At 40.7% G+C, this 144,179-nt stretch overlaps 1 protein-coding gene across 1 annotated transcript; it reads left to right on the top strand.

The window, feature by feature from the left end:
• Window positions 1-55,927: 55,927 nt before the first annotated feature.
• On the top strand, window positions 55,928-138,128 carry ADRA1A (adrenoceptor alpha 1A). Its single transcript, XM_024767738.1, has 2 exons — window positions 55,928-56,889; window positions 136,643-138,128. The coding sequence occupies exons 1-2, from the start codon at window positions 56,007-56,009 to the stop codon at window positions 137,158-137,160; spliced, it is 1,401 nt and encodes a 466-aa protein (XP_024623506.1). The 5' UTR covers window positions 55,928-56,006; the 3' UTR covers window positions 137,161-138,128.
• Window positions 138,129-144,179: the final 6,051 nt, after the last annotated feature.

The raw sequence follows: 144,179 nt of genomic DNA, 5'->3' as shown, positions 1-144,179 counted from the left end.
AAACACAGTCACATTCTGAGGTACTGGACGGTTAGGACTGCAGCATGGGAATTTGGGGAGGACACAATCAACCCATAATGCTCAACCTTGTTTCCCCAAATTCATATCCTTCTCCTATGCAAAACAGATTCACCTATTCAGACTGTACTGGTATCTATTCAAAGTAAAAACTCTTACCTAACTATCATCCCAATCGGATATGAGTGAGACTTGAGTTATGATTTATCCTGAGTCAAAATTCCTTTCCTGCTGTGAATTTGTGAAACCAGAAGACAAGTTATCTGCTTCCAAAATACAATGGACACAGGCATGGGATAGATATTCTCATTCCAGAAGGAAGAAATAAGAACTAAGGAAGGAGTCATGAGTCTAAGCAAGTCTGAAAATTTCAGGGATTTTCAGGCTCAAGATAATCTATTTTGGCTCAGTGCTCTGTCCTCCAGGCCCACCCTGGTGGCATCCCTGCCTTTTAGGCCCACCAGGACAGTGGCCCAGATTGAACAAACCATGTGGTTTGGGGAGATGAGCAGTAGAACTGAAGAGACACTAGATATGGCTTTATTCAACAACAAGCTCTGTGACTTTGAACATGACATTCAAAGTCTCAGCATCATGGTTTCCTCGTCTGTAAAATGAGATGGCTACCAACTCTAGGCTCTTTTTTATCTCTAAAATTACTTACTTTGATAGAAAACATTAGCCTTCTTTTTTGACAATCTCTGTTCCCAAAAGAGGATAGATGGATAATGCTCAATGATTTTGAATATAAAAGTGCAATAATATTTAGGGCACACTTATATGTCTACAGAGATCACTAACACGATTTTTACAGAATAGTAAAAGAAGAATGGCCATTTTTCAATATTCCTAATCAAGTAGTAAATCAATAAAGCTTGAAACTCAATTTGAAAACATGCCTAATACAGTAAAATGCAGACTTTTAGGTTTTGATCCAAGAATATGAAGTTCAGGTACCTAGTTACAGACATGGCAAATACGGTAGCTCAAATCGCCACTGTGGAGAAATACTCTGAATAACCACATCCCTTCCTGCAAATCTGGGGAAAATTATATTTCCAGTGACACTTGGTCCATCCTTCAGCAGCGAATTGCCTACTCATTCAGTAGTTCTCCAGTTAAAATCCTTAGTATTTTGTCTTTAAGTTCCAGGCAGAAAGTGTTTCAGCAGGGAAATTAGAAAAAAAACAATGCAGAGGAGTTAAAATGAGAGCTGATTCATGCAATTAGAAAAATGTGACTCAGCAGGAAATAAAACTAAATGATAAGAATGCTGAGGTTAGCAAGTCTCACAGGCTCAGTGCATCAGAGCCCTGTCATCTCATTAGGTAGCAATTTGTGCCAATGAATTAATTCACATCGTCATTACTCACTAATATTAAAAGAACCTCAAGGAAGTCCCTTCAGCAGCTTCAGCCGTCCACATTTCTGAAAGTTTAGATCCATCTTCATTCCAAGTATTCCATCAAGTGGAATCTAAGCCCTAAGCTAAGATCGGTCACTCATAAAACTGAGCATCGGGTTGGGGGTCATTTGTATTTGGACGATCGCGCATATTGTAGGAGGTCTACAGGTAACTGGGATTATTGAATATTAGAGACAAGAAAAAATGTTGTCATTGTCCAACCCAGTATTGTCACTTAATGGACGGACCTCAGGTTCAGGAAAGTCACCCAAGTCATCCAGAAGACACAGCAAGTCGTCCTCCACTACGTTCAACACTCTCCCAACTAAACGGATTTTGAGCGTACCACAGAATGCAAAGGATTTTGTCTTTTGTGGGTCGGGGGGAGGTGGTGGGTTTTTTTCATTATGGAAAGGATATATCTGACAGTTCTTCATCTCTATAGAGGCCAGAAGAAGAGAAGTGAAGGTTTTAGCCAAAGTGTGTTTAATTTAAGAAAAAAATATATATATTCAACAAAGTTCATGCGTGTACTGTATATATATATATATATGCATATACACATATGTGTGTGTATATACTCAACACTGCTCGTGTATATGTGTGTGCATTGGTGAATATTTGAACATGCTTTATAAAAATGTTCAGTCAGTTTTCAGGCCTGGAAAAAACACCTTTAATTTTGCTAAAATGATTATTCAATATAAAAGGCAAGTAGGGAGGGGGGGAAAGTTGCCTTTGGAATAAACACACTATGGCTTGAGTTTGCTTGTGTCCCTGTTTTCACGTTGTACTCTAGGACAGTATCAGAGTTGTTTTAGGGATTAAATGGCTGACATTGAAAGTGCTCACATACATGCCTGGCAACCTGGAGGTAATTAACTGTTTCCCACAAGACACATAGTCTTTTGTGAATGGATGTTTTCATCCATGGTGTAGCAGGTATCATTACTTCATTCTTTTTATTGCTGAAAACTATCCCATCGTATGGATATACCACATTTATTTATCCATCAGTTGATAAACATTTGGATTGTTTCCATATTCTATTATAAATAACATTGATACGAATATTCATGTACAAGTTTTTTTGTAGAAAATATTTTCATTTCTCTTGGGGATATTTCTCTTTTGCTGCCATATTTCTATTGATGCTTCGTGTTTCATATTCACATTGCGTGCGTGTCTGTATATGTAAGAGACTAAATACACTAACCTGTGTCCTACAGCTGCTGCCTCCTTGATTCTTTGACGTGAGCTCCCAGATGAAGCCACCTTAATAGTTTTGCTTTCATCTATACACCCATCCCCTCCAGTTTCTCACTTTCAAAGAAGCACCTAAAGCTTACTTATGATGTGAATAACTTCTACTCTCTAGAAGGAAGCTAACATTAATAGAGCGCCAACACTTCATCCAACTCTAAAAATCAAGACGATACTATTGTTAATTTCATAAACTTTTAGGAAAACTAATTTGTTTATGATCTCACAGCTCTTAACTGACAGAAACAATTTTTGAGTATAAAAGTGTGGCTCCCAACACACTTGTTCTTCCTACAAATTCTCATGTTAGTGCTAAAATGTAGAATTCTTTTTGGGGGAACAATATGTGCCTTACAAATAACCCCCAAAACACAAGAGTCAATCAAACACAACCTAACCAATTCAGCAGAACTTTTCCAGCAACACTTTGTTCATACATGCTAAGAGGAAAACAGAGGGAAAAAAAATTAGATTTCTTCAAAAATGCATTCAGCCCAAATCTAATTCATCCCTGTCCATTTTTAGAACTTGGTGCTGCTTGGAGGGAAAGAGAGGGTATTGGTCCATGAATATGGAATGCTCAGTTAGAGGAAAGTTAATCAGAACATTGATTGTTTACACCTATATTTTAGCAACCATAATTTTTTAAAGCACATTAAAATCACTGAGAAATGTGATCTTTTAGACATTACCAACTTAGAAATTAACAACATCAAAGAATCAGAATTTTTAATATTTTATACACCCTTAGAAATTATCTTAGCTAATGATTTTCAAACCCATGGAACCCTTAGGATTCTATGGAAGAAGTCCTCCAGGACCTTGGGAGGGACCAGGGGGGCAAGGAGTGTCAGAGGAAAGTAAGTGGGCCACCGAAGATTTTTGCGGGGGGAGGGAAAGAAGAGAAAAATGTTGCTTAGCTTAAAGAAGTCTTTTCTCGTTAGTACTCACTAGTAACAAAATTCTAATCATACTTGAGATGACAAGGTACCCGGCTCAGAAGACTACATTTCCCACGCTCCGTCACAGAGATGAAGTTCTAGCCAATGAGATGTCAGCAGAACTATTGCATGAGACTTCTGGGAAGACTCCTTGAAAGGTATGGCCACCCTTTGGTTCTCCCTTGCTTCCTCTGCTCTGGCTTGGAATGTGCAGGTGATGCCTAGAGTTCCAAGCCTCACCTTGAGCTCTAGGGGACACTGGAGACAGAAACCATGCATTGAGGATGACACAACTCAAAGTGAAGAACTTCAGTTGAGGATGTTAGTATGGAGCCATCATACTATAGCAGGTCCCAGACTGCCTATTTCCAGACCTATTTTAAGAGTGAAGCATAAAAATTCTGTCTTGCTCAAGCCAGTATTCATTTCTGTCAGTTACAACCAAATACAATTCCTAGTGATAAACCACATTTAACATATTAAAAATCAGAGGTCCTAAGAATTGCCTTTGAGGAGTCAGTTCTAAAGAAGTTAAACATTTACCCACTGTTCTTTTCGGAATACCAGTTTGAATAACTTCCCAACCACCTGGGTGTTCTTTTTTTTGTTTTTTGGGTTTTTTTTGCGGTACGCGGGCCTTTCACTGTTGTGGCCTCTCCCATTGCGGAGCACAGGCTCCGGACACGCAGGCTCGGTGGCCATGGCTCACGGGCCCAGCCGCTCCACGGCATGTGGGATCCTCCCGGACCGGGGCACGAACCCACGTCCCCCGCATCGGTAGGCGGACTCTCAACCACTGCGCCACCAGGGAAGCCCTGGGTGTTCTTAATAAAGAAGGTGTGACCATCTATAAACACGTGCTCATATTTCAAAACAAATTTTACAGCAAGGAAAGGAATTTTTATAAGCAGTTCTGTGAAATTAAGCCATATAAGCTTATTTTCAGAAACAAGTTAAATTAGTTGACCATGAAAATAAACACATAAGTTGAAATAATTTAAAGATGATAGTAAAAAATACTATTACATTAAGTCAAAGTATGTTTACTTTTGGACAAAGCCTCACAAAAACTTTAGAAGAAGAAATGTATATAAACTGCCCATGAAAATTAGCTATAAAGTTAAAAAAACAGTAGGAAAATACATAGTATTGTGAGTTAAGAGAGGAAGTATCCAAACTGTATTACTGTGAATATGTCTTTTTTCAAGGATGTTGAAAGAGATTTTGAATTTGGTTTTGAAGTAAGGATTATGAAAAAGAGAGAGTCTAGTAAGTACACCTGCTCACCTGTCAAGGTGAAAGCTTGACTCCACAACACGTAATGTCTATTAATCCCCTTTTATTTGTAAAATATATAAAAATTTTATGTAAAATATAGAAGAAATAAAATTAAATCCTTTCTACTCTACATTTCACCAAAAAAATGGCCAATAAAGCTCCATCCCTTTGTTTTGGTTTGATTTTGCTCTGAGAGATTGTTTGAAGGAATATTTACATCTCTAGATCAAAATTTCTTTACCTTGGCACTGTTGACATTTGGACAAGATGATTCCTTGTGGTGGGCTGTTCTGTGCATCATGGGATGTTTAGCAGCATCCCTGGCCTCTACCCACTGGATGCCAGTAGCACCACTCCCCACACAGTCATTTTGTCTGGAGACAGAAATGTCTCCAGACATTGCCAGAAGTTCCAAGTGGAGCACAGCCACTCTCCATTGAGGACCACTGCTTAGGCTGTGTTTTACTTTAATCAAAGGTTAGAGAGCTTGCCTGATGCTAAGCATGTTGGAAGCCGGAAAAGAATGAAATAAGATTCCAAGCCCTTCTTCTGCCAATTTTGTAAAACCCATTCTCTTAGAGGAGTTAGCAGAGATGACTTGGAGAGGCTCACCAGCCATGCGCTCTTCCCAGGCAAGGGACCTTTCCTTTCTGCTCAGACCCTGACAATTTAGTGTTTCTTATGGCCAAGTCGTCCTGTAACCGAGTCCAAGCTCGCTCTGCTGGCCACACGACAGACCGGGGGCTGAGGCAAGGAACAGCGACTTTATTGGGAACGCCAGCAGACTGAGAAGATGGCAGACTAGTGTCTCAGAAAAACATCTTATCAGGGTCTGAATGTCAGTTTCTTTTATAGAACAGAGAGGAGGAGGAGGTGAGGAAGTGGAGTAAAAAGGCCATGTACCTTGCAAAATATCTCCTGCTTGGCCCGCTGAGAGGAAGGGAATGTGTTAATTTCATCTGCTCTGCAGCCATTCACAGGTGGGCAGGGTCAGATTGTCTCCCTGTGAGCTGAACAAAGGCACTTTAGTTTAACCTTCAGGCAGGGGAGCAGGGTTCCCTCAGGCTGGCCATTATGTATGATTATAATAACAAAAGCAACTAAAAGCAAAGGTTAAAGTAAAAGAAACAGATCCAGCATCAGTCAGAATTGGCTCTTCCTTATTACAGTCCTGGGCACGGTTATTGCAAAGAAACCCTCTCCCTGCTGGTAACTGGTGTCTACCTACTACCTCTTGTTTCCTTCCCTTTGGCCTTGAGGGCACTTTCTGGCAGGGAAGGAAATAAGGTCTAAATACTGTAGAGGAGGAAAAAACTTTCCTGTACCCTTCTAGGCATTTCTGGCTGGTCTAAGAATGATATTGACATGAGACAGATGAACAGAAAAAAAATCAAATTTAATTACATGCATACATGAAGGGGATATATGTATATATATATATCCTATTTAAAATAAGTTAATAACATTTTAAGCCTCCCCTTAATCCCACATCTCTCTCTGCTACCATTTATCTGCTTCTCCTGTTCACAGACCAATTTCCTAGTCACGTTCTACACTCACTATCTGTTTCCTTCCTCCCCATTCACTCACCTCTCCACCAGCTCCAATATGGCCTTTGTCCCTGTTTTTCTATAAGAAAAGCATTTGCTAAAGTCCCGAGTGACTTGTAGGCTTCGAAATGCACTGGACATTTTTCAGCTCTCATCTTATTTAACCTTTAAGCAACGTTTGACACTGCTTTTCTCTCCTTTTTGAAACACCCACTTTCCTTGCTTCCATGACAACTTACTCTCCTGGGCTTTCCTACTGGTTCGACCTTCTCATGGCCTTTGTAGGCTCATCCCCTCCTTGGCCATTCCATTCTCGCAATGCTCAAGGCTCGGCCCTAGGCATCCTTCTTTTCTCTCTCTGTCCCCCTCCCTGCATGTTCTCACCCTTGCTCATGGCTTCATTTGGCCGTGCTCATATATATACACCAATGATTCTCAATGTCCATCTTTTGACCAGTTCTACCTTTTATACATTGGATCCTTATGTACAACTATCTACTTGAAATCTCCACATGGACTTCTCAAGGATAGCTCAGACTTAACAAGTCCAAGATCAAATTCTTGATCCATCCTGTCCAAACCTGTTTATCTTCCAGGATTCCTGTATTAATGGCACCAGCCCTCCACTTCATCTCATACCATACTTCACCTTATTCTCTGGCTTTGGATCATATTCGCTCTTCATATGGACCATGATCTTGTCCCCAAAAGGCATGTTGTTCTCTCTGTCTTGAGCGCTCCCCTTGCTGTTCTCTTCTAAACTTGGACTCATCTTTCAGATCTCCACTCAGCATCGCTCTGCAGGAAGTTTTTCCTGATATCTCAATATATGTGGGACTCATCTGATACCTGCTCTCGTAGAATGATGCTCCCTTTGCTTCATGTAATTACATGTCCATCAGTCAGTGTCTGATTTCTTTGGATTGTAAACTTCGTGAAGGCAGGGGCCCCATCTGTTTTTAATCTCCATTTTACTCCAGGGCCAATATGTTTGGAATGAATACATGAATGAATCAAAAAAAAGAGAAAATTGCTTTCTCACACTGAGTTGTTTGCCTTTCCTCATTATTTATAGTGTTTTCACATACTGACTTTCTTATTTTTATGAAATCTAATGGGTCCATCTTTCTTACTTTGAGACCGTTTTTCAAACGGCCTTTGCCATCCCAAGATTACATAAATATTCACCAAAATTTTCTTCCAGTACTTTTATGATTTCATTTGCAAGGTTTAATTCTTAAATCCGTCTGGAATTTATTTTCAAAAGCAATGAAATAGTGCCCGCTATTTTATTTAGAGCCAATTTTTCCTAAATTGAAAATTTCAGCTATACGCGGTAGTGTGATGTCATTAAAGATAATAGGATTTGGAATCAGAAGTCCTGGATTTAAGTTCAGCTCCCTCGCTCATTGTGCAAATTTTAGCAAGTCATTTGATCTCTTTGAGAAATCAGAAAGCTTTTGAGAGGAGGACTCAAGGGAAGAGACATTTCAGAAATCCTCATGAGGTACATGGCCATTGAAGGGGAAAGGGAAGGGAAGGACAGACTAATGGTTAAGAGCATGTTTGAGTCAGACTGTCTGGGTGTCAATCACTATGCTCCTTACTTTACCATCTGTCAAACAGGACAACAACTGAAACCTTCTTTATATGGTTTATTGTGAGGGCCACACAAATTAATGAATGTAAAGTACTTAGACCAGAGTCTGGATCTTGGGAGCGGTAAGTAATAAGCAATGGTCCTTATACAAAAGGGATGCCATTATTTCAGTGAGGATAACAGAGAAGATGTCTTTTTCATACTCTCTTGAAGGAACTAGGAAGGTACGCTGTCAGGGTGTACTCCATGATGAGCTAATAGTAACGGTAAAGAAATGAAGTGGAAACATCAGCTTACCGGCAATACAACCAAAAGCAACTCTCTCCCAGGTCTAATTTCATGTTCTTCTTGCAAATCTGTTGCCTGTGGTATATTTTTATTTTTTTAATTAATTTTTATTGGAATATAGTTGATTTACAATGTTGTGTTAGTTTTGGTTATACAGCAAAGTGAATCAGTTATACATGTACATGTCTTATCAGTTATCTATTTTATATTCAGTCGTGTGTATATGTCAAACCTAATCTCCCAATTTATCCCTCTCCCACCCCTTTCCCCCTTGGTAACTATAAGTTTGTTTTCTACATCTTTGACTCTATTTCTGTTTTGTAAATAGGTTAATTTGTCCCATTTTTTTTTAGATTCCACATATAAGCTGTGGTATATTTTTAACACAAGCAGAATAACCTTTCATGTTCTCCAGTTTAAGGGAGTAAGTTTATTAAATTCAGTAAATTATTAAGTCGAAGGTTATAAAAACCAAGTCCTTTGACATGGACAGATTTTAATAATATCACTGGATATGAATATTTTTCAAAAAGAACTGATAAATGTGTCACATAGTGTAAGTGAGCGAGTGAGTGGGGGAGAAGTGTTACCTCATATGCCCAATCATAATGAATTTTTCATTTACCATTTTGGTCCCCAAAACGCAGGAGTAACCAGAGAGGTGGCATGTTTTAACTACACAGTATCACAGAATAATAAACACGAAACCACGATTTCCACCTCTCCTTTCCTTTCTGAATATTTCCTTAGGTTGCAGACCCTAATATGGCCTAACCTCACATCGAAACAGTCATGGCCAGGCCAAGACATGTGGTGTCCAGAAAGCGATTTCAATGATGAATGGAATTATGTGTCTCTTTCATTGAGCTCAAAATAAGGGATTTATTACTTGTACAGAGTTTAACACTGTAGCTCATTTAGCATAGCTTATCATTTTACAGTTTGTCACATAACTATATAACATCAGTCACTCAACTAAGGATAAAATAAATCTGTTTTATTGGTTTTTGTTTTGGAGTTTTTTGTTTTATTTGTTTTTGCTTTCATGCTGGAAAAAAAAAAAGTGTTTTTATTTTCTGATGTGTTCACTTTCACATTAGAAATATTTTCAACCGGCAATTTCCCACAGAGAATTCAGGTGCTCATTTGACATCAATGATTATAAGTACAGTAGTTTAGTCATTTTATAAAAATTATAAAATATAATTTTATATTGTATTATATATATTATGTATACACTCTAGTAAAATTTATAAACAGAATTCCTGTTAGCGGTTTTTCTATAATGTATTGAATCAGAGAAACAGCAGTTATTGGAAACTTCAAAATAAAATAATTTTTTCCCACATGTATCTACCCCCTCCTCCATCCCTGGTTCAGTGAGTAGGGTTGGAGGTGGAGCAGGGAGCAGGTGTGAGTCATGGTTAAAAAAAGCAACCCGGGCTCCCTTTCTCTGGTTAATTCATGTTCAGTGATTAACCATCCACGCCCACCCAACTCCTGGGGTGTGTAGACCCAGCTCTCACTGCTGGGACTGCCCAGCCAGGTCTCTTGATCCTCTGCTTCTGGCCTCTGGGTGCATAATTCAAGTCAGTTCTTCAGTGGGGGCCAGTTAAATCCAGAGGCAGGAGTCAAATCCCCATTTGCTCTCAGGTTCAAGCGAGAATCTCCAGTCCAGGGCTGGCAACAGCAAAATTGGTGCTTTGAAGCCTCCCCCGATCCCACCCCCTTTGGCCATCTTGTGTTTCTTCTCTACATATTGGAAGCCAGAGAGAAAACGTCCTGATTAACCGGGGCTCGTGCTCTCATGGCAAAATATGATCAGAGTTTGCTCGATCCAGGGCACCGGGCAGAACCTCCTGATTAATTTTACCAGTTCTAAAATTATATCTGGCTGGTTCTATTAGTTTCCTAGGGCTGCCATAAGAAATTAGCACAAACTTGGTGGCTTAAAACAGCCAACATTTGTTCTCTCACAGTTCTGGAGATCAGAAGTTCAAAATCAAGGTGTCCACAGGGCCATGCTCACTCCGAAGTCTCTAGGGAAGAATCCTTTCTTGTCTCTTCCAACTCTTAGTAGCTCCAGGCTTCCTTGGTTTATGTCCCCATGATTCCAACCTCTGCCTCTGTTTCCACATGGCCTTCTCCTCTGTGTGTTCTTCCTTCCTATTGTTCTGACAATAGGAAGACTTGAGTCTTTTGTCATTGGATTTAGGGCCCACCTTTACCCAGGATGATCTCATCTTGAGATCCTTAATTACATCTGCAGAAACCCTTTTTCCAAATAAGGTCACACTAACAGGTTCCATGTGGACATATCTTTTGATGGGCCACCATTCAACCCTCTATGCCAGGTATGTAAGAAGAGGATGTCAGAACCTGAGTTAGCTGGTCCTGTATTTCTGATGTATTTTAATGATTTCAAGCCCCTTAGAGAACACACTGCCTTTTTTTTTTTTTTAGTTTAAAAATTTTTTTTCGCTGTGTCACACGGCTTGTGGGATCTTAGTTCCCTGACCAGGGATTGAACCCGGGCCCTCAGCAGTGAAAGCACAGAGTCCTAACCACTGGCCCCCCAGAGAATTCCCCCACTGCCTTTTGAAGCTTCCCAGCTGGCCCTATCTCAAATCTGGCTCTTGGCTAGGGAGGGGAGGGCAGAAGTTGTGCACTGATTTAAGAAACAGACATTTGAAAGAAGTCTTACAATGGCATTCTGTACATTCCTCCACCAGAACGCCACTGGTGAGTGTTCAGTAAACCTAGTTTTGTGAAACTACATCTACCACTATAACTAATATAACTCCCTTCATTATCCTCCCCAGTCAATATCACCATCCTGCTTAAACCCAACATCTACCTTCCCACTCTTATTCCCAATTATTGACCAAAGTACTCACCTGCCTCGTATTAAATTCATGACCACCACCAACAAATGGACATTAAACACTGATCAGCAATCCTACCTTGTTTTCCTAATAAGTATACTTCCCATCTCCCAGAACAGCTATTTCATACCTTCTCCTCTATCATCAAGAGTTTATCCCCCAACACTCTTAGCCAATAATCGTGCTTCTCAATGTATTGGTAAAATTGAAACAGTATTTCCATTCTCAAATCTGTAATCAGCTGGCATGTATATCCATAATCTCTGTCTATCTTTGTCTTTCCTCTTGTTATAATTTTTTCCTATCACACACTACTTCTTTTGGATAGCTTTTCATAACCCCTTCTGAAGGACCTCACTCCTGCAATGAGCTCTTCTTTCTATCAGCAGCTCTCACTCCATGGATCATTCCTACTTCCATGTATCAATCCTGCTAGTATCCAAGCATGTTCTAGCAGCTCCAATACATTATGAATAAGCTCTTCCTTGGCCTGAAAGCCCTCATCTATTTGGCGTCTTTTTCTCCACTCCCTTTTTCAGCAATTTTTTTTCATTTTACAACTCATTTTCCTTGGATTTCATTTCCCATTACTCTATGGATTCTATCCATGTTCATGTCTCAAACACGTTCGTGTTGTCAATTTCATTGATTATCTCTGTATCCTTAGCTTCCTTAAATTTATTTGAACAACTTCCCTGCTCTTTGCAGATTTCTGCACATTTTATTTTCTTTATTGTATCAGTGACTTCATTTTTTTTGGTTTGCTTTGTTTTGTTTTGCTATATCCAATTTATGCAGAAATAAAATCCTATGGTCAATCTACCTACTTCAGTTTTCCACTTGGGGGACTGATTTTTTTAAAATCTTGGAGCACTGCTGAATTATGCATATATCTGTTTCAGCAATAGAATTAAAACATCCCTCTGTAGTATAAATTCTATGCATCAAACAACATGGTCATTGGGTTCTAAAATCTACCAGAATAATGAATAATTATCTTTAAAAGTTGGCAGGACTTTTGTTTCCTGCAGAGGTGATGGAAGCATGACTTTTTGTGCAAATTAGACTGTTAACTTATTTCTTTGCAGGAGAGGGTCTAAATATATTCTAATAGTGTACATTTGTATAGCCCTTTGTAGCTTTCAAGGAAATTTCATATCCGTTATTTTATTTCATCCTTACAACCACCCTGTAAGATACTGGTATTTATCTAATTTTCACAAACAGGAAAAATGAGCCTCCCTGAGTGTATATGACTCAAGGTATTAGTATTTTTGAAAACCCTCCAGGTAATTTTAGTGTGCAGCTAAGTTTGAGAACCAGTAGATTACCTGTCCTTTTTGGAGGCGTGCTGTCTCTCCAATTCAACTCCTTCTACTCTTACCTCCAAAGGGATTTTTACTGCAGTTTAAAGGAGAAGATGACCCTCTTGGGACCAAGTCTCTTGCAACACAGATATCAGCCATTTATAAGGGAAAAAAAGGAATTAAAAAAACACTATAAGCCCCTTTAGATATATAATTTTCTCCCACGCTAATGGATGTTTCTGCATCTGTATTGATTGGAAGATAAAGGAAGTCAAAACGTATACAGTGTGATTTGTGGGAAAGTATCAAAACATTCCGACCTGTCTCATAGGTTTTCACACATCATATGGATATTCATATTCAAATGTACATTTAAATATCTTATGAATATCGCCATCTTCTGATTCTTTCTAAAGGAATTACAAATGTGGCTCTGATAATATGGCTTACCTGTTTCTTTTTAACAGCTGGGGATGACATTAGAATGATTTGAGAAAGAGCCTAAGTATCTTAACACATCCCAACATATGTAAGGTCTGAGAACTGTTGGTTGTAAAATAATTTTTACATTTCTCCACTAAGTTCTGAGGGTGAACTGGAAAATGGGAGTTATTCTGCTGTGATGATGAAATGGCTCTGCTCCTAAGCATGCATTGGGGAGAGGCAATATTGGTAAAATGTAAACCAGCAGCACACTGCAGTTTTTCAGTTATTAAGAGAGCATTTTTCTTGCAAAGTTGGGCTACGAATGAAGAACAAATAAAAAATAAATATTCCCAGAGCGCAAGTATATTCCAAGACTGATAGCAATATTATTGAAAGAAGAGTATAAAAATTGAATTTAAAATGATGATCCTTATATCTTGGAATGATATCAAGTCTTAGGAATATAAGGTTGCATTGTTACATTATATTCTGAAATCTTTGCTTCAGTTTTGCTTTATGTAAAAATGGGGAAAATAGTTTTTAAATTCACACAGAGCCCGGAGAGTTTCCTTCTTAGTTTTCTCAGCGCATAAAGAGCAGAATGAAATCATTTTTTGTTGTTGTTGTTACTGAATTAGTTTCCATTACTGCATTTTAAGTGAAATACACTTAATTATGATTGCTTAGGTGACTCATTATAAGGGAGCTGTTGAAGACTCGTGCTCTGTCCATTTATTTATCTCTGAGTCTTTTACTGAAATGGCAGACAACACTTTCTTGAATGCCATTTTCATCAGATGTATGCCCAGCTCAAGAACATGGATTCCTGTTACTATTAAAGGAAACCTAAATACTTTCGTCTAATTTCTAAGGTGCCGTCTCTATCCATCTTGTTTCTTCCGGTTTCCCAGCATGCACTTTGTCCCAGTCAGACTGTTTTCTGTAACCCCTCTCACTTCTTCATGCTAATGCCCAGACCTGTGGCTGTGTTCCTGCTGCATTCTCAGCTGGATTGCCTTCTCTCTCCTCTCCATTCAGGAAAACAGTCTTTCTCCAAGGCATCGCTCAATTCGCATCACTTCTGTGAAACCCCTTCCAGCTGCTTTGGGCCACACTGATCTTGCCATCTTTCTAAGCCTCCATGATACACCAGCAGCAGATTCTCCTGTTCCACCTGCATTAAGAAATTTCTAGCACAGGGCCCTTGCTCTCAGGTACCAAGAGGAATGCATACTGATGTCCAAAGTTGAGATGCCAAATCCTAGAGTACACACCACTGACATTGTACTTCCTGTGTAAGGGCAGGGTCCATGGGAACCAAAGGGCAATGTAGCTCTTGTCCAGACAATGCTACATTTACTGTCTCAAGATGGAAGGGTTCCCGTAAGCAGATTTTTTGAATGTTTGTGTTGTGCTGCCAAGATCAGTTGAGTTTTTGGTGCCCCTGCTTACCCATCAGAAAATATGTTAGGTTTACTGCTCCTTGGGGAATAATCCATTTTCAAAATTCTGCAACTGATTGTCTTTGTATTTGCATGTGGGATCTTCCCGGACCGGGGCACGAACCCGTGTCCCCTGCATCGGCAGGCAGACTCTCAACCACTGCGCCACCAGGGAAGTCCCAAAAGATGGACTTTTGCTCATTGATTTAGCACCATGTTGGCATCATTAAATTTAATTAAACAAACAAGTTGGTTATAATCCCCTTTCTTCTTATCATGTACTTCCCTGAGTGACATTGACCATGTATAAATGGCATGTCACCATTTCAGCTGAGGTGTGAATTATGCCCTACTATAGACTATTAGCAAGTAATCCAGACTATTCCTACCTCAATCCATACCCCTTATGTGATTCACCAGTGTGTGAGGAACCAATGCTGCTTTGCCCTGTTTTCTCCCCAAGTCTGAGGTGCCACTGAGCAGACTGAGCCTGTTGCACCTGCTGGTATAGCAACCCGCCAAGGCTACCATGATTTTTTCAGGGAGGGAGGACTACAGCTTCTACTTCCTGTGAAATTCAATCAAGAATAGCCCATGCCCAAACTGACCTGGTTTCTCAAAGTTACCGCTCGCAGATACCTCCAGTGTACCTCGTCTTACTCTCTGTCCTCCAGGGATGGGTTAGAATAGGTTAGGACGGAGCTTCTCAATTCTAGCTGAACATTAGAATCACTTTGGGAGGTTTTTTTTTTTGGGGGGGGAGGGCGTAGTAGCAGCTTTATTGAGATATGATTCGTATAGTATATAATTCACACATTTAAAGATGTGTGAATTCAATGGCTTTAGTATATTCACAAAGTAGAGTAACAGTTAATTTAGAACATGTTCTTAATCTCAGAAAGAAGCTCCATACTTTTTAGCTATCTCTCCTCTAACTCCCACCCCCATACTCTCAGCCCTAAGCAACCACTAGTCTACTTTGTCTCTACAGATTCACCTATCCTGGATATTTCATAAAATTGAGATCATATGATATGTAGTCTTCTGTGACTGGCTTCTTTCACTTAGCATAACGTTTTCAAACTTCATCCATGTTACAGCATATATTAGTACTTCATATAGTACTAATGAGTAAATTTTTATGGCCAAGTAATATTCCATTGTATAGTTATGTCACATTTTGTTTATTCATCCATCAGTTGATGGACATTTGGGTTGCTTCTACTTTTTAGCCATTATGATCTTTTGTCCATCCTGAATAATGTTGCTATGAACATTCATGTACAAGTTTTTATGTGGACATAATTTTCAATTTTCTTGCATATATATCTAAGAGTACAACTGCTGTATTCAAATGATAACTCTATTTTAACATTTGAGAGACTTCCAGACTGTTTTCCAAAATGACTGCACATTTTTATATTCCTACCAGCAGTATGACTTCTAATTTTCTCCATATTCTCACCAACACTTGTTATTATTTGACTTTTTAATTCTGGCTGTGTTTGTAGATGTGAAGTTTCTCATTTTGACTTTTATTTGCAACCTTTTGGCTAATGATGATGAGCTACTTCTCCTGTGCTTATGGGTAATTTGTTTATCTTATTTGGATAAATGTCTATTTGGGTTCTTTGCCCATTTTCAATTGAGTTGTCTTTTTATTACTGAATTATAAAAATTATAAAATTTCATAAATCATTTAAAAAATCTTTGTATATTCTAGATATGAGTCCCTTATCAGATATATGATTTGCAAATATTTTCTCTCATTTTGTGGGTTGGAAAGTTTTTTAATAATGTTAATGGCTGGATGTACTTTTAGAGATGCAGATTTACTTAATCTGCTGGCTACCTCCACTCATATTTTTTTTAGTGTGCCAGGCATAGAAGTACTGCATTAAGATATCTACCACCTTAGAGTCCTAGAACTGTCCTCTTTTGCCTTTAGAGCAAGGACCAATTTACTGGTAACAACTATTTCCAGACCCAGAGTAATTTTATTTGGAAGTTTTATTGCCCTTTGCTGCCCCAGAGCTTTGAGTGGGGTCACCCAGGTTTTCCTAAGCAGACTGATCTAACTTTGAACTTGAGAAGAAGAGATTGAGAGTCTCATTCCCTTTTCTCCCTTTGAGTTCCTCGTGCAAAATCTTTGATGATACCCTCACCATCACCCAGACTTCTGCATCTCAAGTAGTTTTGGGAGGAACAAAATTTACCAAGTCAGAGAGAGCAAGGTAAAAGTAAAGGGTCTTCTAACACCTTTCAGAGAGTAAAACACCCTTCCTTTGTATTTATAAACCTACAAAGACAAACCTATTGACATTTGTTACACTAAACAATATGCCCCAGATGACCTGCTATTGTTACTTCTAGATTTAGGTGCAGGTGCACAATTTTGAATGGCAGTTTCCCTTGCTTAAAACATCAATAGAGGGGCTTCCCTGGTGGCGCAGGGGTTGAGAGTCCGCCTGCCGATGCAGGGGACACGGGTTCGTGCCCCGGTCCGGGAAGATCCCACATGCCACGGAGCGGCTGGGCCCGTGAGCCATGGCCGCTGAGCCTGCGCGTCCGGAGCCTGTGCTGCGCAACGGGAGAGGCCACAACAGTGAGAGGCCCGCGTACCGCAAAAAAAAACAAAAAACAAAAAACCATCAATAGATAGGTGATAAGTAGAGGATACATAGGTGATAGATAGATAGATAGATAGACAGGTAGATAATAGCTAAAATCCTATACCCTCTACACAGGCTTATGATTTCCACCACTGCATCCACTGTTTGTTAAGAGGGTGCTAACTGATATTTAGAAGGTCAATTCCTCATCGTTTTCTTTATAGAATAGTTCAGCATCCTTCTTCCTCCTCTTGAATTTAAATGTAGTCATTTTGAAAACCCCAAATGCCCCCATTTAGTTTCAAATTATGCTTTTAAAACACTGATTCCCAAATCCCCAAATATATGTTTTCAGCCGGGACAATCTGTGCCCTAAAGCCCTCACCCAAATTTCTAACTGCCTGTGCTATGAATCAGTCCATGTGTAAATCCCACGGGCACCTGAAATTCCATGTTTCCTGGGAAAACTCATTTTCCCTCCTTCCAACCTGCTCCCCATCTGCATTTCTTGTCTAAGACATCTTCCACTGTACATTTCATCACCTTAGGCTTCTGACCTCTCCTCCTGCTCTCCTCCAAGTTAATTACCTCCTAAAAATCTCTTGATTTCATCCCTTCGAATACCTGGTTATATAATAAATAATAAATAAGTCACAGGGATGTAGCATACAACATAAAGAATGTGGTTGATATATTGTTATAAATTTGCATGGGAACAGATGGTTACTAGATTTATCCTCATGATCATTTCCTAATTATGCAAATGTCAAATCACTATGCAGTACACCCAAAAGTAACATAATACTCTGAGTCAACTCTATTTTAATTTAAAAAGGGAAGAGGAAGGAAGGAAGGGAGGGAGGGAGGGAGGGAGGGAGGAGGGAAGGAAAGAAATAGATTGGACACAGCAGCCTAAAATCTTCTCTTGTCTCATCATGTAGAAACATAGAAATGAAAAAGTTGTTTCTTTAATTCATGAGCAAGAAGACAGTTTTTTGCTCACTTTTAATGAAGTGATTAATATTTACATTTTAATATGCATATTAATACACATTTCATTACCACACCAAAACAAGTTAGTCACTCCTAATTTGTCAACAAATTATACTTGCAACGAATTATGCTTTTTACATAGTTAATATAAAGTCAAATAGTACAGATCATTGATAATGAGAAAAGGCAGATTTTGTCTATAATAGGACTATTATTAAAATTAAAATTATATTTTAATTGGATTTTTTTAAATCTAGAAGAGGCAAGATCAATTGAGTTACATGCTGCTGATAAGTAGCACTCATCCAGTTTTTCCCCAAACCCACAGAAAATCAGAGTTTTCTTTAGGCAATGCTAGCAAATACTGAACTCATATAGTCCTGTTACTCATTCAGCAAATATTTTGAGTACCTATCATGTTCCAGACCCTTAGATACAATGTTAGCAAGTGGTCTCTGCTCTCATGAAGTTTAGAGTATAAAAAAAAAACAAAAAAAACCCAAAAAACTAAAGGGGGCTTCCCTGGTGGCGCAGTGGTTGAGAGTCCGCCTGCCGATGCAGGGGACACGGGTTCGTGCCCCGGTCCAGGAAGATCCCACATGCCGTGGAGTAGCTGGGCCCAGCCGTGAGCCATGGGCGCTGAGCCTGCGCATCCGGAGCCTGTGCTCTGCAACGGGTGAGGCCACAACAGTGAGAGGCCCGCGTACCGCAAAAAAAAAAAAACGAAGGGAAAAAGCAATCTATTAAATAATTACAAATTGTTATGAGTACTATGAAAGTGTCACTTTAGTCTACCTGAGAAGGGGACATTTGAGCTGAGACTTGCAGGGTAAAAAGTGAGGACCTGCCGGGGAAACATTTTGCACCAATAGCCCCGAAGGAAGATAACTTGAAGGATTCATGGAATTGAAAGGCCAGCGTGACTGGAGCTTAGGAAGGCATGCGGGAGAGAAGTAGCCAAAATGAGGTTAGGATGGTAAGAAAGGGATATGGTGAGAAGTTTCATTTTTTTAAATAATAAAATGGAAAAAAATTTTTTTTAAGTGTTTCAGCCAACTGACTAACATAGTTCGATTTACATTTAAGAAATATAAATCCGGAGAGTTCTGTTTTCGGTGGAGAGGAATGAACTCCTGACAAACCTATCTCCCACATATAATAGTGTAAACTCTGTGAAACAAGAAAAAGCAACTACTTGAGGTTTGTGGAAACTCAACAGAAGGGGGAGATTCAGGGCCCTGTGTAACCTGGTCCCCACACTTTTCTGATATTTTTTCTTTTCCTCTCTCCCCCTTGCTCCTTCTTTTCCAGGCACTTACTGTGCTGCCCACCTGGAGCCCTCTTCCCTCACACATGCTTAGCTGGCTCACATTCTCCGCACACCTGCACAAAGCCCTCTTCTGACACTCTAATAGAAAATAACAACCTTCTGGTGCTCCACGCTGCCGGGACAGCCTACCTCCTTGCCCTGCCTTATTCTGCCTCATAACACCTGTCACCATCTGACACACCATATATTTGCTTGTTTGTTTATTGTCCCTTTTATCCGAGCACACCCAGTAGAATGTAAGCTTCATCAGAGGAGGGACAACTCCAGGACCTAAAATTGGTGCCTGGAACAAAGCAGTAAACAAAACAAAACAAAACAAAAAACAGTATAGAGTAATTGAATGGATGGATGAATCTGAGATATTCTGAAGGACTGGAGGGATCTCATTTGACAGTCTGATAACGCAAAGTCCTTCTGCACATAGTGATGTCCGTGGACAAAGGAACAATGGCTGGTGCACTGACCCGACTGGACAGGCTGGACATGTCTGATGTTAGTGTGACCCATAAAACCTTGGAGGGTCAAGTCCACAGAAGCCTTGTGATTTTTCTAATGCAGTTCCCTCAGATGAGATAATTAAGAGTTGAATTGTGAAATGACTTGCTGAATTCACATAGCAACAGGGGAGATAACGGGCTTTTAAAAAAATTTTTTTTAAATTTTTAAATAAAGCTATTTTTAATAAATAAAAATAGCTTTATTTTTTTCTTTTAAATCTTTATTTAATCCTTTTTTTAACTTTTTATTTTATATTGGAGTAACGACTTAATTGGGAAAAGAATCTGAAAAAGAATAGATACATGTATATGTATAACTGAATCACTTTGTTGTACAACTGAAACTAAGACAATGTGCTTTCTGATCCCTGGTCCAAATCTCTCCACATATACCCATATCCCCCAGCCTACCTGCTATGGACTAAATTGTGTCTCCCCAAATTCATATGTTGAAACCCTAATCCCCAATGTGGCTTTAATTGGAGATAGGACCCATAAAGAAGTAATTCAGGTTAAATGAGGTCTTGTGCTGCTCTGACAGAATTAGTGCCCTTATAAGAAGAAACAAAAACAAACAAACAAACAAACAAAAAATTAAAAAAAAAAAAAGAAGAAGAAACAGCAGAGAGCTTACTCTCTTGCTCTCTTCCCCGTACACACTGGGGAAAGGCCTTGTGTGGACACCGTGAGAAGGTGGCCATCTGTAAGCCAGGAGGAGAGCCCGCACCAAGAACCAAACCCTGCCAGCACCTTGATCATAAACTTCCCGGCCTCCAGCCTTCAGGACTGTGAGAAAATAGATTTCTGTCATTCAAGCTGCCCAGTCTAGAGTATTTTGTTATAGTGATGAGCTGACTAAGACACTGGCCTCCCTCCTCAGTTACCGTCTCTTGTACAACAGGAGTCAAGCTGCTAATCTACATCACCAGGTGGTTGTGTCAGTCACTTAGAGAGGAATAAAGAATAAACTGGGAAGTGGGTTATAATTAATACCTTTAGTCGGCTCACATTCTCAGACATAGCCTTCACAGGTGATTCACTCGACTTCAACTTGACGTTTATAACAGCCATCAGAACCATATCTGTGTGAACATTTCAGAAGAGATGGCAACCATCTTCTCCTGTTGTCTTGTTCTCTGAGCACAAGCTGAATATGAAGGTGGAGGCAGGAACAGTCAGGGAAAGACAAGCTGCTGTTTTCCAATTCAGTCTCTCAGCTTCCCCGGGTAATTCACCCAGTGTGAAAGCAATGAAGCATGGATTTCACTTATAATGATATAGACTCAGGCATATTAACCCAATTATTTTATTAAATTACTTACAGAAAATTTCTCTTATCTGGTGTTTGAATTACCTTCTTATTCCTAAAACCGAAAAAGAAAACTGGAGACTCAAGGCTTATTTTAGAAGAATCCCTGCCAGCAAAATTATTGATATTTAAATCCTGAGTTGGAGCTAAGAAAGTGGGGGAGACTGCGTTACAATTCAATCCAATTCACCCACAGTTTATAAAATGTAAATGATATGAAAAGCTCTGGTTATGGTGTTGAAAATGCAAGAAAACCTACGGCTTGCTCTGCGGTCTAGTTAGAGATACATTCAGGACTCAACAGAAAGCATTCAGAAGCAATGTGGAGACCAGGCAAGATGATATGTGTACAAACATCAAATTGCTTTTCCCCAATTCCTACTGAAATGATGATAAAGATTATGGAAGGGGGCTTCCCTGGTGGCGCAGTGGTTGAGAGTCCGCCTGCCAATGCAGGGGACACGGGTTCGTGCCCCGGTCCGGGAAGATCCCACATGCCGCGGAGTGGCTGGGCCCATGAGCCATGGCCGCTGAGCCTGCGTGTCCGGAGCCTGTGCTCTGCAACGGGAGAGGCCACAACAGTGAGAGGCCCGCGTACCGCAAAAAAAAAAAAAGATTATGGAAGGACCTCCAGTGCTGCAGTTCAAGGGAAGATTGTATATATATGTATATATGTAGATGATAGATAGATAGATGCCAGAAACATTGAAGAAATCATTTAGATATAGTGAGATAGGATTGGATTAAAAGAAAGAATCATCTACTACCATGCTGTCTGCCCAGAAAGTAAGGGAAGAGAATCTAGCAAAACTGCATTAAAATCCTATGATGCAAAGCAGTGAGGATTAGTACTGACAGGCTGTGGGGTAATGTGGAGGGAGATGGTGATGTATTACTTCCAATATTCAATATCCATTGTAATACTGAAGAGCTGGATGAAACGTTTCCATTCTTCCAGCATATTTGGACATTCTCGTGAGCTGTAGCCATGTAGAAGGTACACATCATGGCAAGCATCAGGGGGACTGATCCTCTAGGGATTCAACACAGAGAAGGTCCCTGCTGAGATGCCTTCCCAGCCTGGGTCAGGCTGTACAGTGACTGACATTGAAGAGGGGATAGAGGTATGCCAGAAGGGAGCTGCTATGAAGTAAACCAGAGAAAAGCTGAGCACTCCTGTCTCCCTTCCACTAGACTGAAAGATTGAGGAAGGGGTAGAGTCATCCAATCTTAGACAAAGCACACACATAAAATCATGTAATCCTAACTATACAAGCCAATCTTGAGCAAACATGGACCTTCCTCCTAAACGGACAATAAACAGAAAGCTATTTAAGCCATCAAATATTTCATAACAAAAGGAACAAATGTCATCTTCTGAAATCCACAGTTATTATCAGAAACAGGGGCATTTAAAAGAAACTGTGTAATCTTTGTTCTCAGTTTCTTATATTTCACGTTTGTCCTGTGTGTCCAACTTTAGCACTTAATGCCCTCCACCACCATCAGAGGTGATTCCTCTTGCATGTTTGCCCTCTCTCAGTAATCCATGTGTTCATCTTTCACTGATTTCCCAGGAGCCATTCCATAGTGGCTCAGCTCATAGTAGTAGTAGTAACTCTTTTTGTTCACGTCAAAACAACAGAAACCTTTAACCGAAACATTTCCTCAAAATAGATCATCACGAATATGCACCTACTGGTGTGCTTATCCGATTTCAAAGGAGTAGGTGCCATAAGACTCCCTTTCAACAACGATTGCAAATAGAATTGATTCCCACCTTAACAGCTGATTATTTTCATTATGAAAAGCAATTAAATATTATTGTTGGAGATGAACAATGAAGCATATGAGACTTCAAACTAATCTGAGTTAGTTGAAGATCAACTCTGCCCCTTTCAGCTGGCATAATGTCTAAAACCCAGTGACAGAATAGATCACTGAAATAGCAAACCAAGTCAGATACTTAAAATCACTGGAATCACCAAACAATTGGATCACCTTCAAGGTCATCTTTAAGCCAATACTCCCTAGGCAATCTGCAATCAGTGGCTGACAAACATTAATAATTGTACATCCATTCCCTGTGCAGAGTCAGTTGAGGGCTATGTCAAGATGGACCACATTTCTGATGGGCATGTAATACATCTGAAGAACATAAAAGACCAGAACTGGCAACGGGCTAGCCCAGTAAGAAGAGAGAATGGGTGGAGTTGGCTGGGGGTGAGTAGGCAGTAAGGGTGAGACTAGTAACAAATGATGGATGTGTAAGCCTGCATGCTGTAGGATTCTCCCTACACGGAAAAGGCAAAACTATGGAGACAGGAAAAAGATCAGTAGTTGCCAGGCGTTGTGGGGGGAGGGAAGTATGAATACATGAAACACAGGGAATTCTTAGGGCAGTGAAACTATTCCGTATTATACTGTAACAGAATAGATACACGTCGTTATACACTTCTCAAAGCCCATAGGATGCACAACACCAGGAGTGAACCTTAATGTAAACTACACCCAAGTTGGTCCTTAGTTGTGACAAATAGACTAATGCAGAATGTTAATAATAGGGGAGACAGGGTAGTGGATGAGGAGGGGGTGTATGGGGACTCTCTCCATTTTTCTGTAAACATAAAACTGCTCTAAAAATGTTAAATCTCTTATTTTTAAAAAACTGGATGAGTACAAGAAAGACACCATAGGAATAATGGGAGAAAATGAAATAAGACTCTAACAGGTTAGCATCCAAGATGAGCTCAGACACAGGGGGCAGGTTTCAGGAATGTTGAGTAGTTAATAAAGAATGAAGAGGTGGAAGTTGAAGACCCCGATCTGCACAGAAGGGCAGATAGAGCCTTCCTTCAGAGCACAGAGGGCTCCTCTCCAAAGCAGCTCCCTTCTACTTAAATTTCTTCATTATACAGAAGCTGAATTAGTTAATCAACCATGAGATCTAGTTAGATGCTTGTATAATTCGCTTAAATGTGTTTGAAAACACATGTCTAGTTTTACTGTGAATGTAAACCTTGTGTAACCATAGTTTCTTAAAAAACATGGAACATTATTCCTCATCTGATAGGGTCACAGATGCTTACCAACTGAGTAATAGCAATCCAAGTTTTTATTTCACTGGTCAAGGAGCTAAAGATGAAGATACAGGTGAAGTTTTTAAAGCTCTAAAGTCTTAGCCTGTGGTGAATTTGAAAAAAAAAAAAAGGAGAAATCTGTTGCATTTCTATACACTAGTAACAAACTATCAGAACAGAAATGAAGAAAACAATCTCATTTACAACTGAATCAAAAAGAATAAAATATGTAGGAATGAATTTAACCAAAGAGATGAAAGACTGTACTCTAAAAACTGTAAGACATTGATAAAAGAAATTGAAGGTGACACAAATAAATGGAAATATATACCATGCTCATAGGTTGGAAGAATTAATATTGTTAAAATAACCATAATCCCCAAGGCAATCTACAGATTCAATGCAATTCCTATCAAAACACCAATGGCATTTTCCACAAAACCACAACAAGTAATTCTAAAATTTGCATGGAACCACAAACGACCCCAAATAGCCAAAACAATCTTGAGAAAGAAGAACAAAGCTGGAAGTATCATGCTCCCGACTTCAAACTATAATACAAATCTGCAGTCATCAAAACAGTATGTTACTGGCACAAAACCAGATGCACAGGTCAATGGGACACAATAGAGAACACAGAAATGAACCCACACTTATTATTCTTGGCAAAAGGGGCAAAAATATATCGGGAAAAGACAACTTCGTCAATAATAAATAGTGTTGGGAAAATTGGACAGCTACATGTAAAAGAATAAAACTGGATTACTTTCTCACATCATATACCAAAATAAACTCAAAATGGAACAAAATATGTTACCATTTTAACAGCAAAGATTTTAGATGATCAGATTATTGATGGTCCTTTTTTGCTTCTATACTTGTTATTAATTTTATATAATGTGCCTGCGTTACTTTTTAAATGAAGATAAATGACCATGACTAACATTAATTACTGTTTATGCTTAGCTATTTTCATCAAGTTTTTTAAGGCATAATTGAATTTTAAAATTGTTCTTCCCTCTGTTTCTGTTAACCACAACTCTGGGAGGTCAGCTGTTTGGATGATGAAATCATAACCAGGGTACAACTAGTGGGAAAAAGAAAGGATATACAAATTGTAGGCAGAAAAACAAAGAAAAAGGTAAGCAGACATGTATAGCTAGCATTAAAGATTTAAATGTTCATTTTGAATTAACAAAAAAAATAAAGAAGAAGAAAGAAAAACTCTTCTATTTATTCTACGTATGACAAAATTAATATCTCCAGAGAACTGAGCAGCAGGCAGGATTAGCAATGGGTCCACTGGGTCTTATCAGGAACTTTGAGAAATGGGAAGACAATTTCTGGTGTTTCATTTCTTTCAAATACAGATGTATTAACCTAAGTGAAAATTTCTCCAATAAATGGATATATAAGCAAAAAAGAAAAGATTTAAATGTTCAATTGATAGCAAATATCAGAATATGGGAGTAACAGTCTGTATTGCAAGTAGCATTGTTATAAGATGCTACTAATGGGACTCTTGTCTAATGAACAACCTAACCTCAGTCCAAATTGTTTCATCAAAGTTTAAAGTCTTCCCAAAATCTCGTCTTCATCATGTTCAATAAAATCAAAAACATTATAGCCCTTGGTTAAAATATCCTTAAGAAGCATATTAAAAATTATGGCTTTTGTAATGGAAAAAAGTAGCTGGCTGTTTTTAAAATTCCCCTAGGATTAAAGAAACTCTAAGCTTGTATCTAATAAAGTAGAAACTAATTTAAATGATATTGCAGATTTAATGTCCTCCATTAAATTTCTCCCCATTCAGCAAGGAAAACATTTTCTTTCTGTCTCCTTTTGCAGTTATCAGCCACTGACCTTGTACCCCAGTCTGACTCCCTGAAGCATTGTGACCCCAGGGCCTGGGGACAGGAGCTGGTTACTTTGAGTCACAGCTGTCTGAGCCAAAGATGTCAGTTTTGTTCTGTTTTGTTTCTTACTGAGAACCGGGTTATCGGAGAGGGGACTTTGAGTTAAATGGTGCTTACAACCCAACCCAAGGAAGCATAATATTGCACCTCTACTATTGGAGAGGATGCAGGCTAATAGCTTATTTGTCTTTAAACATTTTGTTTTCTTCAACAAGTTCATGTCACACAAAAAAGGTGGAGGAGGTTGCTTGGTATTAAAAGAGAATTTTAAAGCATAACAACCCAATGAAATATGTGGACCCTGACTGGGTCAAACAAACCAAAGGTAGAAAGTATTTTGGGCACATCTGGGGAAATCTGACTAAAGGCTGAGCATTAAGCAATGTCAAAGAATTGTTATTAATTTCATTAGTTGTGATGATGGTATTGTGACTATGTAAGCAAATGTCTTTATTGTTTAGGGGTGAATGTCAAGGTATCCAAATTTTAAAAAATTAAGCAAAAATAGATAAAGCAAAAATGTTAACAATTATCGAATGTAAGTGAGGAATTTTTAGAGGATTATTATAGCATTTTTTTCTACTTCTCATTATGCTTAAGTTTTTTTACTACAAGAAGTTTAAGCTTTGCAGCAGTAGCAATAATATAAGGCTTGAGAATACATCGATAATATTAGAGAATTTTAGAACCATGAAAGATATTAGAGAACATTTATTCCAACACCCTCACTTAGAGATATGGAAATTGTTGCCTCAAATGGTTAGCAAGTTACCCAAGGCTACATAATTGGTTGGTGACAGAAGCCAAAGAAGAAACTTTTGGTTTCTCACTCCCAAGTACCATTTTACAAGTACATCCTGATTCCTAGGTTCTGTCCTGCCCACACATGACATGTAACTAAGCCAACATGGCTGCCACTCCAGAGCCACCAACTCCACTTCTTCTGGGGAATCTGCTGTGGCCTCAGGCACAATCACCACAGTTGTCCCTGCTGCTGCTATAGAATCACAGGAGTTTCAGTAAATAACACCATCCCTATGCCCCATCCCAGCTGAGATGCTGCCCCCACCAACAATTCAGCAATGAGACATTAGCACAGCCCCTTCTTCCTAACGGCACTCAAATTCTTCTACTTCTCATTGCTTAGATTCTACCAGAGTGAAGTGAAGTTTCATTGCCATTTTTAACAAAACGGATTTCCTCCAAAAATGCTTTACTCCCAAGAGATACATTGATTGAGCTATACTGGCATTTCTCTAACGTAGTAATTCTGTTTTTTCTTTTAATTTATAAATCTCTGAGGTATGTTAACAATGAATAGAAGAAATGACATGAATTAGATGTGTGTTCTTTATTTTAGCAGGAAGGCCCTGCAAGCATTTAGGCAGGTTATAAAATTACAAAATGCCTAAACTTATAAAACAAAATTGGTTGCACAGTTCATATTTATAGAGTTGAAAGTTGTAAATTCAATTCTCATTTCTCATTCTAGATTCACAGTATGAATATCCATCTCTCCTTCCTTCCTTCCTTTTTTTTTTTTTTTTTTTTTTTTTTTTTGCCGTATGCGGGCCTCTCACTGTTGTGGCCCCTCCCACTGCAGAGCGCTCTGGACGCACAGGCTCAGGGGCCACGGCCCACGGGCCCAGCCGCTCCGCGGGATGTGGGATCCTCCTGGACCAGGGCACGAACCCGTGTCCCCTGCATCGGCAGGCAGACTCCCAACCACTGCGCCACCAGGGAAGCACCCCCTTCCTTCCTTTTTTAATGCATTCATTTTTATAATGAAACTTACCGAAGGTGAAATTGTTGAAAAATGCAAAATACTGCGCTCAGAGAGAAAGAGAAATACTAAAACATTACTTTTATTATGACTTTTCTTTACCACAAAACTTTCATCAGCCTATGTAGTCTTTTGGTAAGGAAGTTTGGTTTCCTTATTTCAATTAGGGATTAGTTTCAGCAATGGGATTTTTCCTACTTTCTAGTTCATTTAGTGCCTGTCCACAGGCCTGTGACACCCAACAGGCAGCAATATAGGAAAGAGTAAATCACTCCTAGGCTCAGCATCCATTGACAATGCTCAGTAGTCCTACTTTAGATGGCTCTCTGAGACGGTGGTTCTGAACCTCATCTTCCTGCGCTTTCCTGCTTTAACTGGCCTCTTAGGACTTCCTTCCTCAAATGTCAGAACTTGCACAAGCGTCCAAACTTCCTCCCATCTCTCCTGAAGTTTTCCTGGTCCTAAACCCTCCTGAACAACTCTGTCCTATTGCTTCTTGTACTAGAACATAACAGTAATATCTCGTGATTGAAAACAAACCCCCAAAATTCTAGAACTGAAAAGTATAATAATCAAAAGTAAGAATTTAATTATTTTGGAATTTAGGCACTGTTTTGCTATTATTTTAGTAGTTACTCTAGAAATTTACTAATTTAACTAAATACGTTTTACAACAAGTTACACACAATTGAAAAAAGAGAATTAGTAAATAACATATAGGTCAAAAATTATATCAAGAGAAAAGCACAGAGTGATAAAATGATGAAATTTAAAAAAGAGCAGATAAGTGATGTGGGAAATTCAGTAACAAATTCTAATATATAGTTGATTAAAGTCCCAGAAGGAGAAAAAGAAAAATTGAAAGAATAATGACTAAGAATTTTTCCAAACCAATGATAGAGATCGATCTACAGATTTAAGAAGCCCAATAAGGGGCTTCCCTGGTGGTACAGTGGTTAAGAATCCACCTTCCAATGCAAGGGACACAGGTTCGAGCCCTGGTCCAGGAAGATCTCACATGCCACGGAGCAACTAAGCCCGTGCACCACAACTACTGAGCCCCCCTGCCACAACTACTGAAGCTTGCCCGCCTAGAGCCCGTGCTCCGCAACAAGAGAAGCCACTGCAATGAGAAGCCCGCGCACCACAACAAAGAGTAGCCCCTGCTCGCCGTAACTAGAGAAAGCCTGCGCACAGCAACAAAGACCCAATGCAGCCAAAAATAAAGAAAGAAAATAAATAACTTTAAAAAAAGGAAGGCAAATAAGTTCCAAGTGGAATAAATAAAAATGAAACTGAAACTTAGATGCATCATAGTAAAATTGCAGAAAACTACAGAGAAAATCTTAAAAGCAGTCAGAGTTAAAACAACAGACTACCTTCAAAAGAATGACAGGATATAGTCTACCTCACAGGAATCAGAACACAGTAGAACAAAAAAACCTTCAAAATACTGAAAGAAAATAGCTGCCAACCTAGAATTCAAATTCAATACCTCCAAGGACCAAGTTGAACTAAAGATATTTTCAGGTAAACAAAAATGAGGTAATTTGCCCCCAAAAGATTATAGTAAATGATATCCTAAAGGTCTAAAGGCAGAAAAAAAGTAATCCCACACGGAAGGCTCAAGATGCAGAAAAACAAGGAAGAGCAACAAAACTGATAAATATAAAGGTAAACCAAAATGAGCACCGATGTTATCACAACAGTGATAACGTCTTGTTTCGATATTATATCTATGATTGAATTAAATGGGAACAATAACATAAAAGTCAAGAGAGGATTAAAAGAAAGCCAAGTGTTCTTAGGTCCTTTATTGTTTCAGAGAAGGGTAAAATGATCGATTAAAATTAGACTTCGATAGTTCAAGTGTACATACTTGAATTTCCAGGGTAAGTACTAAAATAAGAGTTAAAAATTGCATAAATTCCAAACTAAGAGAAGAAATAAATGGAATAATATAGTAAATCCAAAAGAAGCCAAAAATCAAGAAAAAGAAACATACAACCAGTAGGGCAAATGGAAAGTACACACTAAGATCTTTTGAAGGATTACCAACCTGAGTGCGTCGTTTAAACTCTGGGATATCAGTATAAGTTTTTTTTGTTTTTTTTTTTTTGTGGTACGCGGGCCTCTCACTGTTGTGGCCTCTCCCGTTGCGGAGCACAGGCTCCGGACGCGCAGGCTCAGCGGCCATGACTCACGGGCCCAACCGCTCCGCAGCATGTGGGATCTTCCTGGACCGGGGCACGAACCCGTGTCCCCTGCATCGGCAGGCAGACTCTCAACCACTGCGCCACCAAGGAAGCCCTCAGTATAAGTTTTTATGACTCATTTTTGGTTGTCGTCACCTGCGATTATGGAAGAGAAAGAACAAAATCCACCCAGGTTTCTCAACACTTGAACTTAAGGAGTTCTAATGTGTTAAACCAACGTGACCTCAACCAAGTCCCAGTTACAGGGAAGGACAGTGGGGTCCCTGAAATACAATTTCATTGAGAAAAGTGGAGTGTGAGCTGAAGAGGAGGAGGATTCAGGATAAGAACTGAAGGTTCCATATGAAAGGATTGGTTTCTTCAGTGGGGCTGACCCTGGGAGCTCCTCCAAACCAAACACACTGTCATAGTGCTTCTAACCTTGGAAAAATAGCTGGGCATCAACTAGACAAAAGCCCGAATAGGAACATCCTGGTATGAAGCTGGCACTCATCTGCCCTCAGAGGACTTTAACAACCTACGTATTAATTACTTATTGCTGGTTAACAAATTACTCCCCAAATTAATGTCTGAAAACAACAAACATTTATTACCTCTTGGTATCTCTGATGGAATTAGGAGGTAGGGCGTTTGAGAGGTAATTAGATTTAGAAGAGGTCATGAGGGCAGAGCCCCCTTGATGGGATTAGTGTCCTTTTAAGAAGAGGCAGAGGAACCAGAGCTCTCCATCTCTCCACTACATGATGACATAGGAACTAGGAGGCTGTGTGCAAACCAAGAAGAGGGGTCTCCCCAGATACTGAATCTGCTGGCACCTCGATCTTGGACTTCCCAGCCTCCAGAACTGTGAGAAATAAATGTCTGTTTAAGCCACATGGTCCAGGGTATTTTGTTATAGAAGCCCAAGCACACCAAGATGCATAGATTAACTCATTTAATCCTCACAATGAGTCAGTGAAAATGTGTTATTACTACACATTGCACCATGGAGGAAAAAGAGGTACAGAGAGGCTAAACAACTTGTCCAAGATCATAAAGCTAGTAAATGGCAGAGTTGGCATTCAAACCCAGGAAGTCTGGTCACAGAGCCCATCATTTCAGCCATTCATTCCACTGAGTGGACGTCGGTATGAGCACACTGAGTGGACACAAGTGTCCTCCCTTAAGACTGTGTAAGTCCTGCGGGTTTTGGAAAATTTGTAGTGGGGAATGTAGACAGATTTATCTGATTTCTTTCCAGTATGGCAGGTGGGGCTTTGAGCAAGTGTTAACCAGAAAAATAAAGAAATATGACTACATCTGTTCCTGTAAAGGCAAAGAGTTATGAAGTGACTTGCTCTAGCTTGCAAGCTGACTCTGGGGTGTTTACCTTCTTTGGACTGAGCTGCAAATCCCTCTGCTATTGGGTAACTGTGGTATGTTTCAGGGAGCAGAGAGGTTGAAAATCCCAGGAAAGGCATCTATGGTTCTGACTGAACTCCACAAAGATTAGCTCAAAGAAAGTCCTCAGAAGACAGCCCACTTTCCTCAATGGATTTTGATTCATCCCTTTCCCATATTCATCCTGAAAGTATGTAATAGACAAGCCTCGCCTTACATTGACAGCCTGCCATAAAAATGAGTTGGGATAGGGCTTCCCTGGTGGCGCAGTGGTTGAGAGTTCGCCTGCCGATGCAGGGGACGCGGGTTCGTGCCCCGATCCGGGAAGATCCCACATGCCGCGGAGCGGCTGGGCCCGTGAGCCATGGCCGCTGAGCCTGCGCGTCCGGAGCCTGTGCTCTGCAACGGGATAGGCCGCAACAGTGAGAGGCCCGCGTACCGCAAAACAAAACACACAAACAAACAAACAAAAAATGAGTTGGGATAAATTGACTTGAGTTGGACATAATAAAAAAGCAAAGGGGATTTTTCACTTGTACCTCTGAATTTTTTCCTCTTCAATAACCCTACACCTGAAATCACGGTTCATCTGTCAACAGCCATCACTGTGTCTCCCCACAAGTACAAGCTGTTTGCAGCACAGCATGGGGATAAGCTTTCTCACAAACTGGGATTGGAACCTATTTGCGTTTCTTCCTACAAATATGAAAATTCCAAAATGTCTTTGATTAGTTTTGCTTTTACCTTTGAAATAGAGTCCACTTACTTTTCCAGCTCACTTAGTTCCATGTGGTCTTCCTTGCAGTGGAGGAGATTCTTAGTGGGTACATGCTGCACCCAGGGTTTGCACCCAGTAAATATTTGTTGGGTGATACAGTGAAGGAAACCTTCCTCTAAATGCTTCACATAAACCTAAGTTTTCATTGGCCTAAAAGGAGAATGACTATTTCCATTTGAACTTGGCCTGGCATCAATACTTTTGGCTTCTCTGGTTTTGATACCACTTCTCCCTCTGCCAATTTCTCACAGTTCATCTGGAAGCCTGGAACTCAAAATGCCTTGATAGCCAAAGAAACTCCAGAGCGTGAGAGAGTAATTCTGTGAGCACCAGTCAACAACATCTAGGGACTTGAGGCCAGTTTAGATTGAAGCAAATGCTCCTTTTGGAATCTCTGAGTACAGAGGGGAAAAAAATTGCCATGGGTAGGTTTCGTTTTGGTGATTCTTTTGCTCCAGTGTAAAGTAGAAGCTGTGACATCTGAAAGGGAGTAAGCAAAACTGGGAAGTGAAAAAGCAGAGCCAGTCTGCAATGGCACCAGATGAAGCTTATATTTGCATGTGATTCAAAACACTGAGAACAGAGCCTGCCCAAGTAGCTGTCATGTAGCATATGTATCCATGGGTCAATGCCTCAGCCATTCCCTCTGTCAAACTCTCTCACTTTCCCAAACTCGCTTTGATTGCTAGATGTGAATTACCACTGGTTTCCTTATAACTTTCTCGGTTGACACAGCAAGCAGATTTTGTTGCTGCCAGCGCCTATCTGAGTTGCCATTCGGCAGTGGTGGGATTCCTGGTTCCATACTTAACTGGAGGCTTAAGTGGTTTTTGGTGTTGGCGCTACTTGCCATTTTATTTGTAGAACTTTCTTAGGTGGAAGGACAAAAAGCCTTCCTGGTATACAGTATGTTCCTAGTAAATGTTTGCGGAATTTCCTGGACCTCCACTTCCTAGTCATTGATGTAAGGCTATCTCTAAAATTCATTTTAGCAGTAAAAAGCTATGGGTATTGTCAAGATCCAGGCATATTGGAACATATGTATATGTATAGCTGATTCACTTTGTTATAAAGCAGAAACTAACACACCATTGTAAAGCAATTATACCCCAATAAAGATGTTAAAAAAAAATTAAAAAAAAAAGCATTTATCTGTTTCATTGAATTTCTCTTTAATACTTATTATAATGTGTTAATGCAGTTATTTACACGTCTACCTCTTTCTCCTGTCCATGAAGTCCCGAGGGCAGGTATAGCTGTTATTCATCTTCATACTCCTAGCTTTGGGCACAGTGCCCTTCCATAGTAGGTATTCAATAAAAGTCTGTGGAAAAGCCATCTTTAGAAACTACATTTCTCAATTATGAGTCCCATGTTAAATATTTTAAATGATATATAAAAGGGGGAGGGGGCTTCCCTGGTGGCGCAGTGGTGAGGGTCTGCCTGCCGGTGCAGGGGACACGGGTTCGAGCCCTGGTCTGGGAGGATCCCACATGCCGCGGAGCAGCTGGGCCTGTGAGCCACAATTACTGAGCCTGCGCGTCTGGAGCCTGTGCTCCGCAACAAGAGAGGCCGCGATAGTGAAGGGCCCGTGCACCGCGATGAAGAGTGGCCCCCGCTTGCCACAGCTGGAGAAAGCCCTCACACAGAAACGAAGACCCAGCACAGCCATAAATAGATAAATAAATAAATTTTAAAAAATAAATAAAAATTTTAAAAGGGGGAGGGATAAATTGGGAGATTGGGATTGATATATACACACTACTATACATATAAGATAGATAACTAATAAGGATGTACTGTATAGCACAGGGAACCCTACTCAATACTCTGTAATGACCTATATGGGAAAAGTATCTAAAAAAGACTGGATATATGCGTATGTATAACTGATTCACTTTGCTGTACAGCAGACACTAAAACAACATTGTAAATCAACTATACTCCAATAAAAATTTTTAAATAAAAAAAAATTCAAATAGAAGGAGACCTTTTCAACCTCTTTATCAACCCCCTAGTATAAGAATGGGAAAACTACCCTGTTTTTGTGCTCATTATTGGAAAATACTCCTTAGGCTACCACCTTCATGTAGGGTTCTAAGCCAGACGTTCCAGAATATCATTGGATAGTTTGAAATATAGAGTGACTCGAAAATTGCTCCTATCCTCACGAAAGGTGGACAGCCAGCCTGCCCTTGAGGCAAAAGCCTAGGGAAAAGCCAGGCCCTTTTCTACTGGGGACCAGCTCCTTATCTTTAGAAGTCACACAGGTCGGTTCCTAGAGACTTTCTGCGAAGTACAGGCCAGAGGTGCCCTGCAAACCCCTAAGACTATCCTCCTCCCAAAGTTTTCAGGCTAGAGGAGCATTTGCCATAGAAGCAGGTGGCCCCAGGCAGGCCTAATACCAACCATGCCATAAAGCAGGGATCAGCAAAATTTCTCTGCAAAGGATCAAATTTTAAGTATTTTAGGCTTTGCAGCTCACATACATATCAGTTGCATATTCTTCTCTGTATGCTTGTTTTCACAAACCTTAAAAATATGAAAACATTCTTAGCTGGAGGACATCTACAAAAAATTTTAAGGAGCCAGACGTGGCTCATGGGTCATAGTTCACCAACCCTGCAAAACACCAAATGGATGTGCTCGATGTTAGCACTATTCTTTCACTTTGTTGATACCTCCAAACCAACAATAAGTTCATTCTCTTTTGGACCTTTTCTTATTTAAATGTGTTAAGGATTTAGGTTCTGAAAACCTAGGTTTCTATCTCTAAGACGCTGTGTGATTGGGCCAGCTCATATGACTTCTTAAGCTTCAGTAACCTCATCTTAAAAATATGAGTAATAAATGAGTATCATATAGGGCCGTCCAAACACCCCAGTGACAAACCATACGTCAAAGTTCTTTGTAAACTATAAACTTTATTTAAATTTTAGCTATTATTACTCTTAATGTTATTGAACTCTTAGGAAGTAGAATCACTCTGATGACATTATGGTTTAGTTTGTATATATATAGTTCCAATGATAGAGTGTGGGAAAAATCCCAAAGAAATATTTGGTTTGAATCATAAATTATTCAAAAGCTTCAAACTTTTCTTAGAAGCTATTATTTGGTTTATGTGGGAAATTACTTGCATGGAAAAGAAATTGTGGTTTTTTAACCTTTCACACTCAAAGTAGAAAAACCACAAAAGAAAAAAATATATTTTTCCGAAAACTATTTGTAGAGATTTGTTTTCAAATGCCAACGCTTCTGTCCTCCTGAAGTTAAAATGAGTGAAGACTCATTTCTTTAGAAAAAGAGAAATTCAAAATTTTGCTGCAAATTAATATCATACGTTTGGTAAGGAGGAAAAGCACATTCAAGTAAATGCTGTTGGCTGATTGTGACCACAATGCTACCTTGTCTAATACATTCAGGAACTGAAGAGCTTTTAAATGTCACCAAACTTGGCAACAACCAGAACAAAAAATGAAATTATATTCCACCCATGAGCCTCTTAAGGTATTTCTCCCTCCTCAAAAGTTAACAAATTGTGGTAAATGGTGATAGTAAATAGTGTGTTCATTTCCAAAATGTGTACAATAAATTATCTCTAATGCCTCAGTCTTTCCTTTTGAGCCTTAGCATTTGACATCAGATCACGCTTTTTTAAAAAAGCCTGGAATTTTTGATATTTTATTCTCCCAGCTCTTTATTTTTCCCTGGCTCCTCTTCCTTACTGCACCCTGAAAACGTGAGTATTTGCCAACATTTTTTGATTGACCCAATTGTCTCCTCAGCTGCATCCTCCAGAAAACAAAATCACTCATAAATAGTTGTCTAATGCACCTATTCTCGTTAGATTTTTTTTTTTTTTTTTTTGCGGTACGGGGGCCTCTCACTGTTGTGGCCTCTCCCGTTGTGGAGCACAGGCTCCGGACGCGCAGGCTCAGCGGCCATGGCTCACGGGCCCAGCCGCTCCGCGGCATGTGGGATCTTCCCGGACCGGGGCACGAACCCGCGTCCCCTGCATCGGCAGGTGGACTCTCAACCACTGCGCCACCAGGGAAGCCCCCCGTTAGATTTTAAGCTCCGTGAGAACAGGAACTTTGTTTTCCTTCCTGCTAAATCCCTATGTAAGAAACATGGAAGGTGGCTCACAGTAACAACACCCAGTGTTTTAATCACCACTGTTACCCAGCATTCTCTGTAGAACTGTATTCTGCCCCATAGCTCACTAGCAACCTCAAACTCATCATATTCAAGCCACACATCACACTTATCAGCCACCTCCTAAATCTTCTCCTCCTGACTTCCTTCATAAATGTCACCAGCTATTTTCTCAGTCACTTAGAGGTATTTCCTTTTATCAAACAGCAATTTAATTTCTAAGTTATTGTCAATTCTGTCTTTTGAAGGGGGGGAGCTTCTAATATGGGTAGGGAGACCAAATAGTGCCACATATACACTAGGACAATGTTGAGAGTAGGAAGGAGTGCTAACTAGTTGGACCGTCAGGACGACAGCATAAACATGGGCTGTCCTGAGAAAATGAAGCATGTGATCACCTTAGCTATGGACGAAGAACTATACTAGAAATCATACGTAATACAAAGGTGTATACAATACAAATAGTTCCCGCCTCACAGACTATAAGCCTTATTACAGGAGATAAACACAAGTAACTCTGAAATTAAGTACAAAGTGATAACTACCAAAATTCTGGAAGTTTAAGAGCAAGATTAATTTTGGCTGGGTTTATTAGGGGAAGGGTCATAGAAGATGTAACATTTGAGTTTTGAAATACAGAGCTGATTTGCACATGTAGATATGGCAGCAAATAAGGCTGAATGAACACTGAGAACAAAACTTTGAGATTGACAAGTAATTCAACACAGCTGATGAGAAAAGGGCAAGAGTGAGAATTAGGGCAGGGAAAACATATTGTAGATTTCTAGTCAGACTGGCACTGTGAGTTTCAGCTTTATTTGCCCTTCCTCTTCCCCACTGGTATAAATAGCAACAATATACAAAACATTAAACATTTTAAAAGGCTAAAAATAAAAAGCCATACTCTAAGAGAAATACCTTTATGGATCTAAAAAACAGATATGGTCAAAGTAGTAAGTAAGCTTTAAACAGGTTTGTTGAACCCAGATTTTAGAGACAGAGAAAGGCAAAGCTTTTATTACTCTAAAGAATGAGGAACAAAATGCACCAGAGCCAAGTTTACCACCTGAGTTTTTTTGTTTTGTTTTGTTGTTTGTGTGTGTGTGTTTGTTTTTTACGTTTTTCCCCCAGAAATTAGCAAGGGATTCCAAAGTCTATATGGAAGTGTGAAGGGGCCAAATGTAGTTAACACAATAATGAAAGACAAGATCATAGAACTTTCACTATCAAAGTTACTAGAAAGATGCAGGAATTAACCAGTTTGATATGGTGCAATGATAAACAAATAGACCAGTAAAACAGAACAAGACCAGATGCTAGCCTTACATACTCAATTTATTTAAGACCAAAATGACACTACAGAGTAGTAGAGAAAGGATGATCTTTTCAATAAATGATTCTGGGACACTGAAAAATAAAAAAATAATTTGGGTCACATGAAAAATAATTCACCTTGATCCATACCTCACACCAAACACAAAACCTATTCCAGGTGGATTAAAGACCCGAATTTGAAAGGCAGGTAATATAGCTTCAAAAGATAAGATGAGATAATATTTCCACAGCTTTGGGGTATAAAATGTATGAAACATAAAGGAAAAGACAGATACATATGTTAACATTAAAAAAGAAACCTCTGTCCATCAAATGACACCATTAAGAAGGTAAAAAGACAAGCCATACCTCAGGAGAAGCGATCTGTAATACATATAACTGCTGAAACACAGGTATTCAGAATATATAAAGAACTCCCACAAATCAATAAGAAAAATACAACCCATTAGAAAAATGGATAAGAGATTTCCAAAATTAGGATATTCCAAATAATTAAAAAGCATTTTTAAAGGTGTTCAACCTCATTATGCACTAATTAAATGCAAATTAAAGTTGCTGTGAGAGACAATACACATCCACTAGAACGACTAAAATGATAAAGATATTTGAGGAGGTGAAGGAACTAGAATTCTCATATTCTGACCTATGAGAATAAATTAGTATGAGCTACTTTTGAAAACCATTTGACATTTATCCACTAAAGCTTAATATACATGTATGCTAAGATTCAGCAATTTCACTCCTAGGTATATACTCAACAAAATGTGTACATAGGTGTGCCAAGAGACTTATGCAAAAATGTTGCAGCAACTTTTTCGTTAAAGTAATCCTTACATCCATAAACAGTAGAGCTGATAACTAATTTGTAGCATATTCATACAAGGGATTATTTTAGAGATGTGCTAGATATGGTAGCCACTAGCCACATGTGGCTATTTAAATTTAATTATTTAAAATTAAATAAAATTTTAAAATTCAACTACCCAGTCACACTAACCACATTTCAAGTGTTCAGTAGCCGTATGTGGCTAGTGGCTTCCGAATTGGACAGCACAGAATATAAAAAAATTTCTATCTTTACAGAGGTTTATTGGAAAGCAAAATGTATATAATATATCCATATATTATATATATATGCTTGGGACTCCAATCATATAAATATAAAAAAAATAGGGAAAGTAACCTCTGGTCTTAGAAGTTAGTATAGATGTTAACTTTGGGAAGGACAGAGATAATAATAATTGGGAGTGAGCATGAAAGATCCTACTGGGATTCTAGTAAGAAAGTATTTCTTAATCAGGATGTTTACTTTGTGAATATCTAGCTAGCTGTGCACTAACAATTCTACTGGGTTTTTTTCACATGTTATCCCTCAATAAAAATTTTATTTTAAAAATAAAACCTCATAAGAAAAGAAAATTAGATAACTCAATAGAAATTTCAGAAAGAGACCTGAACAAACACTGCACAAGAAAGATAGTCAACCAATAAACATATGAAAATTGTCTCAAATTCATTAGTAATCAGGAAGACGCAAACTAAAGCCACAATAAGCTATTTCTACATACACACCAAGATGGTTAAAATTAAGAAGACTGACAACAGAGACTCTTGTACCTATGTTAGGAGTGTAACTGGTACAACTACTATGGAAAAGTATGTGTCAATATCTACTTAAGTAGAACATCTAGAACTTACACTTTGCCCTATGATCTACTGATTCTATTTCTAGGAAATATACCCAATGGAAATTCTGGCCCATGTGCACCAAGAATCTTTACACAAAGTTCATAGCAACATTATCCATAGTAGCTAAACAGTGGACAAAGAAAGGATAAATAAATATTGGCTTATTTATATACTGACATACTATAAAACAGCATCAATAAATGATCTATGTGATTTATACGAAAAGCATGATTGAATCCCACAAACGTAATTTTGAACTAAAGAAGCTAGATATGATTGAATATGTACTGTATGATCTACATAAAATTCAAAAATAGACATAAGTATAAAGTTAGACATCAAGATAGTGGTTACCTTTAGGGAAGAAGATAACTGCCTATGAAAGAGGCTTCTAGGGAATTGGCACTGTTTTTGTTTAAAACCCGGGTCAGTGTGATAATCCATCAAGTTGCACATTTACAATTGGTGCATTTTTCTGCATATGTGTTTTATTTCAGTTTTAAAAGTTTAAACAAAGAATAATAGATAAGAATTGTCCAGAAATGATTACATGAATCTTCACTTTGAAAAGACAAAATAGTACCCAACAGAATAGAAACAAATTCACATTTTTATGAAACTGCAGAATATAAAAGGTAAAAATAAAAACTACTAGAGAGATAAAAGATTACATACAAATGCCAATTAGACTGATAGCAAAATTATCAGCAGCAAAAATGAATAACAGCATAAAAAGAATTAATCTTCTAAATACTAAAGAGAAAATAAATGTTGACTTAGAATTTTATCACCAATGAAACTATCTTTCAAGAGTAAATATGAAATAAAAATATATAGTTTTATATACACAGATATACACACATGAAGAAAGTTTTATGTCACTACAAAACTTCTGTGAAAGAACTATTAGAGATTATATTTTAACAAGAATTTAAAAATCTATAGAAGAGGGACTTCCCTGGTGGCACAGTGGTTAAGAATCTGTCTGCCAATGCAGGGGACAGGGGTTCAAGCCCAGGTCTGGGAAGGTCTTACATGCCGCGGAGCAACTAAGCCTGTGAGCCACAACTACTGAGCCCACGTGCCACAACTACTGAAGCCTGCGTGCCTAGAGCCCATGCTCTGCAACAAGAGAAGCCACTGCAATGAGAAGCCCGCTCACCGCAACGAAGACCACAATGCAGCCAAAAATAAATAAATAAAATAAAATAAATGTTTTTAAATCTATAGAAGAGATTTTTGTCTCCTTTGATCATTGATATTTTTCAACTGCCTAAAATAATGCATGGTACAGAGGAAATTCTCAATAAATATTTACTGAATGAGGAAGAAAAGTGAACAGGAAAAAAAATAGATAGCGACAAACAAAGTGAGGAAAAATTAGGAAATATGCTGGTAAGTTCAATTATAATATTGTTAATTTTTATTTGTAAAATGTGGAATTAAATTCTAATTGGCAAGAACGCAGAATTGGGAAGTGTAGTTCAATGGGTAATTAAAGCACGGAAAATGGTTAGTTTTAGGGGAGGAAGAGAAACACAGCATAACTCTAGCTTTTGCTTGAAAAACATATTTAATTACAAATAACAAAAATTTGATAGTAACTACTAACAGAATAGGAAAAAATACCAAAAAATTCCAAAAAAATTTAATGAAGGAAAGAATAAAGAATAACTTTATTAATGCAGTAGAAAGAGGGAAAACTGGGGAGGAAATAGAAGTGATGATAATCAGAGAGCAAAATGATATGATGGAAATAAATCCAATTTTGAAAACAGATAAAATAATCCAAACAATCTATAATCATAATGCATGTGAACAGAGGAAACTTACCTCTTAAAATACAGAACTGTCAAATTATATTTAGAAAAAAAGTAAAGAATTACAGCATCTGCACAGAAGTACCTGTACAGAATAGTCCAATAACAAAATGACTCAAAAAGCTGAAAATAAAGGTCTTGAAAAACATAAACCAGAAATAAGCTGCCTAAAACAAACCCTGTGTTATAATATTAATATCAGACCAAATAAAATTTCAGGTAAAGATCCTTAATAGGAAAAACAAAGGGACATTACATTATGATGTGGCAGGGAATTTTTCTTCCTCTACTCCTCAATACTATGAATATTATGGAATGAATAATCATGAATTGGATGAACCTGGCTACAATATCAACATACACAGTGTAACAACTGTCAGAATTATGAGACAATGTTATATCCATAATCATAGTGGAAGACATTAAGTCACTTACATCAGAAACTTTTAGACCAAGTAAACCTAAAATTAGTAAGGGTAAGTAGAATTTTCATAACAAAATTAATGTGTTTGGGATTCCTGTGCCCAAGAAATAGAGAATATGCATGCTTTTCAAGCACATATGAAACCTTTCAAAACTGATCATATGCTAAGTTACAAAGTTAGTCTGAGGAATTTCAAAGATTCAGTATCATATATATTTATTTTCCTAGGTATCATGTAATCAAATTATGTATCAACGTTAAAACAGTAGCTTAAAATTTTTTTTTTTTTAAACATCTTTATTGGGGTATAATTGCTTTACAATTGTGTGTTAGTTTCTGCTTTATAACAAAGTGAATCAGCTATACATATACATATGTTCCCATATGTCTTCCCTCTTGCGTCTCCCTCCCTCCCACTCTCCCCATCCCACCCCTCCAGGTTGTCACAAAGCCCCGAGCTAATATCCCTGTGCCTTGCGGCTGCTTCCCCCTAGCTATCCACCCTACTACGTTTGTTAGTGTGTATATGTCCATGACTCTCTCTCGCCCCGTCAAAACTCACCCTTCCCCCTCCCCATATCCCCAAGTCCGCTCTCCAGTAGGTCTGCGCCTCTATTCCTGTCTTATCCCTAGGTTCTTCATGACATTTTTTTCCCTTAAATTCCATATATATGTGTTAGCATACGGTATTTGTCTTTTTCTTTCTGACTTACTTCACTCTGTATGACAGACTCTAGGTCTATCCATCTCATTACAAATAACTCAATTTCATTTCTTTTTAAGGCTGAGTAATATTCCATTGTATATATGTGCCACATCTTCTTTATCCATTCGTCCGATGATGGGCGCTTAGGTTCTTTCCATCTCCGGGCTATTGTAAATAGAGCTGCAATGAACATTTTGGTACATGACTCTTTTTGAATTTTGGTTTTCTCAGGGTATATGCCCAGTAGTGGGATTGCTGGGTCATATGGTAATTCTATTTGTAGTTTTTTAAGGAACCTACATACTGTTCTCCATAGTGGCTGAACCAATTCACATTCCCACCAGCAGTGCAAGAGTGTCCCCTTTTCTCCACACCCTCTCCAGCATTTATTGTTTCTAGTAGCTTAAAATTTTGATACAAAGAAAAATCACACTCCTAATTAATTCACAGGATAAGAAAAAAAAATGTATTGGAATGTGTGAAATGTTTCAAACTAGATGACTATGAAATCACTATATAACAAGTCAAACCTTGTGGCACTGTTAAGTGGAATTGAGAGGTAAATTTCTTACCTTAATGGTGTTTGGTTTGAAAAGAAACTAACAAAATGTCCAATTTGTGTATGTCCAATGTGACAGAAAAAATAACATCAGAATAAAACCAAATGAAGTAGAAAAAGAAAAAGGAAAGGAAAGAGCAGAAATTATTGGAACAGTAAGCACAGTAACATGTGTTATGATCCCAAAGCAATTAAATTTGAAATCAACAATATAAAGATAAGTTTCTTTAAAGAGACAAAACCAATACTAATGGAAACTAAAAGCGTGATGTTTAAAAACTGAGTTAAAACTATGAAACTTTTAGAAAAAAAAAACATAGGAAAGCATCTCTAGGCTAGGCAGAGCTCTCAGACTTGATGTCAAAATCACAAGCTATGAAAGGGAAAATTGACATAGCGGATTTTATCATTAAGAAGAACTTTTGCTTTTGTTAAAAAGTAAAGCTAAAGACTGAGGAAATTCAGAATGCATCAAAGATTTAAGACCTGAAACCATAAAACTCCTAGAAGAAAACATAAGGAAGAAGCTCCTGGACACTGGTCTTGGCAATGATATTTTTGATATGACACCAAAAGCACAAACCACAAAAATAAAAAAGTGGGATTATACCAAATTTTTTTTCGGGGGGGGATTATACCAAATTTAAATGATTCTGTACTGCAAAAGAAACAGTCAACAAAATTAAAAGGCATCCTATGAAATGGGAGAAAAAATTGCAAATCATGTATTGAATAAAGGGTTAATAATCCAAATTTATAAAGAATTCATACAACTCAATAACAAAAAAAAATCTGATTGTAAAATCGGCAGAAGAACTAAACAGGCATTTTTTTCCCAAAGAAAGCATCCAAATGGACAATAGGTGCATGAAAAGATGCTTAACATCACTAATTATCAGGGAAATGTAAATTAAAACCACAGTGATATATCACTAACACACCTACCAGGATGGCTAAAATAAAAGAGAGTGACAATACTAGTAAGGAGGCAGAAAAACTGGATCACTCATACATTGCTGTCGGTAATGTAAAATGGTACTGCCACCCTGGAAAAATAGCTTGGTGGTTTTTTATAAAACTAAACATATACTTACCATACAATCCAGCAATTGCACTCTTTGACATTTATCTCGGAAACGTGCAAACTCGTGTTCACATAAAAACCTGTACACAAATGTTGATAGCACCTTTATTTGTAATAGCCCAGAACTGAAAACAATGCATATGTCCTTCAAAAGGTGAATAGTTAAACTAATGGTGGTACATCTATACCTTGAAATACTGTTCAGCAATAAAGAGGAATGAACTATTGTTACGTGCAACCACTTAGATGAATATTTAGGGTATTATGCTGAGACATAATAATCAACCCAAAAAGGTCACAAACTGCATGACAATATTTTGAAATGACATATTTTAGAGATTAGTTATTGTCAGGGGAATGGGACAGGTGAGGTGGGAAAGGGAATCTGAGCAGCTATAAAAGGGCAACATGAGGGATCTTTGTGGGGTGAGGCTATTCTGTATCTTGACTCTGTCAGGGTCAACGTCCTGATTGTAATATTGTGCTATGACTTTGTAAGACTTTATCAACGTGGAAACTGGGTGAAGACTGCATGAGATCTCTCTGTATTATTTCTTACAATGGCATGTGATCTACAACTATCTAAAAGTAAAAAGTTTAACTGAAAAAACTAATTAAAGAAAATTCCTGATATTAAAGTATATCTAGAACTTAATAAAAAAGTAAGGACATCAAACCTCTAGAATATAGCTAAAGTGACATTTAGAAATAAATTTATATTCTTAAATACATGTCAAAATATAAAGATTAAAATTAGTTATTCAATACCAAAAAACTAAGATGTTAATCACAGTGTAAAACCAAAGGTGGTAGAAAGAAGGAAGGAAAGAATGAAGATAATGGCAGAAATTAATAGACTACAAATAAGCAAAACAACAAAAGAGATGAACAACAAAATCAAAACCGGTGTTTCAGAAAAAAAAAACCAAACTAAAAAACACTAAAAATAGAACTACCATACAACCCAGCAATCCCACTACTGGGCAAATACCCTGAGAAAACCATAATTCAAAAAAAGCCATGTACCACAATGTTCATTGCAGCACTATTTACAATAGCCAGGACATGGAAGCAACCTAAGTGTCCATCGACAGATGAATGGATAAAGAAGTTGTGGCACATATATACAATGGAATATTACTCAGTCATAAAAAGAAATGAAATTGTAGTGTATTTGTAGTGAGGTGGATGGACTTAGAGTCTGTCATACACAGTGAAGTAAGTCAGAAAGAGAAAAACAAATACCGTACGCTAACACATATATATGGAATCTAAAAAAAAAAACAAATGGTTCTGAAGAACCTAGGGAAAGGACAGGAATAAAGACGCAGACATAGAGAGTGGACTTGAGGACACGGGGAGGGGGAAAGATAAGCTGGGATGAAGTGAGAAAGTGGCATGGACACATATGCACTACCAAATGTAAAATCGATAGCTAGTGGGAAGCAGCCACATAGCACAGGGAGATCAGCTCAGTGCTTTGTGACCACCTAGAGGGGTGGGAGGGAGATGAAAGAGGGAGGAGATGTGAGGATATATGTATATGTATAAATGATTCACTTTGTTATAAAGCACAAACTAACACCATTGTAAAGCAATTATACTCCAATAAAGATGTAAAAAAAAAAGCTCTCCTGAAAGACTGATTATGAAATAGGACAGAAAGAGTATTTAAACAATATTAGGAATAAAAAGACATAAATAGACATAAAATAGAATAAATATTTTAAAAGTTGTATGACAATATCATGAAAATGCATATTTTCATTAAAAGTTAAATTAAAATATAACTTAAAAAAGTTAAAACCAGAGTAAACTATAAACTAGTAAAGAAATAGAAATAGACAAAACTTTCCCCTCTAAAAAGATATTAAGTCAAGTGTTTTGTACCTGAATTAGCACAACCTTCAAATAACAGAAGTTCTAATTTATTTATACTGTCTCAGAGAACAGAAAAAGAGGGAGAACCAGGTATCATATTCTGGGCGAGTACAATTATAATTTCAAAGCAGAACAAAGAAAACATAAGAAAAGGAAATCATAGTCCAATCTTACTGGTAAATATCACTAGAAAAAATTATAAATAAATTAAAGAAAATGAAACGAAAAGTATATAAAAGAAAATACTATATTAAGATCAAGTAGCGTTTATATCAAGAGCAGAAATAAAATATTCAATATAAAAAAAATCAATCCATATAATTCACCATACTAATAAATTATAAGTGAAAAATCATATGATCACCTTAAGAGCGAGAAGAATTTTTAAAAGCCTCTTAACAAATTAGAAATATATGGGAACCAATTTAACAAATTATTAGCAAAAGATATATACACATCATACTAAACATTGCAGTCTAGAAGCATTCCCATTAAAGTAAGGATTAAGGCAAGAATGTCTATAATTATCCCTAAAATTCAACATTATACTGGGGCTATAATTAAATATAAAAGGACTAAGAATAGGTATAAACATTTGAAAGAAAGGCATAAAATTGTTACTAAATATAGATAATTGTCTTTGTAGGAAATCCAAGATGATCCAGAAATTTTAAAAATCAATAATAATGTTTTGAAAAGGAAAAGAAATAGAAGAACTTCAGCAAATAAGATCAGTATACAAAAATTAATGCCATTCCCATATGTCAGCAAAATCTAATAGGGAAAAGACAGTGTTTATAATAGGAACAAGAAACATAAGATATCTAAAAATTACTAACCAAAATCAGGCCAGATGCTTATGAAAAATTGTTTTAAAATTATTAAAGAATATATTTTGAGTAAAAGGAGAAATATACCAATGTAGCTGACAGGATTATCATAAATATGCTCATTCTCCACAGTCTAACTCTTGCAATTACAATTAAAATTCCAATAATGTTTTCGTTGAAAACCAATGAACTCATTAAAATTCAAATGACATTTCTACCTTCTGGAAATGGCGGAGTATTTTTGTCATAGTTATCCTGCACGTAACAGTTATAAATCCTGGATTATCTATATGTATGTGTGTGCATATGTCCACTGTGTACATGTCTGTGTGTGTGATACAGACATACCCAGACAGACACACACAGTTTATTCACACTGGTGGTAGTTATATTCCATACAGTCACTGCAAACACTGAATTAGTGAATATGGAACCATTGCTCCTACGGGAAATACAAGGTTAGGTTCTTGCAAGCCTCTGGTCACATCTTCACCAGCTGATCAACGTGAATCAGCTAGAAAAAACTGTATATTATTTACAGTGACAGAATGATATAAATTTGTCTGACTTCTCAGAAACAATGAAGGTTAGACAGTAGAACATACATACTCTGGAAAATAATTTTGGTGTGTTATATATTTTATAATACTTGCTCCCAATTAAAGTTATAATTCAGCCTTGCCCTTTTGTCCCTTTTATCATACTGAAAAGTATTGAATATTGATGTAACTTTGTCAGTTTTTCTAATCTCCCGTTGCGGAGCACAGGCTCCGGACGCGCAGGCTCAGCGGCCGCGGCTCACGGGCCCAGCCACTCCGCAGCATGTGGGATCTTCCCAGACCGGGGCACGAACCTGTGTCCCCTGCATCGGCAGGCGGACTCTCAACCACTGCACCACCAGGGAAGCCCCAAAAATTCTATTCTTTATGTTTTATTTAAAAATTCATGAGATGTTTTCCTTTAAATATCTGTGAATGAAAGAAATGACAACATATTTCACAAAGGGCTGACATCCTTAATGTATGTGTTAATTTTGTCCTCCAGTAAGCAGACACCAAGACATAATTAATCATACAAAAGATATAAGGGGGAAATTCCTGTGAAGGCGAAAGGAAGAGCTGGAGAAGGAGAGCCTTCAGACCATGATCCAAGTCAGAATCCTATGAAGCAGAGAGGACGAAAGGAATACTGGGAAAGAAAAGTGTCAGACAGTTGCACAGTTGGAAGAAAGTTTTGGCCAGCTGATGGGGAGCACTTGAGACAAAATCCCCCATTCAAGAAATCCCAGGTCTTGGGCTTCCCTCGTGGCACAGTGGTTAAAAATCCACCTACCAATGCAGGGGACATGAGTTCAAGCCCTGGTCTGGGAAGATCCCACATGCCACGGAGCAACAAGGCCCATGTGCCACAGCTACTGAGCCCGTGTGCCACAACTACTGAAGCCCATGCGCCTAGAGCCTGTGCTCCACAGCAAGAGAAGCCACCACAATGAGAAACCCACCCACCGCAACGAAAGAGTAGCCCCTGCTTGCCGCAACTAGAGAAAAGCCTGCGCCCAGCAAATAAGACCCAACGCAGCCAAAAAAGAATAAGATAAATAAAATAAAATAAATTAATTAAAAAGAAATCCCAGGTCTTGTAGTAACAGGCCTGCTTTAGAACTTCTGCTATGCTTAGCCATCAGTAGGGAGCAGCCCAGAGGAAGTGTGAGATCTGATGGCACATTTGCATGGTTGCCATAATATATAAAGAGTACTTACAAAGCAACAAGACAAAAGGGGGAAACACCAATATAAAAATGGCCAGTGGACATTATACCAAATTACCCAGCAGCCACTTAGAACTATTTTCCCCCTTCTATGCTCCTCTCTGTGTTGCAACGGCTGGAAGGATCTCTGTCAACCAGATTTTGGGTTACAATGTACCAATAAGAGGAATTCCTGTAAAAGAGAAGCAGAAGCCATTGTGCACCATGTAACAATGTCGTGTAGGAATGAAGGCTTCAGCCCACAGCACATGTGAGGATTTGCCAGAAGATTCTTTCTGGGTGTCCTGCACGTTATTGATGCTTCAGGCACCTGAACTCACCATTATGATTTCCTGATATTCCTGTACTTACAGATTTCCTGAAAGAAAATAGCAGCTCTCCCTGATCTGTTTTCCAGTCTTTCTTTTTTTTTTTTGCTGTACGCGGGCCTCTCACTGTTCTGGCCTCTCCCATTGGGGAGCACAGGCTCCGGACGCGCAGGCTCAGCGGCCATGGCTCACGGGCCCAGCCGCTCGGCGGCATGTGGGATCTTCGCGGAGCGGAGCACGAACCCGCGTCCCCTGCATCGGCAGACGGACTCTCAACCACTGCGCCACCAGGGAAGCCCTCCAGTGTCTTTCTTAACTGTCTTATGAGCCTCTAATTCCTTGTATTAGATCACTCCCTGCTTGAAACACCTACAGCAGTTTCTGACTAAATCCTGACTGATAGAAACATGGACAAGCAAATCAGAAAAGTATAAATGAAAATGTCAAATCAGTGTATAAAAATACACTTATAACTACAGAATAAAAATTTTAATGAGATTTTTTTACTTGTTAAATTGGCTAAGGTTTATTTCATTTATATTTATTTATGTACTTATCGATTTTATTATAAATACTCAAGGTTAACAAGAGGAAAAAAAAGGAGGTTCTGCCATACACTACTTTTAGGAGTTTACACACTTTCCATTTGCATTTGTAAAACCTTCTTAGAAGGCAATATGTATTATAACCTTTTAAGTGTTCATAATTTTCGATTCTTTAATTTCACTTATAGAAGTTATTCTTAAGAAAAACTTAGAGTACAATGTTATATATGGGTATTCATCACAGTACAAGTTATAAATCAGACATCTGTTAAAAACATAAATATCCAAGTATTAATTATCCAAATATTTAAATTTATCATGACATATACACACAATGAAATTGCTAGGCAGCCATTATAAGTCATGTTTGGGCAGAAATTTAATAATATAGGGTTAATAATATTAAATGAAAAAACAAGATATATAACTGTAGATACCGTATGATCGTAGTATTGTATATAATGTATATTTACACTCATAATATTGTAAATACATGTATATAATATATTTCATATATATATATCTATGTATGTCATTTATACACGTGGGTTTAAAAAAAGGGAAAATATTGCAAATATTTAACAGTGTCTATTTCTCCAATGACAGAATTACAGATTAGTTTTATTTTTATATATTTCTAACTTTTTAAAATGTGCTAGTCTGAGCATATATTTTATAATGAAATTCAGCTCAATAAGAATTTTGATGTGCCTGTAAGAGCAGGTCAGCAGATGGAGAAATGAGATAAAGAATTTCTAAATTTGTTACAGATAGTGATTTAGGTGTTTCAATTCCCTTTCTGTTGTTATTGGAGAAAGGTATTGAAAGAATTTGATTGATATGCCTCAACTAATATTTGCTCTGCAAAGAGCAGAGTTTTATTCTTTTAAAAGTATAATTGGCTACAGGCTGGCTTGACTCCACATTCCCACCATAACATACACTGTAGGGATGGGACGCTGTGACTCCCATAACTTGAAGCAAGTAATTTTCTCAGGGCGACGAGAACAATCGGGATGAATGATGCCAAAGACAGAATCTCATCCTAGGCTTCCTTCAGCAGTGTCTGTGCACTGTGAGTCTTCTTGGTTCATTAAAGGATTGGAACGCAATGTTTGTTTGGAGAATCATGACTTGGATACTGCATCGGTACCATTCTGAGCAAAGTTTTTCATTTCCCTCACACTTTTTTTTAAGCCTGAGGAGAATTCCTTGAAAAGCCAGGTCTTCTTGGTGGATACTAACATTAAACCCTCTACCCTGTCAGTGGAATTATAAATTCCAGAAAGCAGTTCCTAATTTCATTGTGTATTGTCTTGTAAGATAATGATTGACAGATGCTTTTTTTTCTTCAAAGCTTCCCACACTAGCTGACTTTCTCACTAGTCACTAACAGAGTCCTGCCAGTCTAAGGCATCAGTGTATGTCGATTGCAAGCCCTTCTTCTCCAGTTAGGTTGGTTCCCCCAGTGTCTGTGAACGCACACACACACACACACACACACACACACACACACCCCGCTCTACTGTACAGCTGTTGATCATCTGCTTACCTTACCTTTGTCTACCAATCCTGCTTATCCTGCAAGCACTAAGTCAAGCAACATCATCCCATGAGGCTTCCCGGAACCTCCCCTGCAGGAGATTTCTCAAGTTCCAGCACATCTGAAGTCTACAGAGTAGCACCCTTAGGTCCAGGTAATAGGACCCGTGCCTTGGGTTTCATGCTTTAGAAAGCCCAGCTCAGAGTCCCTCTGGCTGTGGCCCTTCCCATGGAGCAAAAAGTCCACAGGAGTAAGGTAATATCCCAGCCTGGAGCCTGTGCCCTCTCTTCTAGATCATGCTCTGGGATCTAGCATCTCCTACCCCGAATGGCCACACAACCACTTTCAAGGACTTTAGGCCTGTTTTCTGGGTCTACCCTCTCAAGGGAAGACCATATCACAGGTGTGTGCACCCTGAGGCCCAAGGCCAAGAGGCAGCAGTTTGGGTGTACAGACGTTTACACGTATCTGCATGGCCCTTCAAGATGTGGGACAAGAAGGGATGGGAAGAAAAGGAGGAGTAGACAGGAGTCATAGCCAGCTCTCCCACTCTGCCGGGTAGGGTCACTCTGGTTACATCAGTGGACCGGGGCATAGTTCGCAGGGCATTTCAAACACCTCTCCAGCTGAATACTTTGTGCTCTTGTTGAATGTGGAATTTGGACCACCCTGGGTTAGAAGTATGTTTCACTTTAAAGTAGCACACAAAACAAGCAGAAAGGAAAAGGGTTAATAAGATTAATAACAAGAGAGTTGATAAGCTTCATGAGATATAATCTCATCCAGTCCAAATAACCCTGGGGTTGGGGGTTATTGTCTCCCTTTAAAAATTAGGAAACCGAGGCTCAGAAAAGCTGAGTTTCACCCTGGTTTCATAGGAGAGCAGGAGGGGATCTTTACCACCCCACAGCCTCCTCTTTCTTCACTCCACCTTCCCATGGGTCTATCTCAACATCTTCTGGGACACCGGCATCAACCATTCTTTACGAAGATGAATAGTTTCCTGTTCGCAGGTCTGTGATTAGCCATGGAAAAATTGGTTCTGAGAGCTAGTTTAGCCAAGATTGATGTTCACCGGCTTGGAAGTGGATTTGAAAACCTACCTGGTAGCATACAGAGGCCAAGGTGGAAATAAAGAGCTGCTTTTCTCCATCTGGGCACTAGCTAATTGGTTGAGGCGGTGGGATTGTGAGTCTGCTTGTTTGTTGGAGGTGGGGTCCTGGTGGGTCCAAAAGCGTTTGTACACTTTGACCCTGCAGAGTTGAGCAATTTTCAGTCGCTCTTCTTGATAACACTACTTCCCTTATTTGCCACGGAACAGGTCTTACTAGAAAGCTTGCATTCACGGTGTAAGGTTAATGAATATGAAACTAAGCAGTAATATCATCCTCTCGTGGATGGGATTTCTGCAGAACAGACTTTGTGTACATATTTGATGGTAAGATGCAGGAGTCTCAGGGAACTGTAGTAAAGCCTCTTGCACGGAGGGGACGGCATCTCAGAGAGCAAGTGACTTAGTAAATAGAGGGAACCCAGATCTCCTGTCTCCTCACCCCATATGCTTTTCCTACAACATAAAATTCAACCCCCTATAGATGTGGCGGGTGGGATGGCATTGTTTACCGGAAAGAGGTCATCTGAATATTAGGTCTTTGATGAAGCGGGGCTCCCTGATCCTCCTGAGGGCATTCCTCTGAGGCATTTGGAGGTATACTGCTAAAAAAAAAAAAAAAAGTCTCCCAAACATCTCCCTTGGAAAAGGTAACAATGTTAATAAACTTTTGTTCAGGTGAGGGAATTCAAGTACATACTTACCTGTACTGAAAGTTATCTCTTTATTACTAGGTTTAAGAGAACCTACTAACTACTTTATGAACAGTGTGTTTTGTCTGAATCAATAAAGATGAAAGGAGGGGACTTGGGGGGGGGGAATCAGAGTGGAGAAAACTCTGGTATTTTCCCAATATTCTAAAACACAGGTGGTTTTCTTCAATTTTAAGCTAAACAGAACATGGAATTTACCAGAAAAAAAAATGTAAATAAGACTGGTGATGTCACCTCTTCATACTCCAACTATTCATGCATTAAAGAGAAGTAACACTCTTTTAAAGGGTACGTTTTCTTATGTAAACTGGAAAATAATTAATAACACCAAGCCACGTAAGAAACTGCAGTGCGACCATCTTACTTTCTAAGTCCATTTGTCTGAAGAAATGAGAGATGGATCGTATTTCAGAAGGTTTAGATATGCTTACTTTATTTTCCTAGAACTATACTTTTATTATAATCCAATTTATTGAATTTTATCTGATTTTACATTCATCTTAAAACATCTGCAAATAATATAATTTACCTGCATATTTGGCATAACAATATGCTTCTTTTTGATTTTAACAGAACCTAAGTGTTCATTGAATCAAGGTGTTCAAAAGTAACTTTACTGGGCATTTTTTTGAACACATGATACACACAGTAATATGTGTCTGGCAAGTGTCTATTTTTCTTTACTTTTAAAATCAGATCATTTAAAAGAGTTATTTACTACAAATAAAAAATCCCTTCTCCCCGCTCCCCCCACCCCCACGCCACACACACACACACACACACACACACACACACACACACACACACACTTTCTTAAAGTTTAGCGAGAACCCAATTCACCCAAGGCCAAGAGAAAAAAAATACTGCTGTGTGCACTGTTCCTGTTACCTCAGAGTAATACGGTAACAGCAGGAGATTACGGTACTAGCTGGGGCTACTGACTGTGTTACGTCAGCGAGAGCTGCAAAGTTCCCTGCCATTCTTTGCTGATGTCGGGGAGCTGAATATTAAAAGGGTGAAGGTGGAGTTATTGCCTGGCTGTATTTGGTTTCTTCTCTTTCTATTTTCTCTCTTTATTTTTAAAATCTCCAGGTAAAGCGTCTGTGAGACAGGCGCTTAAAGACGTCTGTGGTAGAGAAAGGGGTGAGTCAGCGGGTGCAAAAGGACTAGAAATTGGTTCGTCGGAAACGGTTCCCTCTCCCCCGAGGGAGGAGGCGGCAGGGCTGCTCCTGGGACCGAAAGCCCGTCCAGTCCCCGCCACGCGCGCGCGAGTGGCTCTGCATCCGCGCTCCAGGTGAGTGCGCTGCAGCGCCGGGCGCCGGCGTCCAGCAGGGCCGGGTGGATTAGGGAAAACCTCCCTGGGCCTCAGGGTGAGACCCAACTCCCACTTTTCCCCAAGCTCCTCCCGCTTCTTTCACCCGCACCCTTACCCCACCTCGTTTCCCTTATATATTCTGGGAAGTTATCTCCTCGTTAACAAGTGTGTTTTTTAACCCCGTATTTACCGCTCCGAGGTAGGGGGAAACGGGTTTCTGCAGTTGCTTGCTTTTTGTACCGCCTGTGAGCTCTAGAACTTGTGATGTTCACAGCAGCCTTTGCCCGGGAATCCCGCCTCAAGGCCCAACCGCAGAGTCCTTACAAGGCAAGGTGTGTCCCCACTCCCTGCATTCCTGCCTGAGTCCCTGCGGTCGGCCCGCAGCTGTGGAAACCTAGCTTTCGTACGCAGACCGTGGTCCCCAGCTCGGAAAATACGAGGCTTCCCCTGTCCGCCGGCGCGCGGACTTGATTTTTACACCTACTGTACAAAATCCTTAGTGACTACCGCCTGCACAGCCCCTTAGACAGAATGACGCTCCCCGCTCCCACTCTTCTTCTTGGACCCCCGGAGCCCGCCTGGGTGTGGCTTGAGGCTCGAGTCCTCCGGGACCGCTGATCCTCTGGCTAGGAAAGGAATCCTGGACCGATCTAAGTCGCATTCAGCCCTCGTTGGGTCGCGAGGGCTTTGCTCTGGACGCGGCTCTCAGGCCGGCTTGGCTGGTCGACAGACCGACGCTCTCCGCACACTCAAGTGTGAATTCCTCGAGCGTGAGCGTGCGCGTGGCACTGGCCCTGCGGTCCCCGGGTCGCAGCGGCTCCCTCTCCCAGGCCGCCTCCTCCAGGTGACTGCGAAGCAACCTGTTCAAGTGGCAACCGGGTAGATCCTCCGGGTTTCCACCGGCTTGGCTCGGCGCTGCACGCCCGTCAGCCTCAATCGCGTTTCTCGGGCTCTGGGATTTTAATTTCACTGCACGCCTGCTAGCAGTCCGACCGCCGGGCGCTGCAGCTTGGGGTGTGTGTGTTTCGGATCGCGAACCCCGCGAGAGGCTGCGCGGCGGAGCGCGCCAGGGCAGATTCCCAGCGGCGGGGCACGGCTCGCGGTCCCCTCCCGCGCGCTCGCCTGCTGCTGGGCGAACCGCTTCGGGGTCGCAGAGTCGGCGGGACTCCCCGCCGGGTCCGACCGCCAGTCGAGGCAGGGCACAGCCTCGCTCCCCAGGGCGCCTGGATTACACTCCGCATTTCTTTTTGCGCTCTTTCAGGAGGACGCTGGCAAACGACGCTCCGCAGCCGCCTCGGTCTTGGCAAACATTCCACATCCACGTCCCCCGGCCTGCGCGCCTAGAAGCTGGATCTACCATGAGTCCAGCCACACTGACGGTAACTGCGGGTGGGGAGAAGTGCCCAGATGCCAACGGTCCCCGCCTTTGAGAGTCGACGGCAGACCCATACGTGCTTGTGGTTTGTGGGAGAGACAGGCGCTGGATGTTTGAATTCCAAATTATGTGCAGAATGCTCAGTCTTCACACCCGGACGGATCCGACAGTACAGGAAGGGGGACTCGCGTAATTCTGGGACTGCATTTTGCATCGCGTCTCCTCGAGCTCCGTGCTGAGTCTCGCGTAGGGAGGGAGTTGGGGCCCCGGGCCAGCGTTGCTGGTGCAGAGGGTCGGCGGGCAGCCCCGCGCACCCATGGCCATGTTGCCTTTAATGCCCTGCCCCTTTGCGTGGCCTTCTGAGGGTTTCCAGGGCTGGCGCGGGTTGCTTCCCACCCGTACTCTCTCTCTTACCCCCAGACAACGCCAGCAGGCAAGGCTCCCCGGAGCGGAGACCTTTTGACTCCCCGCTCCCTCGCTCCCACCTCCGCCCAGGCCCGGAGTGGCCCTCAAGAGCCGGACCTCGCCCGGCCCCGGCTGGGACCATGGTGTTTTTCTCTGGAAATGCCTCGGACAGCTCCAACTGCACCCACCCGCCGCCACCGGTGAACATTTCCAAGGCCATTCTGCTCGGGGTGATCTTGGGGGGCCTCATCCTTTTCGGGGTACTGGGGAACATCCTTGTGATCCTTTCCGTGGCCTGCCACCGGCATCTGCACTCGGTCACTCACTACTACATCGTCAACCTGGCGGTGGCCGACCTTCTACTCACTTCCACGGTGCTGCCCTTCTCCGCAATCTTCGAGATCCTGGGCTACTGGGCCTTTGGCAGGGTCTTCTGCAATATCTGGGCGGCGGTGGACGTCCTGTGCTGCACTGCGTCTATCATGGGACTCTGCATCATCTCCATCGACCGCTACATCGGCGTGAGCTACCCGCTGCGCTACCCCACCATCGTCACGCAGAAGAGGGGTCTCATGGCTCTGCTCTGCGTCTGGGCGCTCTCCCTGGTCATCTCCATCGGGCCTCTGTTCGGCTGGAGGCAGCCGGCCCCGGAGGACGAGACCATCTGCCAGATCAATGAGGAGCCGGGCTACGTGCTCTTCTCCGCGCTCGGCTCCTTCTACGTGCCGCTGACCATCATCCTGGTCATGTACTGCCGGGTCTACGTGGTGGCCAAGAGGGAGAGCCGGGGCCTCAAGTCCGGCCTCAAGACGGACAAGTCGGACTCGGAGCAGGTGACGCTCCGCATCCATCGGAAAAATGTCCCGGTAGGAGGCAGCGGGGTGTCCAGCGCCAAGAACAAGACACACTTCTCCGTGAGACTCCTCAAGTTTTCCCGGGAGAAGAAAGCGGCCAAAACACTGGGTATCGTGGTCGGCTGCTTCGTCCTCTGCTGGCTGCCTTTTTTCTTAGTGATGCCCATCGGTAAGTCTTTACAGCACCTCATTTTAGCATTTAGGAGTCTTCACCCTCTTCCCATTATGCTACCCCAGACTCACAGCCAGGGGTGGAAGAAAAAGGATCTGCATTTCAAACAGCAAAGCTAGGGAGGGCAGTTAAGGAAAGGCTCCTATGCAGAAAAGTAAATTTTCATTCCCTTTCTGCTCTGGTTTCATTTATATAACGTCCTAGGGCACTTTTTCAACTACTGCAAAGTGGCATCCTACTGAAGCAGATTAATTGGTCTCCTTAATAAGAAGGTCAAGTTTTCTTAATGCCTTAAAGCATGTGTTTAATTTAAATACATCCATCCTCGGATTTCAAGTCTCAGTCTCCACCAGGCACTTAGGCAGGGGCCATGGAATGCCACTTTCACCTCTGCTGCTGTGGACTGCAGGTTCTTGTGTCCTAAAAGTGAGCACCATGCTTATTCTGAAAAAACGTGTAATTTTATTATTAGATTAGATTATTAAGGTTTAGTTGTAGCGGTCTGCTTATGTTCTGTATCTGTGTTCATTTTGTTTTCTGGATTCAGTGTGGAAGAAAGCCACTGACAAGAAAAAAAAATGATATTATGTCCAAACCAATTTAACCTTTAAAGAATTCAACATAATGTTTCCAATAAGTAAATACATTCCGTTTTATTTTAATACCAAGTATTAAAGCAAACACTACTCTTATCCAAAATCATTCAGGAAGCTTCAGATGACACTGTTTGAAAATAATAAAGTAATGTTACAAATCCAATTTTCCCAAATGCTAAATTAGCTGTTGTCAAGCTAATTAGTTCAGTATAAACTAAGCTGATCCACTTGGAATTGTCGTCTATCTCTGGAAGGCCTTCCTGAGATCCCAAAATGGTCGTTTGCTATTTTTAGTTTGTGAGCTCAAATATAGACCCACACATTGGTTATCCACTAACTCTGGCAAACAAAAAATTACAATCAAAAAATTAATAAAGGTCTGTTTCTCTACTTTAGAGCCAATTCACATGGCATGTACTGAAAGTAATTTGCAACGCTGTGTAGTAATAGCAGCTATTATTTTTTGAGGGCTAACTATGTTTCAGATATTGACAATTTTACATCATTAGTCCTGTCAATAACTCAGTGAGGTATGCATTATTATCCTGTAATCACAAGTCGGGGGAAGGGATTCTTCCGGTTCTAGAGCTTTGCTGTCTAACGCCATGGCCACCAGCCCCACGTGGCTATTTAATGTAAGTTAAAATTAAAGAAAATTAATATTCAGTCCCACCAGCCACATTTCACGTGTTCAACAGGCACATGTGGCCAGTGGCTACTGTTTTGAACAGCAGAGATATAGAACATTTCCATCACTGCAGAAATTTCTACCCAACATGGCTGCTTGAGAGGCCCTTCCAAGCCCACTCCCTGGCCTTTCATCATTATTGCTTTCTCTGCTCCTAGAATTATATCAGAGTTTTGAATTTCTTTAAATAACACTCTTTACTTGTGCCACTGGCTGCTTACCTGCCTGTCTGCATACCATCCCTTCCTCCTGAAGTTTGCACATTTTTTCATGCATCTCCCTGTTCACTTGTCGAGTCTTTATTAAGCACTTGCTCTAGACACTTAGGATGAACAAGGCAGAAGAATCCTTGCAGTAAGATGTTTGCAATCTTTGGGGGGAAATAGACAAAAACAAATATATCTTAAGAAGTCAATGACTAATAAGCAGTATTTTAAAAATGAACAGAATAAGAGGATAGAGTGGTGCTCTATCTATCGTGGCGAGTGGTCAGAAAAGTCCTCTCTGAAGAGGTGATATTTGAGCAGAGACCTGACTGAATTGAGGAGCAAGCCTTGCAAAGTCTGGAAGGAAGAGCTTTCTGGGCAGAGGGAACAGCAAGTGCAGAGGTGGGAAGGAACCTGACCTATCTTTTAAGCCAAAGTAGAATTTGCATATTCTTCTAATTGTGATGGGAAGCCATTCAATCAAAGGGGCTTTAGCAGGTGAGTGGCTGGTCTTATATTTTTAAAGGATCATTCTGGCTTCTGGGAGGAGTGAGGGCTATTTTGGAGTGAGAGTGGAAACGGGGAGACCAGTTAGGAGGCTGTTGGAGACGTCAAGGAGAGAAAGGTGAGGATGCCCTGCACTCAGGTGAGACAGGTGGGGGTGTGTGAAGTGATCACATTCGGCACTTATTTCAAAGGTAGAGCTGACAAGTTTGGACATGGGATATGAGAAAAGGAGAGGACTAGAGGTAAGTCCCGGGTTTGGGGACGTAACAACCGGGTAAATAGTAGTGCGTTTTACTGAGATTGGGAAAACTAAAGGTCGTAAGGGGCTGGTGGGAGTGTGAAGTACAAGTGCCTATTTTGTACAGACATGTTGAGAAGGGTCTACTAGATGTCTAAGTAGAGATGTCAAGTAGGCAGTTAGATACATGAATTTGGTGCTAAGCTGGGCTTATGATATAAACTTGGGATACATCACCATACTTAAAGCCACAGAAATGGAAGGATCTGCAAGAGAGAAAGTCTGGAGAGAAAAGAGAGATAAGGACCGAGGCTTGGGGCGTCCTGATATTTGAAGGTCGGGAAAAGGAGAACCAACCAGCAAAAGAAATTGGGAAGGAGTGGCCAGGGAGGTAGGAGAGCCTGGTGCCCCCGAAGCTGAATGGAAATGTTTCACCAAGGCAAGAGTCATCAGCTGTGTCACATGCAGCTGCTAGGCCAAGTCAGAGGAGGACGGGGAATCAGCATTGGACTTGGCCATGTGGAGGTCCTTGGTGATATGAGGAGGTGCTTTGAGGACAGTAGTTTCCGTGGAGTGATGGAGACAAAAGCCTGACGGTGTGCTTTCTTGAGAGAATGAAAGATGAAGTGGGGACAGTGAAAACAGGCAACTCTCTGGGAGGGTTTTGCTAGACAGTGGGGCAGGGGAATGCAGTGTAGCTAGAAGGATCTAGAGAGAATTTTCAAAGGTGGGAGACAGGATATCATATTTATATTCTGTTGGAAATGATGGAATAGAGAGATGGTGTAGGCGAGGAAGGAGACCAGAGGGTTTAGAAGTGACAGGGAAACCAGGGTGTATGAGCACAGAGGCAGTAGGTATGGAGGGAGGAAGGTAAAGCTCTCTTCCAAATATATGTATATCCTCAATGAGATAAGAATCAAGATCATGTCAAAATTTGATGAATTTTATGTATTTTTACAACTAAGTTATTTTAAAATTTCATAGTGACCAAGAGAATAGAAAACATGCGAGTTTTTAAAAAGCAGGTGTTCCTCACTCCCAAGCCAAAAACATTGTTGTGAGAGTTAAATTTTAGATGTGGGTAATGGCAATTGCTTGCGCTTTGCTTTGCACCTCAGGAGCAAATTGGAGTCAGACAGATAAAACTAGACATCAGCTTAATTCCTCTTTCTTCAGGTTCCCTTCTGTATCGTTCTGCTCATTCTTAAAAAGAAATGAACCAAGTATCTAAATGTATATGAAACTACCCTGTGGTATCTATATTCCCTATCTTCAGTAAATTGAGCTGAGTTGAAAAGAAAAAAGCAAGAATCAAGATCATCACCTAAGAGTGGGGAAGGAATAGGAAAGGAGGGAGGTTTGAGGAGCAAAAGAAGATGTGAAAGATTAATCTTTGAGATGACGGAGTACATAGATCATGGACATTTAGGAGGTCCTGAGGATGGGTTTGAGACTTAGGGTCATAAATTTCAAGGAAGGCCAATCAAGAAGGCTGGATGCTGCTTTCTCACAGCTAAGAGGCTGAGGGTGATAGGGAATGTTGCTGATGACTGACTGTATCTAGGGACCCTGGTAAAGAAGGGGAGTGTGCTATAGCTGATTCACTTTGTTATACAGCAGAAACTAACACAACATTGTAAAGAAATTATCCTCCAATAAAGATGTTAGGAAAAAAAAAGAGGAGTGTGTGCAGGGACATAGGCTAGATCAGATTAGGGGTCATACAGAGTTAGATGGTGGAAAAAGTTCAGGTGATTAGGAAAAGATAGGTGATTGGGAGTTTGGGACTGCTGATGGTGGCTTAGCTATCCAAGGAGATGAGCATGATAGAATGGGTCTTGAGGTCCTCCAGGGGAAGGGAGACTCTGGTCTAATCATAGCCTCCCTCTCGGATCTGCTGTCTTGGAGACCTGGTAATGTTGAAGTGAAGATGGGCACAAGATCACCGAACCTACCACATCTATGGTCCACATTTTCTTCCTGACACTAAACTAGTAAGACACTATTTCTTCCAGGAGTTATGGCTGTATAATAAATTCCAGGCACTGCATTAGACAGAACAAAAAAATGACTAAAGCACATTCCCTGCCCTCAAGGGCCTCACAGTCTAGTTAAGGAGACAAATTGAAAAAGATTATCACAAATCTGTGAGATTGGTCCCCAATGTGGTATTACAAGTGCTGAGGAATAGAACAATGAACTGTGTCTGGAGATCACTACAGAAGCTTCTAGAAGTATTGCAGTTGACTAAGCAGGGACTTGAAGACAGCACGACGTCTGCTGGGCCATCAGTGAGATGTTATTTGTTTTTAGTAACTATCTGAAGTACATAGTTCATGCAAAATGTGAATAGAAGGATAAACATGCCATTATGTTATTATACACAAGGGACACGAGCTCTTAAGTATAACAAGTAGTCTCTTGGGAAGAATAGCTTATCAGTTTGCGCTAGGCTGCCAGAGAACAGTGGGATTGGAAACTAAAACCAGAGCAGGGATGAGTGAGTGCAGTGTCCAAAGCTGAGAGGTGAAGCATCCACCTGTGTAAGAACCAGACCAGGATGACCAGGTGAGTGAGGACTTTCCATTTCATTGCTGAAGGTCCCTCTGGATTTATGAGAAGGTTCTGTCTCCTCCTGGACTCTCTACTTCACTCTCTCCCCAGCTCCCCGCTACCAGGGCTGGGTTGGTTGCTGGACTGAAGAGTGTGATTTCAAGTAGGAATCTAACTTGTCTGCTCTCAAGTCTAAGTCTTGCTAGAGTTGTTTTCTTTCCGCATCCTAAATGTTTGGTTGAAATTGAGAACCCCTTCGGCGGAGGGGACGGGAATCGTGCTTCACGTCGTTATCAGTCATTTATACCTTAGAGTGAATGTTTTTTTAAAAAAAGTTTTGATCATGAAGCTAAATAAAGAGAATTTGAAGGTGTTAGCCTTCAACATTTGAAAGAAGGAAGGGTATAACTGTGCCTCAAGGAAGCTTGGGCACCTGAAGTGTGTACATCATCTTTGCTTATTTCATCCTCTTGTCTAGAGGCCAACAGGACTTAAGGCAGTGTCCTGGGGGGAAAAGTGTTGACCTGAGATTTCAACCCAGGCTTTCTTTTTCATAAAATATGCCTAGCATAGCGCCTAACACAGAGCAAATGGCAATAAATGTTAATCTTATCTGAATTGACATGATTCACAGACCATCACTGACATATTTTTTTTTATAAATTTGTTTATTTATTTTTGGCTGTGTTGGGTCTTCGTTGCTGCGCACAGGCTTTCCCTAGTTGTGGCGAGCGGGGGCTACTCTTTGTTCCAGTGCGCGGGCTTCTCATGGCGGTGGCTTCTCTTGTTGCGGAGCACGGGCTCTAGGTGTGCGGGCTCAGTAGTTGTGGCTCGCGGGCTCAGTAGTTGTGGCTCTCAGGCTTTAGAGTGCAGACTCAGTAGTTGTGGCACACGGGCTTAGTTGCTCCGTGGCATGTGGGATGTTCCTGGACCAGGGCTCTAACCTGTGTTGCCTGCATTGGCAGGCGGATTCTTAACCACCGCGCCACCAGGGAAGTCCCCACTGACATATGTTGATGCAGGATGTTGCCATGAGGAGTGGCTGCCCTTGGAGGTCTGAGAAAAAGAAAGCATCAGAAAGAAAAGGGATGAAGGGGGGCAACATCTACTGAACATATGGTTATGTGTCGGAACTCTGGGCACATTATCTGATTTAAATACAAAACAGGCCTTATTGTCAGACTGAGCCACTGCTATTATCTCTGAATGAAAGGAGACAGCGTTGGGCTGAGCTGTGGTTCAGGTGGAAAACAACTATTTGAGAATTCGTTTAAAATAAAAAAGGCAGCAGACAGCACATGGTAAGGAGGGAGAATAAGTTTTAAGATGGAGTGTTCGGGGAACGGCACTACTGGCAAGGAGATTATCAGGTGGAAGCAGTGAGACAGAGAATGATTCCTTCACTGAATCTGCAGAATTTCATTGAGTGTGTAGTATGTGCCAGGCAGCTAGAGAATCCCTGGAGATAAAGACAAACAAATCCCTGCCGGGACTTCCCTGGCGGGACAGTGGTTAAGACGCTTCGCTCCCAATGCAGGGGACGCCGGCTCGATCCCTGGTCAGGGAACTAGGATCCTGCATGCCATTCCTTGGCGTGACCAAATAAATAAATAAATACTCATCTGCTTTATCCCACAGCATACATACAACACTCTTAGAATAAACATAACGGCACAACCAGCAATACGATTACTGTAAACATTAAAAAAAAAAAATCCCTGCCCTAGTGGAGCTGAAAATCTGCACAATTAAATACATAGCAAAGTCTCAGATGGTGACGTGAAAGACAGTCAGGAAAAGGGGCGAGTACATATAATGACATAACGACTCTGACTCTTGTGCACGCCCAAGACAACGCGAGACTATGTTGCTTCGCCGCAGGTACAAAAGATCAGGCCCCTGATATCTGTGGAAAAGGCTGACTTCTGAGAGATAACGGGGTGGAGAGAATCTACGAGCCACTGTGATTTTAACACGAGACCAGTTTTTCAGTTACTCTTGCTGTACCACCAGGCATCTCAAAACATAGTAACTGGAAGCAGCAGTCACGTTATGGCTTGTGACTCTGTGGGGCAGGGATGAGTCCAGGTCCAATTCACTGGGCTGTCTGGCTGGATGTCAGAATCGGTGGCCGCTCTTCCTCCAGGGGTTGAGACTCGCTCTCCTGCAGTGTGGCAGTTCTCTCTCCAAGAGGGCAGGAGCTGCGGGGCTTCTGAAGAGAGCGGCCCAGACCGGGCCCAGTGTCACTGCTGCCTCATTCTGTGGGAAAAGCAAGTCATGAGGCCAGTATACGTTCAAGGGGGGGAGAGAAATAGACTCACCTCCTGATGGGGGAGCAGATCCATAACGGGATGAGGGGATTTTTGTGGCCATCCTGCAGCACCTCTTCCTCACAAGCATATCACACAGTATTTCTCTTTCATCCTCCAGTTATCTATGGAGAACTCCCCATACGCTGGGCTTTACACGATGCACCATGTAAACACCAGTCTGGGTGCTTGCCTTCCTGCAGGCTTCTAATCTCCACAGGGAAATAGACATTAATCAGATATCCACATAAAAAGTGCAATGAAGACGATGGGGTTGTACCTTGGAAACCTACGCTGTGGATAAGGGTGACCCTGGGCACGAGGGCAAAAGAGTCTTACTAGGAAGGAGAGCTTGACCTTTGAGCTGAGATCTGTAGAATGAGGAACTCTTCATTGGCTAAAAGGAGGAGGGAAGGAATGGGATGGGTAAAAACTCTGATAGGACTGGCCTGGTGCTTAATGAGGATTTTCCAGGAGGCCAGTGTGGCCAGAGATGAAAGGCTGTTAGAAAACTAGTATCGAATGAAGCTGGACAGAAAGAGGTCTGACCAAATAAGCCTTTAAAGTCATATTATGAGTTTGTGTTTTTATCTGAAGAGAGCCAGGAGCAGAGATGACATGATCAAGTCTATATTTTAAACTATCAAAGGCTTAGTGAAAAGAGGACTGTGTATGGACCAGTTGGGAGACATTTACACAGGACAGTTGAGAGGTATCCTGCCAACTAGGATTCTTCTCACTCGTGATTGAAAATATTTATTTCTGTGAGCTGCCCCATAGCTCTTGAACGCCTCTTCTGTCGTTGCCTCCAGAGCAGATTTACGAGAAAAGCTTTCCCCAATCACAAATAGTCTGACCAGACTTGGCTTTAAGTTAATTGTGGCTCTTTTCCGCAAGACGAGTGTGTCAACAGAGATTTACCGTCATATTCAAAAGAGTGTGCAGGCTCAGAAAACGTCTCCTGTAAGTTCTAACCAAGCTTTGAGCAACAGCCACCGCTTTCAAACCAGCTGCACACCGGCAAGTCATTACTTTCACACCGGCAAGTCATTACTTTGAAGGAGACGATACTTAGTGACCTAAGCATTGCTGTGCTTTGTTACTTCATAGTTTCAGGTTCAGAGGCTGGGATGTTTTCCTGAGGCATTTTCTTTGGTAGTTTCACTGTCTTTTAGCCCTTTTACTTGGTTTTCCAACTGGACACTTACATAGTGGCTTCTCATTTTGAAACTGCATGTTTCTTTACTGTTTGAAAATTTCCTCCCCCCCCCATGTTTATATTTCGATTTTGTGATGTGAAATTGCTCATCTGTGCTCTTTGGCCACATTTTATTAAGTCATTGATTTTCTTTTTGTAAGATTATTGAATACATTGAACATTTATCACTTCATATCCTGGGTTGCCAGCTTTCTCATGCTATATTCAGACATGCTGAGAAAATGTACTTTCTTTATTTTTCAAAAACTGATAGGATCTTTTTCATGAACTCCAGCGCAGACACACACACACACACACACACACACACACACTTTTAGTTGAATCCAATAAGTTCAGTTAAATCCAGTCACTTAAGCAGCGTCTTTATATACTCAGCCCCCCTTGGATAACTCAGCCTTTCAGGTTTGCCTGCTAAATTGTTAATCAGGGGCACACATAACCTCGTGGTTATTGGGGTCTGGGAGAGAGGAAATCGTTGGGCCCTCGGTTGACCTTTCATGGTGATTTTTAGTTTCCTGCACTGGGGATGTTGGCTTAGTCTAGTGACCAGTCCCCAGGCGCTAGTCCCCAGCCATCACGCAGCTGTCTCCCAATAAGTCTGAGGGTGCTCCCCCATGGACCATTGACCCACCTGATGACTCAGCCCCACTCAGTCCTTACTGCGACTACAGACACTCAAAAGTTTATGTGTGTCTCCATTTGGTTCCTGGCTGGGGTGACAATTGCTCTGTGGGCATTAGCCAAGGAGTCACTTTATCCGTAACAGCCCACGTGATCACCTTTCACAAGCTTCTGAGCTAAACCCTCAGCAATGTTTCATCCCTGTCTCAAGGTATGGAGAGCCCTGTGGGTTCCTTCCACACCCCTCCACGCCACACCGTCTCATTCCACACCCAAGCACACCACACCAAACAGGTGTGCCAACCCAGACTTACTCTCTGCCCACCCACACTGGCTGTCACTTTAATGGGTGCTAGAGCCCTCCTGTGTCCTATCCCAGATGCCCAGAATGGAGAGTGGGGGAAAGCACCTTCGCTACCACCTTTATCTTCTTAAATGCCTCTGTGGTCCCTGTTGAGAGGGGAGCTCAGAACAAACACCAGGCTGCCTCTTTTCACTACCTCCTTCCCCACTTTTCCCCACAGTCCACCTGTGGAGGACAGATGTGGCAGGCTTTCCCTTCCTTTTTCTGGCTAAATGGGACCCTCCTCAGAACCATGTCTTCTTCCTTCCTGGGGGGCATCCATCTTCTATGGAACAGCAATGGCAAATGGATGCAGGCAGAGAGAGAGAGATAGGTTCACTAAAAAGGGAATAAAGACCAGGAGTATTTAACAATGTTATAATCTTTATACATATTCGGCAACTATGGAAAACTACCTTTGTTGTATTAGAGAGGATCCTGAATCGATTTTGGAACTCCCACTTCTGTTACATTTATATCTATCTCTCTAATATTGGTGCTACATTATTTTAACTGCTGTGGTTTCATAATACATTTTAATATTTTCTAGGTTAAGGCCCCTGGATGAATATTCTTTTTTAAAAAATAAATTTATTTATTTTATTTATTTATTTTTGGCTGGGTTAGTTCTTTGTTGCTGTGCGTGGGCATTCTCTAGTTGTGGCGAGCAGGGGCTACTCTTCGTTGCGGTGTGTGGGCTTCTCATGGCGGTAGCTTCTCTTGTTGCGGAGCATGGGCTCTAGGTGTGCGGGCTTCAGTAGCTGTGGCTCGCGGGCTCTAAAGCACAGGCTCAGTAGTTGGGGCGCACGGGCTTCGTCGCTCCATGGCATGTGGGATCCTCCCGGACCAGGGCTCCAACCCATGTCCCCTGCATTGGCAGGCGGATTCTTAACCGCTGCGCCACCGGGGAAGCTCTGGATGAATATTGTTTTCAAAATGATTTTGTCTGTCTTTGCACGTTCTTCCAGGAAAAGTCTGGACTCATTTTGTCAAGTTACATCTCTTACCCCCACCAACACCAACACACACACACACACACACACACACACACAAATCCTGTCACTTGTTAATCATAATTTTTAGTATGTATAGGTTAATTTGAAAGGAGACATCTTTATCACATTGAGACCTCCTGTTAAGAAATATGACATATGTAAATCAACTCTACTTCAATAAAAAATATATGACATGTTTCTCCATTTACTTCCCAAACTACTTTCGGACTATTGTTTAAACTTTACTTTTAAACACACTTACTATCACGTCCTAGAAAAATGATTGTTAAGGTAAAGTCAGGAAATGCTGCTTTGGTATTTCAGCGTTAGATACAACACGTTGGTGTTTAGATCAGTACCCTTCATCATGTCAAGGACATATCTTTCTATAGTTTATAGAACAATTTTATCAAAAATGAATTTTTAATTTTATCAAATGCTGCTTTTTAAATATGCATCCATATAATATTTTTCATTGATACTGATTTGATAAATTTTATTTCCTAATATTAACCTATCCATATATTCTTGGAATAAATTCTATCTGATCAGTGACATTATTCTTTTGTATGTTACTGCATTATACTAAGTATTTTATTTCTGCTTTGCATCTGTATTTCTATGTGAAATGAGTCTATCGTTTTATTTTACAGTGTGTTTTTGTTGCATGTTGGCTCTGAGTTTATATTAACTTTATAAAACGAATTGTGACACTCTCCGTTTTTTTTCTACCATCTGTAACAATTTAAATAGCGTAAGAATTATGTGTTCCTTGAAGGTTTGAAAGAACTTGCCCATAAAACATTTGGGCACAGCTCCTTTTATGGATGCAGCTCTCGGAGACTGGTTTCTATTTCTTGCATGGATAGTGGTCTATTCTGATTGTCAGATTTGATAATTTTTGTTTTCTTATTTTCTATTTTCCTTCTCATTGAGGTTTAACATTTTAGCACAGAATTCTACATGAAACTCTGTTATTTTTCATTTCTTTTCTATCTTTCTCATTTCCCACTTCATATACTTGTGTTTTGTTGCTTTTTGTCTTCACTGAGATATCTTGAAAGATTGTCTATTTCATTAGTTTTCTCAAAGAACCTGTGTCCTAGAGTTATTAATCACTTTGCTCTGTCTTCCAGTGCACTAATTTAGTCTCTAGAAATTTATTATTCTGGTTATATTTTGTTCTTTTATATTAACTTGAGGAAAATGTTTGGTTCACATACTTTAATTTATTCCTGTCTGAGATTAAAAACAACCAAAGTTGTACATTTTCCTCCAAGCAGACTTGAATTCTTTACTTTATGTTTTGCTAGGCAGTACTCTCATCCAGTTTTTCTGTTTTTCCTCTTTTAGTAGCTCCTTAGCCCTATGTGGACAGAAGAGGATTCCTTGTATTATTGTTGTTCGTTAATTTAAAAAATAATGGGTGTTTTTATCCCCCCATTTTAAAAAATTAATTTTGAATTTACTGTAGAGTGGTCAGAGAATGTGAATCCAATAATTTCTAGCTTATGAAATGAATTGAGGCTTTTTTAATGACTTGATATATGACCAATAATTAGCACATTTAATAGATTTAATGTTTGAAAGATATATATTAATTAAACGTTAACAGGGATGTTTTTAAGATCATCTTTATCCAGTATTCATTATCTTTACCTTTATCCCTGATCTACTTTATTTGTTACACATTGAGAGAGGTATGAGGTATGGTAAACCTTCCTACTGGGAATAATTCTTCCAATTATTTCTTATATTTTTAACAGGTTTTACTTTATATATGTTGATGCGGATGCATTTTACTTAAGAGATTAAGTCAATGATACCTTCATTTAAAGTATTATTTAGATTTATTTATTTAATTAATAGACTTTTTGTCCTATTTATTTTTCCTTGATAGGTACATTTTTGAAAATTAATATTGCAATCTCTAATATATTTTTGTTTGCATTTACCAACATACTTTTGCCCGTCTTTTTTTTTAAATTAATTTATTTAATTTGTTTATTTTGGCTGTGTTGGGTCTTCGTTGCTGCGCATGGGCCTTCTCTAATGGCGGTGAGTGGGGGCTACTCTTCGTTGTGGTACGCGGGCTTCTCATTGTGGTGGCTTCTCTTGTTGTGGAGCATGGGCTCTAGGCACGCGGGCTTCAGCAGTTGCAGCACACAAGCTCAGTAGTTGTGGCTCATAGGCTCTAGAGCGCAGGTTCAGTAGTCGTGGCACATGAGCTTAGCTGCTCCATGGCATGTGGGATCTTCCCAGACTGAGGCTCGAACCCGTGTCCCCTGCATTGGCAGGCAGATTCTCAACCACTGCACCACCCAGGAAGCCCCTGCCCATCTTTTTATACATCAGCTTGTGTAACTTGCATAAAATGGATTTTTCAGTGTCTACGTGTCTTATCTGGGTATTTGTCTCTTAGTAAAAATATAACTAATTTCCACTGATTGTAACAGATATATTTGGGTTGATTTTTGTCTCCTGGTTTTATGTTTTCTTCCTTTTCTTTGTTTTCTGTCTCTTGCAGACTGGACCATTTTATTCTTTGCTTTTAAAATTCTGCAGTATTTTGGAAAGGTGGTCTTCTATTTTTAATTCTACTAGAGATTATCTTTGAGCTTTTCAAAAGCAGTTTTTTAAACCTTCGTTTCTCTCTTAAACAACCATCCCTATCACCCACCTTTGCCCACATAAGGGAGGAAGTTTATCACACTCTTATTTTCCCTTCCTCCAGAAACCTACATCTTTTGGTTAATAAAATTTTGTGTTTTAAATGTCGGTTACTGCTGTTAAATGTTTATATTTCCTATCTTGTCTTTTGTATCTTTCTGTAATTTAGTTTAGTAATACAAATAACCTTCTGATTATATACTATGATTTACTCATTCATGAGCTCTGGATTTTTCTTTATCTACCATGTGAAATAGGGACCAGCACACTATGGCCTGTTTTTGTAAATAAAGTTTTATTGGAACACAGCCATCTACATTTGCTTACAAATCATCCATGGCTGCTTCCATGCTACAGTGGCCGAGTTGAGTAGTTGCTGCAGAGACTGCATGGCCCACAAGGTTTAATATATTTGCTATTATATTAGAGTATAATGCCAAATAAAATTTGACCAATAACAACATAAGCCAAACGCGTTTTTTAAGCCCGTATATGCCTGAGTCTAAATACATGAAAGACAACTTCTCTGAGTATAGAACTCGAGTTATATATTTTTTAAATTTCAAAATACTGTTGTTGTCACTCCTCTGTCTCTTGGTATTTAGTGCTTTATAAATGACTTGAGGCCAACTTGATTATTGTTTTCCTTTTCTCACGTATTCTCTTTATTTATGTGTTTATTTTCTCACCAAGATGTTTATAGAATTTTTTCCCAATCAAATTAAAAATGTCCCCTGGACATTTCTGGTTGTGGGGTAACTTTTTCATTGTGATTGCCTGGAACCCCGTGCACATTTTTTTTTTTTTTTTTTTTTTTTTGTTCCATATTAAAGAACAAAGCATGGGAACTGGACAGGCTCCTCTGTAAACAGAAAACACATGTTTTCTGAGAGAATGGTCTCTTCCTTTCCTGGTTTCTTCTCCCGTGGACAAAGGCCTTCTTAGGCCTCCTTGCTTCAAGAGCAGGGAGGCCTCAGACCCAGGGCTGACAGGAGGTGATTATTTTTTGCTTTTTTTTTTTTTTTTTTTTTTTTTGTCCTGAAGCTAAAGATAGCATCCTTTGGTGATCACTTCATCTGCTTCACTCTTTCTCTTGGAATTCATATCAGCTCTGTTTTGGATCTCCTGTACCTGCCCCCTTTTTCTCTTGCTCTTTTACTCACATTAGTCATCTTCTCGCTATTTTCCTCTGACTTCCAGGTTTCTCACGTTTCTCCAGTGTGTGTTCTATTTTACCTAGTCAGCCTTAGTAGCTACCTCCACCACCTTTGCTCCAGTTCACTCCATTTTATTGGCATATTGTTCCATCTTCATTATCGCCTACACTGAATTTGTAAACCCAATAGCTCCTTAAATCACATTTCAATACAACACAGAGATTTTCTTCCATATCACTGTTTTAAAAATGGAGTTTTATTTTTTATTTATTTATTTAAAATATTTATTAGTTGCACCGGGTCTTAGTTGCAGCTCACCAGCTCTTTAGTTGTGGCATGCAAACTCTTAGTTGTGGCATGCATGTGGGATCCAGTTCCCTGACCAGGGATCGAACCCGGGCCCCCTGCATTGGGAGCATGGAGTCTTATCCACTGTGCCACCAGGGAAGTCCCAAAAGTGGAGTTTTATATTTGAGGACGTCAGATTCCTCAGATTGATCTCATCTCCTGAACAGCCGAATCTTTTCACGGGAACAGTAATTCTTCTCTTTTTGTTCAACCTCACCGAGAGTGACGTAGGGATAAAATTTGAAATGGGTTCTGTTTGGAACTGGTTGGGTCCTGGTCCAAATCTTTCAGACCCATATTAAGGGGAGAAGGAAAGAATTGTCTTTGCTGTAGTTTATATTTGCCAGAGTATACCGATCTGCTCATCCAGAGTGAGCAGAGCGGAGGTAGAAGGATAGCTAAAGATAGCATCCTTTGGTGATCACTTCATCTGCTTCACTCTTTCTCTTGGAATTCATATCAGCTCTGTTTTGGATCTCCTGTACCTGCCCCCTTTTTCTCTTGCTCTTTTACTCACATTAGTCATCTTCTCGCTATTTTCCTCTGACTTCCAGGTTTCTCACGTTTCTCCAGTGTGTGTTCTATTTTACCTAGTCAGCCTTAGTAGCTACCTCCACCACCTTTGCTCCAGTTCACTCCATTTTATTGGCATATTGTTCCATCTTCATTATCGCCTACACTGAATTTGTAAACCCAATAGCTCCTTAAATCACATTTCAATACAACACAGAGATTTTCTTCCATATCACTGTTTTAAAAATGGAGTTTTATTTTTTATTTATTTATTTAAAATATTTATTAGTTGCACCGGGTCTTAGTTGCAGCTCACCAGCTCTTTAGTTGTGGCATGCAAACTCTTAGTTGTGGCATGCATGTGGGATCCAGTTCCCTGACCAGGGATCGAACCCGGGCCCCCTGCATTGGGAGCATGGAGTCTTATCCACTGTGCCACCAGGGAAGTCCCAAAAGTGGAGTTTTATATTTGAGGACGTCAGATTCCTCAGATTGATCTCATCTCCTGAACAGCCGAATCTTTTCACGGGAACAGTAATTCTTCTCTTTTTGTTCAACCTCACCGAGAGTGACGTAGGGATAAAATTTGAAATGGGTTCTGTTTGGAACTGGTTGGGTCCTGGTCCAAATCTTTCAGACCCATATTAAGGGGAGAAGGAAAGAATTGTCTTTGCTGTAGTTTATATTTGCCAGAGTATACCGATCTGCTCATCCAGAGTGAGCAGAGCGGAGGTAGAAGGACAAAGATCACACTGTTGCACAGCAGAAGAGTCCTTGTCCTGTTTGGTTGACACAGTGGATGCAGTGATCTCTCCTCCAGGTGGGATGACCGGCCCCCTGGGATCCATGTCCCGAAGAGCCTCCCTTTACTTCTTTGCTGGTCTTGATGGGAAAACCGAGGGATTTCCCACCCTGTGTGGACCTCAGCATCAATACTGTCCTCAGGCGCTCGAGTGCAGTTACGATTTGTCTTTGCAAAGCTACCCCTGAGTCTGCCTGTATCTCTAGCATCTGCTATTCCAAGCCCCTGGGGGTGTCACCTGACAGCAGTTGGGAGCCATCTTCCCTTCACCCCTTTTCTTGAGGTTAACTGAGGACTCATTAGTCCTTCATTCAGGCTGGTGGTGATGGAATTATAGTTTCCAGACATGTCTCAGAGGTTCTAGCTTATGGATATGGCACCAACTGTGTATTCTTTTAGATTCATTAAGAATTTAGAAAAGGGATGAGGAAGTGCAGCTTGATCTACACATCACTGCCTCAGCCCTGGCAGCTTTTCAGGTTGACATCAAAATGTGAAGCAGAAATGAGAAGAGCCTGACATGTGATCATTTCCTTTGGTTTCATGGAAGCTTGTGGTTCAAGACAAAGCAATCGGAGGGAGATACCTATGGAGTCAGATGGGGCAGGGTCTGTGTAGGTAAGCAGGCTGAACTTTCTCTTGATCACAAGTGGATGAGATGAAATCATGTGAAGAGCTTAACAAGTCTTCTTCTGGGATAAAGAAATGAAGGAGTTTACGTATGGGACGTGAGGGGTGGTCGCCCTAGTCAGTTCAAGCTGCTGTAACAGAACACCACAGACAGGATGTCTTAAACAATGGATATTTATTTCTTACAGTTTCGGAGCTGGGAAGTTTCGAGGTCAGGGTACAGCATGGTCAGGTTCTCATGAGGACCCTCTTCCTGGTTTACGGACGGCTGGTTTCTTGCTCTGTCCTCACACCGCAGAGAGCGAACCAGCTCTGGTCCCTTTATTGCCTTATAAGAACACGGATCCCATCATCGGGACTCCACCCTTGTGACCTCATCCAAACCTAATTACCTCTCAGATTGGAGGCTCTGCCTCCAAATACCATCACAGTGAGGGGTAAGGCTCCAATAGATGAATTTGGGGTGGGGGACACAAGCATTCAGTCCATAGCAGTGGTGCTTGCAGGCCACTTTTTGCATCTAATTTAATTCCTAGAAAAAGCCTGTAAGATAGAAATCACCAGGCTCATGTAGAGAAGTGGAAACCAAGGCACAACAAGGAGGAAATGACACCTTGATGGAGCTACCTGGCTGCTCTCCCTGGAACAGAGGATAGTGCTCTGGCCATGAGTTAAAAGCCCTGGGGGGCTTCCCTGGTGGTGCAGTGGTTGAGAGTCCGCCTGCCGATGCAGGGGACACGGGTTCGTGCTCCGGTCCGGGAAGATCCCACATGCCACAGAGCGGCTGCGAAAAGCCCTGGGTTCCAGCTACTCATCTGTAGAAAAAGGGGCTTGCATGGGACCAGTAGATTTCCAGCTTCTCAGCTTCACAATTCCTCGTTCCAATGATATCCTACTCAGAAGCCCAAGATATGAATTGGATGAAAGTCATGCTGCACCTATGGAAGCGGCCAGGGAACCCTGAGTCCTGGACACTGAGTCCTCGCCTTCCCACTGGCAGTGGCCGCTGGGGGCGTCTGGAGCACAGGTTGCTCTCTGTAATAGTATCTGATTCCAGACTCACTCAGTAAAGGGTATCAGAAGAAGTTCGGTTTGCATTTTCAAAGGAGAAGGAGGGAAAGTTGACAAAGGGCACATCGGCTGTCATTGTTCTTGAATGCTGGCAGAGCCGTAGTCTTTGCCCAAAAGGGGTTTGAAAAGGGAACATTGCACACTTTATTTTTTTGTGTACTCTCCGTATTTAGCTTATCGCTGGGGCATTTAGTTGCCAGTGAGAAACCCGCTGTTTACAAATTGGTCATGTAGTTTGATCCCATATGATGAGAAATGTTTTTGAAGGTTACCTGCCATCTGCAATCATTTGCTTTGTAAAATGATTTTGCTGTCATCAAGAGATAACTAAAGGACAATCTCAGAAATGGATTTTTTTTTTTTTAAGGAAACTCTAGGAGAGGGTGTAAGTGCACACAAGCAAGGGACAGCCATCGAAGACAACATTGACCAGGCTTGGCGGACGCCATTCTCCTGCGTGTCTTATTGAAAACCAGACAAGGATTTTGGCCTTGAATTAAGAAAAACTGGGGAGTCACTGTGGGTAGAGAGCAAGGAGGTGACATGGTGGACAAGTGTTAGAGTAAGATGAGATCAGCAGTTGGGGCAAGACCCAGGCTGACTGTCTATGTTTGAATGAGAACCTGAACAGGGGTGAGGCCATGAGGCACAGAGAATAGGGATATTTCAAGGTAGAATCTATGGGAATCAGAGGCTGCGTGTGAAGAATCGGAGTGGGATAAACAAAACGTAGCATTTGTGCTTTGAGCGTGGAGTGGGGTTGTAGTGCCAAGGACAGTGACACTGGGAGGATGAATATCTTCTGCAAGGCCTTCAGTTTTGACCACGTTCAGCCTGAAATGATGGTGTTTAAGTGAAACTATCAAGAGCTATGCTGTTCAATACAATAAACTCTAGCCACATGTGGTACATTGAAGTTAAATTAGAATTCATTGACTTTAGATAACGTTAAAAACTTAGTTCTTGTAAAAACACATGTAACATTTTCCCCATGTGGTTCCACTCTAAATCCCATTTCATACATCCCCTCTCCCCTAAATTTCTCAGTGCTTTGGAAATACCCCATACTAGATATAAATGCCATGTCAGCTGCAAACACAGTTCCATAAAAATAAAATAAAAACTTAGTTCCTCATTCAGGCTCACACATTTCAAAGGCTCATTAGTGACATATGGCTAATGGCTACCATATTGGACAGTTGCAGGTATAGAACAATTTCTGTCATCTCGGGATGTTCAGTTAACTGGACTGATCTAGACATCAGTAGCAAATATCGGCATTTTGGTGATGGGGTAGCTCCTGGGATGGGAAGGGTAAATGGTGATGCTAATTCAATGGGTCACCTCTCAAGGAGGAGGGCCTAGGGATGAATCTTAGGACATACATGAAGTTGAGAGAACGAGGCATAAGAAGAACAAACAAAAATTGCCCTAAGTTTTAGAAAAGTGGGAGACTCAGCATAGCATAACATCCTGGCAGCAAAACAAGGAGAAAACGTCAGTTAGGAGGGAGTGGTGCCAATGTCAAATGCTGCAGAGACGTCACGGAGAGAGAGAACCAGAAAAGAAATCGTGTTTAGTAATCTGAGGTCATTGGTGACCTATCAAACTCGATGGCGGAGGGAGCGAGAGATGTGATTAAATAGGAATGTTACCCTCTCTCTCTGAGACCGGGGTAGGATTTCGGGAACTAGGAACAGTTTCAGGAGAGTGGTGGGACCAGGGCTTGGTAAGGAGGAGGTGGAGGAAGAAAATAAATGTGGGGAGCAGAGCCAGCGGCCGGGAGAAGGGAAAGGAAGGAAGCAGATGGAACTGTCACCACCAAGGGCGTCACAGTCAAGTATTCTTTCTTTCCCCAAGAAAAGGAAGATGGATACAAAAGAGAGACTCTTCAGGGATTGGTTGAGAGGATTAGAAGAAGAAGGTACCTGTGAAAACCAGACACCTTTACTGTTGGGATGGAATGAGAAAGGGGGCATGAGGAGAGGGTTTAGACTTTGGGGGGCCCAGGGGATGGGGGAGCAGGGGAGCTGTGGGTGGGCTTGTGGCCATTGTCCTCTGAGATCAGAAGAGTTGCATGAAGCCGGGGAATTGCTCAGTTTGGTCTCGCTCTCCTGTCTTCCCCACTTCCCTTCCACTGGATTCTTCCTTCAGATCGATTTGATTCTGACTTTTTTTTCTAATGCATTAGACCTTAATATTTATGCATAGTATTACTCCCTAGCTTTCTCTAAAATGCTTGCAACTCTATATGTACACTTATTATTTGTCCATGTCAGTGTCATCTGTTTTATAAACTTTATTTATTTACTTATTTTTGGCTGAGTTGGGTCTTTGTTGCTGCGTGCAGGCTTTCTCTAGCTGTGATGAGCCGGGGCTACTCTTCCTTGCGGTGCGCGGGCTTCTCATTGCGGTGGCTTCTCTCGTTGCGGAGCACGGGCTCTAGAGCACAGGCTCAGTAGTTGTGGCGCACGGGCTCTAGAGCACAGGCTCAGTAGTTGTGGCGCATGGGCTTAGGTGCTCCGCAGCATGTGGGATCTTAGATCAGGGTTTGAACCCATGTCCCCTGCATTGGCAGGCGGATTCTAAACCACTGCACCACCAGGGAAGCCCGTGTCATCTGTTTTAGATTGTAATGACAAGGACGGGCTCAGTTTAACTTGAGCTGCACAGGGGCTCATCACACTGCTATGAACATAGGGGCGATTAATTCAATACGATTTGATTATAAAAATCAGTAACTACACTTGTGCTTGAAGAGCTGCTTTTAAAAAGAGATGTATACAGGGGCTTCCCTGGTGGCGCAGTGGTTGAGACTCCGCCTGCCGATGCAGGGGACGCGGGTTCGAGCCCTGGTCTGGGAAGATCCCACATGCCGCGGAGTGGCTGGGCCCGTGAGCCATGGCCGCTGAGCCTGCGCGTCCGGGGCCTGTGCTCCGCAACGAAAGAGGCCGCAGCAGTGAGAGGACCGCGCACCGTGATGAAGAGTGGCCCCCGCTCGCCGCAACTAGAGAAAGCCCTCGCACAGAAACGAAGACCCAACACAGCCATAAATAAAAAAATAAATAAATTAAAAGAAGGCTCAACATTAAAAAAAAAAAAATAGACGTATACAGTTGAATACATGTGCATGCATGTGCACATATGTGTTGGCAACTCTATTGGCCAAAGATCATTTGTCCTCGTTGCCATTAGGGTAAACAGTTGTTAGAGACTGATTGAGTTTTGGATTTTAGTTTATTGTGGGCCGATAGTAAATGCTTTGTGTGCATTATTTCATTGAATCCTTGCAAACGTTTGGAGTAACAGGTACTCTGATTCTCATTTCAGAGATGAGGAAGTTGTGGCAGAGGCTGGTTAAGTAACTTTCCCAGGTTCATGCCGCAAGTGCAAGTGGCAGAGTAGGTACTGGGACGTGATCCTCTCTGGCGCCCAACCCTCGTGCCCTTAACGTCCTCTGTGTTCTCAGGCTAGAGTGCTAAAGCGACCGGTCTATTCCTGCTATCATGACCATGTTGACCACAACTGTGATCATGCCCACATAAGGATGTGTCTGCTCTCTAGAGCCGTAATTCTCCTCTTGTTACTGAGAGGTGGAAAAATGGCTATGGGGAAATAACACCTCCTGGTGTCAACCCAGCCTCCATGGGGGACAAAATGCTTAGCAACTCTTTTCGAAGTATCCAAGACAAAACTTGACCTTTACACAGTTTCTCCATTTAGAGTTAAATTTGTTTTAACAAGTATGGTTTGAATAAATCAAGACCTCCTGTTTTAGCTATTTAACTGGGAAGGTAATATTTTCAATGTGATTTAAAATTTTTCTGTTGCCAAATTCCGCAGGGCAAGGGGAAAAAAAGGAATGCTTAAGTTCAGGATAAAAAGAAACTTCCCAGGAAGTGCGCTGATACAAACCATAGCTGTGGTCATCCTAAATATCACTTTTACCTTCCAAAGTAAAGTCGGGGGTTTCCATGGGAACTGCTTTTACCCCAGCTGGTTTGCATCATGGTTTTTTGTATAGATGTCAGTGGAGCAGAACCCAGTTGTCACAAAGTTCAGGTGTCAATATCAGACAGGTCTCCTGGGACAAACACCAGAGAGAAGAATATTGCATGCACACCTTCTCCACCCAACCACTGCCTCCCCACACCCTTGTACCTTGCTGCTGTGCTGACCAAGTGCCCAGAGCTCCCCAGGGTCAGCCGTCCTCTCAAAGTCAAACGGTCGGCTGTGTCCAGCTGTGACTTCTCTCTCTATCTAACTGTGTTCATTGGATGGGAGTTAGAGACACACGCTTTGATTTACCCATGTTGCATCTGTCAGTACTCTTGGGCAATCGTGTTTCATAAGGGTTAGAACGTGGATTCGATAGTCCAGGCCAATTGCAAACTGGAGAAATTGCATCCTGCCCTCCTGTGACTCACCCCAGCTTCCAGAGGGGAGTGATTTCCCAAGGTCACTACAAAGCTCGGTACAAAGATGTCTCGTATGGAGAACATATGGCATGACAGTGCAAAAGAAATTGTACCGAGAGTCAGGAATGCCTTTCCTGTTCCCACCCTTGAACCTGGCAGAAGAGCCTGCCGCTGAGAACTTCCCTCCAATCGTGGGAGAATCATAGAACAGCGAATGCCTTTCCTCTTCCTCACGCCCTTCTCACCACCCTCATCCCACGCCCTGCTCCTATTTTCTAGGCAGAGCGAAGGAACCAACAAAGAAATGTGCCTCCTTCCACCAAACCTTTTCCATTTCTTAAAATAAATCCCAGCTTTCCTCTTCTGGGAAGCCACCCCAGAGTGGACTAGGGTCTCAAAATATCTTTTATTTACTTTATGCAAGAAACATATTGAGAGCCTCCTGGGTGGCAGATGCAAGCAGACCCTGACTTCAAGGTGGAGACCTAAGTCACTGAGCCCGATAAAGGGCTGTGATTATTACACAGGTACCGTTGGAAGAGGTTCCTTTTCCAATTTGGGGGCAGCGTGTCAAAAAGGCTTCCTAAGACAAGTGACTTGACGAGTATGATCTTTTTAATGTAATTAGCATGGACATTTCATAATTAAATGTAGATTTTAAATACACACATCTGCATGCGAGTCTGTCTCGATATCTCCTCAGATTACAAAAATCTTCAGCATGAAAACCTGGCTTTTATTACTATGGGTTAAATAACTGACTTACCTAGAATAGAGCTGAGGACGTAGTGAGCGTCATTGTGGCCTTGACTCTGCCTTCAGAACTGAGGGGACAGATTGGAGAATCTGCAGGCAGTTCATGTGAAGGGGTGGCCGGCTGGACAGCTGCGTGTGTAGCGTCCAGCTGGGAAATGGATTGACAACTAAGCCCCAAGATCTACAGAATACGGGACATGCATACACTACTCTTATTTTCTACCGCTTCTTTTTATTTTCTACCATTTCTTTAAAAGTAATGGCACCTACATTTTAACCATGATTTTGAACTTTTGAATTACCTTGGTTCAGAAGCATGACTTTTAAAGGTTCACACTTGCTACTCTGTGGCTCTGGGAAGATTCCTTCTCCCCTGGCCTCAATTCTTATTTTTTTTAAATATACTTGTTTATTTTTTTTATGTTTTAGCCACACTATGTGGCCTGTGGGATCTTAGCTCCCCGACCACGGATCGAACCCGTGCCCCCTGCATTGGGAGCACAGAGTCTTAACCTGTGCTGGATGACCAGGGAAGTCCATCTTTTTTTTAAATTAATTAATTTATTTTTATTGAAGTATAGTTGATTTACAATGTTGCGTTAGTTTCATATGTACAGCAAAGTGATTCAGTTATACATACATATATATCTTTTTTTTTCAGCTTCTTTTCCCTTATAGGTTATTACAAAATACCGAGTGTATTTCCCCATGCTATACAGTAGGTCCTTGTTGTTTATCTGTTTTATATATGGTAGTGTGTATCTGTTAATCCCAAACTCCTAATTTATCCCTCCCTACCCCCCTTTCCCCTCTGGTAACCATAAGTTTGTTTTCTGTGTCTGTAGACCTCAATTCTTCACCAAAAGAATGATGGGCCTGGTTTAGGTGATGTCTCTTAAGCTCTGTATTATATTCTACAGGTCTCACCTAACTCTGTCTTAATCAGCTTTGAATCCTCATGTCCAATGCACAGTAGTAAGTACTGAATAAATATTTGTTGAATTAAATTAAAGAGACTCAAAGTCAGTTCTACATGAGATGATAAAACAGGTCTTAATGTAGAGTTCAGAGATCCTGTGGCATATTGTATATAAATAGAACCAAGAGTTTGGGTTTTCTCCCTGTCACAGAGACTTGGTGATGACTCGGTCCAACTTTAATCTTCAGATGTAGATTCGGGCAAAGACTGGCCCGAGCCTCGTGTTGTTAAATATTTCAATTTAAAAGAAAAAAAATGCAGTTATCCAAAACACTTATATGTGATCTTGTAAACTAAAAAAGTCTCTAAGTTTTCTTTTCGCGCCAGAAAAGTAAAACACCAGTAAAAAAAAAAAGTAAACAGTGTGAAACATCTGTATGATCCAAAGCCTGTTCTGGTTTGTACTCTGTTACTTGGCTTAACTACATAGCCCTGAGAAACAGAGTCTTGTGATCAGTGTCTACAGCCAACTGGAGCAACTCAAGCAAAAAAAAAAGAAGAAAAAATTGGAATTTTCCTAATTGTATGTTGTAGTGCTTTCAGTAATTTAAAGACAATTCTATTCCCCTGTCCTGAGTTGCCTTGTTAGAGAATAAAGTGTTAGGACAGGCATCAAAGCCAGAAGAGGTGGAAACACTGAGCCATAGATGATATATGTTCTCCTTGATGTGTTAGATCATCGGGGTGGGTGTCAGAATAGCCACTGCAAATAAAGCATCCCCACTGTGGACTTTGATCAGCCCTCCAGCTATCCATTTGAGTACCAATGGCTAGTGCAGACGTCGATGCAACCCTTACTGCTTCTCCTTTTGACTGTGTAGTTTCCTGTAGATTCCACACTCCACCTGAAGCTATTTTAATACTATAGAATCTGTGTGGGACCAAAATAAATCAAAAATCTTTCAGAAGGGTCTTTTGGAAAAGATGCAGGCAGATGCCTGGTAGAGGAAGTGAACTCTACCTGCTTTTTTCTTTCTATTTACAAAGACAAGTATTTTCCAGCACTTATGTGCTAAGCCATTTCCATGTACCTTTGTTTAATAATTGTTGTTCTATTAGGCCCATTACCCAATAAGGAGTGGCAGGGTTGGGATTCAAACCAGGACCCTCTGACTCTGGAACCAAGGCCTTGCTCCTGCACTGCACTGCCTTCCAGAGCTGGTCATGTGCTTCCCTGCAGCTCTTTTGGGCTGCGTTTAACCGCATGAAGGCTGAGGTGACGTGAGCATTCACCTTTTCTATCACCCACACCAAACACCATTGCTGGCACCTCCTGCAGAAGACAGAGAAAGGCATCCCCTTTTGAATAATGAGCAGAGATTTTGTTTGAAATTTCTGAGATTTCTTTGTAGTTTAATTTGCAAATTTGGCACACAAGAGGCTACTTACCTTGCTGTTACATAAAGTACCTGCAGGTAGGAAAAACAACTAGGAGGTAAGCATAGCCACCTTAGTTATGGCCACGGAGCCTAAATAATTTGCTGTGCTTCTCAAAGAGTTTAATGAGAGTTTCTAGTGCCATTACTGCAGTTTGATTTGCTATCGTTTTTGAGAACTATGGATCTTTGAAATTTGTTTCCTAACACAGTGTTGCAGTATAAGAACAGTATCATTAGCCCTAGGGCTCTGGACAATTTGGTGGGCTTTCTCTTCGAGGATATGGGGGTCAAGAAAGGTAGAGAGGGACTTCCGTAGTGTGAGTACTAAACGTGCTCTGTGGACCAGGGCCATGAGATTAGACTCGTCGCGTAGACCAGTAACCAGGTCACTGCCACGTGTGTGGCTCCTGTAGGGCGTGGGAAGATCTTGGATCATGAATCAGAACCCTTCAGGTGAGTGAATATAGCTTCCTCACTAACCACTTTGGCCGCGTCACTAAATATCTCTGCCAGGATCTGAATTTCTTGCCTGACAAATGGGGTTTGTTTAAAAGCTGCCTCAATTACCTCAGAATAATATTTCTGGAGAGTCATCTGAGGGAGAAGATTTGAGTGCTATAAAAAGTTGTGTTATACAAATGTAAGACTGTCTTGTTACATAGACCGCAGGGCGTGAATAATCCTTGTCTAAAGTGGTAGCCAGTTTGGTGGTGACGAGGTTTAGAACGTGCAGTCTGTGGACCGGGTGCCTGGCCAGGGACAGTTGTCACTGGTCTATGAAGAGAGTATTTAGAGACATTTATAGCAAGATGACAGAAATTTTATGTCTGTTGAATATCATAAAAATAGGAGCTTGTATTTGCTCAGTCTTTAAGGTATTTTTCTCCCTTTTTAAAATTTATTTTTCTTACATTTAAAAAAAGGACTGGTACATGTTGTATTTGGAAAAAACTGGCCCTTCACACAGATTTGAGAAACTGTAGTATGTGGGGCATCAAAAATCCAGAAAACAAGTGAAAAATTAAAAGAAGGGTTGCATGTTTTACCTATCCCTTAAGAGGCTGACAGGAAGTGGAAAATGTAAGAGTTTGTTCCAGCTGGATGGGTCACTTCTCTCGAAGATGTCTGGTGTCTTGTAAACACAAGCAGAGGACATGCTCTAATGTCCCAACCTCGGAGTCTGACCCAGTATCGTCAAAAGGAATAAAGGCCCAGAGTGTAGGGCTACAAGCGCTTTTCCTAAGGTGGTGTCGAGGACCACAGGGCCAATGGGACGTGGGTGGAGGTGGCCAGGCGAAGAAATCCCATCCACAGGAGGCCACGGTCAGCTGAGGAAGGAGAGAATGCTAATTTCTCTATCCGGACCATCAGAAGTGGCTAAATGATCAGCAGACAGCCTGCTTTCCATTCTGGTATTGATATTTATAAATTGATAACACAGTTGACCCTTGAACAACAGGGGTCTGAGCTGCACAGGTCCACTTATATGCAGATTTAAAAAAAATAAGTACCTCCTACGTACTACACAATCAGAAGCTGATTAAATCTGCAGATGCCAACCGCGTGCAGAGAGACAACTGCAGAGTTATTCACGGATTTTTCCACTGCCTGGGCACTGACGCCCCTAACCTCCATGTTGTTTGACAGTCAACTGTAACTTTGAAATATATTTTAATATCGAATGGGACAGTCCTCATCTGATTTTGGCTTTTCATCCATATTTATTCTTCTAGATGAAATTTAGAATTGCCTAGTTCTAAATAAACTCTAATTTGGAATTCTGTTCACTTGTATATTAAAATATATGAAAGTGATATTTTCACAATATAAAGACTCCCCATCCAAGCATGTATCATTTCATTCAAGTCAGTTAATTTTTGTAGCTTTCCCTTTGTTTGTTCTATACATTTCCTGTTAAATACATCCCTAGGTATTTGAGATTTTTATTGTTACTGCGAATGGAATCTTGACCTCCTTGCATTCTAATTCTAATGATCGCTGGTGGATAGGAAAGCTATAGATTTTAATATTCTTTAGGTTTAACCAGTCACCTTCCTGCTCTCTTATTACGGTTCTAGTAATTTTTTTAGCTAATTCTTTGGGGCTATCCAGGTATACAAAAATCATTTGCACTTACTCACTGTGGTCCTCTTTTCCAATATATATAATTCACCCTTTTCTTGGCTAATTGCATTAGCTATTATTTCTAGAACAACGTTAAATAAATGAAGATATCCTGTTGGGATGATAGGCTTTCTTTCTTACCAGCAGAAACATGGAACTTTAAAGCTCTGTGTCAGCCCCCTCTTCCTCTCCATTGTTTCTCAAACACTTGGCTGATAGAAGTAAAATCTCATTCAGATGACTGTGAAAGGCAATCTTGCGAGAACTATGCAAGTTGAGTGCTTTCTCTTGGCTTTGCCTTAATAATAACGGGGCAAGAAGGAGGAGGTGGGATTGAAGGACTGATTCTAGTTTAATTATGAGGTTCCTACATTTTATAGCATCTTAATTAGTCTCAAGAGGATGCCTACCTGAGTCACCGCGGGGCTCCCTGGCGCGGGCTGGGTCAGAGCAATTGCTCCACTTGACAGCACCCTATATAGCTCTGCCCTTTAGGGAGACAGTGGGGGTCCTTCTGAGGTCTTTACTTTGCATTTCCTACTTGACTTCAATTCAAACCCTTATGCAAGGTGCCCACCCCTGACAAGCAAAAGGAAGATAAAATTTATCCCTTGGTTCTATTTCCAACCCATTCAAAAATAGAAGGCAGGCAGAGTTCTCAGGAGTGGAAGTTGGTTCAGCTGGGAGACTGGGTGCCTGGTTTCCACTCCGACAAGGTCAGAGGAGATCACTAGAGCTGCCCAGGCTGGGCATCTCCTCTGTTTCCCCTCGATACGGAGTCTGGTTAGGCTTCAGAATTGTCAACGTTCGAAGTACAAGATAAATCTGAAAGTCAAAGAGGCTGCTCTTTTCTTCTGCTTATGCTTTTCCTTTATATATCTGCATAGACACTATATCTGTAGTTTCTCAAATACACATACATGTGATCATATCCCATGCAGTGGATGCTGTGCTGGGCCATCGGGTCCCTTGCCTCCGGGACCGAAGCAGTCATCCTCTCAGTGCTGGAAGTGCTGATGGCCCACAGTTCACAGTTCAGTCTCACCTCTGCTGGGGGGAGCAGCCCACGTCCAATGACAGTCTTCGTCCTAATTCAGGGCAACTGTCCAGAGCTCTCCCAGCTCCTTTGGGATTGGCTTCACTGCCCTACAGGTGTGACCCCAAGGGCACATCCCATAAACCTCCTGTACGCAAACCTCCATCTCAGAGTCAGCTTCCCAAGGAGTGGAGTCTACTGCCCAGAGTCTATACCTCAGTCCATTTCCCTGACCTACACAATCTGCTTGAATTCTTAGTGTCATTCTTTTGCTCTTTTTTTTTTTTTTTGGCCAGCTCCTCCCTTATGTACACAGGTGCTTTGGCTTCTAGGAGATAGATCCCTAAGGGGAGGATTGCAGGTTTAAAGGGTATGTGTGCTTTCAATTTTAAAAGACGTTGCTGGATAACCTTCTTAAGACTTGGGGACATCATTTCACCAGCAACAGAGGAGACTTCCCAGCTGCTTCTGCTCCCCCCTGAAGATCAAAGGGCTCATCTTCCATCAGGGCTTTGTTCAGGCCTTTGTCATTTCTCACTACAGACCCAACCTTGTCTCTTCCCTGTTGGAAAGAAGGAGAGTTTGGTGAGGGAAAGACAAGGCTGACGGGCTTGAGAGAGTCCCGAGGCCTCCAGGTGACTCCTTCCTCTAAATGGATGGAAGACACAGTGGGCCCAAAAGGGTCCTTAGCTAGTACCCTGTGAGTGGAATTATGCTCTTCTTGTCCCTAAAAACAAACAGGAAAAAAGCTGGCGTGTCGCTGATGTACTCAGGCTGGACAGGGGGAAGACCAAGGTGAGTTCTTAAACTGAGAAAAATCCATTCAGGATATTAGGGCACAGATGTACCTCCTCCCATGTCTAAGATGTTGGATGTGACCTGGCACCTCCATGACCTCTACACCCTTTCCAAACTGGCCATGGTCAGTGATGGAGTATGGTGGGGGGCTTGTTGCCAGGCGGGTGTGTCTCTGCCTGGTCGGGCCCTGGGCACAAGGCATATGCCCTGGCTGGTCTTCTTGGCACCTCCTCTCCTCTTTCTGGTGTGTGAAACTGAGCTGACCCGATATGCAATTATTATGACACAGGATCATTACCCCTAATAAGCATTTCATAACTCAGTCTATTTTTGCCAATTGTTTTAAGTCTCTTTTATTAGCTATGTTAGGCATGCTGTTATCTTAATCTTCTTAACGTCCATGTGAGAGTTTGACAAGTCAGCAGGGGATCTTGCCTTAGCTGCCAAGGATACATGATTAGGTTACAGTTCCAGCGACCCCGCCCGCCCGCCTCCTGGCCTACGATTGATCTTCCCAGCATATTTCTTTATAAAAGACCTCCGTCTCCCGAAGTCTGGGAAGTAAGGATGCATCAGTGAGAACAAAGACCTTATGAAGACCAATATCTTGGGCTTCATTCAAATAATTTAATCCTGTGAAAATAAGTAAAGAGGAAAAAATGTATGTGTGTGTGTGTGTGTGTGTGTGTGTGTGTGTGTGTGAGAGAGAGAGAGAGAGAGAGAGAGAGGGAAAGACCCCAACCAGCTCCATCTGGGAGGCTATGCAGCTGCATATATATAAATAAATATATATATATATATATACACATATGTGTGTGTGTGTGTGTGTGTGTGTGTGTATTTAACTTAAAAAACTTTATAGAAGCATAATATACCCATAGAAAAGTGCACCTAAGTGTCCAGCTTGATAAATCTTTACAAAGTGAGCACACCTGGGTATCCAGCACCCAGCTTAAGAACCAACATCACCAGAACCCAGAGGCCCCAGTGGCCCCCTTCCTCTCAGCCCAAGTAACTGCTCTCTCAACTCCTAACCCATAGATTCGTTTTGCCAGCCTTTGGCCTTCATATAAATGGAATCACACAAGACGTGGTATTTTAGACATTTGTGAGCTTTTCCCATGCAGTCAAGGTCCTTTCAGTCTCATTATGCAGAATCATATTTTAATCTTCTGAAAGGGTTAACACAGAGTCCAGAGGGAGTAGCTGACACTGTGGCAGAGCTTGAGCGATTCTTTTCCTAAGATCATTTCAGGGTAAGAAAATAATTGAGGTTTTGGCAGCTGAGATGACTTTGGGCAGAACAGCTATTTCTCAGTTAATTCCTTAAGTAAAGCATCGTCTCTGCCAACTCTTGCTGTAGCCACGCTGAGGAAGGTCCGACTCCGCTGTCCCTCCAGCCAAACCATCTTTGGTTTTTACCTTCTGTTAACTTTTCCCCTTTTTGAGTTGAAAGAAAACTGTCCAGAACCTCATCCTTTCATGGCCATTTCCCTGTGGTCCAGAAGTGGGTCCCAATGACTAAGTTGGAGGTTCTGGAGACAGCAAAAGCAAGCAGGGCTTGGAACCGGGTCGACAAGAGTGAGATCGTGAAGGCCATCCTCATTTCATAGCCATGTTCCTGCAGGTCCTCCCTTTTCTTTAAAAGCAGGGTATCGGGCTTCCCTGGTGGCGCAGTGGTTGAGAGTCTGCCTGCCGATGCAGGGGACGTGGGTTCGTACCCCAGTCTGGGGAGATACCACGTGCCGCGGAGCAGCTGGGCCCGTGAGCCATGGCCGCTGAGCCGGCGCGTCCGGAGCCTGTTGCTCTGCAGCGGGAAAGGCCACAACGGTGAGAGGCCCGCGTACCGCAAAAAAGAAAAAAAAAAAAAAGCAGGGTATCCATGGCTGACTCCAAGGATCAAGTGCAGGTGCAGATGGAATAGGCCATGAAGCATCTTCTGCTAACAGTGGTCTTGGGCTTTGACCCAGCCTCTGCTCCCCACTCCATGGGACCACTGGGCCCTGCCCAAAAGCAGCCGTTGGTGTCTGGGTAGCAGGTGCTAAAGTGGTGGTTCTCAAGCTTTGGTGAGCATGACCTAGAAAGCTTAGTAAATGTACAGATCCCCAGCCCCACTCCCAGATATTGTGCCTCATGAGGGCTGGGCTGGGTCCTCGCGGTTCTGACACAAATAGTTGAATTGAATCTATCAGACGTTTGTTCCCACACACCTTGTTCTCTTCAAGCTTTTGACATTTCTTCTCCCTGCGATACCCAGTCCACCTTCGTCTGCATTTAGGAATGTACAGCCACTATTTCCCTAATGAATCTGCCTCAACTCGGCTTGCCTGCCTCTTAGGTGAGGGTTTTCAGTATCTCCTCTGAAGACCCTTACCAGGAGTACGTGTTATGGAATTACTTATCGTTTTCTAGGTTTCCATGTTCTGTAAGGTAGTCTTCTGAGCCCCGACACTAGCTGTTTGCCCACGTTCACAATAAACTCCAAATGCAGGCTCTGTACGTTCAGAAGTGCGATCAAAGATTACGTAGCTGCATTTCTTTGCTATGTGATTGAGCCTTTTATCCTTTTGCCTAGTGCTCCTTTGTTGTTGTTTTCTTTCTCCGTTTATTGAATTGTCATCTTTTCCTTGCCATATTTTCTTATGGGTGAAATTTATAACATAATTTTACGTGCCGATGAAAATTCCGTTAAAAGTAAATTTATTAAAAATAAGGGGTGAATTGGAATCTTTGCAATATTGCTCTTTGCTTTAAGATACATGCATATCTCTTCATTTTCTCATTTTTTTGGAATGTTCTGGAACTGTCTTGTCTTCCTGTTCCTTCCTTTTTTTTTTTTTTTTCTGTTGCTTCCTTTTAATGGATACTACTGGTAGCCATTAGAATTTGCCTTGTTTTGTGGTCATTTTCTTGTCAGCCCTATATTTCCCCTCTTGTCACCTGGTCTTGAATCTAGCAGGGTTCATCCAGACCCTGGCTTTGCCAGCAAGTGAAGCAGGCAGGTTACCTATGGCTCTACAGGTAGGGGTGGGTGATGGTTTGATCCCCGGCTCAGGTGGAAGCTGGAAGGCATCATGGTTCCTGGTGTGTTTCCCAGCTTCCAGCCATTGTTTGTGTACCGTGGCTCTGCTGTACTGAGATACAATGCTTCTGGCAAAATTATGTGCCAGACACCGTAAGCTTGACCTGAACTACCTCATGCGTACAGCCGTGCAGGTACTGTTATGATTCAAATTTAAAGGAAGAAACAGAAATGGAGGAATCCCATGATTAAGTGATGTGACTTGTATGTGGCAAAGGCAGGACTGGCATCAGGCCCTGGGTTCTAACCAAGGATACCCTGCGTGTGGTTATGGTGTGTCCCTAGAAGATATTAATGCTCCCTAGGCTACAGGTGTTTCCAATGTTTAGGTCAACTGACTCTTGGCCACTGACCACAAAGACTTGAAAGAATTGAAATGTACACCCCACGACTTCATTTATTAGAGAAGAGGTCTACAGGGAGAATAGTCACTCTAAAACCAAGAGGATTTCATCATATTGTGGTCATGTCAGTATCCCAGAAACAACAGATGCCTAAAGAGAGGAACACAGTCAGTCCTCAGCATCTCAGGCTTTAGCCCCCAGCCCTGCGTTCAGAAATCCTCCCTCCCTTCACCAGCTGCTGGAGCTGCTCTCTGGAGACGAGAAGCACGTTTGTGTTAAGGTGCTAACGAGTGATGAAGGACTTGGGCGTTCACCCCTTCCAGGAGTACAGTGTTTTTATTTTAACAGGGATGGGACAGGGAAGAGGACCTAGCATTCTTGACCTTTGTACAAAATCTCCTGGTCTCCCATAAGGACTTAGAGGCTTTCGTAACCACAGGCAAGTAGGAGGGATTTCTTTAGACTAATCTTCTTCCTCAACAAAAAAGTAAGGCAACCTGGTGGCAGGGAGACCCCGGATGGTTTTGTTTTTTTGTTTTTTAAACTGAACAGCAAAATGAACTAAGTGGGTTTATTTTTTTAATTTTTATTTTATACTGGAGTATAGTTGATTAACAATGTTGTGTTAGTTTCAGGTGTACAGCAAAGTGATTCAGTTATACATATACATGTATCTATTCTTTTTCAAATTTTTTCCCCATTTAGGTTGTTACATAATATTGAGCAGAGTTCCCTGTGCTGTACAGTAGGTCCTTGTTGGTCGTCCATTTTAAATACAGCAGTGTGTACACGTCAATCCCAAACTCTGGGACGTTTTTTTTTTTAGTACTTGCAAAGCAACTGGTATTATGATTTGATTTTATAGATGAGAAAATGAAGTCTCAGAGAGATTAAATATGTCACATGTCACCCAGCTGGTGAGTGGCAGAGTGGAATTCAAATCTACATCTGTCTTATTCTAAAACCTTTTGGTTAAATCTCAACATTTTCCATAAACCAGCTTTGGCTGCAGTGAAACATGAAAACCGTGGCCACACAGTATCATCCTGTGAAAACCCTAGCGTTCTATAACTACGAGTTATCGTCGTATTAAATCATAATGATAACGAAGTCAACATTTATGCAGTGCTTACCATGTGCCAGATTCTGTGTTAAACACGAACCATCTCATTTCATCCTCACAGCAATACCATGAGAAAGATTCAGATCTTGAGCTCCATTTTACAGATGAGGAAACAGAAGTTTACTGAGTCAAGGAAATTGTCCAGTCGTGCACAGCTGTGTCATCAATAACACACAGAGCCCTAGCTCTGGACCAAGCAGTGTGCAATATGCTGGAGAGCTAGCAAGAGGCCTAAGACCCTACTGTCTGTCTGATGTGTCCCTATCACGTGGGCAGAGCAAGTCCCCACGAGCTGGTTGCCAAGGGCATGGGCAGACCAGCACCATGGAGCTTCAGACCAGGGAGAGATGACCACAGACTGGATAAGAACAGTACCTAGGAACCAGGATGCTCTTAAGGCCTCATGGAAGGTTTTAATTTCTTTAAGATCAGAATCAGAAAATAAACTTTTAGGTCAAAGAAAAGGTATTCACACATATATATTCATCTTTATACCAACAGTCATAAAATATAATTTTTAATATTTTGTATGGAAGAAGAGCCATGAAAGTTGTAACGTGGCCCTACTGCCGCCTCCTGATCGCAGGTGACACCATGGCCTTCGGGGGTGGCAGAGCACAGGTGGAAGGAGTCTACTGAAGAGCTGCCTGCCAGTCAGAACACCCAGCCACCAACTGGAAATAGATTCAAAAGATCATCTCGTGGGGCTTCCCTGGTGGCGCAGTGGTTGAGAGTCCGCCTGCCGATGCAGGGGACACGGGTTCGTGCCCCGGTCCGGGAAGATCCCACATGCCGCGGAACGGCTGGGCCCGTGAGCCGTGGCCGCTGAGCCTGCGCGTCCGGAGTCTGTGCTCCGCGACAGGAGAGGCCACAGCGGTGAGAGGCCTGTGTACCGCATTAAAAAAAAAAAAAAGATTATCTCGTGAGACAATCGTCTTAGTCAATTATTCTAACATTCCTCATTTCATTTCCTTGGGGAAAGTGAAGGTACTTACGGTTACACAGTCTGAGGAAAGTCACAGAAGGAAGTCCAGCTTGAGCTGAGCCTTGACAGACATGAAGTATTGGCTCAGCTGTAAGGCATCCTGTTTCCGTTATCTCCGTGATGAGCATAAGGTCAGTTTGTAGGGTTGGCCATCTCCTGAGAAAGAAGTGGTGAGGACTGCATTGCACGAGTGTGTTTCTGATACGACCAGTGGCCAGCTCAGTACCTGGAACACTGGGGGAATTCAAAAAAATATGTTCTGTGTTGAACTGAACCCTAGCACCGTGGAAAGCTGTCTCTGTGGCTTACCAAGTTCGTGCCCTCGTGCAAACACCAGCGTGTGGAAGTTGGAAGTGGGTTTTCTGTTTTAAGCAGGTATCAAATAGGCAACCAGGTCTGTGCCTAGCATTGAGCCAGGACACCCATGTGGGATACAAGAGTGATGCGAGATTTGGTCTCCTTCCTTCAGGATCATCAAATCAGGACAAGGGGTCTACGTTACACAACAATACAATTTGTATATAATTATGAAGTACGCTTTGTGTTTTTCTAAAGAAGCAACAGGAGTTGTATGAGGGCTGAAGCAGCTAAGGAAGAAATTTTAAGGAGGTGGTACTTGACCTGGACTTAGAGAATAAATAAGACTTAAGTAGGAGGGATTAGGACATTTTGACAAGAATGGTTGACAGCTTGCAGGTGGGGTAAACACAGCCTTTGGGGGATGAGAGACCCAAGGCTGACCAGTGAGAAGGGCTTTCGATCTCCTTGCAGGTAAGGAAGTGGGGCTGACTTAGGAAGTGAAGGAAATCCATCCTCCTCCTTGCTTGCCTTACACCTTTTGTAATGCAGCCCAACTGTCTGTCTTTGGTGTCGGATGGATGTAGGGTTAAAAGCAGGAAGAGAGAAGAAAGGAAACAAAGGTACCGTGGGAAGGTGGAAAGCCAGCTAGGGGGTGGGGAGGGATGATTCACAGTTGCCCTAAAACCCTCTTATTAAAGAAGAGGCTCTCTCCTCCCCCAGCTCTCAGCACAGAAGTGGGCAAGGAGGCCCTGGAAGGGCCTCAAGGTAAGAGGTGTGGGTGTGGATGGCTTCTCTGAAGCATCGTTGTTTCATGCACTGCTTGAATTCAGAAAAATCAAATGCTCACAGAATGGAGCTGGCACATTTTTTGTGATGATAATTCAGTTCCACGCTGTAAGTCTGCCCACTAGCTTAAGAACAATTACCGATGCAATCGAAATCTTACGTCCTGTTGGAAACGGAAGCCGCCGTCTTTCTGTAGATTAAGAAGCAAGTATGCTCGTGGATCAGAGAGGCTTGCTGTCTTTTTCCCCAGAAATAGTGTTGGGCTCATTTAACACGATTTCTACCTGTTCTCCTGCAATTAGTGTTTAAGTGACCATCTCTGGGTATTAGTCACTCCCAGGAAATGAAATGATGCTGCGATAATTGGCCATATAGGTTTCTTCGCATCCCTGGGGATTTCACTTGGCTCCTAGAGCATTTTTACAGAGACCCTGTCTGCACTCTTTATTTAGCGAATTAGATGGCTTAAGGGAATGAGCTGGCATTCGGTAGGAGGGAGGGAAGGGGGGGGCAGCATGTTATAATAGGAAGATCACTTGATTGAAACAATATCTGGGCTCTAGTCCAAACTGATAAATCTTCTCTACTATTACGTTCTTATTTGGACAGCTGTGTTCCATACATGATCTTGTTTAATCATCACCATAAACTTAGGAAATGGTATCACAACCCCCTTTACAGAGATGAGAAAAATAAAAGTTCAGAGAAGCTGCCCTGACCAAGGCTTCCCAGCTGGAGTGTGGCAGAGCTGAGACTGGAACTCGAATTGGCCTTAATTCCCAGGCTCGGCTGTCCATTATTAGTGTCCACTTACTAAATAAACCTCTGTCACCTGAAACAAGTCACTCCACCTTCCTGTCTTCCCTTTCTTTAACTGTTCATGATTCTATGACGATGCTGGCTCTCATGGAAACTCTAAGTGCCTTTCTTTCTGAACCAATGGAAACTATTCAGCACCTTTTGTACTTTTTTTGGCTCCCTATTTCTTTCGTTCTGCTTTTATCCTCCTTTCTACATACCTGAACCAGGGCTGGTGTTAACAGAAGTAGGGGTTGAGCTAGGAAGGCAGGGGAAGGAGAGAGAAGCAGGTATATTCACTAGGCATTCTGTTTTCCAGCCCTGAACAGTACTGTCTTCTAACTGAGCTCAGAGGACTTCCCTGGCGGTCCAGTGGTTAAGACTCTGTGCTTCCACTGCAGGGGGCACAGGTTCGATCCCTGGTCGGGGACCTAAGATCACACGTGCAGCACAGTGAGGCCAAAAAAAAAAAAAAAACTAGTAAATGAGCTCAGAGCACCATAGTATATGGCAAAGATCCGAGGGCTTGGAGTTTGAGGTTTTCGTTTCCAGTTTTGCCACCTTCTTGTGAGGCTTTGACCAAATCGTGGTCCTCCTGTACCTCTGGTTCCTCATCTATACAGCTGTAATTGTGATATACATCAGGGAGTGATGTTTCCTTTTCCTTGTAGTCACAAAAATGTACACGTCAGGTGTAAATAATGGAATTGTGGTCCTGGTGGGGATCGTGAGCTATTGAGTTCTGATCCTTCATTTTACACAGGAAGAAAAGGAGCTGAATTTCCTGGTGCCACATACATAGTTGGTGGCACAAATATGACGAGAACCCGGGCAGCCTCACAGCATTCCCAGTGCTTCTGGAGCCAGCCCACTTGTCCTCCTTTCCAAGATGGAAGAAAAGTTCTTTTTCTTCAGGAATTTATACCTGTCACAGGGAAATAATGAACTGTCAATGAACCTCATCTACTTTCCTTGTACACATTTTTTGAGAGGGGGGAATCAGAGCTGGGGCTAATCAAGGACAAGTTTTTCATGCCAGAGCACATCCCTGTGGGGGACCTATCTCCATAATGAATTCTGTGAGATGATGCTTTGTGAGGAAGCAGAAGAAAATTGCTACCCGTGCCCAGCCCCCAGCAGAGAGTCACCATGTAGGGTGGAGCTCATCAGGTGACATTGTGAAAGGAAGCTGCCATGCTGTGCGGGTGTCTGAGTGTGTCACAGAGAGGGGCACACTTTGGAGAAGACTAGCCACACGTTTTGCTTCCTGTTGCCATCCTCCTTCACTTTGTCCATTTCTTGCTGGTATTTATTTTTCTTTTTTTAAATTTTATTGAAGTATAGTTGATTTACAGTGTTGTGTTAATTTCTGCTGTACAGCAAAATGATAGTTATACATACATACATTCTTTTTCATATTCTTTTCCATTAAGGTTCATCATAGGATATTGAATACAGTTCCCTGTGCTATACAATAGGATCTTGTTGTTTATCCATCCTATATATACTAGTTTGCATCTGCTAATCCCAAATCCCAATCTATCCCTCCCCACCCCTTGGCAACCACAAGTCTGTTCTCTGTGTCTGTGAGTCTGTTTCTGTTTCGTATATATGTTCATTTGTGTCGTATTTTAGATTCCACATATAAGTGATATCATATGGTATTTGTCCTTCTCTTTCTGACTTACTTCGCTTAGTATGATAATCTCTAGGTCCAAGTATTTATTTTTCTATTCATGCCTATAATAAAACAAGTCAGTTCTCAGCTGGAAGGCAGAAAACACCTTTCTCATTCTGTACCCAAAAAGTCCTTGATTTATTATATTGACTACAAATATCATGTTAGGTTACATACTAGAATGTCTTCAAAGCAGTTTTATTTTCTGTATTTCTACTTACTCTACTTAATGCTGTGAGGATTGTTGTTATCCTCATTTATAACAGTTAAGTCTGTGTTGTCTAATATTGTAGCTACTAGCCACATGTGGCTATTTAAATGACTTAAAGTGAAAAGCTTCACTTCCTCAATTATACTAGCCATATTTCAAGTTCTCAATAGCCACATGCTAATAACTTCTATGTGTAATCTCCTTTAGCCCTTAAAACAATTTATGAGGTAAGTACAATCTTACAGATGAAGAATGTAGGTCTTGGAGATATTTGTTCACTCTCCAAGGTCATATATGGTGGAAGCATGGTGGATATTGGCTAGTCTGACTCCAAAATCTCCTCTCTAACCCACCACAGTGTATTTTATTTCTGATGGATAAATAGCAACAAAAAATTCTTACAAAATGTGACTAGTGACTTCTTCCAGAAAGATGGAGTATATGTACTTTTGCCTATCCCTTCCACTAATTTCAACTAAAAATCCTGGACATTATGTATAAAGTAAACACAAGAAGATTCTGAAAGATGGAGAAAAGGTAGACCAGCTAGAGACCTTCAGACCTGAGGAACAGCACAGTGATAAGTTTCCTGTGTTGTCGTTTTTTGCCTCATAAATCACAGACTTGGCAGAGTAGATTTTAAAAACATGACCCATCTATATGCTGTCTACAAGTAACTCACTTCAAATATAGTGATATATATGAGTTTGAAAATGAAACAATGGAAAAAACAGACTATGCAAACATTAACCAAAAGAAAGCAAGAATGTCAATATTAATATCAGATAAAGTAGTGTTCAGAGCATGCAAATTACTGATAAATAGGTCAGTCCACCAAGAGGACATTTAGCAATCCTAAATGTGTATGCACCAAACAACATAGCTGCAAAAGATGTGGAGCAACTGATAGAACTGAAAGGAGAAACAGAGAAATCCACAGTATACGTGGAGATTTCAGCACCCCTCTCTCAACAATTGATGAAACAACCAGACAGAAAATCAGCAAGCATTTAGAACTCAACACACTATCAATCAAGGGTGTCTAATTGACATTTATAGAAGATATCACCCAACAACAGCAGAAAACACACTTTTCAAGGACTCCTAGACTATATATCATTTTCTAAACCAGAAAACTCACATCAACAAATGTAAAATTAAAAGCATACGTGTACAGGTGGTCTCTGACCACAGTGGAATCAAACACGGAGTCAATAACAGAAAGACAACAGGGAAAAACCCAGATACTTGGAAACTAAAAAACATACTTCTAAATAATCCATGGGCCAAAGAGGAAGTCTCAACAGAAATACATTGAACGGAGTGAAAATGAAAAGCAAACATATCAAAATGTGTGGGACACAGCTAATGTAGTGCTAGATGGAAATACTTACATCCTAATGAGAAGTCTCAAATAATCTAAACTTCTATTTCAAGAAACTAGAAAAAGGAAATCAGAATAAACCCAAAGCAGGAAGAAGAAAGGAAATAAAAAGATAAGAGTAAAAATCAATGAAATTGAAAACAGAAAAACAATAGGGAAAATCAATAACACAAAGAGCTAGTTCTTTGAAAAAAAATCAATTAAATTGACAGACATTTAGTAAGACTGACCAGGAAAAAAAGAGAGAAGACATAAATTGCCAATATCAGGAGTGAAGCAGGATATCACTGCAGATCCTGCAGACATCAAAAGGATGAGGTAGTACTACAAACAACTCTACACACATCAATATGAAGGCTCAGATGAAATGGACCAATTTCATGAAAAGTGCAAACTATCACAACTCACACAATATAAATAGATAATTTAAATAGCCCTATAACAATTAAGGAAATTGAATTTGTTACCTTAAAACTGGCAGAAAAGAAATCTCCAGACCCAGATGGTTTCCATGAAGAATAATATCCAAAGAAAATAGAAGGGGATGGAATACTTACCAACTCATTTTGGAGCTAGTACCAGAAAGGAAGGAAGAAAGGAAGGAAAAGAGGGAGGGAGGGAGGGAAAGAAAGGAAGACAGAATGAAGGAAGGAAGGAAAAAAAAGAAAAAGAAAGAAAGAAAGGGAGAAAGGAAGAAAGAAGGGAGAGAGATAAAGAGAGGGAGGGAGGGAGGAAGGAAGGGGAAAAGGAGAAAAAGAAAACTACAGTCTAGTATCTTTCATGAATGTATGCAGAAATTCTTAACAAAATAATAACAAATAGAATTTAGCAATATATAAAAATAATTGTATATCATTGCCAAGTGGAATTTATTCCAAGGATGCAAGGCTAATTTAATATTTGAAAATCAATCAGTGTAATTTATCATATTAACACACTAAAGTCACATAATCATATCAATTGATGTAGAAAAAGCATTTGACAAAAGCTAATATGCAGATATTATGAAAACCCTCAGAAAACTAGGAGTAGATGGTGAAACTTTCTCACCTTGATAAAGATTATCTACAACAAACCTACAGGTTACATTCAACATAATCGTAAAAGAGTAAATGCTTTCCCCCTTAAATCAGGAACAAGGCAGTGATCTTCACTCTCACTACTCTTTTTTTTTTTGCGGTACGCGGGCCTCTCACTGTTGTGGCCCCTCCCGTTGCGGAGCACAGGCTCCGGACGCGCAGGCTCAGCGGCCATGGCTCACGGGCCCAGCCGCTCCGCGGCATGTGGGATCTTCCTGGACTGGGGCACGAACCTGTGTCCCCTGCATGGGCAGGCGGACTCTCAACCACTGCGCCACCAGGAAAGCCCTTCACTCTCACTACTCTTATTCAGCATATTGCTGAAAGTTCTAGTCCATGCAGTAAGGCAAGAAAAGGAAAGAAAAGACATGAAACTGTCGTTATTTGTAGATGATATGATATATACATTGAAAATTCAAAGGAATTTATTTTTTAAAAAACCTTCTAGAACTAGCAAGAGAGTTCAGCAAGGTCTCAGAATACAAGTTAAACAAAACAAAAAATATATATATTTATGTACCGGTAATGAGCACATGGACATCAAAATTAAATATATCAATTCTATACAAAGACTTAGGCTTAAATCTAATAGTGCATTATACAGTATCTGCATGCTGAAAACAATAAAATGCTGATGAAAGAAATCAAAGAAGATGTAAATAAATGGAGAGACATATTGTGTTCATGGACTCAATATACCAAATAAATCAATTCTCCCCAAATTAATACAGAGGTTTAACACAATCACTATCGAAATTCTAGCAAGATTTTTTTTGTATCAATAGTTACACATAAGACTCTTGTAAAATTTATGTGAAAGGCAAAGGAACTAGAATAGCTAAAACCACTTGGAAACAAATTTAAAGTGAGAGGAATCACTCTATCAGATTTCAAAATTGATTATATAGTGACAGTAACCAAGCAGAGGGACAGACACGCAGATCAATGGAACAAAATGGAAAACCCAAACATAGACCCACACAAATATGCCCAACTGATTTCTGACAAAGATGCAAAAACAATTCAATGGAGGAAAGATAGCTTGTTCAACAGATAATGCTAGAGCAACCGGACACCCAGAGGCAAAAATTGAACCTCAACCTAAACCTTACACACTAAACAAAAATTAACTCAAAATGTATCATGGATGTAAGTGTAAAAAACACAAAACTATAAAACTTTTAGAAAAACAAAGGAGAAAATAGTTGACATCTAGGTTTAGACAAGACTTGACACTAAAAGCATTATTCATAAAAGGAAAAATTAATACACTGGACTTCATAAAATTTTTTAAATTTCACTCTGCAAAAGACCCTGTTGAGCAGATGAAAAGATGAGTTACATAATGGGAGGAAATATTTTCAAATCCTGTATTCAGCAATCCTAAGACTGCTGTCTAGAATATCTGAGGAACTCTCAAAAGAAAAGTAATAAAGCCAATCCAAGTAGAACATGGGCAAAAGACATGAACAGACATCTCAATAAGTACACGAAAAGATGTACTTTTGAATGATAATGAAAAGCATCATTAGCCATTAGGGAAATGCAAATGAAAACAATAGATATCATCACACAACTATCAGGATGGCTAAAATAAAAAATAGTGACAACATCAGATGCTGGCAATGATGCAGATAAATTGGATCACTCATAAATTGCCGGTGGCAATGTAAAATGATACAGACACTGAAAAAGTTTGACTCTTTCTCCAAGTTTGGATATAGTTAATTTTTGTTATGGTTCAGTTCTCGACAAAGACTTTTCTCTCCCACAATCAGGATCCAGGCTGAGACTGATAAGGTTCCTAGTCATCTACCTTTTCATTGAAGGCCTAACCCTTTGAGGATTCCAGGTTTCATGCAAGGATCTTAGTTTATATTCCCCCCACTCTTATGCAGACCCAGAGCTTCATGTTCTGTCCCCATGTGGTTCCTGAAACTCACATCTCTTGATAATCAAGAACAGTAAGTGCCCATAAGGCAACATTAGGTCAGTGTTATGTTGATACTCTGTTTTCAACAACCTCTTGTTGTTGGGCCTTGGAGAACTTTTTGTTATCTTATAACTTAGCTATGTACCTACAGGGGGTCTTATTAAATTTTACCCATTATGTCTAGGTATTCTGTTACAGGAAGTTTTCAATCTATCTCATCTGTCCTATTTCCAGAAATGGAAGTCTACATGTTATCTTTAAGTCTCTTTAAGAGTATTATTTTTACCTTCTTTTATCATAGTTAATCCAGTATGTCTTGATGAGAATTTGGTAGTGAAAATTTTTGACATTTTGGCCCATATGTCTAAATGATATTGACCAATAAAAGGAATAAAATACATGTTTTTCTAAATTATTAAAATGAGTTAAATAATGAGGGTTGGTATTAGAGGTAAAAGCTACCCAATAGAGAAACTCTGGATTTTAAGTTTTTCTTATAATCTGAAAAATGATGTTTATTATTAATTTAGATTTCGCTAATCATATCCATTAAAAGTTCAGTTCAAGAGATAAAAGAGGGCTTCCCTGGTGGCGCAGTGGTTGAGAGTCCGCCTGCCGCTGCAGGGGACGTGGGTTTGTGCCCCGGTCCGGGAAGATCCCACATGCCACGGAGCGGCTGGGCCCGTGAGCCATGGCCGCTGAGCCTACGCGTCTGGAGCCTGTGCTCCGCAACGGGAGAGGCCACAACAGTGAGAGGCCAGCGTACTGCAAAAAAAAAAAAAAAAAAAAAAAAGAGATAAAAGAAATATATTTGAATTTTAAAGAAATTTGTTAAGTGACAAGACTATTATTATATAAAAATATGTGTTGAATACTAAAAATGACAGCAACTCAGAAAAATACAAAAAGAAAGTTAAAGGCCACCTAAAATTCTACCATCCATAAATAACAGCCATTATCACTTGGCCAACACAGTCTGAAAATGGAAGAATTGTTGGATGGATGGATGGTTGGATGGATGGATGGAAAGAAACATAAAATGGTGACATATATGCTTTTTAAATTATAAGGTATTAAATTAAATTTATTTGGCAGGAAGAAAATACATTAAAGCCAAATTAAAGGAACCATTTCATTCCAGGGAGTGTTTCTTCACTATATCAGATAGTAATCACTAAAGATATTCTTTTAAAGTTATGAAAAAGGATCATGAAAATCATTAAGTGTCCTCTTTCAGTTAGGATAAGCCAGACTCAAGTTTTTTATGTGAAAGAGTCTAATGTTAAAATTTAACAATGTATTCATTATTTTAGAAATATGGTGCTGGCCAAAACAAAGCAAATGTGTGAGCCCCACACTGCAAAGCTGAGAATCAGGACCTTGTCCCTTGTAGAGAAATCATTCTCTTGCTCCAAATCTTATAGAAAAACTTTAGCTCTAAGACTTGCCCTTCATTTTGTCTAGGTTTTAGATTCCAGTCTTAAAAGACCTTTACATACGAAATTGCCTTTTGTTGTTAATGTCCTATGGCACAGTGGCCGAAACAATGGTTATAGCCATGGAGAATAAAATAATGAGAACACAAGAATGCTAACTTACCAAAGCTACTTGTTGACCTTGTTACTTTGTCAGGAATAAGCTGGCTGCTTGGTTTGTGTGCGTCCTATATCACTGGAAAGAATGAAACACAGACCGAATGTCCACATTGTGGAGTACTGGTCTGGGATCTAAGCATCAGATGGATAGATGGGTGGATGCATGCATGCATGCACAGATAGATGGATGGATTCAAGGGTAGTTAAGATCCCTTTCAGCCACAGGTTCCCTTACAGGGAGAGTCTTCATTAATTCACTAAGTCTTCATTAGTCCGTGGGGCAGAACATTTGGGAGGGGTAGGGCTGAGAAGGGCAAGACAAAAGAGTGCCAAATATTTATTATGCCTTCTTTCTAATCTTGCCTTTAAAAGCTTCGCACTAGGTATGTTACTGAAAATCATTTTACCTGATCTTTTGGTGGCTTGGAGTATGTTGCCTGCCGTGGATATAATAGGAGGAAGCCAATATTTAACAGTTTTTGCTTTTTCAGAGCAACTGGACAGCTTTCACTGAAAAACCTTCCTCTACTATGTTTAACTATTAAAGCGAGTATAATCCTTCATTACCTGTCCTTCGGCTCACAATTTCTAGAAGTATATGGTTGTAATTAATGCTTAAAAATTGTAGTTACACTATGTTTCCTTTGTTTCCTGTTAATATGCATGTATCATCAGGAGAGTGGTGTCATTATTATTTAAGCCTAAGTATTAGTCACTTGATTATATTTTTTTCTGAGTAGTTGTAAGTTGAAGGCGTGTGGAGAAGGTATGGAGAATGCCCCAGAACAAGAATGGGTGAGTAAGAGTTGCCATCCTTAGGAGTGGATGCAGAAGGGGAGGAAGAGGCAGGAGTAGGCATATCTAAGGCAGAAAAGACACAATTTTGCAGAGGTTACCTCTGGATTCATCTGATCAGAGTCCTATTTTCTCAGCTTCCTATTGCAGCAGGTCACGTTGCCTTTTTCTTCCAAGAGAAAGTACATTCAGTATATCTAATTTATCAAATCAGACATTTTTTTAAAAGGGCTTTTGTCTCCCAAATACATTTATAAGTATGTTCATAGCTGTTTTATTTGGAGTAGCCCAACAACAAGAAACAACACAAATGCCCATCACCTATTAAATAGGAAAATGCATTGTGTTGTACTCATATAGTGGAATACTATACAGCAGTAAAAAACCCAAACTACTGATATATATATAACAGTATGAGTGAATCACACAGACAACGTTGAGTGAACAAAGTCAGACATAAAAGAGAACAAACTGCATGGCTCTGTTTATATGAAGTTCAGAAACAGGTAACATAAGCTATAGTGTTAGAGGTTTGAAGAGCCACTACCTTTATGGGGAGCTTTGACTGGAAGCAGGCATGAGGGGGCCTTCTGAGGTGATGGAGATGTTCTGTATTTGGGTCTGGTTAGCAATTTCCTGTGTGTTCACATCCATATAAGACCATTGAGCTGGATACTGAAGATATCCAGATATTTGAATTTTAAAGAAATCTTTAAAATTCAAATTTTAAGTTAAATCTCAATGTTTTTCTAATGCAAGAAATTTGAAGTTAGAGCCCCACTTATATACTCTTATGCACTGGAGTTAGCTCACGTTAACTCACGTTAACTCCAAAACCTAACTGAGCACAGAAGCACATTTGGAGGAAATCGTGAAAGAATAAAATGCCATGCCAGGTGAATCTTGATTTTTAAAATTTTCAGGTAACTGGTCAAATAATTGGTTAATCATAGTTTAAATTAACGCAACTCTCTTTTTTTTGTTGTTTTTTTTTCACTTTCAAACTCTTTGGGGTCAGTCAAGTAGGAAGCACACGTATTAAAAACAATTGCAAAACCTGCCATCCAAGGAACAAAGATGTGTTGTCCATATATGATTCACAGGAGTGGGTATGTGGGATTTGGAAGGTAGAAATGAAATATAAGTTCTGGTCTCTGCTAAAGTCTCCATGCCGTCTCTCTAATGAACTAGTTGGTTTTCTGCAAGGAAAAATCACTGTGCATCCTTTAGGCTGGAATATGCCAGGTCTGCCTTGCCAGTGTGACTTAGGAGTGAGTTGTTAATAAGGGCTTGCCTTCTTATTTAAGATGCTTCAGATCATCCCATAAATACTCAGTTACCTTTAGCTGAGCTTCTTGAATATTCTCCACCATTTCCTTCCTTAACACACTGTTAGAAGATTCTAACATATGGTTTCATTCAGAGTACATGTGCAGCCTCTCTCCCTGTTGAAATGGAGCAGCTGTTTTAAGCTTGTTGCCTGTCACCAACTCCTAGGATGGAGCAAGCAGAAAAATCTGCAATCACGATTACATTCAGTAGAAACTGCAGAGGGAATTCAGAAATTCAATGTGAAATTAACCCACAGTGGAAATTACCTGCATTACTAGAACTACATGACTGCTCTTGTGTTTAAAAAAAAAAAAAAAAAAGTTACTTTGGTACTTGCGATAGCCACATTACAAGATGTTGGCTTTTATTGACTTGACCTCTCAGTTTAAAGTGTTAATGGTTAACAAAAAAAGACGTGTACAAGCCAATGGAGCATTAGTTAAGAGAAGGGCAGCCAGTTTCCAAGGGAAGGTCTCCTTCTTGGAGAGTTCGACTGCTGTGATAAAATTTGCAAGCTGAGACACAGGAAAGAGTTTAATAATCTAAGGAAGAAATTCTATTAACCATCTAGGAAATCTGAGGGCCAAATTGCTGGAGAGACTTTGCCAAAATTATACAGCAAGTCTTTTACAGAGATAAGCCATGTTCAGGATTGTCACTCTTTCATCTTCCTTTGAGTAGGTGACATCACTTTGCATTTTATGAGGCTAACTCAGTGGCCACGACTGTCCCTCAGCTCTTTGAGGGAACAGGTCATCCCTGCATTCCATGTATAGCACAGTGCCCAGCATATAGTAGAGGTAAAAGCTGAATACATGTTTGTTTATTTATTTGAGTTTAAGTGTCCTTTGTACATCACTAAAGTAGATAAGATTTTGTGTTTTTACAAATGGTTACTATCTGTTATTTCATGGGATTCTCCCTATTTTTCAATAAAAATTGTAAGGCAAGTATCAGTCTAGGACCAGATGACACTGAAATAGAAATGAGTAGCTTCCAACAGCAGAGTCTCTTACTGTTTCTTGGCTCATGGAAGCTGAGACACCAGAATTATGGTTCGGTTTTCTCTACTAAGTAGCTTGCTTCCTTTGGGGCCTCAATATTTTTAGGATAATCCGAAAGTACTTCTCAGAGAGGCTGGACCTTGGGGGATAATGGGTTTTCAGTATGTGGCCAAAGTGGCGTATGAGGAAGAGCGAAGACTGTTCCAGGCAGAGAGAATGGCATAACCCAAGAAGCCCAAAAGGCATCTTTCACAGTGTTCAAGGTGGCTTTGGTTTAAAGTTCAGAGGATTAGTGGGAGGTAAGATTGGAAACTCCCACTGAAATTATTTTGTAGAGACAAATTCAACAGTTGTATACTTAGCACATTCCATATGCCCCGCCTCATGAGACATGAGAGGGGTAGGATGGTAAACAGGCAGACAGGTTCCTACTCTTACAGAGCTCACATCTAAGTGTGATTACAAGCAGCGATATAAACTTTCTTCACCAGCAGGGGGATATGCGTGATGACAGGAAGTAATCCCATCAAAGTTGTGGTGATCTGCCCCCCACAAAGCCTTCTGCATGGTTATAGTGGAAAAACTGATTATATATTGGTTTTTAAAATGTCTCCAGGTATGAGTTAACAAGAACCCGAACGAGATAGCAGCGATCAGAGCCAAAAGAAAGGACGTATGTCCAACATGTTGTACAAGGGGGAAAAATGAGGTTTCTTTGCCCCACTGGATGTAGAGGTAAAGGGAGGGAAGAAGTACCAGGTAACAGAAGTTTTAAATCTTAGTGAGTAGCAGAGCAAGCATGACATCTCAGTGTATATACCTTTTTAGTAGGAAAACCTGCTAAGCAGAGGAGGGCGGAGGAGAAATGAGGGCAGTTTTAGAGTTGCAGTTGAGATATTTCTGAGATAACAACCTTGTAATATTCTGCAAGCAGCTCGAACAGGGGAGAGGGCATACATGCACAAAAGGGCTTTGTCACCAGTGTGGAAGTCACCTGTGGAGTTCTAAGAATGGCTGAGATCACCAAGGGACAAAGGCAATAACAAGTAAAAGACCAAATTCAAAAACTCTTCAAAATTACTAGGTCATCCATTTCCACAGTGTGTATAGTAAGAAAAATAGGGAGGGGATCAAGCCAAGAATTCAGCAATAGGGGACTGGTTTAATAAGCTATGCTAAATACACACAGTGGAATGCTATCCAGCTAGGACAAAGGATGAAAAGATCTTTACACATTGATAAAGAAATGAGTACCAAGATGCATTAAGTGAGAAAAAGAAAGGAGTAAAAGTATATATAGTATGTTACATTTTGTGGAGGAAATGTAAGCAAATAAGACTATATAGACACACTTTCTTACGTTTGCAGAAAATAAAGCTTTGGAATAGTAAACAAGAAAGTAATAAAAACGGTTTCCTGTAGGGCTGAGGGGGAATAGCATAGATGGAGTCTTTTCTTTTTTTTTTGATAACTTATTTTCCATTTTTGTGGGATTTGTGATTTTACAGGGGTTCAAACCAATGAATAAAAACCAATTTTTACAGAGAACTTGTTACTCTACTATTATTTTCAGAATCATTGTAATAAGAACTCTACCTGAAAAGGCTAATACAGAAGAGAACTTTAAGGTCTAAAAAGATTGTGCAAAATTTTAACAATTGGGGCTTCCCTGGTGGCGCAGTGGTTGAGAGTCCATCTGCCGATGCAGGGGACACGGGTTCGTGTCCTCGCCCAGGAAGATCCCACATGCCGCAGAGCTGCTGGGCCCGTGAGCCATGGCCGCTGAGCCTGCGCGTCCGGAGCCTGTGCTCTGCAATGGGAGAGGCCACAGCAGTGAGAGGCCTGCGTACCGCCAAAAAAAACAACAACAAATTTAACAATTGGCATTAAAAACAAAGCAACCACAGAAGGCTCCAATATTTGGCCTCACATCTCTCTTAGAACAGTGGTTTTCAAAGTATGTTGTGTGTCAGAATCAGCTGGAGAGCTACTGGAGCCTCCAAAAGCCAGGATCATTTCCATACGAGAGGACTGGATCTCTGCATGTTTACCAAGTTCTCCAGCAATGGTTTCCAAACGGGGCTGCTCAGAATTGCCTAGGGGTATGACATCTCTGTGCATACCTTGTTATATTGCTCTAATTTTTGTACCAGGTAAATGTATTAGCCTTTCAAGTGTGAACTTAAAAAAAATAAGGAATTGCAGAGGACGTAGCCTAAGGGACTTGGGAACTGGGTCTGTGTCCGGAGAGGAGAAGGGTGTGAAGATGGAGAGAATTAGCCATCTTGTGAGGCAGTGAAAAGGAAGAAGGGAACAGAATTTACAGGTGAGGAGCAAAAGCAGGTGGGTAATGGCCTCTCTGGCGGATCTATTTCTCAGTATCCCCAACCCCTGTCCTCCAGCCAGGCCACCCTCCCCTGCCTCTTCCTGAATATTATAAGTATGCTCCTTCTTTTGTTCATGCCACGTTCCCACCAAAGGGAGTACTCTTCCCAATGTTTCTCACCAACACAAATTTTCATTCATTCCTTTGTTCAGTGACTATCCAAGCACCTCCATTCACTAGACATGCTGGCAGACCACACACCTGAATGAGGCACAGTCCTTCTCTTGAAGGGATTCACTGCCTATTAAGAAGAACAGACACTGAGATTAATGCTGTAGCATAGCATTCCAGAGCAGCTTCTCAGATAGGGGACACTGACTGCCCATTTTTGGATTGGGTTCTTTGTGTTTTTGATATTGAGCTGCATGAGCTGCTTGTAAATGACACTGACTCTTAATAGTGAAAATTAGTAAGAATTGCCTAGGGGAGAGATACCCTGCAGTCAAATCAGAAAGAAAGAGTCGTTTCGCTCTGATTCTAACTTAATGGTACCAATCATTTGTATTTCTTTCATTACTTAAATTAATATTTTAATCACCCTCCCTGATTCTTGCACCTACACTGTTATTTCATTGCTAAAAGAAATCCTGTGAAAATAGCTATGATCATCCTCATTAGATAGATAAAGAAGGAAGACTTGGAGAGGTAAGTGGCTTGCCCAAGGCTGGAAGCTGATTCCTCTTAGGAGGCTGTGCTTAATGGGAGGCAAGTAAGCTTGTAATCTTTATGAAGGAAAATAATTATTGTTGTGAAAACTATTATAAGGCTCTCTCTTCTTATATTGATTGCACCTGGTTATAGGACGTTGTTGAGCCACGGGTTTTGGGAATTTTAAGCTCATTCATTGAACACATTTTCTTTTGTGGTGTTTCCCCTACATAAGTTTCACATTATGAACAAGGCCAAAGTCAAGCTCTGCAGGGCCTCAGTAGAGAAGGAGATGGTCCATACGTATCCAAGCCCCGGCTCTCCTCCCACTGACCCATCCTCTCTCAGTGCTCACAAGGTCTGCTTCCCCTACTCTCATCCACTCTGGTGACCTGAGGCGGAAGGCTCTGCCCTGTTCTCCTTTCACTTCCAAGTGGGGTCTAGAACGTCACTTTCCGTTCTGTGGATACCTGGCGGGTTCTTTCTCCTTTTCTAGGACTTTCCCTCAGGCCATATCTAACCAGAGCCAACCACACTGTCTCTTCCTGTTTCATCCTTCAAGGCATGTGGCTGCTTTATATAGTGACTGAGCTCTCAGTTAATCCAGAGACTTGCTCCCAAAGACGCTTAGGGAGCAACCCCGATTCCCTGGCAATAGCAACAGCTCTACTCTAAACTCTAAGCTATTTTCACTTACTGCCCTGTGTAAAGCTTGACATCTTCCCACTAATTAATAGTGACCCTCTCAGTGATGAGTTACTATCTGGATTCCCATGCACCATCTGGAGAAGAGCCTGGACACCAGAGAATTTCTATTTTTATCAGGCTCTGGCATTGTACTTACATTCCGTTAAAACTGAGTCAGAAGCCACAGAAAACTTGAATAGCGCTTCTTTTTTCCACCTAGGGCCACTGTATTAACTGATAAAGAGCTTTTTACACCTTCGCTATTATCCTTCAAAGGATGAGCAAAACAGAAGCCTGGTTTCAATTTAAAAAATAAACTCTTATGCGTAAACACTCAGCTTCTGGGGCTGGTTTCACTGTATCCAAAGGAAAGCTGTGGTGGAAATTATTTTGATACAAACACAGTTAGGAGGCTGAATGAATTGCAGCCAGTTAAAAATAGAACAGTAATAATTCCCCACAGTGGGTCATGCTGGGGTTGGGGGGAGAGCAGAGGTGGGGCAGAAGTGGCAGCCTGATAGATAGAGGTTTTCCTTCTTCCTTCCGAGGAAGAAAACTGTTCGATCAACATGCCAGCTCATTCTTCAAACAAAAAGAATGTGGCTGCATGTGGCAAGGCCAAGGGGTACAGGCTGAGAGCATAGGTTCCAGATCACTGGGTTGCGTGAGTTCAAATCCTCCTCCTCTATTTCCTTCTTGAGTGGTGTCAGGCAGGTTCCTTAGCCTCTCATGCCTGTTTCCTCGTCTGTAATAATACTTTACTTCATAGCATTTTTGGAAAATTAAGTGAGATAATATATGGAACACATTTATAAAGTTCTGGGCACATAGTGAACATGAAATAAATGTTGGGTCTTGGTTGACCTGGTCTTGGGCTCCCTTCATTACAGCAAATCATTTGCCTCATCTTTAAGGTGGAAACGATATACCCACCTTGTTGATCCTAACCAGCAAATACCAATTCATGTTAATCTGCTGTCCAGCCCGTGACACTTTAGAGAATGAAAGAGAGGCTAGGAATAATTATGCCAAGACAACTGGCATGAACTGCTTCTGCCCTGGGCAAACTCGGAAGGTGACTTTAAGTAAAAGAGATAAGTAGACATATGTGACCCCAATTTCAGTGGTCACAATGAAGCTCCATCTAACTGATCTTTTAGGATTTGAATCCTAGCCTAAAATGAACATCCAAATCACCGGTGGCATTAGAAAAAATTTCAGAGCTATGCCCCAGATCCCCAGAATCAACATCTGTGGAATCCAAGTGTGTGTGTGTGTGTGTGTGTGTGTGTGTGTGTCTATGTCTCCAAAGTTGATTTTAATATACACCCATGGTTGACGCTCACTGATGAGCTATGAAATCCCAATTTCATGACTTCTCTCTAGCTGTTAATAACAAAACAATAAAAATAAATTAAATTTCTATCAGACCTTATAACTGCTATTATTTTTCATAAGTCATCTCATCTGATCTCTAATACAACCAACCTCTAAGGCGTTAGATATTCTTCCAATGGGTGGCACAGAGGTTACCTGACTTGTCAGTGGTCATTCTGGAATTAGTCCCCAAATTTTTAGTTTAGAGATTCTCCACTTTATATGAGCATTTGTTCATTAAACAAACAGTGACATATGTTTGAGTAATTTAGAACACAACTCTGGAGTCATGGACTTGTGCCCCCAGGCAAACACTAATCTGTTTTCTGTCACTATATATTAGCTTGGAATTTCTAGACTCTTGTGTGAATGGAATCATATAGTATGTACTCTTTTTTTGCCTCTTCAATTCACCATGATTTTGAGATGTGTCTATGTTGTATCAAGTTAGTTCCTTTTTGTTGCTGAGTAATAGGTATATTATAACGAGTTTATACTTTCAACTATTGCTGAACATTTGGACTCTTTGAAGTTTGGGGCTATTACAAACAAAGCTGCTTTGAACATTTCTACCTAAGCCTTTGTGTAGATATATGTTTTCATTTCTCCTGAGTAAATAGAAATGACTGGGTCACGTGCTCAGTGTGTGTTTTAACTTTTTAACTCCCAAAATCTTTTGCAAAACGATTCGACTATTTTACATTCCCACCAACGGTGTATGAGTTTTCCAATTGCTTTTCACCAGCATATGCTATTGTCAGGTTTTTTTGTCTATTGCAATGGGTATGCAGTGGTATCTCATGGTGATTTTACTTTGTATTTTACTGATGACTAACAACGTGTATTATCTTTTCATGTGATTACTGGCCATTTGTTTCTTTTTTGGTGAAGGATATCTTCAAATCTTTTACACATTTTTTGTTATTATGTGACATATGTTGTCTTATTATTGAGTTGTAAGAGTTCTTTGTATATTCTGGACACATATCCTTTATCTGATATATATGTTGCAGATTAGTTTCTTCCTGTCTTTTTGTTTTTTTAATAGTGTCTTCCAAAATCAAAAATTTGATAAAGTCCAATCTATCAATATTTTTCATTATATTTCATACTTCTGGTATTCTATCTGAATAACCTTTGCCTGCTCCAAGGTCACAAAGCTGTTCTCCTATGTTTTCTTCTAGAAATTTCATAGGTGTAGGTTTTACACTTAGGCCTATGATCCATTTTGAATTAATTTTTATGTATGGTATGAAACAAGGGTTAATGTTCATTTTTTTTTCCATATGGATAACTAGATGATTCAGAAACATTGTTGAAAAATACTTTTTTTACCATTTGATATGTATTAGTTTACTATTGCTGCTATAACAAATTACTGCAAACTTAGTGGCTTGAAACAATACAAATTTGTGGTCTTACAGTTCTTGAGGTCAGAAATAGATCTTACAGCACAAAAATCAAATCAAAGTCAGCAAGACTGTGTTCCTTAAGGTTCTAAAGGTGAAATTGTTCCTTACCTTTTGGAGAATTCGATAGACTGTGTGCCCTGCCTCATGGCCCTCTCCATCTACAAAGTCAGCACTCACATCACTCTGACCTCTACTTCCACTCTAAGCTCAGCCCTCCTGCCTCCACTTTTACTTACAAGGATCTTCATGATTACATTGCGTCCACCTAGATAATTCAGGATAATCTTCCCATCTCAACATCCTTAACTTAATCATGTCTGGAAAGTTTCTTTTGCCATGTAAAGTAATATATTCCACAGATTCCTGGGAGTAGGACACGGAAATCTTTAGAGGGTTGTTATTCTGCCTACTACATGTTACCTTGGCATCCTTGTCAAAAATCAAATGACAATATTTATGTAGGCTCTTGTTTGGACTATAATGTGTAGTTGATCTACATACCTAATGTCTTGCATATACCAAACTGTCTTAGTTCTCTAGCTTTCTACGGTGTTGAAATCAGGTAATATGAGTTTTCAAACTTTGTTCTTTTAAAAATTGCTCTGTTTATTCTAGATGTTTTGTATTTCCATATAAATTTTACAGGTTCACTTGTTAATTTCAACAAACAAAAAAGCCTTTTGGCATGAGTTTGGAAATGTTTCTTCTTCTTCAATATTTTTTAAAAATTAAGAAAGATTGGTATTTATGCTTCTTTAAATGTTTGGTAGAATTCACCAGTGAAGCCATCAGTTCCTGGCTTTTATTTTTTGGGAGATTTTTGATTCCTGATTCAATCTCCTTACTCATTATTTGTCTGTTCAGATTTTCTATTTCTTCATGATTCACTCTTGGTAGGTTGCATGTTTCTAGGAACTTATCCATTCATCGCAAGGCCAAAATTATTCTCATAACAAATTATTCTCATAGTCAGACAAGTATACTACGAGAAAAAAAATTAGGGACCAATATCCTTGGTGAACATAGATGCAAAAATCCTCAACAGAATACTAGAAAACTGAATTCAAAAGCACGTTAAAAGGATCCTACACCATGATCAAGTGGGATTTATCCTTGGATACAATAATTGTTCAACATATGTAAATCAATAATTATGATGCTCCACGTTAACAGAATGAAGGATAAAAATCGTATGATCATCTCAATAGATGTAGAAAAGCATTTGACAAAATTCAGAACAGAATGAAGGATAAAAATCGTATGATCATCTCAATAGATGTAGAAAAGCATTTGACAAAATTCAGAACAGAATGAAGGATAAAAATCGTATGATCATCTCAATAGATGTAGAAAAGCATTTGACAAAATTCAGCACCCTTTCATGATAAAATCTCTTCACAAATTAGATATGGAAGGAATGTACCTCAACATAATAAAGGCTATTTATAACAAGTGCACAGCTAACATCATAGTCAATGGTGAAAAGCTTTTTTTCTAAGAACAGGAGCAAAACAAGGATGCCCATTCTCACCACTTCTATTCAATATAGTACTGAAAGTCCAAGCCAGAACAATCAGGAAGAAAAAAAAAAGAAGGACAGAAAAGAAAAGAAGGAAGGAAGAAAGGAAGGAAGGAGTAAGAGAGCAAGAAAGAAAGAAAGAAAGAAAGAAAGGCACCCAAATTGGAAAGGAAGAAGTAAAATTTTCTGTTTGCTGATGACATGATTTTATATGTAGAAAACCCTAAAGACATAACAAAAACCTGCTAGAATTAATAAATGAGTTCACTAGAGTAACAGGACACAAAATCAACATACAAAAATCAATGGTATTTCTATACACTAACAGTAAATTATCCAAAAAAGAAATTAAGAAAACAATCCCCTTTACAGTAGCATCAAAAACAGTAAAATACTTGAGAACAAATTTAACTAATGACATGAAATACCTGTACATGGAAAACTGTAAAACATTGATTAAAGAAATTGAAGTGGACACAAGTAAATGGAAAGATATCCTGTGTTTCTGGATTGGAAGAATTAATATTTTTATATGTTCATACTACAATCTACAGATTCAGTGCAACCCATATCAAAATTTCAAAGACATTTTTAACAGAAATAGAAAAAATATAAGTTGGAGGAAACACACTACCTGATTTCAAAATATATTACAAAACTATGGTAATTAAAACAACATGGTACTGGCATAAAAATATACATATAAACTAATGGAATGGAATAGAGACCCCAGACATAAATCCAAGTATTTATAGTCAATTGATCTTTGACAAAAGTACCAAGAATACACAGAGGGGAAAGGATAGTCTCCTCAATAAGTGGTGTTGGTAAAACTGGTTTTCCTCATGCAGAAGAATGAATCTTGTCCCTTATCTCACTCTATATAGAAAAATCAACTCAAAATAGATTAAAGACTTAAATGTAAGACCTGAAACCGTAAAACTATTAGAAGAAAACAGGAAAAAGTGTCTTGACATTGATCTAGGCAATGATTTTTTGGATATGACCCCAAAAGCACAGGCAACAAAAGCAAAAATAGACAAATGGGATTGTTTCAAGCTAAGAAGTTTCTGCATGGCAAAGGAAACAATCGAGAGTGAAGTGATAACCTACAGAATGGGAGAAAATATTTGCAAAGCATTCATGATAAGCAGGTAATATCCAAAATATGTAAGAAACTCAACTCAATAGCAAGAAAACAAATAACCTGATTTAAAAATGGGTAAAGGATGTGAATAGTCATTTTTCAAAAGAAGACATACAAATGGCCAACAGATATATGGAAGGCTGCTCAATATCATTAATCATGAGGGAATACCAATCAAAACCATAATAAGATATCACCTGTTAGAATGGGCTATTATCAAAAAGAAAAAAGATAAGTGTTGGCAAAGATGTAGAGAAAAGGGAACCTTTGTGCACTATGGGTTGGAATGTAAACTGATACAGCTACTATGGAAAACAGTATGGAGATTCCTCAAAAAATTAAAAATAGAACTACTGTATGACCCAGTAATCTCACTTGGTATCTAACCAAAGGAAATAAGAGCAAGATCATGAAGAGATAACTACACTCCCATGTTCATCGCAGCATGATTCACAGTAGCCAAGTTACAGAAGCAAACCCAAGTCCATTAACAGATGAGTGGATAAAGATGTGGTATATATACACCATGGAATATTATTCTTTCATGAGAAAGAAGGAGATTCTGCCTTTTGTGACTGCATGGATGAACCTGGAGAACATTATGCTAAGTAAAACAAGCCAGACAGAGAGAGAGAAATACAGTGTGATCTCACTTATATGTGAAATCTACAAAAAAAAAAAAAAAATCCAACTCATAGAAGCAGAGGGTAAAAGAGTGGTCCAGGGGCTGGGCAAGGATGGGGCGGGAGAGGGTGAGGAGATGCTGGTTAACGGATACAAAGCTGCAATTATGTAGGATTAATAAGTCTAGAGATCGAATGTATAGACATGATTACTATACTTAATAATACTGTGTTAAACACTGGAAATTTGCTAAGAGAGTGATTTCAAGTACAGTTATCACACACAAAACTGTATAGAAGCCTTTGACAAATTTTTAGACGTATTCCTAAGTATTTTATGTTTTAGGTGCTACTATAAATGGGATTACCTTTATATTTTACAAACGTTTCCCTCTAGCATATAAGAATACAGCTGATTTTTACATATTAACCGTGTATTCTATGAGTTTGCTAAATGCATTTCCTAGTTTCTGTAGTTATTTTGTAGACTCAGCCTTTGCGATTTTCTATATACATAATCTTATTATCTGCAAATAAGGATAGTTTTCCTTCACCTTTTCCACTTCTATGGCTTTTAGTTCCTAATGTCCTGAGCAGATATCAGGGGAAAACAATTCAATATTTCACCATTAGCTGTAGGTTTTTCATAGGTGTCATTTATCAATTACCATTCTGAGTTTACTGAGAGTTTTTATCATGATTATTTACTTTCATCAGATGATTTTTCTGTATCTATTGAAATGATCATTTAGTTTTTCTCTTTAATTCTGTTAATATTGTGAATTTTATCATTTGATTTTTTTAATTAAAAAAATTTTTTTTTTTTTTGCGGTACGCGGGCCTCTCACCGTTGTGGCCTCTACCGTTGCGGAGCACAGGCTCCGGACGGGCAGGCTCAGCAGCCGTGGCTCACGGGCCTAGCTGCTCCACGGCATGTGGGATCTTCCCCAAGTGGGGCACGAACCCGTGTCCCCTGCATTGGCAGGCGGACTCCCAACCACTGCACCACCAGGGAAGCCCTATCATTTGATTTTTTGAAGGTTAAACCAGGCTTGTATTACTGGAATAATCTATAATTGGTCATAATAGGTCATAACATGAAAGGTCATATCCTTTTCATATATTGTTGGAAATTTGTCCAATTCATCTAAGTTGTCAAATTCGTTGACACAGAGTGGCTCTTAATATTCTCTTATTATCCATTTAATGTCTATATAATATGTAGTGGTAGCATCATTCTTATTCATGGCATTGGTGACTCCTATTTTCTCTCTCTCTCTCTCTCTTTTTTTTTTTTTTGGGCAGGGGAGGAGGAGAATCAGTCTAGCTAGAGATTTGTCTACTTTATTGATCTTTTCAAAAAACCTGCTTTTGACTTGTTAATTTTCTCTACCATATGTCAGTTTTCTATTCCATTGATTTCTCCTTTTTATTATTTTTTCCTTCTACTTATTTTCAATTTACTATTCTGGTTTTATTTTTCCTTAGTTACTAACGGTCTAAGCTTAGGTCACCGATTTTAGATCTTTCTTCTTTTCTAATGTAATCATTTAAAGCTCTAAGCTTCCCTCTAAGCTTTAGCTGTGTCTTTGCGTGCCTTAGCTGCATCCCATTCATTTTAGTGTGTTTTATTTTCATTACCTATTGGTTCAAAATATTTTCTAATATCCCTCCTGATTTCATCTTTAATTCATGAATTATTTAGAAATATATTGCATAATTATAAGATAGTGTGGGTTTTCTTACATATGTTATCATTATTAATTTCTTATGTGGTCAGACTTTGTATGATTTCAGTACTTTTAAATGAAATGAGACTTGTTTCATGAAGCAGCTTATAGACTATCTTGGTGAGTGTACTATGTGAACTGAGAAAGAATATGTACCCGACGCTCCTTGAAAGTAATGTTTTATGTAAATGACAATAGATCAAGGCAGTTGGTAACATTCAGAACTACACACACTAAATAAACAAATGCAACATAGGTAAGTAACTCTTAGGATTTTTTAGCTAATTAAATTTAACATCCATTACTGAAAATTGGCACCATGTACCACATTGTTGAGAATCAAATATGAATAAGGCAAAGTACCTGCTCAAAAAGACCTCCCTAGGCAGGGAAGCAAAGGAGAAAGTAGTGTAATAAATTGTCATATACAAGAAATTAATAAAGGACATAAGATGAAAATCAAAGTGCTCAGAGGAACACAAGGGAGTATTTAATTTTGACATGGGGTTGATGGTGGGTGAGAAGTGTTTTGGAAAAGTTTCTTAAAGAAGTAACCCTCCATTTGGGTTTTGAAGAATGGTAACCTACATAATTCCTAAAATATACTCTTCTTGTAAAGCTTAGAATATTTTACAGTTTTGTGTCTTTTTTGCAGGCATATACCTTTCTAGCCCTATTTTTCATTAGACTCCAGATAATCAAAGAAGTTGGCTTTCCCTACCCATGCATTAAATGATATGTCAAGAAAAATGAACTAGTATCTCTGAAAAATGTCCTTGGAACAAAAGTAAATGAGAATAAGCAGGAGGTAGGTGAGAACTGTTAGTGTTGATGACTTGTATAAGCAAAGGGATAAGTGTATTTGGATCTGCTGAATATATTAGGAGTCCTTTTTAGAACACATTCTTTCTCCATGGGTTAGTAAAGCTACTATTTTCTTAGTGAGAGATGTTCAAAGCTTTGCCCATCCACTCAGCTAAAAGAGCAGATAATTTGGATCATCACTAGGAATTATTGAAAGCTAACTTCCTTGTCAATGCAGATAACGATTTGTGTCTGACTTGGAATCAGACAGCCAGCTTTACAGCCTGAGGATAACTTTTATCCCTCCAGCTTCATTTCAGTACTTTGGACATAGTGTTTAATGATTATTTACTGAAGTAATTACTACATCTTGACCACTTTTCCCTTGACATTTTTCCTTTTCTTCCTCTGTATCCTTAATAAACACTTGAGTACAGCAGTTCTCAGACATTTTGGTCTCAGGCCTCCTTTCCAATTTTAAAAATTATTGAGACCCTCAAAGAGCTTTTGTTTATGTGGATTACATCTGTTGATGTTACCATATTAGAAGTTAATCAGGTAAGAAGTGAACTGTTTTGATAGTTATATGCTTTCATTCTTTTTTAATTAAAAAAATTTTTATTATCAAATTATCAAATACAAATACAAAAGTAGAGAGAACAGGGTAATGAGGCTGCCCTATCTATCACCCAATTTTAACAATTATAAATAGAGATGTAGACCGTTGGTTTTATTCAAATTCCCTACTCCATGCAGATGCTTTCGAAGCAAATTCTAGACAGCACATTGATTCATCTGCAAATTTTTCACTATGTACCTCTATACAATACTCATTTTTGAAAAGCATAACCATAATATCATTATCATTTCTAAGAGGAAAGTCAACAATAATTACTTATTATGAAATATCCAGTCAGTGTTTACATTTCTCCAATTTTTTTATAATACTATTATAATCTTTTTGTTTGAATTGAGATCCAAATAAGGTTCATATATTATGGTTGGTTTTATGTGTCTTAAGTCTTTTTCACCCTACAAGTTCCCCCTTCATCTCTTTTTTTTTCCTTTTCCTTAAAACTTTTATTTTTATTTTATTTGAATGCACAGTTTTCCATAGTCTAGATTCCGCTGACTTCATCTGTGTGTTGTCATGTTCCTTTTCTCCTTGTATTTCCTGGAAATTGGTCATTAGAACCAAACGCCTTTATCAGATGTTTGATTTCATTTTAAAATTAATGCCCTGATGGTGTACTTCCATCAGGAGGTACATAATGTTTATTGGTTCTCTCTATCGATAATGATGACCTCTGCCTCGATTCATCAATTTGCTTTATTTCTTAGGATCACAAAATGGTTACATTCTATTCTGTTCTCTGTCATTCTACCTTCATTTATTATTAGCTGGAAAACGTCTAAAAGGAGCGACGTCCACTCATCAACTATTTGAGTAGTTGAGGTATAGATTTTACGAGAGGCAGGATAAATGCTTGATTCAAACTTAGAGATTGAAACACATTATTAATCCTTACTGTGATGAGTAATACTTTTTTAAAATCCTTATCAAGCCTCAAACTGTGCCAGCTTTGGCCAGTGGCAACTTCTTCAGGTTAGTTCCTGAGTCCTTTTGACATGATCCCATGGTTTCTCATGACTACCATATTCGTGTCTGTTTTTATCTGTTTCCTGCCCAGACCTGATTTCTCCAAGAATCCTTGGTTCTTTTTAGTGGGAAACAGTATTTGAGGTCACAGTCTAGTAGGAGACCTATTACTCTGCATTGTTCATTGTTTCTAGGTCTTTTTAGTAGTCAAAACGAAGAAATAGGATTTTTTAGGATAAAATACACCATTTGTTTTCCAGGCAACAAATCATTAGTATGCAGTATACAAATAATAATAAGTTGTCTTTTCCATTTTATCCCGTTTCTTTTCTTCTGCCATTGCATTGACTGTGCCTTCTAGAACATTGTTCGTTAATTATAATTTTAGAAACCTTTGTTCATAAAAAACATTTTTAATAATCAAGGAGAGAACAGAAAAAAAGATTTCTAATCTCAAACAAATTCCCCTTAAAGTGAGGGATAAATCCTTCTTTAGGTATTAGCAAGCTATGGCCCACGGGCCAAATACAAGCTGCTTCCTTTTTTTGAAGGCCTGTGAATTAAGAATGATTTTTACATTTTTTAAATGATTGAAAAAAATCAAAAGAAGAATATATTTTATAACACATAAAAATTATATGAAATTCAGATTTCAGTATTTTCTAAGTTGTCTGTCATTGCAGTTTTGATCTACTCTTCAGCTGAAAAATTATCAATAGATATTTTGCTGAGTTTATATTTTAGTCATTCTACTATGAGTACAGCTTTATCAATCTTTTTCTAAGAGCATTTTAATATCTATACATATACACACATACATATATATTTGATATCATTTGGTACATAAAATTTAACAAATACAGCTCTATTGGGAAGTATGCCTTTTATCAACATAAAATAAGCATCTTTATCCCATGAAATGCCTTGCACTTTGAATTCTGTTTTGTTTGATACTAATATTGCTACCCCATGTTGGTGTGTGTGTGTGTGTGTGTTAATTCCAAACTACATTTTTCTTTTAGCCATGTAATGATATTTTGTTTTTTATTTTAGTTCTTTCACAAACAGTACATATTTAATTTTTTTAACTCTGAAAGGCTTTGTCTTTTTCATATAAAAGTTTTAAACAGTTTTTGATTTACAGCAAAATTGAGAGGAAAGTACAGAGATTCCCCATATACTCCCCACATACACAGCCTCCCTCATGATCAACATCCCCGACGAGCATCCTACATTCATTACAATTGATGAACCTACACTGACACGTCATAATCACCCAAAGTCCATAGTTTACATTAGGGTTCACTCTTAGCGTTGTACATTCCATGGGTTTGAACAAATGTACAATGACATGTATCTACTATTATAGTAACATACAAATGTTTCACTGCCCTAAAAATTCTCCATGCTCCACCCATTCATCCCTCCCTCCCTCCCCTCTAACCTCTGGCAACCATGGATCTTTTTACTATGTGCATAGTTTTGTCTTTTCCAGAATATCATACATAGTTGGAATCATACAGTATTTACCTTTTCACATTGGCTTCTTTCACTTAGTAATATGCATTTCAGGTTCCTCCATGTTGTTTCACAACTTGATAGCTCATTTCTTTTTTTATCACTGAATAACATTCCATTGTCTGGATGTATCACAGCTTATTTATCCATTCACCTACTGAAGGACACCTTGGTTGCTTCCAAGTTTTGGCAATTATGAATCAAGCTGCTCTAAACATCCATGTGCAGGTTTTTGTGTGGAGATAAGTTTTCAACTCCTTTGGGTAGATATCAAGAAGCATAAGTTACTGGATTGCATGGTAAGAGTATGTTTAGTTTTGTAAAAAAAACAAACCACCAAACTGTTTTCCAAAGTGATGTACTACTTTCACATTCCCACCAGTAATGAATGAGAATTCCTGTTGCCCCACCTCCTCGCTAGCATTTGGTGTTGTCAGTGTTTTAGATTTTGGCCATTCTAATAGGTGTGTAGTCATTGTTTTTGTTTTATTATTGAAATATAGTTGATTTACAACATTGTGTTAATTTCAAGTGTACAGAAAAGTGATTCAGTTATATATATATATATATATATATATGTATATATATATATATATATATATATATAAAACAAGATATTGAATATAGTTATTCAAGATATTGAATATAGTTCCCTGTGCTGTGCAGTAAATCCTTATTGCTTATCTACTTTATGTAAAGTAATTTGCATCTGTTAATTCCATATGTTATATGCCTTCGTCTATCTGACTTACTTCACTTAGTATCATACTCTCTAGGTCCATCCATGTTGCTGCCAATGGCAATATTTCATTAGTTTTTTAATGGCTGAGTAATATTGCATTGTGTGTGTTTAATATATTATACCACATCTTCTTAAATAAATCATCTGTTGATGGGCACATGGGTTGTTTCCATGTCTTGGCCCTTGTAAATAGTGCTGCTATGAATATTGGGGTGCATGTATCTTTTCAAATTACAGTTTTCATCTTTTGGGGACCCATGCCCAAGAATGAGATTGCTGGATCATATTATAACTCTATTTTTAGTTTCTTAAGGAATCGCCATACTGTTCTCCATAGTGGCTCTACTAGTTTACCTTCCCACCAACAGTGCAAGAGGGTTCCCTTTTCTCCACACCCTCTATAGCATTTATTATTTGTAGACTTTTTGACGATGGCCATTCTGACCGGCTGACCGGTGTAAGGTGATACCTCATTGTAGTTTTGATTTGCATTTCTCTAATAATTAGCGATGTTGAGCATCTTTTCATATGCCTGTTGGCCATCTGTATGTCTTCTTTGGAGAAATGTCTATCTAGGTTTTCTCATTTTTTTGATTGGTTTGTTTGACAAGTTCAGTATTACGGGGTGCAGTGCAGGATCTGGAGTCAAACAGAGGTGGATCTGAACACAGCTTCACTCTTACTAGCTGATTGTTCCGTGGCAAGTTATTAAACTCCCCAAGTCCCATTTTCCTCATCTGCAAAATGGGAATAAACAGTATAACCTTATAGGGTTGTGATGAGTTAATGAGGTGATTCATGAAAAGCACTTAACACAATACTGGACACTTGAAAGTGCTCAATAATTAACATCTATTTTTATTGTTATTATTACGAGAACTGCCATTGTCACTCCCATGGTCTCTGAAGAATTCTTGCAGGTTTTATGGGATCGTGAAACTTTAAAAACTTTGAAGACAAAACCAAGAAAGCTATGCCTCATTCCTAAGAGCCTTTTCATGTAAAACAGACAAAAATAAGAAACAAAGTGCCAGGTGGTAGAAAGGCCAGGTGCCCCTTCGTGAGGAGGGGATTCAAGAGGGAAATGCAATGGAATGAGAGTGTAGCTCTAGCCCTAGTCTGGACACAGCACAACTTGGAAAAGCACCTACTATGTATGTAATGAGACTCAACCCAGTCCAAGAAAATTCTCAAACGGACAAAATTATACCTTTCCTTTTTGTTGCCAAAGTTAGGTTTTAACAGGCAGCAGGCCATCCAAGAAATGGGAACCCATGTCAGTGTGAATGAACTTTTCCCCCCAATACAGTGAATAAGCATCAGAGTTCTCTCCAAGTACCTGGGAATTCTCAGAGCAGCTGCTTTGAGAAAATGACAGGTGAGGTACCTGGCTTATCACTGTTTAAGGAGATAATCAAGTAGAAATGTTGTCAGGGAGGGCTCACAGGAGACCAGAGCCCTACTGTCAGAACAAGAATCCCAGATGCATCTCGATAGGAAGATATACTCATGGATAACCAGAAGGTCTGGTTTCTGACCTTGGAAGGTATCCCTGAAGGTTAAAAATAGACAAGATCAGCACTGATGAATGAGGGAGATACCCTGAAACTAGATGCAGAACTGACATATATGCAAGAAGAAATCGCTCAGATGTGATGAGTGCTTACAGCCAGGCACTGTGCTTACCTGTAGGAGGAAACTGAGGCACAGAGAAGGTAGGAAACCTGCCCTTAACAGTAGACCAGTAAGTGAGCAATCAGGATTTCCTTCCCAGGAACAAGGAACAGCTCTAAAGAGTCTGTAGCAGGAATTGTTTTTTGTTTTTTTTTTTCTTGCGGTACGTGGGCCTTCCACTGTTGTGGCCTCTCCCGTTGCAGAGCACAGGCTCCAGACGCGCAGGCTCAGCGGCTATGGCTCACGGGCCCAGCTGCTCCGCGGCATGTGGGATCTTCCCGGACTGGGGCACGAACCCGTGTCCCCTGCATCGGCAGGCGGACTCTCAACCACTGCGCCACCAGGGAAGCCCAGGAATTGGTATTTTTATGCACCACAATAGATGGTAACTATTTTCATTTTGCTCTCCTTCACTTTTTCCTACTCTTCATGTTCAAAAACCGCAGATTTCAGTTCTCCTTTTAGGCCTGAACTCTAATTTTTTGTAATAAATGACAAATCATACCTTCTGACCTAGTCTAACCTGATTGTTTTCTAAGCCTACTTTCTTAATAGAGTTTTGTCAAAGGTTTTTTGACAGGATATAATGTTCACAGTTTTTCACGTGGCCAATCATGTCTAACCCGAACAAACAAAATTATTAACTTGGAGGAATTTATTGTTGTTTCAGTGATTTGAATTATGCATTTCTCTGCTTTCTGAAAAATAGTACATAAGATGCGTGATTAATTTTCTTGGCCACTCGGATGATTGTTTTTGTTTCTTCATCTGTAAAATGGGCGTGAGAATATGTCCACATAGGGCTGTAGGGAGGAGTTAAAGGGGATAATGTTGCAAAATACATTGCATGGCGTCTGGCATATGAGTGCTCAGTGAATGTGAGTATTTTTCATGAATATTTACTAAATGCCTATGCTGTGCCAGGCACAATTCCTATCTTGATGAAATTTATATAGGGAAGGACATTAAGCAAATCATCATACACGTCATCATATAAGAACAATGGTGACAAGTGTTAGGAATGAAGAGTATAGGATGTTTTGGTTGCATTTATCAAGAGAATTCCTAGGTGGAATCCGGAGTGTGTAGGTGGGTAGAGAGAGATCAGGGATAGTTTTCCTGAAGAGCTGGAATTTAATTTTAGACCTAAAGGATGAGGAAGAGTAAGCACCACAAAGGGGATGGAGATGGAGAGAACATTACATGTAAAGGGAACAGCAGGTGTGAAGGTCCTGGGGCAGAGAATTGAGAGAAGGTGAGGATGATTGGAGGTGTCATGGAAGGTATGCAAGGCAGATTAGGAGAGAGAGGCAAGACCAGATCGTATGGCCTGAGGAGCTGTGTTAGTGATTGTGGATTTCATCTGAGAGCACTGGAAAGCGCTTGAGACATATAGGCAGAGATGTCACGGAATTGGAGTTAGTTGCATTTCATAAAGATCATCCTAGAGAAAAAGGAGGATGACACATGCATGCAGGAGACCAATGAGAAGACTCTCTTGCAGATGATAGATGGTGGTGGCTTGGATTGGGCCATGACAGTGAGACAGAGGGATGTGCAAAGACTTGGGCATTGTTAGGAGGTATAGTCTACTGGAGATATCAAGAAGGTATCAGGATTGACTGCCATGTTTTTGTCACAAACAAATGAGTGAATGTTAAGTATCATTTATAGAGATGGGGAATACTGGAAGGCAAACAGATTAGGGTGTCATTTTGGACAGATTAATATTGAGGTTCGTGTGAGACATCTAAGTGGAGATGCATGTATGGGTCATGAGCTCAAAAAATAAGCAAGGGCTCAAGCTATATACTTAATATCTAAATGCTAGCTACAGATAATAATCTTGATGGCATCCATATTTCTTAGAGCAGATTCTCTGCGCACTCCCAAATAATCAGAGATATTTCTACTCTTGCAATTGAAAAATTCAGTGTATTAATGAATAGAAAGGTTTATGAAGCGGGAGTCTGAAGACAAGAATTTTTAATCTATAGCCCTTCTGCTCACTAGCTGTGTAACCCTGAGTACGTGCCTTACCCTTTCTGCATATTCCCATCCTGATCTGTTTGTAGCCCAGATGTCCGCTTGGCTCTAGGTGCCTCAAGAGTTTATGGGAAGTGGCTATAAATAATTTCAACAACAATTTAGATCAAAATATGTATGCTGGATCCCAAAGAGACTATGAAGAAAATTTACAGATTATTGTAATACATGCCATTCCCAGAAAAAGTTAAATCAGCTGAGTAAATTGTCAGATCCAATAACATGTCCATATTCTTATATGTATGTGCCTCTTAAAATCCTTCCAATGCACAATTTCTTTATTGCAGTATTAAAAAGGAAGCAAGACATTCACAACAACCAATGTTTTGTCCCCCAGTACTGTTTGCTTTCCTAGGGAGTTCTAAAACTTCAGGGTTAGAAGGCTCCCTTAAGAGTGTTTTAATAGGATGCTTTATGATGCTTGGGTCCCCGGTCTGATGCTTCAGTGAGTGGCTATACATCCTATCTTAGGATACTTTCACTGATGCTAAGACTTATTTTCAGGGCAGCCCAAATCTGATTTCCTACAGCTTTTAGCCATTGGTCAGAAATCTAAGACAGATTAATGTACTAGTCTCCTAGTTGGTCTCCCTGCTGCTAATAGCATCCCTCTTTAGTTATTCTTAGATATGTAAGCTTTCTGAAAAAAACCAAACTACTAGGAAAATGGAAACCTGCCAGAGCCCCAGGTTCTAGCATGTTCCTAAGCCAGCCACTTGCTAACACTGATACCATCTCGAGATGTAAAGTGGAGCTAACTTCTAACCCACCAGAATCAAATTGGAATAAGAGACAACAATAAGTATCATTATTTTCATGTTGACAAAACGTAGCTTGCTTCTCTTCCCATGGAAATTTTTCTGTGAATGAGAGAGACAAATTAATTTATTTATTTTTGCTGTGTTGGGTCTTTGTTTCTGTGCGAGGGCTTTCTCCAGTTGCGGCAAGTGGGGGCCAGTCTTCATCGCGGTGCGCGGGCCTCTCACTATCGCGGCCTCTTGTTGCGGAGCACGGGCTCCAGACGCGCAGGCTCAGTAGTTGTGGCTCACGGGCCTAGTTGCTCCACGGCATGTGGGATCCTCCCAGACCAGGGCTCGAACCCGTGTCCCCTGCATTAGCAGGCAGATTCTCAACCACTGCGCCACCAGGGAAGCCCCAGAGAGAGACAAATTGACAACTAGTCCAGGTAAAAGTTCTGCTGCTTCCACATTTGGCTGGGGACTGAACCCAGCTGGGCTGGAGTTGCTGAGGGAAACTACTTTTTCTAACAGTGCATCCAAAAACTATTGTTTGCGATTATCTAGTGAGTTCTGAATTAATCACCTGACGAGCAGATAGTGGGTGGGCATTTCAGAGGGGAACCACCACAGTGGGGAACAACCTTTCCTTAGAAACATGACTGTTTTTGGTAACAGAAAATCACACCATGCACCCGGGATTAGTTCTTTACAGGAAGCCTCGAAGGCATTTGTCTGTGTCTTTGCTTTTTCTTCACCATTTTCCATGTCTATCCTCCAGGCATCTTTATTCCCAACTCAGACCTTCCAGATGTTGCAAAACTCTCTGAACCATTGTCATCACTACCACTGGAACGGCTGGAAATTCATAAGTGGTTTCTATTCCTTGACCTTGAGAAGACTTTTTAGTGGGCATGATTCTGTCTGGAAGCCAAATATTTGTTCCTTAGGATTAAGGACTCCTTAATGATACATCTGTAACCCTAAACCATATCCTAGCGAGAAAAAATGCTCTATCACTCACTTGAGGTAACAGTTACACACCGTTATTCCTGTTGGTTATAATTTTCTACTTTTCTAGAATACTAACTAGAGTCTTTGAATGGCACTGGCATCACCATAGTCTACTAACTAGTTATCTAGCAAAGTGGATTTTCACTGTCCCAGACCCGTGAACCTAATAAGTCCTAGTACAGGATTTGTGCTAGATCTTGAATTCAGTGAGGAGTCACTGAAATGATTTAATCAAGGAAGATAAAATCAGCCTTGTTTTCTCAGACTCTCTCTGGCTACAATGTGAAAGCAGGTTGGAAGGCAGTGAGATGAGAGGAAGCTTAGTTGGTAAGCTGATGCGGGATCCTAGCTAGAAATGATGGCGGCCGGAACTAGGATGGATGGTGACAAGAAGAATGAAGGTTCTGTGGTCTGTACTGGGTGGCTGGATGGAGTGGAAGAGTTGGGAGAGTGAAGGGTTGAGGGTGACAGTGGGTTTCTGGCTGGGACAACTTAGGGGAAGGGGTGCCATCTACTGAGGATGGACCAGAGAAGAAAGAGTAGGTTTTGTGAGACACAGTGAACTCAGTTTGGTTATGTTAAGGATGAGATGGTTTGGGAACACCAGGAAAAATGTCTGGTAATAGTTGTGTATACAGAACTGAGCTTAGGAGCCAGCTTAGGGCCTCAGGATAGAGATTGGAGAATTCATCAAGGCAAAAAAAGAAATCGAAACCATGGAAATGGATGAGCTTCCCTGACCTCCATCTCCCCCCTTAGAGTGTCAGACAGTTCTCAGTTGAGACTGCAAAAGGCTTGGTTAAGTTGGAAAAGAATGAGAGTGTCTCCTGCAAGCAACACTGAGATGTCTCGGCATTGCATTTATTATGAAAGATGGAGGCATAGTCATTTCTTTTTTTCAAAGGTGTCTATAATCAAAACAGGGCCATACTCTATTGCCTTTTAAAATTAAAAAGTAAAATTTCCCAACCCTTTTCTGCATTTTAAAATTAGTTTGCCCAGCTATATTTAGAAGTCAGATTACAGCTTCCCCAAAAGCACCTTTTATTTTGAAAAATAAGCTAGTAAAATGCCTATGCGTGTATGTTATGTCAGTTTGAATACCATCTGCTTTTGATGGAGGTCAGGCATTCTGCTGGTCTGGTCCAGCTTGAGTCTAGGGCTGGGGGGAAGTAGCAGGGGCCAAAGGAAATCTCCATCCCTGGTGTAACCCAGGCAGGGGAAGGGGATGTGCAGGAGCTCCCGGTGGAGAGCAAAGTGTTTTTTGTATTCTACCTTGAACTGAGCTAGATGATATTCCTGGAGGATGCCTACAGCATCAGGGGACATGCCTCTGGGTGACCCAGTGGCCAGTGAGAGGACCTGGGATGTCATTTCCAAGTAGGGACTTGTCCAGAGAACTCAGATTCCATATCTTTACCTTCAGTCCAGAGTCAACAGTCCCTGCTGGCTCCCCTGGTCACCTCTGACCTCTCACCTCTTACATGGCCAACTCCCCCATGTCCCTGGTGGCCAGACTCTGGAACAGAGCCTGCAGTAGCCTTTAGGCTGAACATGAAGGCACATCATCGTGAGGAACTCCCATGCTTCCTCCCTGGGCGACCGATTTTGGTTGTTTCTGTCACTGCTTCGGATTTGTGGTGTTTGGCCTTGGATTCACATCCCACAAATATGCGAGACTGTTGATGACTATCGCGGCTTAATGACAGGCTCTGACCTTTCCTACAGGGCCCTATAAAATGTCTTTATAAGTACTGGAAGTAATCATTTTATGAAGTGCCTATAACTTAGCTGTACAAAATTATTTGTAGAATGGTTTTATTTTTGTGTAAATATGAGTGTCTTGAAGATCGGGAAGATAAAGTGTTGGAATGGGAGTTAAGACACTCTCTGTTTCTCCATTTAAGAGTGTATTTCCACCTTTAAGTGGTTGAAGCAGGAGTTTTATACAAAATGTCATTTTCTTCCATCAACAAATGTCATCCATTGATTTGATACACATTTATTGAGAATTTTGTTCATCACTGAAGGAAATTTAAAGGAAGGATAAGGAGTAGTATGTGTCTTTAGAGAGACATTAAAAGTAAGGATTGTGTTATTCGTTCAACAGTATTTGTTGTGAGCCTACTATATGTTATAAACTGTTGTTGGCATTGCGGACATAGCAGTGAAATGAAAAGACAAAAACCTCTGCCTTCAAGGAGTTCGTATTCAAGGAAAGGGACAAAGAAGAAATAAGCGTAGAAGATGGTGACGAGTGCTATATAGAGAAAAGGAATTAAGGTCGAATGCTTAGGGGAGGTGAGAAAACAAGTTACACTATCAAGAAGGAAAGGTTCATGGATGAACTGGATTTTAAGCACAATTTTGAAGACAGAGAGATTTTCAAGGAATCCAAGTTTGACTAGGGGAGAGGGACAGGTCACTGAGAGCGGAGCAGGAGAATGAAGGTGACAACCGTGTGGGCAGAGGCCATAGTCACCTTGGTGGATTAACAGAGTTACAGAAAAGTCAACCATGGCAAGAAGACAGCCTTGCTGTTGGAAATTCACAATTCAGTTCAACAGGTGTTTATTGGAAATACTTATAAAATGTAAACTCCAAGGGCAGGAACCTTGTGCATCTTCCTGATCATTCTATCTCCAATGTCTACAACAGTGCCTATCTCGTAGAAGGCATTAAGCAAATTACTTGTTAAGTGAATGAATAACGGGAGAGAATGTCGTGTTAAGGCTGGTGAAACCAAATGACGAAGGGCCTTGAATGACAAGGTGATGAGCTTGAACTTGATCTTATCAGCAACAAAAAGATCATGTACAACACATATCTTGGCGGATCTCACTATTATGAGGTTCCCTTATCCCCTTGAAAAACCTCCCCTTCCTTTGGTTGTTTCTGGGAATTTTCCCTCATGGCTTCCACTGCTTTCTGTCCCATCCCCTTGGATGTGAGCAGATGACGTCTGCCATAGCACCTTAGGCCCTAGATGTGTGTGTGTGAAGCCCCCATGTTGCCAAGGAGCATGGGTACCCCGGAGCCACCAGCAGCCTGGACCACAGAAGAGCAAATGCCATTCCCACTCAGTGTGACTCACTGTCATTGGGCCTCAGAGTGTCACACATGCCTCTACACAGGTGTGTCTCATGACAACCCTGGGATTTCTCCTCCCAGCCCTTCTTTCCCTCCAGAAGACACAGATCTCCAGGATGGATATCAGGATGTTTTCCCTAAAACCTAACCTAGGACCTCGAGTTCCCCCCTTTCAATCTGCCCTGTTCCCTTCTGGCCATCTCCCCACAAGTTTCTTTAATCATCCCTCCTGGCACAGACTTGGGTATCATTTTTGACAGTTTTGGTTTTCCAAAAGAAAACCACTGGAGTGATTATTAGACACTCTGGAGAATGAGACTGTCAAAGAAAACAAGTAAACAAGACGACTTACAGGGTATGAAATGGGTGAATGGATCAAAAAATAACAAACTTCCAGTTATAAAACAAATAAGTCCTGGGAATATAACGTACAGCATGGTAACTATAGTTAATAATACAGTAGCACATTTGCAGTTTGCTAAGAGGGTAGATCTTAAACATCCTCATCACAAGAAAAAAGAAAAATTTTTTGAAAGAAAAAAAAGAAATCGTACATGCCATGAAAGAAAGAAACCACACTCACAGGTATACGCCTGAGGACGCCTCTTCTTTACACTGGGTGGTAGGAGAAAGCTTTTGTAGAGATGATAAGAAGATGCTTCTAACGTGAGACTCATGAAACAATGGTGACCTTAATGAAAAAAGGCAAAGTTTGGAAAATAAGTTGGTTTATGAAAGGAGATTGCTTTTGAGGAAACAACCTACAAAAGAACTCGTGACTTAATTACTATCGCTTTCCTGAATCAAAATATATTTTGTTAAGTAAAGGAGAAAAAAATCTTGCAATCTGTTGAAATCGTCTGAATTGTGTATTCATTTCAAAAGGAAACAGGCAACACAAAGAGCTCTTCTAGGGAAATGTACCTGGTGAGTGGAGTGCACCTGGGTCAGTCATTCTCTCCCAAGTCATCGTGGGTTTGGGGGCCTCACATGCATGTTCTGGGAGACACAGTCCTCTTTGCTAAAAGGAGAAATATTGTTTGGGGCTTCGGTAACTGGAGAGAGGAACTCTTTGAGGAGCTTTACTTCCAGCAGCTTGGACTCCTCCAGGATAAAATCCCTGATTCTGCAGAATTACACTTGACCAGCCAGAAAGATCCCATGAAGAATGTCTCCCACTTGCAGAAGTATGAGGTATGAGAAAATGTCTCCCCAACCAACCTTTTGCCCCACCATGGTTGGAAGAAGCAGTGGTTTTTGACAACAGTAACCATAGGCTGATATACCTCAGTCCCCAGAAAAAGAGAAAAGAGGCAGTGCTCCCATCCTCCACTGGGTCCCCACAGTGCTCCAGATTTGTTCTGTTCAATGCTATATACCCAGCAAACAATGTGCCTCTCTTCCCCTGCTCACTACACCCTCCCACACCATCCTTCCTCACCTTGATGACTATTCAAGTTTCCCTCCAGAAAGTTCAGAAAAGACCCAACATATTAACTCTCTCCAGGGAGCAATCAGATGACTGCCCTCAGGCACAAGGTGAGAGCTGTGCTATTTCAAGTCCCAGTTAACTAGGAGAAGGAAAGAGCAGGTCCTTCTAAAGAGGTGTAAACTGGCATCCTCTTACCATGTTCGTAAGCTGGATGCTCTTATCAGGACATATGGGCTAAGTGACGTGCCCCAGCCAGAGGTTCAGCTTTTGCTCAGTAGCTGGGAGGCAGGCTCAGCCATCTTTTGCGTCTCCAAGACCACTGTATGCAGCTGACAAAAGCTGAATTCCTGTTCTCAGGAAAATCTCTGTTCATACACAGACTGTATTTCATTTCATGGGAAGTCTATCCATGAATCTTGGGTTGAGAGCCTACGGTTCTAGTCTGCAGTTAATCCGGTCAGCATTCTTAGGGATTTCTGACCACCATTCCAGGTAGCTAACCTAAATATTCTTGTCTGGCTGAAACTTGCCCAAGGGTGGCCCCTGGATAAACCTCAGGAGGGCTCAGGCAAGTCACTGTGACACAGGAAAACCAGCAGCGAAACATGGAGGCATCTGGTAGACTCCAGGATGACAATAAACTTGGGTCTGTCTGTGCTCATACTCTGATTCCAACAGCTTTTCTCTGGAATTACATCAATGGGACAGAACTTTTTTCCTGGCCAGAAGATGCCAACTGATCTGGCCTGAATATTGCTTGGCACTGGAGCTCCTTGGCCTGGGGAACTGGCCATCTATTTGTGTAATAGCTTGTGTGTCTCCCCTGTTCATTAGAGGTATACCGGCCACATTGGACTGGTACCAGACGTGTGGAGAGACTACTGGTTGGACAAAGAGAAACGATTAAGGGTTATTGTCTCCTACGGTCACATAGCATTAGCTTCTGCTTTGGAGTCCATATTTTTTTTTAAATTGCAGTCATTCAAACTCCAGTCTTCAGAATGTGATACCCTTCAGATAAGCCCTTCCAAGATCATCACCCACTGCTTTTTTCCCCCAGTGTTTGAACAGTACAACTTTTTAAAATGATGTAGTTATTGATGATACTACTCTCCTCCCCCTTCTTTCTCATCATCTCTGCAGAACCTGTTGTCATCCTGTGACAACAGCTAGACATATTGCCGTTAACACTTCCCAGCCATTCTGGGGTTGCCACGTGGTGCACAAGGCCAGGAGCAGAAATGGGGGAAGCAGAGCAGAGTCTGGGTCTCATTCTGACTGGACCACAGATGAGCAGATGATTTTGTGGGAACCACTCTCCCTTCCCACCTGTACTACCTTCATCTGTACAGGACAGGTTGACAGTGCCTGCTAGGTTTCTGCCACTCTTCACACCCTAGCATTCTGTGACTCCAGCTAATTAGGGTTTGTCATAACCCAATGTCTCTCAAGGTTGTCATTAAGATGTCAAGTTTTCAGGTAGGTGAAACGAAGCTTAGAAGCTGGGAGGTTAGAACCCAGAAGACTGACTCTGCTTCTATACCGAGTCCCCTGATTCTGCAAGAGCTGAACTGAAGAGGAACCTTCTATTACCAGTGCTGGGTTGGAATTTGAGAACTCTATTTTTATCCTCACTGTGTCTTAGAGTGAACTGGAACACTGGTGGAGAAAACTCACTTAGGAGACCAGCATTGGCCGGAAAATGGTTTTCTTTGTATTGGGGGCGTTGAGAGCAAATTTTGCTGTAACTTTGTAGCTAAAACGTGACTCTAGTGGCACAGCCTTCACTAAGATGGTCCCCAGTGTCCACCGTCATAAGCCTACAGATAAGCCCCAGATCAGAAACAAAAAGTCAAATGCTTCCAATGGAGGGGACATCAAGTGATGAGACTTAAGTGGCATCCCTCAAACACATCAGTTTCAATTTCTCATTGGAATCTAGGGACCCTGACAACGGAAGCCAAGATTTTGACTCTCCAAGGGTGAAGATGTTGATGGTGTTCATGGATACATTCATGCTCTGCCCATCTCAGTCTGGCCAAGTTTTAGTTGATCAGGGAGTTTGGAGGGTCCTGAAAAGAAGAGTCAGAAATTCTGCAGCAGGATCAAATTGTGGAGGAAAACTCAGTGAAGGGAAGAGTCCCCAGGGCCTTGGGGATTTTCCAAAGCTCAAGAATTAAATGAGGCAAATTTCATATGCAAAGGATGACCGGGCCTGCAGGGCGAGGGGTTCCCGGGAATTAAGCCAGAAGCTATTTTGCTCCTCTTGAAGCAGAGTCTGGACAGAAGTTGTTGAAGAGCACAACATACCTACGGTGACAAGAACAATAGGAGACCTTATGCTTCTGTGGATAATTCAAAAGTCTGGCTCTTCCTGTGAAGCATGGGGAGAAAAACTAGAGTGTTAGACACCAGGTGATGCAGCATGGAAAAATAAAATAGTGTAATAACAGCCCAGAGAAAAGCAGAGGTTTGAGCAGAAACTGGGCTGAAGAAAAAAGAAAGAGACAACAGAAGGAAGGCAGGGGCAGGAAGAGAAATAAGAGCTATGACCCAGGCAGAGCAGAAACCAGGCCACACTGTGAAGCAGGGTCATGGGGAGGACCATTCATTCATTCAGTAGCTCATTCAAGGAATCGGCTATTCATTCAGCAAAAATTAGAAGGATGCCTTTGAGATGCCAGCAGTGTGCTAGGTCCTGGAGCTCCATGAGCAGGCAAAACTGACATGGTACCAGCTCAGAGGGAGTTTACAACCTAGTGACTGGGTCTTAGGTGCCCATCCCTAAGCAAGGCAGGTTCAACCCTGGCGCTCCATGCCATGACGGGTGGACGACAGAGAGAAGCATGGTCCAGCTGCTTTCCAAGTCTAAAAAACACCATCGTCATCAAGAAGAGAGGGATCTGAGAAGAAAGTGAGGTTGGGAATAGAAATTGTGAGGAGTTCAGAGAAGATGGTGCCTGAGTGGAAAGATTTGAGCAGGGAAGTGGATACCGAGATGAGCACACCCTGATCGAGACCAGGAAGCAACAACTCTTTTCCAAGCCTGATCCCAGCTCAATCTTCTCTTCCTAGGAGAGGAAAAATGAAGGGAAGGAAGCTATCTAAAGATGTGAATAATATAAATAAGGATGGAAACAGCCTTGTGCTGTCTTTTCTTAACTTTTGGAAAGCCTCTGAAAGAAGCACAGTTATGAGTCTCTCTCTTAACCCCAGCTGGGAGCTGCCAAGAGAGAATCACCCCCAAGGGAGGATGGACACAGTGGGCAGGAGAAATAGGTCCCATGATCCGCCCCTGTGGGCTCATCAGACTGGGAGTGTGCAGATCATGCTAGGTTTAAACACATCTAGGTGCTGTCACACACCTGGTGGGATAAACCAAGTGGTTTCGTTTATGGGAAAGCCTCTGGCCAGAAGACGCTCCCATTCACTATCTGAAAAGGCAAAAATCTAGAGATTTGCTTGGATTAGCAACACAGTATTACTGCAGGGTTAAAGCTGGACTATCTGACTTTCAAATCTTAGTGTAAATTCATTTTAACCATCTCCTTTCTCACCCTCTACCTCAGCTGCAGTGAGGAAATGGGTGTTTTGAGCAGGGCACATGAGGGAAAGGACCAGTATTTACCTCCGAAGCTGTGGACAACAACAGGAAGGCCAGAGTGACTTGGCGCTGCGTCGGCCAGACCTGGCATTAAGGGGGCCTCGAAGGAGAGAAGAGAAATGGGAGGAAAGGGACTAAAAGGAAATATTGAGATGTCTGAATGCAGAACGGGGCTCTGTGAGCACAGAGAGTGTCCCTGAAGGAATTATGGGAAATTCCAAGGATCCCAAATCACCTCACTAGCATTCACATTCAGAATTCATGTGTTTTTTTTTTCTTTTAATTTAAACTCTTCAAATAAGGGAAATACATTTCCCTCTCTAGCTGATTTACAGAATAGCGAAATTCCAAGACAAGGTAACTTGGGGCATGCCCTGCTCATATATTCTCGTTAATCCTGAGCCAAGGTCTGCCTTGTGAAGTAGGTTCCCTTAATCCTGTCACTGTTACTATCAGGAAGATATATTGGACAACATATAGGCATCAGAATTAAGATGAATTTTTTCTGGAACTGACTACATTCACACAAAACCACCATTCATGTTGGTATTGGCTGCTTTCTTCACCTCTCTGCTTAAGTTTGAAAAACCATCTTTCCAATTCAACACCCCCAACTGTACACCTCATCATTCTCTACACACCAACCTCATTCCCTAGAGATGTATTATTCTAATATATTTTGAGACTCGATAAAGGAACAAAGGCCCCAAAGTCAGACTTCCCAATTACAAATCCCAGCCCTCCCAGTAACCATCTGCTGAGTGACTTTTGTTGAATTATTCAATCTCATTAAACCAGTTTCTTCATTTGTAAAATGGGGATGTCGATACGAATCATATAACTTTAAAAAATTTTTTTATTGGAGTCTAGTTGATTTACAATGTTGTTCGTTTCTGCTGTACAGCAAAGTGCATCCGTTATACATATACATATATCCACTCTTTTCTTTAGATTCTTTTCCCATATAGGTCATTACAGAGTATTGAGTAGAGTTCCCTGTGCTATACAGTAGGAATCATGTAACTCTTGATGTTACTAATGATGATTAAATTGTATGTAAAGTATTTAGCCTGTTCCAAATCAGACATTCCGTATGAGTAACTTATAATTATAGGAAAATGTTAAAAGTAAAGAATCATACTTTCTCACTTAACATCATCATCTGCGTGTGTGGTTGTGTGTGTGTGTGTGTGTGTTTTAATTTCTTTGAGACAACTGAATTTATCAGGGAGTGTGTTTCAGAGAGAAAAAAAATGCTCTCATTAATCACTGTACCATTTTGCCTTCTCTGGCTCTGCAATATTTAACTTTACTCTTTGTTTATATTTATGAGATTCTCTGAAAAATTTCAGGGCATTGCTTGCCAGAGTAGATTTTTAAGTCTACCCATCAGTTTTTCATGACTCTGATGGGTCTCTAGAGCAGAGAGAAAAAGAAAGACATAAAATCAAGACCTTTATTCAGCTGAGGCAAAAGAAAAAAGTTGTGCAGAGAATACAGAACACTGGGTTTGGAGTTCTATATCTCTTTATCCATCACTATGTTAGTACTGTAGTTATTAAGTTTGTGACAGCCACTTTAATCATCATTTTTTTAACTTGGAAATTGAATAAAATAACCTCTAAGACAGTTCCTGCTTTAGGGTTCCATGCTTTTGCCATTCTGCTTCCAAGAGCTATGAGATAGTGACCACATAAGATGTAAAGACGCCTGAAACTTGATCCCTGCCGCGTAAATTAGCGGATTTCACCTAAATCACCTAAAATAGGTGAAGAGGACAGGAAAGAGCATTTTAGACATCTGGACCCAACTTAAGAGAACAAAAAAAATGAGCAATGATCTGGGGGAAAGTTTGTAGTGAGTCTGCTTAGAGTGGAAGTATTAATGTTAGGAATCTAGAGTAGGTTTAGCACTGCGGAGGACCCTGCATGTCAAGCTATGGACAAGCATTTTGTTGCTACTGGAGCATTTTGAGCAGACAAGTATACTGTAATGTCAAAAGGCATCATCAAAGGAAAATAATCAAAAATCACTGGCCAAAGTTGGCCAAGTCAATATTTTATGAATTTGGGATTCTCATGAAAATATACAACTCCAATATTCAGGAGAGAAAGATTTCATAATTATTTAGGCTGTGCCTGTATAATACTGCATCAAAGAACAAAGGGAACATTCAGGTGACCCTATTTTATTATGAATTTTTGAATGGATTTCAACTTATTTTTAAATTCAGGAAAAACAATTTGCATACGTAGACTCAGCCTAAATTTCACGTTTTCATTTTTTAAAGCTTCATAGCGGACACCAAGTAATGTTTTATCACTAAGAACCAGCACAGCCCTAACCCTTTGGGTCTTTTCCCTTAAATAACATTGCACATGGCCTTTGAGGATATTACCAAGGGGTTCCTAGGGTACAGTCAGTCAAACGTGAAAACTCAAATGCATTGGGAATCATTTGAAACTTTTTAAAGCTATAATAAGGTGTTTGTTTGTTGGTTTGCTTTACTTTCGTAGCCAATTGGCCCGTTGGCTTGCAAATAACATGTATGAATCTGTGTGTTTTCTTCCAGGGTCTTTCTTTCCTGATTTCAGGCCCTCAGAAACAGTTTTTAAAATAGCATTTTGGCTCGGATACCTAAACAGCTGCATCAACCCCATTATATACCCATGCTCCAGTCAAGAGTTTAAAAAGGCCTTTCAGAATGTCTTGAGAATCCAGTGTCTGCACCGAAAGCAGTCTTCCAAACATGCCCTGGGCTATACTCTGCACCCACCCAGCCACGCCCTGGAGGGGCAGCACAAGGACCTGGTGCGCATTCCAGTGGGATCCGGAGAGACCTTCTATAAGATCTCCAAGACGGATGGGGTCTGTGAATGGAAATTTTTCTCTTCCCTGCCGCGTGGATCTGCCAGGATTACAGTGCCCAAAGACAAATCAGCCTGCACCACTGCCCGGGTGAGAAGTAAAAGCTTTTTGCAGGTCTGCTGCTGCATGGGGCTCTCGACACCCAGCCATGGAGAGAATCATCAAATTCCAACCATTAAGATCCATACCATCTCCCTCAGTGAAAATGGGGAGGAAGTCTAGAGGACAGGAAGGATCAGGACAGGGGCATGATCTTAGGCACCGACTCCACTTCCTACTGGGAAGGCCAGTTCACATTTTGTGGGTGATGAGACAGGACCATTAAACCAGGGACCATCTGGAAATGGGCTGGGGAGGAGACCCGACTCTTGGGCAGTGGGTAGGGCTTAGGGAAGAGGGAGGGTGTCACACAACCATCCCGTTCACAATGATGATCAACAGCATCTCCTTGAGGCTGATGCTCTCTGGGTCATCCTCTGAGCCCGCTTTCCATGTCTGGCCCTTTCAACGAAAAACACCATGGGAAACAGAATTTCATACACAATCCAAAAGACTATAAATATAGGATTATGATTTCATCATGAATATTTTGAGCATGTACTCTAAGTTTGGAGCTATTTCTTGATGGAGTGAGGGGATTTTATTTCCAGGCTAAACTTACTGAGAACCACTTTGGGTTTTTACGGGGAGAGGGCCTGGAGAGGAAGAGACTTAAGATGGTGGCCGGTATCCAGACACGTTATTTTTAGAGCAAGTTTTAAACTCTACCATTTCTGACACATCCAGTTTCTCGGCTTGGGTGAAACTTGATAGTGAGAGTTACCTTTGGCTATAATGTGACTGCTTCTGATTCCCTAAGGATGAGAGTGAGGGGCACTAATTATGTCTCTGATATAATGGAGGCACGTCATCTACACTTGGGTCTAGAAAGAGTCAGGGAAAGATGGCTTTTCCTAATGGAACACAGTAAAGATGAGGGTCAATTTTTCAACTTAACTTCTACGGACAGAACTCCATTAAGTGGCTCAAAGATCGGGTGGAAGAAGGCTTCTTGTGTAACATATTTAAAGATCAAGAGGTTGGGTTGGGGTATGCTAATTTCATGCTAAGATAGAGGCTGCAAAATTACCCCACAGCCTTTTCAACATGGCCTAGAAAGGCTTTTCTTGGCAAATCACTTACCTTCTCCAGAACTCCATTATGAAAAACCAGAGCTTATAATACTTTGAAAGGCATATCACGACTCCCATTTTTTCTCAGCTGCTTCACTACTGCATAATGAGTGAAGTCCACAGTCCCCAGGGCACATGGGACATGTTGGAATGAGTCTGATGATCCAGAACTTTGAAAGATACACACGCTTAGCTTGGGAGGATGCTTTCTGGTCACCAAAAACCCATCAGAAACAGAAGTTTGCAAACGGTTTTGGACAGAAGCCTATTTATTCTGATAAAAGATCCAATCGTCCGTTTATTTAATCTATCCCTACTTTTTACAAGAACTTGGGGAACACACTGTTTTTTGCTTTATGTATACCAAATTTTGGTCAACCTTAATAATTCCGTATATTACAAAGATACAGATGGTGACTATATGTAAAAATTAAAATATTTTCGCATTCCACAATAAGAATTTAAAAGATTTATGTTTTTGAAATAATTCTTGACTAGAATCACTGGTCTTAAACTCCTGACCATTTCTGTGGCCTTTTTCCCCTATTGCGGGTAATTCCCTCTAAGAATTTCTAGGCAGATTGTAGCCATTATTTAACCTTCACAGCAAAGGTAGTGTCCCCATCATCCTTTCCTTCTTTTCTTGCAGCAAAATGATAATTTCCTGAAATCTTTCTAAAAGGCTAATTTCTCTGCATAGTGCCCTGGAAGGTATGCTCGTGTGTGGATTTGAGTTTGGTTGTTGGTCGTGTTTTGACCTAGAATGTTACTGCTTTCTCAGCCCTTTCTGGAAAGTGTCTCGTGGTTGACCAGATAGACACTGTGCCTTGTGCTTGTAAGTTGGATTCTGGCAGTAGAGGTTGGCTGGATTTTTAGACTCTTCTGGTCTGTTTGCATGTCTCCTGACAGCTCTTCCAGATGTAGGTGTCCTATTATGCCAAGGGAAGGACTTGACTATGCAAGCCTCACTTCAGTTTCATTGTTGAGAAGAACTTCTTTTAGGATCTGAATTTTTAAATCTTACCAGGCTCCCCCTTACAGGACGTGTGTCCCCATGAAGAGAAGGGTAATAGCTTTTCTTCAGCAGAACATGGCTCCATATTTGAGATGTTCTTTAAACATCTCTACAGACAAATTTAAATTTTAGATACTAGAAAGCTTAGGATCGCCTGAAAGCTAGCTTTAATGCCACTTCTAATCAAAATAAACAACTCGAGGTCTTCCCTGGTGGCGCAGTGGTTGAGAGTCCACCTGCCGATGCAGGGGACACGGGTTCGTGCCCCGGTCCGGGAAGATCCCGCATGCCGCGGAGCGGCTGGGCCCGTGAGCCATGGCCACTGGGCCTGCGCGTCCGGAGCCTGTGCTCCGCAACGGGAGAGGCCACAACAGTGAGAGGCCTGCATACCGCAAAACAAAACAAAACAAAAAAAATAAACAACTCGAAAATCTTTCGGTCATCAGATAAAAGCCATGACAATTGTATTCATGTAAAACTATCCATAAATAATTGTCTGCTACACCCTTCTCTATACCCACTCCCTCCAGGGAGGCAAACTTTAACATTTTTTTCCTTTCCCATGACATGATATTAGGTATAAACATGCCAATTTTACAAGAAATTGATAATGTCACCCAAGACTTAGTCCAAAGCGGGATAAACAATGTACGAGTTATATTTTTACTCATCCACAAAAATCTCTGTACCTTTGAGCATGCCAAAAGCTCTCTAAAATTGTCACAGTTAAATAAATGATCGTCATATTTATACTCACATGTTTACTGCTTCTATTTGGAGTTTGAAGAACATACCCAGAGTAACAGTGGTCAAAATATCTTCTCTAATGTGTTATAAAAAGCAGTTGCTTTGGGATTGTCTAAACATCACCAAAGATCAACCTGACATTGTGAGTTTCTCCTGCAATTCAAATTGCACGCCTTAAGAGAGACCTTGAATCTCTTTACTCAAGAATTTCCCCAGACCTTTGCAGGGATTTCAGAAAAGCACTTTACGCGTCAAGTTTTCTTCCTTCTACCTCCCTTTTGTCTCATTTAAAGACTGCTTCTGCCTGTTATCACTTGGGATCTGCTAACACTCCCCAAGATATTAAGGTTCCTAACGCTCTAAGCCACCTACTTGGATTGGTCCATCCGTAGTAGACAGTGATGTTTGGGTAAATACATATTTTCTTTAGGCTTTCTGGTTAGGTGCTACTGTATGCCAGGCATTGGCAGAGCACTTGGCACCCACTGCCTCTAAATGTCATAGCAATTCCATTCTTCTTATTTGACAGATAAAAAATTTGATAGTTAAATGTGACTAAGGACTCACCCAAGGCCAAGGAGGAACCATGATTCAACCCGAGGTCTTCCAAACCCTAAAGCCCGCATGATCTCCACCAATACCCCAGCCTCATAAGTAATGAAAGTCAAAGCTCCCCCAGTTGGGATTGGATATGCTGAGGATACTAAACCATACCCACACTTTTTAATGTTTTGTTTCTTTGGGATTTGCTTCCAGTCAATCTCAGTAAACATGCTGCCAAATCACCATCCCAGCCAAACCCAAGAGTAGGTCGTAATGGGAAGGGTTTGGAGCCTATAATTCTAACTATAGGATGGCACCACTTTTGTAGGGGAGAATGGCCTGGAATGTTCTTCAGGCTTTGCATGAAGGACAAATTATATCAAACTGTGTGAAGATGGACATGTAAGAGAATGCAGAAGAGGCTGGCTTGGCTTAGGACAGCAAACACAGTTGTGGATGCAAAACGCATTGTGCAGTGTGTTGAAGTCATTGACGAGCAGCCAGTTCCTCAGCACACTTTCAGGAAGTATATCCCTATTTAAAATAAATAAAAAGCAAATGCAGTATCCCTTACATTCCCCTGTACTCCAAAAAAAGTGTATTTCTGAGTTGGAGAGAGAGAAGGAATTATAGATATTTCACCAGGAATTACACAAAGCCCAGAGAGTGTGTCAAATATGTGAATTTCATATCTGTCACCATGAGGAAATGGTTCAGAATGCTGGTCTTCAAGTAGCCAGAGACCTTGGCAATCTTTGAAAATGAAGAATCAGTTGGCAGCTATGTCTGCTTCTTAGATGACATCCTCTTGTTCCTGGATTTCACAAATGAAAGCTTTAAGTCCTGAGTGTCTCAGCTACTCCCATCCCTCAAAGTGAACCATCACACAGACCTTCTGGCCCAATAGGTTTCACGGTTATGGCCTGGGAGTGATAACTTGTTAGGAACTATTTGCTTGGGCAGGGAATTATTCTCTCTTTAATCACAGCTGCTTAATCACAGCTTGACAAACATTCTCACTTGCTTCTGGGGCTGCTTCTGCTCAGATCCTCTTGCCACAAGAGACTCTGTGTCTGAGTACTTGTTGACTTAATTAAGAGCTCTGCTTGTCAGCAAAGGGAGAAGGGAGCCCAAGCACATGGAAAGTAAATTCTTCAAGCAAAACCAGGGAGACTAAAAAGAAGACAGCAGTGGTAAATATGGAGGCATCCGAGGTATGCTCACTTGTTACTCTGATTTCTTTTTACACTACTAGGACTTTTAACCATGAAACTACCTGCACACAGCTCCGGTCGAGCCCGGTTGGAACACTGTTGGCCCCATGCTCCTTGTGTACAAACTGCTGTGGAGCAGGGCTGAGCCCAGGCTGCTGTGAGGTCCGCCGTCTTCAAAATGCAATGGCAGCAATGACTTCTGGTCCTCCAAAGTTCCTGCAAGATGAGTGTTGTGGGTTTGGGCTGGCGAAAGCCAGCTGGGATTTGAGCAGAGGACACCAGCCCTTGCCAGTGATCCCATCAGCATTACCTCTTTCATACCTCCCCAGACCCAAATGTCATGGGGGCTGAGGATGGACCTTGTCTGTTCTGTATAGGAAAATGTCACTTCTTTGCTACTGCAACACGGACTACTGAGTCTCCCGCCTAAAAGGAAGGTCATGACGTTGGAAGGGGGCTGTTGAGGAGGAAGAAGATTCACTGTGGACATTGCTTGGAGCTGTTCGATAATGCGTTGCAGCAACTGATAAACGAGGAACTTCCCTAAAGCTGGTGCTTATTCATTTCCAAAGACAAAACAGTTGTCTTTCTAATACTTGTGGCTCAGGAGTTACGACAATACTTTCCCTCCATTTCACAGTCAACGTTGCACGTTATGAGCTGGAAATGATTATTGCGAAACTGTAAGAAATACATAATTAGGTAAAAAAAAAAATCTAAGAGCAAATTAATACTATATTTGGCAGGGAAAAAAATAACGAAGGCACTGACCTATTAAAAAACCTGAGGGGCTTCCCTGGTGGCGCAGTGGTTGAGAGTCCGCCTGCCGATGCAGGGGACACGGGTTCCTGCCCCGGTCCGGGAAGATCTCACATGCCGCGGAGCAGCTGGGCCCGTGAGCCATGGCCGCTGGGCCTGCGCGTCCGGAGCCTGTGCTCTGCAACGGGAGAGGCCACAGCAGTGAGAGGCCCGCGTACCACAAAAATAAAAAACAAAACACAAACAAGCAAAAAAACCCTGAATATAGTAGTTTCATTCCGATGTGATAGAAAAGAAGCTACAGAAAATCCCAACATGAGTTTAGTATTTTCTTCTATTTATTTAATATTTCATATGGGTCCAAAGTACTTTTGCCTATCTCGAGTTATCCCTGTGAGGCAGAAAGAGAAGGAAGGAATTATTATCTTTACCTAGCATCTGAAAAAACAAGGGGAAAGATGACGTGAAGTTTAAGGATTTCTTTGAATATCTTCAAATCCAGCCTCTGACTTCTTTTTCCATGATGCTCTCAATATCCCCAAGGTCCACTGCGTTTCTCGAGACTCTGACATTCACATTTCACTCACTCACCTCTTGAACCGTATTTTCAGCTCTATTTGTACCTTCTCTCCTGCTGTATCTCTGCCAGCGGCTGGGCTGATCAAGATTGTTCTAGGGGCTGAGTGCATATTTGTCTAGGGTTCTCTCACTGACTAAAAGAGAAGCAGATGTAATCTGTTTCTCCCTAGATAGGCAGCAAGAGCTAAGGAAATAAGCAAGGTGGGGGGCTCTTGGGTTGCTCATCGGAGTGACATGTAAGGCAAAGTCAGCAGTGATTGACACCTTAAGGACTTCAGGAAAGGTCCCAGAGAGAGAGTTTCGGGAATGTTTGTTTTACAGTGAGCCTGAGAACTGTATACACCCCGATCATCACCATCAACAAGCTGTTCACTTCTTCTCTTGCACCAGGCACTGCACTTGGCACAAAAAAATACAGAAAGGCACAGACAGTCCCCAGCTTATGATCTGGGTGTGTTCCAAGCTCATCTGTTGCATTTTTCCAAGAGGCATTGTTCTAAACGGGGACGGGGAAGGATGTTCCCAGATGAACCAAAAAATAAAAATCTATTCCACGTCCACCAGGGATTGGTCAACTTTTTCTGCAAATGGCTAGATAGTAGATATCTTAGGCAGTGTGGGCCATACGGTCTATTACACACTCTTCTTTGTTTGAATTTTTTTTTTTTTTTTTTTTTGACAACCCTCTAAAAATGTAGAAACCATTCTTAGTTCACAGGCTATACCAAAAAATAGGCCATGGGCCAGATTTAGCCCATGGGCCACAATTTACCATCCCTGATCTCTGCTATGACTAGTTTACAGTACAAATAATGCTAAGCAGTGGATTTAGGTGTTCAACATACAAGCTTTTTTTTTTTTTTTTTAATATCCCATTGCCACATCTGCACTTGACTACATTAACATTCCCGAACTGTATGAGTTGTTAGGTCAAGTGACAAGTTGAAGCAACTTGTCAGAAGCAACAGCCAATCAGAGCCATCTGACCAAGGTCGATGTGAAATGCCTCCCAGCCCCATGGAGCCTGCTGAAGGGAGGTCCCCAGAGGCTTTAGGGGCCACACACGGCTCCTTGGGAAGGCCTTCTCACCGCAGCGCAGGCACCCGGGCATCTGAGGGTCTGCCCTGGAGCTCATGAGGACCTGGGGTCCAGAGGAGGTGCCGGACGGGAGGACAGCAGCCAAAAGACCGGTGCTAGTTACTAGCAGGCGCT

This window comes from Neophocaena asiaeorientalis, unplaced genomic scaffold (genome assembly GCF_003031525.2).
Source record: "Neophocaena asiaeorientalis asiaeorientalis breed wild unplaced genomic scaffold, Neophocaena_asiaeorientalis_V1.1 scaffold523, whole genome shotgun sequence".
Lineage (NCBI taxonomy): Eukaryota > Metazoa > Chordata > Mammalia > Artiodactyla > Phocoenidae > Neophocaena > Neophocaena asiaeorientalis.
The sequence above is the reverse complement of the archived record's forward strand: the minus strand, read 5'-3'. Positions and strand labels throughout refer to the sequence as shown.

Bases quoted from the DNA above. Each gene is read 5' to 3' on its own strand.
- ADRA1A (XM_024767738.1), top strand. From the start codon at position 56,007: ATGGTGTTTTTCTCTGGAAATGCCTCGGACAGCTCCAACTGCACCCAC. The intron at 56,890-136,642 runs GTAAGTCTTTAC...GTTTTCTTCCAG, and splicing joins TTTCTTAGTGATGCCCATCG to GGTCTTTCTTTCCTGATTTC.